The following is a 144,179-nucleotide window of genomic DNA, read 5'->3' as shown; positions in this document are numbered from 1 at the left end:
TGGTTTTTGGACAGATTGTGATAAGGTATGTTAAGGCTAAACCTTTCCTTCATTTTGGCATGATCTCGTAACTAAATGTGTTTGATAACAAGACATAAGTAGATGTTATTATTCTTAAACTTATGTACATTATCATAGTCTCATAAGTTACAGTATCCTTCCTTATTGAGACTTTATATTTAGTTCTCCCTTATCGGGACTTCATATTCTGTTTAGTATTGTCATCTTTCATGCAAGAGAGCAGAGAGTATATATATATATATATATACAGTATTACAGTATTTTCACCACCATCGAGCTATAATCGATGGGCATGCCCCTATTGGGAAACCTCAGATTAGATGGTAAGTTATATACCGAGCCTACTGTGGCCGAGTGCCTATAAGCGAGCCCTGAATGGCCGAGATACAGAGCCTAGTATGGCCGAGCACCTTTGAGCGAGCCTACTGTAGTAGAGCAGTTACACATACTGAGCCTTATAAGGTCGGACATCTATTTTACTTACTATGTTGAGAGAGTTGAGTCAGTATCAGCAAGTAAGCATATCTTCAAATTATCTTTGAATCCCAGTTACTTTTAGTTATTATATTATCAATTTAATTTCAGCTTTCAGTTATTCTATTGCCTTAAATACTCGGTACATTATTTCGTACTAGCGTCCCTTTTGCCAGGGATGTTGTATTTCATGCCTGCAGGTCCTGATTGACAGTTGGACAGACACTCCCAGTAGACAGAGTCAAACATCAACTTGGTTGGTAAGCTCTACTTCCTCGGAGTTACCAGGTCTAGACCTTGGAGTCCATTTTATATACACAGGTTTGATGGGTAGGTCGAGGCCCTATCCCGATCGTGGTATAGTTCAGTTATCTCTAGAGGCTTGTAGAGAGTCCTGTATAGTTTGTATATTAGTAGATATTCATGGCGGCCTCATCATCCTGCACACATACACACACATGTGTGTGTGTGTATATATATATCTTTTGGGTATGTTTACCCCTCAGGTTTTAGATAATTCAAAATATGGCTTCATCAGCTTATATTGAGGGTTATTCCTCTAGAGTTCACAATTATAGACTGGTACGCTTGGGCCAAGTATGGCACCGGGTGCCTGCCACGCATTTTCAGGTTTGGGGTGTAACAGGTGGTGCCTAATAAGAGATATGAAAAATTTTCCTTTTATTTTCATTGCTGTCATTGTTGATGTTAGAAGGTTCTGACTTTTTGGGTGTTGTCACGTTCCGAACCTGGGCCTGGACGTAACATAGTACTCGGTGCTTGATTACATATGACCGAGCGAACCAACTGGTTGGCTGAATCAACATGTGATATCATAACATACTGAATTTGGATGATAAACTAACGCATGTTGATATACTAAAAGTCTGAATGATATAAATCAAAGTGCGAAAATACTAATACAAGTCTGAAACATATATGTAACCAACATTGCCTAACAGGAAGATCCTACGACTCTGTCTAACTGTTACCCTAGTCTATGAAGCCTCTAATGAAGTACTGAAACACTAACTATTTGTAAATATTGAAAATCTGTAAAGTGATGATAATGCCCTGAAAGAATTGGGGCTCACAAAATAGCTAGTAAGAGAATCCTAGCGCCCTGAGTCGTCAACCTGTAAATCATTACCTGCATCGTGAGATGTAGGCCCCGGGCAAAAGGGACGTCAGTACATTTGAATTGCACTGATAGGTAAAACAACTGACAGAAAGAACTGTAAATGTTAAAACTGAAACTGAACTAATAATTGATAACTAATAACTGAATGATAACTGATAACTGATAAGTGATGAAATGATAATTGAGAATTAAACTGAACAAAGGAAGTAAGGATATGAATACTCCGTCTTCTGAATGATGAACCACCTGTTTATCTGAATAAATTAAATGCAGCCTCAGGCCCAATATATATGTGCATAAACTGCAGCTTCGGGCCTAAGTATACATATATATAACTGCGACCTCAGGCCCAAAGATGCATAAAACATAAACTGCGGCTTCGTACAAGTGTTCAACATTCAGAGATTTAAAAACAGGAACTGAGAATTATACTATAATACATGATACTGAAATACTTAACCATACTAAGTTACACAATACTTGAATGCTGAATAGAACTAGACTGAGACATGTATTCATGAACTGATTATGAAAACTAAAACTTCAACTGTTTGTGACATGCTGAGTAATCTAGACTGAGACTCATAGGCATCAAACACAAGTCTATATTGATTACGCACTGAGCTCACAACATTCAAAATTAAAGTCATGAATGAATTACAAAGCTAGAGAATATAGTACTGCAACTATTCAAGATACTAAGCTTAACTATATTTCTGAGGCAATTAGTAGCATTGTAGAAGAAATGTAGTGTAGGTAGAGTCATTAACATTCTCAAACACAGAAAGTTAGCCTCACATACCTTAATTTCATGCTCTTGAGCATAATACAACATTCACCAACCCTTCCAACTTCAATCTATATCAATATAAGTCAAAGGGGTTCCATATTAGCAATAATACTCATATTTTGGTCACTTAGGAATTTTATCAAACACCTTATGGGCGTAAAGCTTCATAACCCTAATTAATGGTGTTTCTACACCCAAAAAATCATTCTCTTGCTCCTAGATAAATTCTAAAATCTCAAATTTCGTATAACGAATATCATTCTTCATCATTCATAAGATAAACTACACCCTTGACCAATAACCAACAACCAAACCTATAACCGTTCATGCGTTTCTATCATACTCATGAAACTCATATATCATGAACTTAGAGTTTATAGTCATTAATCCAATGCTATAATCAATTAGAGGGTGAAGATATTACCTTTTGACGTTCAATCATCTTGAATTCGAGTTCTAGGATTTCTTTTCTCAACCATGATGTCCTAATCGAATACCTAATAATTTGAAGGGTTTACCCATGTTAATAAGGTGTTGTAAAATTGGAATTAACTTAGAATCATCATTAGAACTTATCTTGGATGGTGTAGGGACTTTAGAGGAAGTTAGGTTCTGAGAGGTCCTCTTTCTAGAGCAAGTTTTTGTATTTTGGGGTGTAGGGGACGAAGTAGGGCTTATAAAATGGCTTCCTGGGTGCACCCCCATGTAACTGAAGGCCTAAACATGCATTTTAATGTGCATCAAAGTCAGTGGCATTGCCACAAGTGGGCAACCGCGCACGGGAATAGTTGGGCACGCACATGAGCTTGTAGACTGTGCATTGTCCGGTAAAATACGTATAAGTTTTTTCACAAAAATCCTTTAGAGATCCAAAATATATCATTGGAACGGTATTGAAAAGGCCTACAACTTTCATGTTTTGTGTTTTCACAAATTCCTTACTTATTTTTATGATATACTAATGGAAGAGAAACCTTCCACAAAATTAGTCGATTTTATCGAATCTTATGCACCTGACTCTCCATCTTGATTCTAAAATAACTATTTCCGCTCATACTCATTGATAAGTGTGGATTTTGACCACTTATTAGTACCTTTTTACTTTTGTTGTAGTTCGAAAGTAATAATTTATATTCCCAAAACTAATTAAAATATGCAAATTACAGGAATAATGGAAATTTGGGCTATTATTAAGAAATCCGACTAAAAAAGGAGTGTTTTGACTCACAAGGCAAGAAGAGGCGCATCACAAAAGAAGTGCGGTCCGTAGAGGTATTTCTGTAGCCACAGAAGCAATTGCAGACCGCATAATTCCCTTTGCAGCCACAGAACTGGTGAAGAAACCCATCATATTTTAAGTAGATGTGCGGACCGAACATGAATTGTGCGGCAACAGAATAGGTCTGTACTGACAAAAATTCAAATGTTCAGAGAGTATGCAAATGACCAAGACTTGAAGCCTTTCCTGAAGCGTGGATCGCACAAGAATTATGCGACCGTAGAAGCTGACTAGCAGCCACAGACCAAATTGTGCGATTGCAGAATCTAAGTTTCTGCAAGACCAAGCAATGTGCGGACCGCACATGGAATTGTGCGGCCGTAGAACCTCCCAAGGGGAATTTTTGTCAGCGGATTTTGGGCCATTATAAATAGACGGGAATCACATTTTTAGGTCAAGTTTTGAAGTTTGAGCAGCTGTAGGCATTGTACTTTTCCATTTTAGGAAATTAGTAATCATTTTGGGATTTAAACATCATAGTTTATCATTTTAATCTTACATTAATTTAATTAGTATTTCTTCTTTGTTTTCTTTATTTTCTACTATGAGTGGCTAGATTTTTACTAGGGTTGTGACCTAACTCTCGTGTGTAAACCTTATGGGCATTTAATTTAACGCTTGTTTATGATTAGGTGTTAATTATTTAGCCTTGTTTATGCTTTAGTTTTAGAATTAATGGTTGTAAACATTGATTCAGTCTTTTTCACTTGGCCTTTACTTGAGAAAGAGGGACATAGTCTAGGAAAGTATGGCTAACAAGAAATTAGGCTAATTAAGGATTTTATTAGCCTAATTAAAGGGTTGGAACTAGAGATAGGAAAAATACGACATGAGATCGTATCAACTATTTAGCTTGATACGCATTTGGGTTTGAGAAAGTCAAATTGGATAAAAACTACTCTATGACCGAGGTGTTGAGTGGGTAACTTAGAGTTGAGAGCTATAATACACCCCGATTAATAAATAACGTACTTAACATATTAGGGAACACCTAGGTGAAGGTCACATCCCTAGGCTTTTTAACCATTTGATAAAAACAACAAAAACAATTATACAAGAAGTGGAAGAGGCATAAATGCACCTACGACAAGTGGAAGACGACTTATTGATAATGATCAAGTGATGCCAGAAAAAGAGATTCCAAACAATGTTGTTTAACCTAATAAGGAACATCAGATTGATATTGATAATAGTTTGGATGAGACTCAAGAGGAGGTGAATCCATCTAAGGAACACATCGTTGACATAACCGAACCTGTAGTGCAAAGGGCAAAGGCACCATTGCTTAAGCCTCCACCTCCATACACTCAAAGAATTGCCAAGAAAAATGGCGAGAATCAATTCAAGAAGTTTATTGAAATGATGAAAAGTCTTTCAATCAATAAGCCATGGGTCGAAGCTTTGGAACAAATGCTCGGTTATGCAAAGTTTATGAAAGATCTTGTGATCAAGAAGAGGTCGATGAATTTTGAAACTATTAAAGTCATTCATCAAGTGAGTGAAATTGTTCATTCAATGGCTCATAAGTTGGAGGATCCCGATGCTTTCACGATTCCTTGTACAATGGAAGTACTGAGTTTGATAAAGCTCTTTGTGATCTTGGGGCATGTATCAATTTGATGCCCCATTCGATTTTCAATAATTTGGGAATTGGGAAACCAAGACCCACCCCACCTGTATGAGATTGCAAATGGCGCATCGTACCATGAAAAGGCCGTTGGGTGTGATTGAAGATGTTTTGGACCGGGTGGATAAATTCATTCTTCTGGCAGATTTCATTCTAGATTGTGAGGTTGATTATGGGTAAGAATTATTCTTGGGAGACATTTGCTTTCTATGGGAAAGGCTCTTTGTGATATTGAAGCCAGAGAACTCCCTTTCCGGGTTGGTGAAGAAAAAGTGATATTCCATATGTGTAAGTCCATGCGGAAACCAAATAGCAATGAGGTGTGTTCTTTTGTGGACTTGGTGATCGATGCCATTGTTGAAGATACAAGTGCTACAATTAATGTTGGTGATATGTTGGACGATATCTTGCTCAATTTTGATGATGACAAGATGGACGGATTCATGGAGTGTGTGAACTCTTTTCAAGGAATGGGTCAGTACAACTATGCACCCCAAAAATTGTACTTGGATCTTGAGAATAGGAAGACTTCCCCTACAAATCCTTCTATTGAAGATCCTCCTACCTTGGAGTTGAAGCCATTGCCTCCACATCTTCGGTATGAATTTTGTGGCCCTTGTTCTACTTTACTGGTTATTCTTTCCTCTTGTTTGACTAACGTGCAGGTAGATTCCACATTGGCGGTGCTACAAAAGAGGAAGAAGGCTATTGGATGGACCTTGGAAGATATTCGTGGTATAAGCCCCGCCTTTTGTATGCATAAGATCAAGTTGGAGAATGGCGCTAAACCATCTATTGAACATCAAAGAAGACTTAATGAGGCTATTGAAGAATTTATCAAGAAGGAGATAATCAAGTGGTTGGATGCTGGGGTTGTCTACCCCATCTCTAATAGTTCATGGACTTCTCCGGTTCAATGTGTTCCAAAGAGGGGGCTTGACGGTGGTCACAAATGACAATAATGAATTGATTCCTATAAGAACAGTGACCGTTTGGAGGGTGTGTATGGATTATCGCAAGCTCAACAAAGTCACGAAGAAGGATTACTTTTCACTTTCTTTCTTAGATCAAATGCTCGATAGATTGGCTAGCCATTCTTTCTATTGTTTTCTTGATGGGTATTCGGGCTACAACCAAATTCTCATTGCTCTGGAAGATCAAGAAATAACAACTTTTACATGTCCCTATGGTACTTTTGATATCAAGCGGATGCTGTTTGGTTTGTGCAATGCATTGGTGACTTTTCAAAGGTGTATGATGGCTATTTTACGGACAGGGTAGAGGACTACCTTAAAGTTTTCATGGATGATTTCTCTGTGGTTGGCGATTCTTTTGATGATTGTCTTGCAAATTTGGACAAAATGTTAGCTAGATGTGAAGAAACCACTTTGGTGCTCAATTAGGAGAAATGTCATTTCATGATCGAGGAAGATATTGTCGTTGGCCATAAAATCTCAAGGAACATAATTGAATTTGACAAGGCAAAAATTGAAGTGATTTCTAAGCTTCCACCCCCAACTTCGGTAAAGGGTGTGCGGAGTTTCTTAGGCCATGCAGGTTTTTACCGGCGCTTTATCAAAGATTTCTCTAAAGTGGTGAACCTGTTGTGCAAGCTTCTTGAGAAGGATGCCAAGTTTAATTTCAATGATGATTGCATGAAAGCTTTTGAATTGTTGAAGCTCAGGTTGGCAACTACTCCTATCATCACCGCTCCAAATTGGAGTGTGCCTTTTGAGCTCATATGTGATGCAAGTGACGTAGCGGTTGGGGCTATTTTGGGGCAACGTATCAACAAGATTTTTCTTTTGGTCTACTATGCTAGTAAGACCATGAATAGTGCCCAAGTCAACTATACCATTACGGAAAAGAGTTCCTTGCTATTGTGTTTTAGATTGAGAAGTTTCACCCATATTTGATGAGTGCAAAAGTTATTGTCCATACGGATCATGTGGCACTTCATTATCTTATGAGCTAAAATGACTCCAAAGCTTGGTTGATGAGATGGGTTCTCTTGTTACATAATTTGATATTGACATTCAAGATAGAAAAGGTAGTGAAAACCAAGTGGCGAACCACTTGTCTCGTTTGGAGGAGGAGGGGAGGCCGCATGATGACCTGGAAATCAATGACTCCTTCCCCGATGAGCAACCTTTGGCAATTGCAATGAAATAGATGCCATGGTTCACGAACATGGCAAATGTTCTTGTGCATGGAATCATTCCGGATGAGTTCTCTTCAAGCCAAAGAAAGAAGCTCAAAAGTAATTGTCAAGATTATTATTGGGATGAACCATACCTTTTCCAGATTTTTACGGATGGGGTGATTAGGAGGTGTGCACCGGAAAAAGAGCAAGGTGATATTATTTAGGTGTGACACTCTTTGCCATATGGTGTTCATTATGGTGGAGTAAGATCGATGACCAAATTGCTTAGTTGTGGTTTTTATTGTCCCTCTCCTTACTAGGATGCTAGTGAGTTATTGAAAAGATGTGATCAATGTCAACGGGCCGGTGGAATCTTAAAGAAAAATGAAATGCCTCTCACAACCATTTTGGAGATTGATATTTTTGATGTGTGGGGCATTGACTTCATGGGCCCTTTTGTGAGTTCTTGTGGAAACACCTACATCTTGGTCGCAGTGGATTATGTCCAAATGGGTTTAGGTCATCGCTTTACCCAACAATGAGGCGAGAAGTGTAGAGGCTTTCTTGAAGAAGAATATATTCACAAGGTTTGGTACTCCACGTGCAATTATAAGCAATGGGGGGTTACTTTACAACAAGGCTTTTGACACTTTACTTAGAGAGTATGGTTTTACTCATGAATTCACGACTCCCTATCCCCCATAAGCTAGTGGGCAAGTGGAAGTCTTCAATTGGAAGATAAAGAGTATTTTGTCTAAAATAGTGAATGCTAATCGGACCGATTGGTCCAAGAAGCTTGATGATGCATTAAGGGCTTATCGGTCAGCTTACAAAACACCTATCGGAATCTCTCCATACTGGTTGGTGCTTGGAAAAGCTTGTCATCTTCCGGTGGGACTAGTGCACAAGGCAATGTGGTATCTAAAGAAGTTTAATCTTGATTGGGATGTAGCCACTAACTTAAGGATAACACATTTGAATGAATTGGATGAGTTCCGGTACCATGCTTATGCAAGTTCGTCCTTGTACAAAGAACAAAATGAAATATCTCCATGAAAAATACATTTGGAACAAAGAGTTCAAGGTTGGTGATCTTGTATTGTTGTTTAACTCAAGGTTGAGAATGTTTCCCGGGAAGCTAAAATCCAAGTGGAGTGGTCCATTTGAAATTTTTGGTGTGACTCCTTTTGGTGCATTAGACTTGAAGAACAAAAACAATAAAGTATTCCGAGTCAATGGTCACTGGGTGAAGCACTACTTTGGCAAGGCTGGAGATGGCCACGTGGTGGCAGTCATTCACTTCACTTGAGGGTATTTTGCGTCATGTCGCGATGTTAAATCAGGCGTTTCTTGGGAGGCAACTCATGTTATTTTCCTTTTTATTTTGTAGTTAGGTGTTATTTGTGTTCTAACTTGATTTGAAGTGTGCACATGGATGAGTGTGACTTACAAGAAAGGTGGACAAAAATATGAGTGTGCAGAATTGTGCGGACCGTATTTTATTGGTACGGGCAACACATTTTTATGTTCCATGGCAGAAGAGCATTGCGGCTGCACATTTCTCTTGCAGACCACACATTTGAAATATTCACAAAAATGTCAAAATACCAACTCTCTAAAGTTTGAGCATGTCACTGCGGATGTCCATATACGATTGCACATGAAATCTGCGGCTGCACCTGTAAATGTGCGTACCACACTTTAAGTTCTGAGATGGACCACCCAGGTGATAGGGTGCAGAGCGCACATGAAAATGTACGGCCGCACTCTCCTCTTTCCCCTTTCTCAAACAGTCGGTATAAATAGAACAGTAGAGCTTATTTTACACATTTCCCTCTCTAAACAAAACACTATTGCTCTATTGATTTATTGGTGATTTTAATTGTCCTCGCACACAACCACCTTGATTATTCACTCATTGCACTCACTCTATCTGGTATGCTTCAATCTCATGTTAAAATTTGTTTGTGTTAGTTTAATTTTTAGATTTTTAGTTCTTTTTAGGTCATCTATTTTTAGAGTTCAACAATGTGTCCAGGTGGGGTAGATCTGGACTGGGTGATCACATCCAAAGCACACCTCAAAAGCGATATAAAATGGTCATGTGCAATAATAGAAACCCGACTAAGAGTCGGGGTCGAATTCACAAGGAGCTAGGATTAGAGTTAGGAGTATATGTTTCAAATGAGCAATTGGATTATCTAGATTGCACTTCCACAACAAGGATTTTGTTTTCTATTTCTAATGTTAATTTAATGATTGCAAAACAAAAACAGAAGACTAGAGATAATTGTTTTTAAGGTTTTTTCCAAATGGATAAAAATCCTAGGGTTGTGACCATGATCTAGGTGTTTGCCTAATGGGATAAAGATTTTAATACTTATTTTATTGATTGGGGTGTATTATAGATCCCAACTCTAAATTACCCACTCAATACCTCTCGGTCAGAGAGTGGTTTTGCCCAATTTGACTTTCTCAAGACTAAATAGGTATCACCCAAAATAGTTGATAAGTGATCAAGTCAGGTTATTACTATCTCTAGGTTGAACCCTTTAATTGGGTTAATCAATCTCGCAATTGACCCAATTCTTTGTTAGCTAATTTATCCTAGACTAAGTCCCTCTTTCTCAAGTAGAGACTAAGTCAAATAGCCATGAATCAATGGTTGCAACCATTAATTCTACAATTAAAGCATGAACTGAGCTAAATAATCTATACCCAATCATAAACAAGCACTAAATTAGATACCCATAAGATTTACACACTAGAGTTGGGTCATAACCCTAGTAAAAGTCTAGCTACTCATAATGGGGTTTGAAGAAAATAAGAAGAAAAACTAATTAAACTCATAATGGAAGCTTAAAATGATTAAATCTAATATAAATACACCAAAGTAATGTAAAACTTCCTAAAATAGTAAAGAAAAAAGGCTACAACAACTTCAGAGTTCAAGCTTGACCTAATTTTGTGAAACTCATCTATTTATACAAGGCTAAAAATCTCGGATAAAAATGCCCCTCGGGAGGTTCTGCGGCCGCACAATTCCATGAGCGGTCCATAGATTTCTTCATCTGGCAGGAAGTGGAGTTCTGCGTTCGTAAGGCATTCTTCTGCAGTCCACACAATTAGGACTGCAGCCGCAAGGCAACTCTTCTGCAATCACACAATTCTTGTGCGGTCCGCAATTCACAGAGGCTCCTGGACTTGGTCCTTTTGCAAAATCTCTGATCTTTGACAATTAGCCCAGTTTTGCGGCCACACATTATATGTGCGGTCCGCACTTTGCACAAAGTTCTGTTAAACTCTTCCTCTTGGTTTGCGACCACAGAATTCCTTTTGCGGATCGCACATTTGTGCTTCTGCGCCCTTTATTGTCTTGTGCTTCGGAATACTCCTTATTAAGTCGGATTTCATCTTAGGAGACAAAATTTCCATCATTCCTGCAATTTTGCACAATATCATTAGTTTCGGGAACATAATTCAATGCTTTTAGACTAAAACAAAAGCTAAAAAGTGCTAACAAGCAGTCAAAATCTCCAATTATTACTAGGTAACCATAATACATGTTCTAATGGGTTTGGGGTAGTGTCATTTCACGTTTTTACCATGTTTCCATGCCTATTTTTGCAAGAAATTGAAAAACCTAAGTAGAAAAAGTAGTCTGCTTGTAACTTTTTGAAATATGCGGCCGCACTTGAATTTCTACGGTCGCAGATTAGAAAATTTGGCAACTTGGTGAAGAAGGAATTTGCGGCCGCAAGTTAAAATGTGTAGGCCGCAGATTTCCCTCTATTGCCGCATATCAGCTTTTTCTCTGTCATCAGAGACTCACCATTTTTTAGAGTCAGAAGTGCAGCCGCAAGTTAAAATGTTCATATTGCACTTCCTTTCTACGGCCGCACAATAGATTTTTGTGGACCGCAACCCCCTTTTGCGGCCACACATCATAAATGTGCAGACCACAAATCCTTTTACCTGTCGATATATGTTATATCAATAACCTCATTGTGTCTAATTGCTTCTCCCTTGCCTTCATAAGTCATGAATGTGTTGAATAATGAATTGCAACTAAAAATCTCCTTTGCTTTGATACAAACAATGGTTCGATCGAGAGGCTGAGGTGACACTGCAAAAGGAAAGTGTGAATCTTCCCGGGGTCAAGGTAGAGGTACCTTTCCCCTTAGCCAACCTAAGACTATTAGATAGAAAACCATAGTCGGTAGAGGAAGAGGTGCAGGCCTCTTCAAGTCTAGCTCCTATGTCCCTTCTAGGGAAGTGTTAGAGGGAAACTCAGCCTCTGTTCAAGAGGAACAAACTACCACACAGTCGAGGACACAAGGGAGGTACCAGCTCAAGAATGAGCCTTCTTTATCTCACAGCACCTCCAAGGGATTGGAGAGTGCTAGCCAGGAATCTGAGCCATCAACTACACCAGTCACCGAGACACAGGTGTGGAAAGATCTAATAAGAAGGAAGTATGGGAGGATAGATTTGTGAGCTTGGCCACTTTTACTAGTTTTCGTATGTGGTGGCCAGTGAGATCTTTGACTCTTGAGCGACAGTTCTTATTGAAAGATTGGGAGATATACAACTCAGCGATCTTGAGGCAGTTTAGAGCATGAAAGGGTTGGATGTGGTTCACTAAGAGAGTTGAGGATGCAAAATAATACCTCGTCCAAAAGTTTTATGATAATGTTACTCATATAAAGAAGGGGACGAAGGTAACCAAAGTGTGCAAGCTCAAGGTGAGGTTTGATCAGCATATGCTAAACGCGTACTTGGGCTTCGAGGATGTTGAGCCAAAGGAGTATCTGGAGAAATGTGCTATGAAGGAGGAAGTCCGACCTTGCCTAGCTGAGATCATAGCAGCACCGAATCACTACCACCATGGATTACTGTCGGGGTTTCCATTTACATGAGCACCTATAGTTTTGAGGCAAAGGGGTGGCAGACCTTCGTTTGTAGCATATTGGACCCAAGCCAGAATGAGACTCATCTTACTATTCCTCGGGAATTGCTTGTGGCTTCCATCATGGCCGAGTACCTAATTAAGGTGGGTTCCATGATGTCAGCCAACATTTCATTGATAGCACAACAGACTAGCTCGACCTACCCTTATCCCAACACTATCACAGAGTACCTAACTAATGCAAAGGTAGAACCGAGATCATTTGACACCAAGGTGAAGCCAAAGAATCCATTTGACTGGTATTCACTGATGGATAAGACTAACCCAAAGAAGAGAGATCGGCCTTCTACCACCATAGGCCAGTCTGATGAGTAGACAGTGGTAGTTACTATGACAGTGGATGCGATGCTTGCCACTCTTGCACGCCTAGATATGACTATGAAGAGATACAATTGGCTGACCTTGAGGGAGATGATCTTGCTGGGGACACTGAAATGCCCAAGGATCCTTAGGGAGTTTGCTTCACCCTCTCTTCTATCACTCTTATTTTGCTAAGAATTGAGGACAATGCTTAGTTTTATTCGGGGGAGGGGGGGTGGAGTTTATTTGATACATTGACACACTTTGGATACCTTTGGTCTGTCATAATTTGATGATTCTCTTTCTTTTCTTATTTGTATTTATCTATCTTTAGTTGTTATTTTTCATTAGCTTCTTTGTTTTTCCACTTTAGTTCTTGTTTTGTTAAGTAGCTTCTTTTTATGCTTCTTTAGTTCTTGTTTTGTTAAGTAACTTCTTTATATGCTTTGGTAGATAATAAGCCTTTGGTTTTCTTAATGCCACAGTTATTTCCAAAGGTAATTTTTGTGTGAACCGAGTGACTTATCCCAACGATGGATGACGTGACAACCTTCTTAAGGAAATGAGTCCGTTTTTGTGTTTAGTTAATAATAATAGTAGTAGTAATGAATAGAAAGGCCTAATCAAGTCATTCTCGAAGAGTTAATCATGCTTCATTTGGCACCAACACACTTACTACGTGCTTATGGTTAGAGACAAGGTTTTTGAAAGAGATAGCTCTAGTTAATGACTTTGAGACTCAGTTGACTTTGTCAATCATCGAGTGTTTATTGTACCCATGTAAATGGTCTAGAACTTGACCCGAATGTGCTTCAAGGCGAAATCCTAAGTTTTGCTTGGTTTGAGAAATGATTGTAGGCTTTGCTTGGCCCGTTTGATCTTTCTATTTCCAATCAATGTCGTTATCCCTAATTAACCCCCTTTGATCCCCTGGTCTTTCTCATTTGATAATCATGTTATAAGCCTTTACTCATTTTCTCATGATCCTCTCATTGGCACCCGGACTTTCCTTAACACTTATGTGAAAATAGGTGGATTAAAGCACAAGTTTTGGGGGATAGATGAGGAATTTGAAAAAGGTATCAAGACACAAAAAGAGAAAAGGAAAGCACAAGTTTTAGGGGATAGATGAGGAATTTGAAAAAGGTATCAAAACACAAAAAGATAAAAAGAATGATCTCTATGAAAAGAGAAGGCGAGAAAATAAAAAGAACAAAAAAAATGCAAAAAAAAAAAAGAATAAATGGAAGGGTTGATGGATTTAAAAAGAGATAATGATCCCTAACATGAGAATAACAGGCAGAAAAGGAAGGAAATGAACAAGAAAGAGTGATGTCAAGTCTTTCTAGCCCCCAATAAAAAGAAAATGCCTCTAAGAATTGGTAATTGTGAGTCGAGAAATGAAAAAATGGAGTGCTTAAGGAAAGGTGTAACCACTTATCCATATGGTATCCTACCTTTATCCAAAAGCCTTCATTACAACCCGAAAGAAGTCCTACTTGATTTCGAACCGAGTGAGCTTACGTTAGTGGTGATCCATATGAGGGGCAAGCCTATAGTACTTGAAGCCATACTTGTGACATTCTCTTATGAGAGATGAGTGAACCTTTCATGAATCTTAAGATTGAGTGCTAACTTTTTTAAGTGATCTTGGAAAATGGAAGATAAAGGAGGAAGAGTTTGGAGTCCACCATGACATACATGATAGAACATGAGTTCTTGATGAATAAAGTCAATTCTTGAAGCTCAAATGTCACAATAGAACTATATGTGCAAGAATGTTTGACTTGTTACCTTGTTGATAACGCATGACTAGTGTGGGTAATGATTGGTCCCAATTGAGTATGAAAGGCTCACCATTGACTCGCTAAAATGACATTTAACTTTGAGGAGGTGGGAACTAATCTATTTGCTTGAGGACAAAAAAAGACTTAGGTTTGGGGGAGTTGATAAGTGTGGATTTTGACCACTTATTAGTACCTTTTTACTTTTGTTTGAATTTGAAAGTATTGATTTATGTTCCCAAAACTAATGAAAAAGTGTAAATTGCAGGAATATTAGAAATTTGGGCTCTAATGAAGAAATCCAACTAAAAAATGAGTGTTTCGACTCACAAGGCAAGAATGAGCGCAACACACAAGAAGTGTGGTCCGCAGAGGTATTTCTACGATCACAGAAGCAATTGCGGACCGCAGAATTCCCTCTGCGACCGAAGAATTGGTGAAGAAACCCATCATATTTTAAGTAGATGTGCGGCCGTAGAACAAGGTCTGCACTGACAAAAATTCAAATGTTCAGAGAGTATGCAAAAGACCAAGACTTGAAGCCTTGCCTGAAGTGCGGACGACATAAGAATTGTGTGGCCACAGAAGCTGACTTGCAGCCACAGACTGAATTGTGCAGTTGCAGAATCCACGTCTCTACAAGACCAAGCAATGTGTGGACCGCACATGGAATTGTGTGGCCGCAGAACCTCTCTAGGGGCATTTTTGTCAGCGAATTTTGGGCCATTACAAATAGACGGAAATCACATTTTTAGGTCAAGTTTTGAAGTTTGAGCAGTTTTAGCCTATAATTTTCCATATTAGGAAATTAGTGATCATTTTCGGATTTAAACATCATAGTTTATCATTTAAATCGTACATTATGAGTTTAATTAGTATTTCTTCTTTATTTTCTTCGTTTTTATAACGGCCCGACCGGTCGTTTTGAGCTTTTGCACTTGGCTCGCCAGATCTCGGGCATGACTTGCCCCGTGTGATGTATTATAACTCATGTAAATCATTGGTTTTGGTTTTTAGGGTAATCGGCATGAAATTTGGAAGAACAATTCTCAGTTTGAAGCTTGTAATTCGAAAGGTTTGATCAAGATTTGACTTGTTTGTAGATGATCTCGGATAGGAATTTTTATGATTTGGTTATCTCCGTTAGGTGATTTGGGACTTAGGAGCATGATCAGAATGCATTTTGGAAGTCCGTGGAAGGTTTACACTTGAATTGGCGAAATTGAGATTTCGACGTTTTCCGATTGATAGGTGAGATTTTGATATAGAGGTCAGAATGGAATTCCAGAAGCTGTAGTAGTTCCGTTGTGTCATTTGGGATGTGTGTGCAAAATTTCAGGTCATTCGGACGTGGTTTGGTTAGGTTTTTGATCAAAAGCGAAATTCGGAAGATTTTAGAAAGTTTGGCTTGAATCCGATGTGTTTTGGGTGATTTGTTGTTGTTTGAGGTGCTTCGATGATTGGAACAAGTTTGAATAAGGTATTAGAATATGTTGGTGCTTTTGGTTGAGGTCCTGAGGGCCATAGGGTGATTTCGGATGGTTGACGGAGAGGTTTGGATTTTGTTGCAGCTGCTGAATTTGCTGCTTCTGGTATTTTTGCACCTGTGGATTAGGGACCGCAGGTGTGGCGCCGCATAAGCGGAGTTTTAGTCATAGAAGCGGAAAAGGTATTGAGGAGTAGAAATCGCAGAAGCGGCTATGTTGACCGCATCTGCGGAGCCACAGATGCGGAAGTGTGATTGCAGATGCTTAATTTCGGCTGTTTAGTGATTTCCGCAGAAGCGGGCGAAAGACTGCAAATGCGATACCGCAAGTGAGTGGATTGACCACAGATGCGGGTCTTGGTGTCATAAGTGAAATCCATATAAGATGATGTTTTCCACAGAAGCAGAGGCGCAGATGCGCTTATAGGATTGCAGGTGCGAAAGAGCTGGGCAGAAGGTATAAAAATGCCCCTTCGTGATTTTTAGTCATTTGTTCACCATTATTGTGCGATTTTGGAGCTCCAAGCTGTGATTTCAAGAGGGGATCAAGTGTATCCACAGAGGTAAGCTACTTGGGCTTTATACCTTGTGTTTATGGTGATTATATCATTGTTTAATCATGAAAATTTGGGGGAAATTAGAGGAAGAATTGGGAATTTAGGGCTTGAAATTGGAGAGTTAGTTTTTAGAATTTGAGTGACCAGATGAGGTCGGATTTTGGTAAATTTGATATGTATGAACTCGTGAGAGGATGAGGATTCCATTGATGATAATTTTATCAAGTTTCGAGACGTGGGCCCGGGGGCCTAGTTTGAGCAATTTCGGGATTTGGATGTAAATTGGATATTTTCGAGTGAGCTTCGTTACCTTTTGCATATTTTAATGATTATGTACTGATTGTGGCTAGATTTGGAGCATCTAGAGGTCGATTTGTGCGGGCGAAGGCATCGCGGGCTAGAGGTTGGACCTGATCGAGGTGAGTAATGATTGTAAATGATGTTCTGAGAGTTTGAAACCCCGGATTGCACATCGTAGTGCTATATTGAGGTAAGGCACATGCTTGATGATGAGCGTGGGGTCGTGCACTAATTGGGGATTGTGACTTGGTCCATCCCAATTGATTATTTTACCGCATATTTGACTGAAATCTATTTGCTATCATCATTATTTGGGCTTCATGCCAACTATTTGAACCCTTCAGGGATTTTTATTGATATTTCCTCACTGTTTTGACTTTAAACTTGTACTCAGTCATGCTATATTCTACTTTTTTCAAAACTCAACCATGTTAACACTTAAAATGATATTTTAAATCATATTTTGGGCTGAGCATCATGTTTTACTGTTGCCCGAGTGACTTATGTGATTTTTGACTGAGTAAGGCCGAGGGCCTGTGTTGTGAGGATACTTTTGTGTCGGGCTATACGCCGCAGTGGTGATACACTTATTTGATTACGAGGCCGAGGGCCTGAGATATGTATTCCACGAGGTGGCTTGTTGATATTGGTATGAGGCCGAGAGCCTGTTTATGATGCCACGAGGTGGCTTGATATTGTGCTTGGGCTGTAAGGGGTTCCTCCAGGAGTCTGCACACCCCAGTGAGCGCGAGTACCCATTGTGATGTGAGATATAGCCCGAGGGGCTGGTATTGTTATGAGATATTTCCCGAGGGGCGGATTGGTTGACATTGTGCCCGAGGGGAGAACCTTATGTGCTTATCTTTCTTATTTACCTGTCATGTACCTATTTAATTGTGTAATTATGCTCAAGGGGCGGATTTCTGTGCTTATCTGCACTAATTGTTTTGCATTCATTTGCGCAACTGTTGAAAAAGTCATTTTCAAAGAAGTTTAAACTGAGCTAAGATATTTTAAGAGATTTTACAGCTTTATTGCTTTCTTACTGATTTTTGAACTGCTTCTATACAACATGTTGATGCACTTTTTGTGATTTCTTACCATTCAGACTTTAGTTATGATTATTTCTCACTGAGTTGGAGTACTTACTTTACTCCCTGCACCTTGTGTGCAGATTCAGGTATTTCTGAACCCGGTAGCGGGTATTGGCTGCTCGGAGGCAGAGTCATTGGAGTTTAACAAAATAGTTGCCGGCGTTCGCAGCACCGCTTTTCTCCCTCTTTATTTCAATAGATCGTATTTCGTACGTTTCAGACTTTTCAGTTGTATTTAGACCCCAGTAAATGCTCGTGACTTGACACCCCGGTTAGGCTTGTGTTGGGTTGTACTTCCGTATTTTTATCGATATTATCTGCTACTTCGTATTATTAATCATGTCTTAGACTATTTTACTACTATTTTAACTGTTTAACTTTGGATTGGGAATAATTGACTGGCCTTGTCTTCAAGAGAGGCGCCATCACGATCGGGTCCGGGTTAGGGTCGTGATAATTTTCTACTATGAGTAGCTAGACTTTTACTTAGGTTGTGACCCAACCTTAGTGTGTAAACCTTATGGATATTTAATTTAATGCTTGTTTATGATTGGTGTTGATTATTTAGCCTTTTTTATGCTTTAGTTTTAGAATTAATGGTTGCAAATATTGATTCATACCTTTTTGACTTGGTCTTTACTTGAGAAAGAGGGACCTAGTCTAGGAAAGCTTGGCTAACAAAAAATTGGGCTAATTAAGGATTTTATTAGCCTAATTAAAGGGTTGGAACTAGAGTTTGGGAAAACCCGACTTGAGCTCTTATCAACCATTTGGGGTTGAGAAAGTCAAATTGGGCAAAACCACTCTATGACCGAGAGGTGCTGCGTAGGTAACTTAGAGTTGAGAGCTATAATACACCCTGATCAATTAAACAAGTGCCAATGTACTTAACCCATTAGGCGGACACCTTGGTGAAGTTCACATCCCTAGGCTTTTTAACCATTTGGTAAAAATAACAAAAACAATCATTCGCTTTCTAGTTTCTCCTTAGTTTATAATTGATAGTGATAATTTAGAAGTAGAAAACAAATATCCTTTGTTTGGAAGCGCAATTTAGTTATTTCATTTGCCCTCATCAAGTGTATACCTTTAACACCCATATTAAACTCCCTGTGGAAATCGATCCCGACTCTTGTTGGTTACTATTCTTCCAACGACCGTTTCCACTCACTATTGAGTGCGGATTACGTGGATCACTCATCCCCATAGGATTTCACATGTCTGAAATATAAAATTTATAATCATTTAACATATTCACACCTAGTCCGAATTTATGGGGTGTTACATGTGTGTTTGGCATGAAGGAAAAAAAAATCGAAAAATATTTTCCAATTTTTCCATATTTGGTTGGCTTAGATGTTATAAAATATATTTTCATAAACTCATTTTCCTCTAATTGGAGGAACAAAACTCTTCTTCAATCTTCTCAACTCCATCCCCATAAACCCACCCCCGCCCACCCTATCCAAACAATCCCTACCCCACCCACCCCCAACCCCTACCCCCACCACACTCCACCTAACCCAACCCCGCCCCCGATTTAAATAGAAATATTAATGGTGGGGCCTAATAAAAGATATGAAAAATTCTCCTTTTATTTTCATTGATGTCGTTGTTAATGTTAGAAGGTTCTGACTTTATCCAAGTCGTAAGATTCCTAAATTGGTAGAGAACCTCCATATGTGAGAGGCATGCTTGAAGAGGAGTATGAATGTATGATCATTCTGATCATTTATTAATTAAATTATTATTTCAATATATCTAATTTAACAACATCATACATATTTAAATATGGTGTATATTATTTTTTCAAAAATAAACTTTTAGTTTTGCGATCAAGTTTAAATTCGTCACGAAATTTGTGATGGAATCATCCATCCATCACCTGGTAAAATTTGTACATCAAATATTTTGTGAATTACTACGAAGATTCGTCTTTATTTGTGTTGTCTTTCATCACAAATGGGTTACATTATGGTACTGTTATTTAGCTATCACAAAATTTGTGAAGCTTGAAATTTTGATGATTAACATGCTTATATATTTCATATTAATTTGTTTATAAATATGGTCCAAAACTAATTTCTATATCCTATGTTCGTATGTGAATTAATATAGGTGTTGCGGAAAGATTTGAAGGTGAATTGAATAGATATTATGGCTAAAACTAGAGTAGGACGTAGCTGAAAAAAGGGGCTACAGGAGCCTACCACGATTAGCTCGTAATGCGAGAACTATCATGAGGAGACTCCCCTAGAAAATATGAGAGACAACTTAGTATCAACATAATGTATAAATAAATAATTATCTTTTCAAAAAATATTATATATATATATATTGAATTACTATTTTTTGGAAAAGAAGTATAACGACATGACTGGTCTTTTTGAGTATTTTAGCCTTGTTTCCCTATTGATTTCCTCCCCTATGTTATATTCTGGTTATGTGACTTGCCGGGGTGGTTGGTTTGGTTTCGGGTGAGTTTCAGAGTGAAATGGGACAATTAGTCCCAAAGTTGGAAGCTTAAGTTGAAAGAGTCAACCAGAGTTTGATTTTTGTTTAGACGACTCTATAATGGAGTTTTGATGTTTCTGATAGCTTCGTATGGTGATTTTGGACTTAAGAATGTGTCCGGATATTGATTTGGAAGAGTGTATGTCATTTTGGCTTGAATTGCCGAAAGTTAGAAAGTTGAAGGTTTGGAAGGTTGAGAAGTTTGACCAAGAGTTGACTTTATTGATATCAAGGTTGGATTCCGATTTCGAAAGTTGAAATAAGTTTGTTGTATCATTAATACTTTTGTGAAAATTTGAGGTCAATCGAAGTTGGCTTGGTATGAATCAACGTTTGTTTTGGAAGTTGAATATTCATGGATTCAATAGGTTTTAATTGGATTGCGATTCGTAGATTTAATGTTGTTTGATGTGATTTAAAGCTTTGTATAGGTCCATTATGTGATTTTGGACTTGATGGTATGTTTGGATAATGTCTTAGGGGCCCCGGATGTGATTCAGATCGAATCCGAAATCATTTTGGACTTGGAAGAATTTCTCTCAGTCGAGGTTCTGGTGCAATCGCACCTGCGCACTTTGGGCCGCAGGTGGGCACCACAAAAGCGACATGTGAGCCGTAGAAGCGAGTTTGGGCTAGGCGAGCTGTGATCGTAGGTGCGGTCGTTTCTCCACTGAAAGGACTTCCTTTCATAGAAGCCCAAGCGTAGATGCGCTAAAAGGTCCGCAGAAGCTATATTCCTTGACTCAATGAGAAGTCACACCTGCAATGAAATTTCTACAGGCGCGGAGCCACAGAAGCGGCTATCGGAATTACTGGGCAGAAAAAGGGGAAATCGAGGGTTAGACTAATTTTTTTATCTTTTGAGTCAGAGAGCTCGGTTTTGGGCTATTTTGGAAGGGATTTTCAAGGAGTAGATCAGGGTAAGTGTTTTTGGCTCCGATTTGATTATTATACATAAATCCATCATTGTTTTTATTATTTAATTAGTGTTTTTAGTTGGAAATTTTGGGAAATTTTATGAAAACTTCCTAAACTATAAATAGAGAATTTGAAAGTCGATTTGAGGTCAAAAATTGGATAATTTTAGTATGATTGGACTCTTTATTAAATGGGTGTTGGATTTTGTAAGTTTGGCCGAGTTTTGAGACAGAGGCCCGGAGTTGAATTTTTAATTTTCTTTAAAGATTACAACTTTATTACCCGAAATAGTTTCTTATGGGTTGTACTTATGGTATTAAGTTATTTTAGCTAGATTCGAGCCGTTAAGAGTTGGATATACGTAGAAAAGGCTTACTAGTGGATTGGGTTAGTTTGTTTGAACTAAGTATCTTACTTAACTTTGTGTGAGGGAACTACCCCTTATGAATTGGGATGGATTGTGCTATTTTTGATATGTAAAAGTCGTGTACGCAAGGTGACGAGTGGGTACATGGGCTATATGTGGTATTTGACAAGTTTAGGCTATTCAGATTCTTTTTATGCCTTTAATTGAATTGTAATAACATGTTATATTTTCCATTGTTAGTAACATGTATTAATCTACCCTCACATGCTTTATTTGATATTGTTAATACTTGTTTTTCCTCTTACTTGTCATTTGCTCTTATATACTTTAGTTGATGTTATTGTCTTCCTTATTATTTTGTTACCTCTTTAATTGTCGAATTATTTACTTGAAGATGTTGTTTTTATGGCATATCTTCTTATTGAGTTATTGGTGTTGAAGTGTAAAAGCCGTGAACACATTGAGGAAATATTGTTAATGGATGAAATACCATTCTTGTTGAGCTATTCTCTTTTAGTTTGCTATTGTTGAGATTCTTATACACGTTGTGATTGAGCCATGGGCTACTTGTTGTAGAAACATTGATTCTTTATGGCAAGTTGTGGCATTTGGGTACTTGAGGTGCGAGTTGTGATATGTTATGATATTGATACGCATAAGGTGGTATAAGGCTAGGGTTGATACACATATGGTGAGTTAAGGTGTGCTTATTACACATGTTGCTAGTAGGGGAACTACTAGAGGCCACACAGTGTGATAAGGTGGGCTAAAACTCCGTTAGCTATTTCGAGAAAAATAATTTTCAAAACTAAATGCAAGGCTCCCGCGATGATATAAGGAAATATTGTTATTGTGATTGTGAAATGAGATTATAAGGCAGTACCTCGGTTGTGATTTTTGTTGTTATATCCCATTTACCTCACTTGTATTTGTCCGCATTTTCTTGATCTTCTTATTATGTGTTACTTCATTTTTGCCTTTTTTTCTTTAAATTCAGTTGTAGCTTATCTTGTTATATTACTTTATATCCTCATTTTCCTCGTTTATGTTATTAAACTATACTATACTTGTTCAACTTCTTTTCTTATCCTAGTAGGTGTCTTGACCTGGACTCGTCACTACTCTACCAAAGTTAGGCTTGATACTTACTAGGTACCATTGTGGTGTACTCATACCACACTTCTGCACATCTTTTTGTGTAGATCCAGGTACATCTTACCAGCTTAGGCATCAGTGCTTATCTATACATCTCGAATACTTCGAGGTATACCTGTTTGGCGTCCGCAGGCCTCATAGTCACCATTTGTCCTTGTTTTCTACCCCTTACTCTTTATTTAGACAATGATGTATTAGTGATTTTACAGTATACTCATGTCAAGCTTATGACTCAGTCTCACCAGATTTTTGGAGTTATTGTCAGCGGTATTGTTGAGTTATTTTATGATAGCTAGTTGGTTTAAATTTGAAGTTCTATTGTTATTTTCGTTATTTCTCCATGTATGATAGGCTTACCTAGTCTTAGAGACTAGGTGCCATAACGACATCCTACGGTGGGAGATTGGGATCGTGACAAGTTGGTATTAGAGCTCTAGGTTCATAGATGTTATGAGTCATAATAAGGTTTAGTAGAGTTTTGCGGATTTGTACAGAGACGTCTGCACTTATCTTCGAGAGGCTACAAAACGGTTCGGAAACTTCACTTCTTTGATTCCTTATCGTGCAAATTTAAAAATTCTAAATTATTGTCATTCTATTCTCTCACAGACGGGGAGGAAATGCACCGTTAGATCCGACGATCAGATACCCATGCCCCATGCTAGAGCTGCGAGAGGCCGAGTCATATGCCGGGGGGCACATGATGCAGTTAGAGCACCTATTCGAGCTGCGACAGACGAGCCACCAGTAGCTCCACTTGGGGGCAAGCACCCAAGGTACTTGTTGCCACCCCTACATTTTAGGAGAGTCTCGCACAGTTCTTGAGAATGTTTGGTACTCTAGCTTAGGCGGGGTTGATTCTACTTACACCAACCACATCTCAGGCAGGGGGAGTAGCTAAGACTCCCGCGGCCCGTACTCCAGAGAAGCGGGTCCATACTGATCGATAACAGGTCCTTGAGGTTATGCCAGCACAACATGTTGTTCCGGTTCAACCCCACGTTAGGGCAGTGGCATCTGAGGAGGAGTAACTTAGACTTGAGAGGTTCAAGAAGTATCATCCTCCTACTTTCAACGGCCTAGCAATAAAGGATGCATGAAGCGTTCTAGAGAAGTGCCATCGTATTTTCTGCACCATGGGTATTGTGGAGACGAGCAAGGATGATTTTACTATATACCAACTATTATGAGTAACGTATTAGTGGTAGAGGGCTTATGAGGAAGGTAGCCTAGCTGATGCAGCTTCACTCATATGGACTCAGTTTTCAGAGATGTTCTTGAGAGAGTTTATTCCCCAAAGCCTTCAGGATGCATGGCACGCGAAGTTTGAGTAGCTCTGCCACGGTGCTATGACAATGTCAGTGTATGCTGTCAGATTTAGTGAGTTGTCTAGACATGCACCTGCTTTGGTTTCTACAGTCAGAGCGAGTCCGTCGATTTATCAAGAGGCTCAACTATGGTATTCGATTCGGCATGGCTCGAGAGTTGGAGATAGTTACCCCACATCAGCAGGTGGTAAAGATTGCACGGAGGTTATAGGGTATGCGGGGCCATAAGAAAGAGGACATGGAGGGCAAGAGCTCAAGATTTTGCGGATATATATGGTGGTACCCCCGCCTTAGTTACAACCCGTCATGGTAGAGGCTATGTGAGCGTCCAACTCATTCACCACTTCCAGCTTCTAATGGTACTCCAGATACATCCATGTCTCAGGTTTCCCATCAAGCATTGCCACTATCTAGTGCACCTCTTGCACGGGGTGCCTTCAGCGGTCACTCTAGCTGACCAGGCCAGGACCAGTTTCAGCAGCCACACCCACCGAGAGCTTTCTTTAAGTGTGGTGACAGCATAAATATGGTTAGAGGCTATCCCAGACTCAAGCAGGGTACGCCTCCATAGGCTCCACGTATTCCACAGGGTCCATAGGGTTCTCGATCCATGGTTGCAACTCCTGTTTCCAATCCACCTGCGCATCCAGCTAGGAGAAGAAGCCAAGACAGATGCTATGCTTTTCCAGGTAGGGCGGAGACGGTCGCATCAGGCGCAGTTATCATATGTATTGTTCCAATTTGTCATAAAGATGCATCATTATTTGTTGATCCAGGCTTCACTTACTCATATGTATCATTTTACTTTGCTCCATATTTGGGCATATCTCATGATTCTTTAAGTTCTCCTATATATGTGTCCATGCCTGTAGGAGATTCTATTTTTATGAACAATGTGTATCAGTCGTGTTTGGTTGTTATTGTTGGTTTTGAGACCAGAGTTGGTCTATTATTAGTCAATATGGTAGATTTTGGTGTCATCTCGGGCATGGACTGGTTATCGCCCTATCATGCTATTCTGGACTGGTTCGCCCAATATACAACCCATACTATGTCTACTAAGCCTCTAAAAAATACAAAAAGTACTATGACAGTGCCAACAACAAGGTCCCAGCTATACCTCAAACACAAGATACTAGGAATAAAAGATACATGACCCCGAAATGAAGTGAGGCTCACCAAATCAGCTAGGAAGAGGGTGCACTGCTATCACTGATCAACACCACCTACTGTGGAACCACCTGCATCCATTAAAGATGCAGCACACCCAACAAAAGGGACGTTAGTACATATAGAATAGTACTAGTATGTTTGACTAAACACCCTCTCAATAGAACGAGCAATGGTGCAAGTAAGAACAGTCATAGTATCAATGAAAGCCTCAAACAGTGTCAAAACATCAAGATAGGGGCAAGATAAGTTTTCAAGTAAATTTGCATATTTTAGTTTGGGAGATCAAAGCATCGATATACCACCGTGATTTTAGCACGGAATCCGACCACGGCCCGATCGGCTAGGCCGTCTCACCCAAAGACATCAACCACATTCACAATCATTATCTCAATCACAAACTCAAGCACAATTACCTCCATGTGTTGGTATGGCGTCCGATCTCGACCCGATCGGCTAGGCTGTCTCACCATAATGCCGTATGGATCTATATTACCCTTTTCTAGCAATCATCTCATACCAATTAAGGGGAATAATCTCATAACATAAATCTCATCCCAAGCAAGGGGAATAATCACAATCTATTCCTATACCGACACGTGTAGTTTTAGGGTTATTTTATTTCAACCTAACCTTCCTCGGAGACTAACAATACTCCCAAGAATGTTTATTAAATAAAGGACTTTCAGCTCATTTCATAATCTTTTACACATCTCTTCATTTCATTGGCACTAGCAGCCCCAAATGCAATATCATTTTTGGCGCATTGGCCGTATTTCATATTCCATGATCACCTCTATCGCTTTCAAACATCATCATGGATCATCCATAATAAGGTTTTTCAAATCAAGACTTTACATACACATGTGAGCAAATAAGAGTCTTAGGGGCATAGAGATTTCTCACACAATTTGGCATAATAACTTTCATTTGAACTCGACTTGAAGTCATAACATTTTTATTACACAGCCAATACTTTGAACACATTCTCAAATGATCACATAACATGACAAAAGCAATTGGAATAGATATTGAGCATATACCTTTTAGCACAAGCTTATTCGGAATAACCAATTTATAATTAATAACTCATGAGTTACAAGAACACCATGGGATTAAATTCTAAGAGAGAAGTTTACCCAACATACCTCGCTTTGAGCTTCCTTAAATTACTACAATGTTCCGAAAATCTTAGCAACTTCGATCTATCTAGAAATATAACAAAACTAAAGCATAATTAGGATAAAGTTCAAGGTCCCAGCTCATTTGAGCATTTGATCAAACACTATGTGTGCAAATTAGCTACAAGGTTCTTCTACAAGATTTCCTTCACCCCACCACCAATTCTTCACCAAAACCACCCAAGGTTGTCCAACAACTTTCCCACAACCCTATCATCTCATGCAAGTGACAAATCTACCTCATCACCCATAATCAACCCAAATCCGAAATTTGAGAATTGGGGAAAGAATATCTTACCTTTTTGAAACCCTAGAAAGTTCCTCTTGGTAAAATTCCAAGGCTTGATCAAAGTTGAGTAGTGAAATCCTTGAGTCCTCCTTTTTCAGTCTCTAGAATAGCTCTCTCCTCTCTCTAAAATATCAGATAACCCTTAAAAAATGACCCCCTATGGCTAAATAAAACGAAATGGGTTTAAGTTGTAAAATTAGAAAAATAAAGCCCCGATGTAGATCTGCTCACATAACACTTCTGCTCTTCGCAAAATGGACCGCCAAATGTTCCTCCGGAACTAGGCTCTTGTGTGCATGTATGTGACAGGTCTGTGGTCTGCAGACCAATTCTGCGCTCGTAGAATGGACCGCAGAACCTCCCTTCTAAAATTTCTCATCCTGGTTCTACAACAAATATGCGACACATGAAACGACTCTACGGTTGCATAATTGACCGCAAAATAACTTCCAAAATTTGCCCATTTCTCTTCTTCACTCAGTGGCAGATCTGCGGTCCGCAGATCAGTTCTGCATGCATAATAGACTGCAGAAATGCCATGTTTTGCCATAATCTTTTCTTCAACTCCCCAAGCACTATACAACCCAAAAGTCCTTACCGTGGCTTGCTGAATTTGTAGGATCCTCAAACACATTAGCCTACCTCTACAGCATGAAACCTCGAGTTCTAGGTGAAATTTTATGGGGCCTTACATCCTCCCTTGCTTAGGATCATTCGTCCTAGAGTGAGGGTCAAAATATGTCATTAGCATCAAATGTGGCTCAACTATTACTTTACACACCATCAGTTCCAACTTTTGGCTAACTTCCTAAATTTACAAAAATTTTGCCAGAGTTTCCCCTATAATTGGGCCTATCCACCTGCCAGCGACTCCCACAAACCAATCCTAACAACATATACATAATCAAATGATGCAACATAACATAAAAACAATACCAACCATGGCCTCATAGGAAATATATTACCAGAAATGAACACCCTTAGCATAAACCGTACAAGTGATACATAATTCATAGGGAACAATTTCGTGGAAATGATCACATAGCTATTTAAACAAATGAGGGTACTTCTTCTTCATTTCTTCCTCGACCTCTTAAGAAGCCTCTTCAACCTGTTGGTTTTGCCATAGCACTTTCACGGAGGCAATTTATTTATTTCTCAACTTTCGAACTTGCCGATCAATAATAGAAACTAGAATCTCTTCATAACTCAATTCCTCATTAACCTCAATAGTCTCAACCGGATCAATGAGTTCTAGGTCTCCAACTACCTTCTTCAACATAGATACATGAAATATCGGGTGCACTGATGACATCTCAAGTGGTAGCTTAAGATTGTACGCCACCTGACCAATCCTCTGAATGATTCTTTATGGTCCGATATACCTCAGACTCAATTTCCCTTTATTAAAAAATGCATTATACCCTTCATGGGGGAACCTTCAAGAATACCCAATCATCTTCTTTGAACTGCAAATCCCTATGACGAACATCTGAATAGGACTTCTGACGACTTTGATTAGTTTTCAACTGCTCCTTAATGATCTTAATCTTCTCCATAGCAAGATAAGTGAGGTTCGGTCCTATGAACATTGCTTCTCCAATCTCGAAACACCCAATAGGAGATCTACATCTCCTACCATATAAAGCCTCGAACGGTGCCATCTGAATGCTAGCATGATAACTATTGTTGTAGGAAAATTCTATAAATGGCAAATGATCGTCCCAGCTACCTTTGAAATAAAGAACACAAGTGCGCAACATATCCTCAAGCATCTGAATAGTCCGCTCTGCCTGCCCATCGGTCTATGGATGAAAGGTGTACTAAGATTCACCTGAGTGCCCAAACCACTAAGCCCCCCGATCAGAAATGATAGAAACTAGAGTTCCATGCAACCTGACTATTTCCTTGATATACAATTGAGCATATTGTTCTGTTGTGTTGGTAGCCTTAACTGGCAAGAAGTGTGCTAATTTTGTGAGTCGATCTACAATCACCCAAGTCACGTTAAACTTACGAGGGGTGCGAGGTAGTCCTACCACAAAGTCCATACTGATCATCTCCTACTTCCACATTGGGATTTCTATGTTCTGTGCCAACCCACCAAGCCTTTGGTGTTTGGCCTTCACTTGCTTACAATTTGAACATTTTGCCACAAAGTCTGCTACATTCCTCTTCATATAATTCCAGCAGTAGACTTCCTTAAGATCATGAGATATCTTTATGGAACCTAGGTGCACAGAATACATGGAATGATGAGCCTCGATCATGATTCTTTCCCGGAGACTATCTACGTCTGGAACACATAATCGCCCTTGGTAACTTAATGTACCATCATCTATTCCAAAAGAAAAACCATGGTCTTATGTTTATGAATCCCCTCCTTCAACTGTAGCAACAATGGGTCGTTTTATTGCTTCTCCTTGACTTCCACAACAAGTGATGACTCAACCCAATTTTGTACAATCACCCCTCCTTCACTACAGTCCACAAGACGAACTCCCAAACTAGCTAGCCGATGAACCTCCTTGGGCAACGACCTTTGATATGCCTCCAAGTGAGCCAAATTGCCAATAGATTTTTGGCTAAGAGCATCCGCCACAACATAGCCTTCCCTGGATGATATAGGATATCGATGTCGTAATCCTTGAGTAACTCAAGCCATCTTCTCTGCCTCAAATTTAATTCCTTTTATTTGAAAATGTATTGAACACTCTTATGGTCTGTGAGACCCCACATAAATAATGACGCCAAATCTTCAATGCAAAAACCACCACCGCAAGCTCTAAGTCATGTGTTGGATAGTTTTTCTCATGATTTTTGAGTTGCCTAGAAACATAAGCGATCACCTTGCCGCATTGCATCAATACACACCCAAGTCCGATTCTCGAAGTATCATAATATACTAAAAAATCATATGTACCCTCTGGTAGGGTCAACACCGATGTCGTAGTCAATCTTGATTTCAACTCTTGGAAGCTCTTTTCGCAATAATCTGACCATTGGAACTTAATTGCCTTCTACGTCAATTTAGTCAATGGAGAGGCAAGAGTAGAAAATCCCTCTACAAACTTTCTGTAATACCCAACTAAGCCTAAGAAAATGCGAATCTCTATTGGAGTTGTAGGCCTCAACCAATTCTTCACAACTGCAATCCTCTAAGGATCAGCCTTAATTCCTTCACTAGAGACGACATGACCCAAGAATGTGATAGATTCAAGCTAAACTTCTCACTTTGAAAACTTCGCATATAACTTATGCTGCTATAGGGTTTTCCGAACTACCCTGAGATGATCAACATGGTCCTCTCGACTTCGTGAATATAAAAGAATATCATCAATGAACACTATCACAAAGGAGTCAAGAAAAGTCTTGAAGACTCAACTCATAAGACCCATGAAAGCTGCCGGGACATTTATTAGCCCAAAAGACATCACCAGAAATTCAAAGTGCCCATATCGGGTCCTGAAAACTATTTTCAGAACATATTGCCCCCTGATCTTAAATTGGTGATACCTAAATCTTAAATTAATCTTGGAGAAATACCTAGCACCCTGCAATTGATCAAACAAGTCATCTATCCCTGGTAGTGGGTACTTATTCTTGATTGTGACCTTGTTGAGGTGCCGATAGTCGATACATATTTTTAGTGACCCATCCTTCTTCTTTACAAAGAGAATTGGTATGCTCCAAGGAGACACACTTGGCCGGATAAAACTCTTCTCTAACAAATCCCTCAATTGTTCCTTTAGTTCCTTCAATTCTGTCGGTGCCATTCTATAGGGAGGAATAGATATAGGTTGCGTGCCTGGCATCACATCAATTCCAAAATCAATCTCCCTGTCTGGTGGGATCCCAGGGAGTTTTTCAGGAAGGACCTCCGAAAATTCATTCACAACTAGCACAGACTCAAGTGTAGGTGCCTCAGTGTCGGTGTCCATAACCCGGACCAAACGGTAAATATACCCTTGCCAATTATCATTGTGGCCTTAAGGTAAGAAACAAACCTACCCTTCGGCACCACATCATCCCCCTTCAATTCAATAACTGGCTCATTTAGAAATTCAAACCTAATGGTTCTGGTTTGGCAATCAAGCTTGGCAAAACATGAATAAAGCTAGTCCATTCCTATTATTACATCAAAATCAACCATCCCCAACTTAATGAGATCAGCCATGGTGTCCCGATTACGTACCATGATAATATAATCCCTATAAACTCGTGTGACCACAATATACTTACCAATTGGAGTAGATATAGAGAATGGCTCATGAAGTTGTTCCGGTTCTATCCCAAATTCCATAGCAACATAAGGAGTGACATATGACAAAATGGATCTAGGATCAATAAGAGCATATACATCATGAGATTGGATAGTCAATATACCTGTGACAACATCTGGAGAAGCCTCAGAACTTTGGTGATGCATCATAGCATAAAAATGGTTGGATTCTCCCGAAACCTGTGCTCCAACCCTAGCTACACCGCGCCCTACGGGTGCTGGAGTGCCTCAGGATGGAGTAGGTGTTACGGATATAGTCGCTATAGAACTGGATGGATGTATCATGCCCCTGCCCACACTCTAGCTGGATGAATGACAATCCCTCTGAATGTGACCCCTCAATCTGCACCCGTAGCATATGGGTAGGTCCATGTAGAAGATTCCCAAGTGCATCTTCCCATACATATGGAATGGGGGCCTCTGCTGCTGCTGGAATCTCCCTCCAGGCCGACCCTACTAGTAGGATCCCCTGTTGCCTTGACTGGGCCTGAAATGACTCCACTGTTGCTGACCAAGACCTGATGATGGTGCACTAACCGAAAACTGAGCAAAGGAGTAGGATGGCCCTAATGACCCTCCTCTGAATGTTGACCTATCACCACCATTACTAGAAGAACCAACAAAGTTGCCCGCAGATCAGGCCTTATTGCTACCCTCTCGCTCTATTCTATTCTTCAATTTGCGGGTCTATGTGGCTTTAGCAAATGCCACCATCTTCCCATAGTTCATATCAAAATTAAAGGTAGCTATAGCGACCTCATTAATAACCAAGGGGCTAAGGCCCTGCACAAATCGGTGCACTCTAGCCTCCATAATGCGCAACATGTAAACATCATACTTGGACAGGCATGTGAATCTCATATGGTACTCCTACACACTCAGGCTACCTTTCCCCAGGCTTTCAAACTTAGTGGCACATGCAGCCTTTGTATCGGCAAGCAATAAATGATCGATGAAAGCATCAATAAACTCACTCCACCTCGCCGAAGGGCTCCCCTCCTCACAAAACTCCTCCCACAGCTCAAACTAAGAATATACTACCTCTTTCAGGTGCTAGGAGGCCAACTCCACTTCTTCCGGCTCAGTAGCACGCATAACTCGGAGAGTCTTGTGCATCTTACCGATAAAGTCCTGAGGGTCCTCCTCGGGGTTAGTACCTGTGAACACTGGAGGATCTAACTGAAGAAACTTGTTTACCCTGAAACTAGTAGAATCCCCTTGCTGGGTGGAAGAAGTAGGTTCAATATTCAATCTCTGGGCCTCGAAAGCCATTATTTGAGCCAACATCTGTATGGCTCCCCTAAGGTCCCCATCAAAAACACTGGGATCAGAAGCTGATGCTGTAGGTGGAACTAGAATATCAGTTGGAGAAATCGTTGCACCCTTAGTAGGTGTAAAAACTGGTGTAGTCTGAGCAGGAGTAGTAGAATCAGGCATTGTAGTAGTTGCGGGACCATCCTCACCCCTCGGGTGCTCACCTACATCATCAAGTATAGAATTAGCTGTCACTCCTGGGGTGACATTGGCTCTCTAGCTAGTTCTTGCCTTCTTCTTAGGCGCCATATACTGAAAGTTAGAGCAGTGCACGAGTTAAAGGAGGAACAATCTTACAATCAATTTTATCGCACGATCTAGAACATCAAAGAAGGGTGTTATTCCTAAATGCCCAAGTAGCCTCATAATTATAGATGTGTTCAACAACATACCGATAAGAAGAACTCTACTAGACACGACTCTGAGATATCCTAGGATACTTTAAAATCTTAGGCTCTAATACCAAGTTTGTCACACCCTGACCTCGGGGAGCACGACCGGCGTTCAACCGAGATAACCCGGCCGAGCAAGCCTGTTAGATTTCCTTCTACCCAAAATCACTTATGAATAAAGAGAAGATATATATTCATTAATTAGACAATAAGGAGATCACAAATCCAACACTGATTCATTAGCATTAGTTACTTCATTTTAAGTCTCAAAATACACACATTTTCATAGTTTGAAGCGGAACAAGTGATTCAAACACAACATAACTTGTTTGGCTTTCCCAGCACCAATATACAACCCACACTATGTCTACAGAGCCTCTAATAGATACAAAAAGTACTATGACAGTGCCAGCAACAAGGTCCCGGCTATACCTCAAACACAAGATACTAGGACAAGAGATACATGACCCCGAAATGAAGTGAGGCTCACCAAGTCAGCTAGGAAGAGGGTGCATTGCTATCACTGATCAACGCTGCCTGTTGTGGAACCACCTGCATCCATCAAATATGCAGCGCCCCCGGCAAAAGGGACATTAGTATATATTGAATAGTACTAGTATGTATGACTAAGCACCCTCTCAATAGAATGAGCAATGATGCAAGTAAGAACAATCATAATATCAATGAAAGCCTCAAACAATATCAAAACATCAAGTTAGGAGCAAGATAAGTTTTCAAGTAAATTTCTATATTTTAGTTTAGGAGATCTTAGCACCGATATTCCACCGTGATTTTAGTACGAATTCCAATCATGGCCCGATCATCTAGTCCGTCACACCCAAATACATGAACCACAATCACAATTATTATCTCAATCATAATCTCAAGCACAATCACCACTATGTGTGCGGCATGGCATCCGATCACGACCCAATCAGCTAGACCGTCTCACCACTATGTTGTGTGGATCGATATCACCCTTTTCTAGCAATTATCTCATCCCAAATGAGGGGAATAATTTCATCACATCAATCTCATCCCAACCAAGAGGAATAATCACAATTCATTCCTACACCGACACGTGTAGTTTCGGGGTTAGGTTATTTCAACGTACCCTTCCTCAGTGACTAACGATACCCCCAAGAATGTTTATTAAATAAAGGACTTTCAGATCATTTCATATTCTTTTACACATCTCTTCATTTCATTGGCACTAGCGACCCCAAATGTAGTATCATTCTTGGCGTGTTGGCCGTATTTCATATTCCCTGCTCACCTCTATCGCTTTCAAACATCATCATGGATTATCCACAATAAGCCTTTTCAGATCAAGACTTTACATACACATGTGAGCAAATAAGAGTCTTAGGGGTATAGAGATTTTTTCACACAATTTGGTATAATAACTTTCATTTGAACTCGACTTGAAGTCATAACGTTTTTAATCCATAGCCCATACTTTGAACACATTCTCAAATGGTAACGTAACATGACAAAAGCAATTGGAAAACATATTGAACATATATCTTTTAGCACAAGCTTATTCGGAATAACCAATTTATAATGAACAACTCGGGACTTACAAGAACACAGTGGGATTAAATTCTAAGAGAGAAGTTTAGCCAACATACCTCGCTTTGAGCTTTCTTACATTACTACAATATTTTGAAAATCTTAGCAACTTCGATCTATTTAGAAATATAACAAAACTGCCATAATTAGGATGATGTTCATGGTCCCAACTCATTTGAGCATTTCATCAAACACTATGTGTGTGAATTTGCTATAAGGTTCTTCTACAAGATTTCCTTCACCCCACCACCAATTCTTCACCAAAACCACCCAAGGTTGTGCAACAACTTTCCACAACTCCTATTAGCTGATGCATATGATAAATGTACCCTCAACACCCATAATTAACCCAAATCTGAAATTTGAGTATTGGGGAAAGAAATTCTTACCTTTTTGAAACCCTAGCAAGATCCCTTTGGTGAAATTCCAAGGCTTGATCCAAGTTGAGTAGTGAAATCCTTGAGTCCTCCTCTTTCAGTCTCTATAATAGATCTCTCCTCTCTCTCTAAAATATCAGATAACCCTTCAAAAATGACCCCTATGGCTAAATAAAACAAAATGGGGTGAGGTTGTAAAATTAGAAAAATGAAGCCCCGATGCAGATCTGCGGTCGCATATAACACTTCTGCGCTCCGCAAAATGGACCGCATAATGGTCCTCCGAAACTGGGCTCTTTTTTGAAGGTATGCAACTGGTTTGTGGTCTGCAGACCAATTCTGTGGTCACAGAATGGACTGCAGAACCTCCCTTTCGAAATTCCTAATGCTGGTTCTACGATGGATGTGCGGCCCTCAAAACAAATTTGCGGTCGCATAATTGACTGCAAATTTTTTTCCTATTTCTCTACTTCACTCTGTGGCAGATCGCCGATCTACAGATCAGTTATGTGATTGCATAATAGACTGCAGAAATGCCATGTTTTGCAATAATCATTTCTTTAACTCCCCGACACACTGTACAACCCAAAAAGTCTCTATCGTGGCTCGCTGAATTTCTACAATCCTCAAACACATTAGCCTACCTCAATACCACGAAATCCCAGGTTCTAGGTAAAATTGAGGCCTTACAGGTTAGAGTGAAAGGGTGCATTGGATTATATTCCTAGTAGGGTTGTCCTTCCTTAAGGAACATCATATGGTTGAGAAGGGGTGTGATGCATATCAAACCTTTGGGAGAGATGTCAGTATTGATACTTCTACCATTGATTCAGCTCCCGTAGTGAGAGACTTCCCAGATGTATTTCCTGCAGATCTTCCGAGCATGCAATCCGATAGTGATATCGATTTTGGTATTGACTTGTTGATGGACACTCGGCCTATTTCTGTTCCATCATATCGTATGGCACCAACGGAGTTGAAGGAGCAGTTGCACGGGTTGCTTGATAAGAACTTCATTCGGCCTAGTGTGTCGCCTTGGGGTGCTCTGGTTTTGTTCGTGAAGAAGAATGATGGTTCTATGCATATGTGTATTGATTATCAGCAGTTGAACAGGGTTACAGTGAAGAGCAAGTACCCATTTTCGCGCATTGATGACTTATATCATCAGCTGAAGATTCGATATCCGGATATCCCGAAGACTGCCTTTAGGACTCAGTATGGTCACTACGAGTTCCTTGTGATGTCATTTAGGCTGACCAACACCCCAGCATCATTTATGCACCTAATAAACATTGTATTCCAGCTATATCTTGATTAATTCGTGATTGTGTTTATTGAAAATATCTTGGTGTATTCCCATAATCGGGAGGATCATAAGCGGCATTTGAGGATTGTGTTCTAGACCATGAGAGAAAAGAAGCTATATGCAAAATTTTCAAAGTGTGAATTTTGGCTTGATTCAGTGGCATTTTTGGGTCATGTAGTATCAAGTGAAGGGATCAAGGTAGATCCAAAAAAGATTGAAGCAGTTCAGAGTTGGCCCAGACCGTCTTCAGCTACTAAGATCCAGAGTTTTCTTGGTTTGGCTGGGTAATATCATCGTTTCATAGAGGGTTTCTCATCTATTGCTGCACCTATGACTAGATTGACCCAGAAGGATGCTCCTTTCAGATGGTATGAGGTGTGTGAGGCAAGCTTTCAAAATCTCACGACTACTTTAACCAGAGCCTAAGTGTTGGTGTTGCCTACGGGTTTGGGGTCTTACACTGTGTATTGTGATGTGTCACGTGCTATCCTTGGTATGGTGTTGATGCAAGATGGTAGGGTGATATATTGTAGGGTGATCGCCTACGCGTCTCGGCAGTTGAAGGTTCATGAGAAAAAATATCATGTCCATGACTTGGATTGATAGTTATTGTTTATGCCTTGAAGATTTAGCGACACTATTTGTACGATGTCCCATGTGAGGTCTATACCGACCATCGGAGTCTCCATCATCTGTTCAAATAGAAAGATATTAACTTTCAGCAACAGAGATGGTTAGAGTTGCTTAAAGACTATGATATCAGTATTCTATATCATCCCGGGAAGGCCAATGTGGTTGTTGATGCCTTGAGTTGAAAGGCAGAGAGTATGGGTAGTTTGGCATATTGACCAAAAGTAGAGAGTCCATAAGCCATTGATGTTCAAGCCTTGGCCAACTAGTTTGTTAGATTGGATATTTCGGACCCACTCAAGCTCTTGCTTGTGTGGTTTCTCGGTCTTCTTTAAGAGGTCTACAATTCGCGGTACTCCATTCATCCAGGTGCGGCTAAGGTGTATCAAGATTTGAGATAGTACTATTGTTGGAGGAAAATGACGAATGACATAGTGTTGTATGTAGCTCGGTGCCTAAATGTGTCAGCAAGTAAAGTATGAGCATTGACAAGTGTTGATTTTGACTACTTATTAGCACCTTTTGCTTTTGTTTTAGTCCGGAAGTATTGATTTATGCTCCCAAAACTAATGAAAGTGTGAAAATTGAAAGAATGTTGGAAGGTTGGCCTTCCATTATGAAATCCGACTCACAAAGGAGTGTCCAAATCACAAGGAAAGTAGGGGCGCAGAACTTAAGAAGTGCGGTCCACAAAAGGATTTCTGCGACCGCAGAAGAAAGTGCGGACCACAGAATTCCATCTGCGGTCGCAGGACAAGTGAAAGAGCCCAATAGAGTTCTAGCTAATGTGCGGACCGCACATGAATTGTGCGGACGCAGAATAAGATCTGCATTGGCAAATGATTTAAAGTTTAGACAGTATGCAAATGTCCAAGACCTGAAGCCTTGGTGAAGTGCGGACCACACAAGAATTGTGCGACAACGAAAGATGCTTTGCAGCCGCAAACCAGAATTGTGTGCCTGTAAAATCCAAGACTCTACCAGCTAAGGCAATTTGCGAACCGCACATGGAATTGTGCGGTCGCAAAACCTCCCAAGTGGCATTTTTGTCAACGAATTTTGGGCCACTATAAATAGACAAGAATCACATTTTTAGGTCAAGTTTTGAAGTTTGAGCTGCTGTAGCCATTGTATTTTGCTATTTTAGGATGTTTGTGACTATTTTAGGATTTAAACATCATATTTTGTCATTTTAATCTTAGATTATGAGTTTAATTAGCATTTGTTCTTTGTTTTCTTCATTTTTCACTATGAGTAGCTTAGATTCTTACTAGAGTTGTGACCCAACCCTAGTGTGTAAATCTTATGGGTATTTAATTTAATGTGTGTTTATGATTGGGTGTTGATTATTTAGCCTAGTTTATGCTTTAATTTTAGAATTAATGGTTGCCAATATTGATTCATGCCTTTTTCACTTGGTCTTTACTTGAGAAAGGGGGGCCTAGTCTAGGATATCTTTGATAACAAGGAATTAGGCTAATTGAGGGTTTGATTAGCCTAATTAGAGGGTTCAAACTAGATATAGTGAGAACCCGACTCGAGCCCATATTAACTATTTAGTTTGATACCCATTTGGTCTTGAGAAAGTCAAATTGAGAAAAATCACTCTATGTCCGAGAGGTATTGAGTGGGTTACGTAGATTTGAGAGCTATAATACACCCCAATCAATAAAACAAGTATTAACATATTTAATTCATTAGGCGAACACCAAGGTTAAGGTCACATCCCTAGGCTTTTTAACTATTTGGGAAAAAACTAAAAACAATCATTCACTTTCTAGTTTCTTCTTTTAGCTTATAATCGTTAGAGTAAAGGTAGAATTAGAACTCAAAACCTTTTGTTTGGAAGTGCAATTTACTTGTTCACTATATATTTGGGTTTGGTTTTGGAATATCTTCTTTTCCTTCCGTGTTACTAACTTGTGTGAGAATTTTTAGGTACAACCATGGCAAACAAAGATCTCGAAAATGTGCCTTTGGGGAAATGGACAGCGAGGATGAGCAAGTTGAGGAGGTACCTCTTGAGACTCAACCCAATCTAAGAGGCAGGGTGCCTCATGACAATGTGTCCACTCCACCCCCACCCCCACCATGAGCGGCTCTACACCAGATATTACCTAATGAAGGATAAGCTAGTGCAATAGTCCCTACCCATATTAGGGCGGGGAACTTCCAAATTACCAATGTGATGCTTACTTTGCTTGAGCAACGGGGTTTCTTCACCGATGCTCCAAATCAAAATGCTTACAAACATTTGAAGGACTTTATGGATACTTGTTGGGGGAGCAAGCGAACTAATGTCTCCGAGGATACATTGAGGCTAAGACTTTTTCCCTTCTCTCTACGGGGGAAAGCTTTAGAGTGGTTGGAACGATTGCCGAACCGTTCAATTTACAGGATGAGTTGGCGAAAAAATTCTTTGCTATGTTTTTCTCTCTCGGACACATGGCTACACTTCGAGATGAGATCTTGGCATTCAAGCAAGAGCCGAATGAACCACTACATGAGATATGGGAGTGCTATAGAACTATGGTTAAGGAATTTCCCAACAATGATCTGACAGAATACATGATTCAACAAACCTTCTATCGTGGGATTAACACTACCAACCAATGTATAGTGAATCAACTAGCTGGTGGGAACTTCATGACTACGCCTTATGCACAGGCGTGAGAGATTTTGGATGAGATGGCGGAAAAATCATCAACATGGAAATCCCGGACCAATGTTCCACAAGGTGACCTGAATATGAACCACCTTCATAAAGAATTTCATGACCATGGGCAAGCCATTGCCTAATTGACCACTACTGTGAATCAACTAGCAAAGGCTCAACTTAGTCAAGTACAAGCTCCTAAGCAAGTCAATGATGTGAAAGGAGTGAACATGATGGAGAACAAGAGGAGGATCAAAGGTCCACAAGTGCAAACTCGAGTGGAGAACTTGTGCAAGAAGATAGTGATTTTGAGCAAGATGATTCATATAATGAACAAGAAGAGGAAGTGCAATATGTGATCAATTTTCAAGGTCAAAACAATAACTTCCAAGGCCCAAGCCAACAACAATAGCGACCACAAAACAATCAAGGCAATTGGAATTCTAACAATCAAGAAAATTGGAGTGCAAACAACAATCAAGGGAATTGGCATAACACCAACAATCAAGGAAATGGGAGTGGAAACAACCAAGGAAATTGGGGAGGTAACAATTAAGGCGGATGGAGCAACAATCAAGGCAACCGGGGGTCGGATTTTCAAAGGCCCTTGATGTACCAACAACTAAGAAACCCACCTCCTTATCCTTCCCATGGTAAGATGGAGCGTATTAAAAGTTAGTTCCAGCAAATGATGGAAAAGAATGTCAATTCGGATGATCAACTTGCCTCTAACAATACATCAATCCGCAGCCTAGAAGTTCAAATGGAGCAATAAGCTCTAAATTCTCATCCTAAGGGGGAACTACCAAGTGACATGGTGGTAAACCTAAAGGGTGGTAACAATACGACGCATGCCATGGTGGTTATCACAAGAAGTGGAAGAGATGGGAATGCACCTACCTCAAGTAAAAGGCAACTTGTTGATGATGATCAAGTGATGCAAGAAGAAGAGATCCCGAACAATGTGGTTTAAAGTAATGATGAAGTTCAGATTGATATTGATGATAGTGTGGAAGAGACTCAAGAGGAGGTGACTCGTCTAGGGAACACATTATGGACATACTCGAGTTGGTAGTGCAAAAGGCTAAGGCACCATTACAAAAGCCTCCACCTCCATACCCTCAAAGACTTGCCAAGCAAAATGGTGGGAATCAATTCAAGAAGTTCATTCAAATGATGAAGAGTCTTTCAATAAATGTGTCATTAGTTGAAGTTTTGGAACAAATTCCCGGTTATGCAAAGTTTATGAAGGATCTTGTGACAAAGAAGCAGTCAATGAATTTGGAAACCATCAAAGTCACTCATCAAGTGAGTGCAATTATGCATTCAATGCCTCCTAAGTTGGAGGATCCCGGTGCATTCACGATTCCTTGTAGAATTAGAAGTGCCGAGTTTGCTAAAGCTCTTTGTAGTCTTGGGGAAAGAATCAATTTGATGCCCTATTCGGTTTTCAAGAATTTCAGAATTGGGCAACCAAGACCCACCTCTATGAGATTGCAAATGGACGATCATACCCGGCGGATTTTGTCATTCTAAATTATGAGGTTGTCTATAAAGTCCAATTATTCTTGGGAGACCTTTCCTTGCTAGGGGGAAGGCGCTTTGTGATGTTGAAGCCAGAGAACTTACTTTCCGTATTGGTGATAAAAAGTGGTATTCCATGTGTGTAAGTCCATGCGGCAACCAAATAGCATGAGGTGTGTTCTTTTGTGGACTTGGTGACCGATATTATTATTGATGAAACAAGTGCTACAATCAATGTTGGTGATATGTTGGAGGTCGTCTTGCTCGCCTTTGATGATGATGAGATGAATGGCTTCATGGTATACGTGAACTCTTTGCAAGGAATTGGTTCGTACAACTTTGCACCCCAGAAATTGTCCTTGGATATTGAAAATAGGACAAATTCTCCTACAATGCCTTCTATTGAAGAGCCTCCTACCTTGGAGTTGAAGCCATTGCTTCCACATCTTCGGTATGAGTTTCTTGGTCCTTGTTATACTTTACTGGTTATTCGTTCCTCTTGTTTGACTAATATGCATGTAGATTCCACATTGGTAGTGCTACAAAAGAGGAAGATGGCTATTAGGTGGACCTTGGTGGATATTCAAGGGATAAGCTTCACCTTTTGCATGCATAAGATCAAGTTGGAGGATGGAGCCAAACCATCTATTGACATCAAAGGAGACTCAATGAGTCTATGCAAGAAGTTGTCAAGAAGGAGATTATCAATTAGTTGGATCCCGGGATTGTTTACCCCATCTCCGATAGTTCATGGACCTCTCCGGTTCAATGTGTCCCAAAGAAGGGGGCATGACGGTGGTCACCAATGAGAAGAATGAGTTGATTCCTACTAGAACGGTGACCATTTGGAGGGTGTGTATGAACTATGGCAAGCTCAACAAAGTCACAAGGAAGGATTACTTTTCACTTCCTTTCTTAGATCAAATGCTTGATAGATTGGCTAGTCGCGCTTTCTATTGCTTTATTGATGGGTATTCGGGCTACAACCAAATTCTCATTACTCCGAAAGATCAAGAGAAAACAACATTTACTTGTCCCTGTGGTACTTTTGCTTTCAAGCGGATGCCATTTGGTTTGTGCAATGAACCGACGACTTTTCAAAAGTGTATGATGGCTATTTTAACGGACATGGTGGAAGACTACCTTGAAGTTTTCATGGTTGACTTCTCGGTGGTTAGAGATTCTTTTGATGATTTTCTTGCAAATTTAGACAAAGTGTTAGCTTGATGTGAAGAAACCAATTTGGTGCTCAATTGGGAGAAATGTCATTTCATGGTTGAGGAAGGTATTGTCCTTGGCCACAAATCTCAATAAATGGAATTGAAGTTGACAAGGCAAAGATTGAGGTGATTTCTAAGCTTCCACCCCCAACTTCAATGAAGGGTGTGCAGAGTTTCTTAGGCCACGGGGTTTTTACTGGCGCTTCATCAAAGATTTTTATAAGGTAGTGAACCCTTTGTACAAGCTTCTTGAGAATGATTCTGAGCTTAATTTCAATGATGATTGCATGAAATCTTCTGAATTGTTAAAGCTCAAGCTTACAACCACTCCCATCATCACAACTCCAAATTGGAGTGTGCCTTTTGAACTCATGTGTGATGCAAGTGACGCAACGGTTGTGGCTATTTTGGGGTAACGTATCAATAAGAATTTTCATCTAGTCTGTTATTCTAGTAAGACCATGAATAGTGCCCCAGTCAACTATACCGTTACTGTTACATCTTGCATTTTTGTACATTAAAATTTCATTTTCAGTTAACCGATGTAGACTCGGGGATGAGATCATCTTGACGTTAACGTACTCATGCTATTTATAACAAGCGATAAATAAGTGTTATGAAGGATAAAGAGGTACACAGATTAAAAAAATGAGTTTCATTGAAAGTGGCCAATTTGGAATAAAATACGGGTCAAGCGATAATACCCGATAAATATGAACTAGTACCATGCAAGGTACCATATGAACACGGTAGTATAATATATAAAGTATATGAAGTATTTTAAAAATAAATAGAATTTTAAGTAGTTTGTGGTAATTTTTAAATTATGCGGGTAATTGATTAATTACCGGGTAATGGGATATTACCCAATTAACTAATAAGTGGAATTTTTTTTAATAATTATCACTTAATCCAAAACGTGGCAACTGACCACATAAGAAAGAAGTGACTAAGTGTCACATTTCCTTATGTGGCCATCTATGATCAAGGCTTTAAATATGTAAGAGACAAAGTCCTAAGACATTAGTCTCTAATAAGAAAACTCACGTACTTCCCCTCAAATGGAAAAGAGCAATTCAAAGATCATTATCACCCGTGAATCTTAATAACAAAAGCTTAATTCTCATTCGAGAAAAGCTTCGTAAAGTCAGAAACAAATTCGTTCAAAAGTTCGAAGAATCAAAAGCAAAAATTTCATTCAATCAACGAAGGTTTTCCAACAGAATATTATACGGAGTTTTTCCTATTACAGGTATGTCAAGGCCCCCTTCTTTCTTTTGGCATGGTACAAATTATACTGAAGAAACGAGCAAATACACAGTTTCTATAAATTACTCTATTCATAGAAATAGTAGGGGTTTCTATATTCTTGATTCCCTATGAAAAATATTATAATCTTCTGTTCGTGGGTCTCAGAATAATACGCAGTTGAAAAAGTTTATCCAGAGGAAATATTGATATTATTACTTATTTTTCATGCATTTCACTCATTTATACATGTGCATTTACCCATGACTAGATGGCATTATATACGCGTATATATGTAAATATATGTATATGGGATATGGAAAAAGGTTACGGCGTTATATACGCACCACCACCTGATCAGTTGGTATATGTTGATGATGTTGCCCATAGTGGCCGAGATGATATGATGGGATGCCCTCAGTGGCTTGATGATACTATGTACACCCATACCTATGTATGGCACGACATTTATACGCATGTGCATGACATTATAAACGTTTCAGAATTATAAAGTTATTTAGATTTAAAGATGTGTTTCCTTATTTCATGTTTCATCTATGTCTTTTACGTACTAATTTCCATGCCTTACTTACTCAGTACATTTTTCGTACCGATGTTCTATTTCACGGGGCCTGCATTTCATGCCGGCAGGTGCAGGTAGGCAAGCTGATGGTCCCCCTCCTTAGGATCCCTGACCAGCGAGAATTGGCATGCTCCACTTGATCTGGAGCTGCTTTGATTTTGGTATGATACGTTTACATATATATATATAATATGTATGGGGTTGTATGTGGCCTTGTCTGTTTTTAGTTTTGGATGTATAGTTGTCTATAGCATCCTTGCTGGCTCACCCACTGTATTCTGCATGTATACATAAATATGTCTTGATGGCAGGTTTCCTTCACGTATGTTATTTTCATAATGCAGCAGATGTTATTCAGGTTCATATCTTAGACGCATGCTTAGGGGTGTTTGACAGGTAAGACTCAGGCCTAGGGTCGTGACAAAAGTGGTATTAGAGCAGTTCTGTCCTAGGGTTGTCTACAGACCGTGTCTAGTAGAGTCTTGTTTATGGGTGTGTCGTGCACCACACTTATAGACAGGAGGCTATAGGACATATAGTATGTTATCCTCTCTTTTTTATCTCAAATCGTGCAATACAAGAATTCATGTACCTAACAATATGTTATATTTTCACTGATGCCTCCAAAGAGTACGGCCGCCCAGAAGGGAAAGTCCGTGGATGGTGAGACTACTAGTCGAGCACCACGAGTTACCAGGGCTTGGGGAGAGTCTCATGGTGAGGTTCCATCTCAGACTTCACATACCCTGCCATTTCCAGAAGAGCTCCGAGGGGCACTAGCTCCAGCACCCGCCCCTATATATTCAGCACTTCAGCCAGATGCGTCGGGTCAGGAGATGAGAGATGTTATTCAGTTATTGACCCGATTAGTAGCCGCACAGGCTCAACGTCTGGAAGTAGGTATTGGTCACGCAGATAGGTCTGTGAGTGCGAGGGTTCGTGACTTTATTAATTTAGACCCTCTGGTATTCACTGGAGCAGATCCAAACAAGGACCCTCAAGTATTTATTGATAGAGTGCAGAGGACGTTACGGGTAATAAAGGCCACTGCGACTGAGTCAGTTGAGCTAGCTTCCTATAGACTCCGAGATGTTGCAGTTAATTGGTACGAGTCTTGGGAATTGTCCAGAGGTGAGGATGCCCCTCCAGCAGTATGGCAGGAGTTTACAGAAGCTTTTCTTCGTCATTATCTGCCACCAGAGCTTAGGCGAGCCAGAGTTGATCGGTTCTTCACCCTTCGATAGGGTAACATAAGTGTTCGGGAGTACAGTATTCAGTTTGATTTGTTCGCTAGGTATGCTCCCACTATTATATCTAAGATGGAGGATTGGGTTCACCGGTTCGTGATGGGATTAGAGCCTTACTTGCTTAACAATTGTATGTCGGTCGCACTTCAGCTAGACATGAATATTTCTCGTATTCAGGCATACGCTCAGGGTGTAGAGGACCGTAAACAGAAACAGTGGGCCGATCATGAGCATGATAGGGCCCAGAATAAGAGAGCAAGGTCTTCAGGTCCTTCTTGTGAGTTTCGAGGTGGTCAGATGCAATAGTACCCGAGGTATCCAGCCCAGTCCTTGGCTAGCGTGCCCCCTCAGTTTGGTGGTAAGAGATTTGATCGTTCTACATATTCAGGGTCTGGTCAGAATTTCAGGGCCTCAGGTTCTCAATATAGGGGTGAGTCAAATCAGATGAGGCCACCCTTGCCACGATGTACTCAATGTGGTAGGCAGCATACCAGGCAGTGTCGTATGGGGTTAGGTATTTGTTATACTTGCGATCATCCGGGCCACGTTATGAGGGATTGTCCGATGAGAGGTGATGCAAGCATAGCTCAGCTAGTGGGATCTATAGTTGGTTCATCATCATCAGTACGCCCCCCGGGCAAGGTCCCCAAACACCAATGAGTCGTGGTATATGCACTGATTGACCCAGTTTCCACCTTATCATATGTTACTCCATTGGTTTCTAGTAAGTTTGAAATAAAACCTAAATTGGTTAAACATTTTGAGGTGTCTACACCTGTTGGGGGCTCAGTGATAGCTAAGCAAGTGTATAGGGGTTGTATAATAGTAGTTCATGGTCGACCAACCGTAGCAGACTTAATCGAGTTAGATATGGTATAATTTGATGTTATAATGGGTGTGGATTGGTTGGCTTCTTGTCATGCCAACGTTGATTGTAGAGCAAAGATAGTCCGATTTCAATTTCTAGGGGAGCCTATTTTGGAGTGGAAAGGTAATATGACATCGCCGAGAGGAAAATTTATTTCCTACCTCAAGGCAAGGAAGATGATTAGAAAGGGCTGTACTTATCACTTAGTTTGGGTTCAGGATGTGGAAGTGGAGTCACCAATCATTCAGTCAATCCCTGTGGTGAATGAGTTTTCCAATGTTTTTCCCGATGAACTTCTGGGTCTCCCTCTAGAGCGAGAAATTGAGTTTTCTATTGACCTACTACCAGATACTCACCCAATATCTATTCCTCCATATAGAATGGCCCCCATAGAGCTGACAGAGTTGAAAGAACAATTAAAGGACTTACTTGAAAAAGGCTTTATCAGACCTAATACGTCACCGTGAGGAGCACCTGTTTTATTTGTGAGAAAGAAAGATGGTTCCTTACGAATGTGTATTGATTATAGGAAACTGAATAAGGTGACAATCAAGAATAAGTACCCTCTCCTGAGAATTGATGATTTATTTGATCAGTTACAAAGTGCCAAGTGTTGTTCAAAGATAGACTTGAGGTACAGGTACCATCAGGTAAGGGTTAAGGATGAAGATATTCCGAAGATAGCATTTAGGACTAGTTATGGGCACTTTGAGTTTCGGGTTATATCGTTCGGTCTCACCAATTCCCCAACAGTATTCATGGATTTAATGAACTGTGTGTTTAGGCCTTTTTAGATCTGTTCGTAATTGTATTTATCGATGATATATTAGTGTATTCTCGTTCATAGGATGAGCATGCAGATCATCTGCGTACTGTGCTTCGCGTTCTACAAGAAGGGAAGTTGTATGCAAAATTATCTAAATGTGAATTCTGGTTGAACTTTGTAGCTTTCCTTGGGCATGTTATTTCGGGTGAAGGCATTCGGTTGGATACACAAAAGATAGAGCCAGTAAAGTCTTGGCCTAGACCTACAACACCGACGGAGGTTCTTAGCTTTCTCGGTTTGGCAGGTTATTATAGGAGATTTGTGGAAGCATTTTCTTCCCTTTTAGCACCTTTGACAAATTAACTCAGAAAGGAGAAAAGTTTCTAAGGACTGATGCTTGCGAACGGAGTTTCCAGGCATTAAAGGACAGATTAACGTCAACACCGGTTATAACGCTTCCAGAAGGGACCAATGATTACGTTATCTATTGTGACACTTCAGGTGTTGGGTTGGGTTGTGTGCTGATGCAATGTGGTAAGGTTGTGGCTTATGCTTCTAGACAACTAAGAAATCATGAGAAGAACTACCCGACCCACGATTTAGAATTAGCTGTAGTGATTCATGCACTAAAGATGTGGAGGCACTACTTGTACGGTATTCATGTTGATATCTATATGGATCATAAGAGCCTCCAGTACATCTTCAAGCAAAAGGAATTGAATCTACGTCAAAGGACATGGTTGGAGCTACTTAAAGACCATGACGTTGATATTTTATACAATCCGGGGAAGGCAAACGTAGTAGCCAACGCCGTCAGCCATAGATTCTATGTATAGCCTATCGTATTTGCAGCCAGAAAAGAGGGGAATAGCCCATGAGGTTCATCAGCTAGCTAGTCTTGGAGTTCGGTTTCTGGACTCATATGATATTGGAATTACCATTCAGGATACGGCAACATCCTCTTTAGTAACTGAAGTAAAGGCACGCCAGTATGAGGATCTTGTGTTAGTTCATTATAGGGATACCACCCTTCAGAAAGAGAAGACGCCATTTGAAATTACAAAAGATGGGGTCCTCAGATATTGAGGACGATTATGTGTGCCTAATGTTGTAGGGCTGCGTCGACAGGTTATAGGAGACACTCACTATTCTCGTTATTCTATCCATCTAGGAGCAACAAAGATGTATCGTGATATTAGGGAAGTGTATTGGTGGGACGGAATGAAAAAGGATATAGCAGAATTTGTTGCCTAGTGTCCTAACTGTCAGCATGTTAAGATTAAGCATCAAATACCCAGTGGATTATTGCAGGCTATGGAGATTTCAACTTGGAAATGGGAAGTAATCAATATGGATTTCATCGTAGGCTTAACTCATACCCAACATAAGTTCGATTCGATATGGGTGATTGTTGATAGGCTTACAAAGTCAGCCCATTTTCTGCCCGTTAGAACTGCATATTCCTCATAGGATTATGCAAGGCTTTATATTAAAGAGATAGTATGACTGCATAGTGTCCCTATATCTATTATCTTGGATAGAGGAGCTCAATTTACAGCTAACTTCTGTAGGTCCTTCCAAAAGGGATTGGGGACTCAAGTAAGCCTTAGTACATAATTTCATCCCCAAACATACGGACAGACTAAGCGTACTATTCAAACACTAGAGGATATGTTACGAGCTTGTGTAATAGACTTCAAAGGTAGCTGGGATGATCATCTGCTGCTTGTTGAGTTCGCATCTAATAATAGCTACCAGCCCAGTATTCAGATGGCTCATACGAAGCTCTTTACGGATGGAAGCATAGGTCACCTATGGGGTGGTTTGATGTTGGAGAATCTGGATTACACGGGCCAGACCTGGTTCAGCGAGCCATAGAAAAAGTCAAGTTGGTTTGGGATTGACTATTGACAGCTCAGAGTCGTCAGAGAGTCATATTTTGACATGTGGCGATGAGATTTAGAGTTCGGGGTTGATGACTGGGTATTCTGAAAGGTATCACCTATAAAGGGTGTGATGAGGTTTGGCAAAAAAAGTAAACTTAGCCCACGATATATTGGGCCTTATAGGATCATTCAGAGAGTGGGCCAAGTAGCTTATGAGTTAGAATTGCCCTCAGAATTGGAGTCTGTCCATCCGATTTTTCACGTATCTATGTTACAAAGTGCATTGGCGATCCTACCCGAGTAGTGCCCACGAATGATGTACAAATTACAGAAGACTTATCATACGAGGAAGTTTCGATTGCCATCCTAGGCCGACAAATCCGCAAACTGTGGAATAAGGATGTAACCTCCGTGAAAGTACTTTAGAGGAATGACAATGTGGAAGGAATGACTTGGGAGGCTGAGGAAGACATGAAGTCTAGATATCCCTACTTATTTCCTCCTCTAGAGAAGGGTCCGACCGAGACGTCATAACCTCAAGGTGCGTGTACGAATTCTTGTGTTGGTTATTGTCGTTGGTCATGAGAGGCAATTGTCGTTATTCATAATTATGGTCATGTGTGTCGTTAGATTATTAAGCTTCTACGGGGAGATTTGGTAGTGATGTTGTTACAAAGGCAAACTTTCCAAAGTTATATAGATCACGGGGAGTTGAACATTCGAGGACGAATGTTTCTAAGGGGGAAAGGGTGTTACATCTCGCATTTTCGTACGTTAAAATTTCATTTTTAGTTAACCGACGTAGACTCGGGGATGAGATCATCTTGATGTTAACGTACTTATGCTATTTATAACAAGTGATAAATAATTTTTATGAAGGATAAAGGGTTACACGGATTAAAGAAATCGTGTTTCGTTAAAAGTGCTCAATTTGGAATAAAATACGGGTCAAGCGATAATACCCGGTAAATATGAACTAGTACCATGCAAGGTACCATATGACCATGGTAGTATAATATATAAAGTATATATGAAATATTTTAAAAATAAATAGAATTTTAAGTAATTTTTGGTAATTTTTAAATTATGCGGGTAATTGATTTATTACCGGATAACGGGACATTACCCAATTAACTAATAAGTGGATAAAAACTTAATAATTATCACTTAATCCAAAACGTGGCAGCTGACCACATAAGAAAGAAGTGACTACGTGTCACATTTCCTTATGTGGCCATCTAGGATCAAGGCCTTAAATACGTAAGGGACAAAGTCCTAAGACATTAGTCTCTAATAAGGAAACTCGCGATCTTCCCTTCAAATGGAAAAGAACAATTCAAAGATCATTATCACCCATGAATCTTAATAACAGAAGCTTAATTCTCGTTCCAGAAAAGCTTTGCAAAGTCAGAAACAAATCCGTTCAAAAGTTCGAAGAATCAAAAGCAAAAATTTCGTTCAATCAACAAAGGTTTTCCAACGGAATATTATACAGACTTTTCCCTACTAGAGGTATGTTAAGGCCCCCCTTCTTTCTTTTGGCATAGTCCAAATTATACTGAAGAAACGAGCAAATATACAGTTTCCATAAATTACTCTATTCATAGAAATAGTAGGGGTATCTATATTCTTGATTCCCCATGAAAAATATTATTATCTTCTGTTTGTGGGTCTCAAGATAATACACAGTTGAAAAAGTTTATCCAGAGGGAATATTGACATTATTCCATATTTTTCATGCATTTTACTCATTTATACACGCGCATTGACCCATGACCAGATGGCGTTATATACGCGTATATATGTAAATATATGTATATGGGATATGGGAAAAGGTTACGACGTTATATACGCACTACCACCTGATCAGCTGGTATATGTTGGTGATGTTGCCCACAGTGGCCGAGATGATATGATGGGATGCCCTCAGTGGGTTGATGATATTATGTACACCCATACCTATTCATGGCACGACATTTATACGCACGTGCATGACATTATAAACATTTTAGAATTTATAAAGTTATTTAGATTTAAAGATGTGTTTCCTTATTCCATGTTTCATCTATGTCTTTTACGTACTAATTTTCATGCCTTACATACTCAGTACATTTTTTGTACTGATGCCCTATTTCACGGGGCCTACATTTCATGCCCACAGGTGCAGGTAGGCAAGCTGACGGTCCCCCTCCTTAGGATCCTTAATCAACAAGAATTGGCATGCTCCACTTGATCCGGAGCTGCTTTGATTTTGGTACGATACGTTTATATATATATATATATGTGTGTGTGTGTGTGTGTGTATGGGTATAATGTGGCTCAGTCCCATCTTTGTACAACTATGTTTCTATTAGAGGTCTATAGACAATATGTCTAGTTAGGTTGTATGTGGGATTGTCGGCTCTCAGTTTTGGATGTATAGTTGTCTATAGCAGCCTTGCTGGCTCGCCCATTGTATTTTGCATGTATACGTACATATGCCTTGATAGAGGGTTTCCTTTACGTATGTTATTTTCGTAATGCAACAGATGTTATTCAAGTTCATATTTTAGACGCATGCTTAGGGGTGTTTGATAGGTAGGACTCAGGCACTCGTCGCAGCCCATCGGTTTTGGTCATGACAGTTACGAAAAAAGAGCTCCTTTTATATTGTGTTTTCAATTGAGAAGTTCCACCTGTACTTGGTGGGTGAAAAAATTATTGTCCACATAGATTATGTGGCACTTCATTTTCTTATAAGAAAAAAGGACTCCAAAGCTCAATTGATGAGATGGGTGCTCTTGTTACAAGAATTTGATATTGACATCCAAGATAAAAATGATAGTGAAAACCAAGTAGCGGACCACTTGTCTCGTTTGGAGGAGGAGGGGAGGCCTCATGATGGCCTTGAAATCAATGACTCCTTCCCCGATGAGCAACTCTTGCCAATTTTAATGAAAGAGGTGCGATGGTTCGCGGTTTTAGCAAATTTTCTTGTGTGTGGCATCATTCTGGATGAGTTCCATTCAAGCCAAACTAAGAAGCTCAAACGGGATTGTCAAGAGTATTATGGGGATGAACTATAACTTTTCCGAATTTATATGGATGGGGTGTTTAGAAGATATGTACCAAAAGAAGAGCAAGGTGTATTCTTAGGGCTTGTCATTCTTTTCCATATGGTGGCCATCATGGTGGAGCGAGAACAACAACAAAAGTGCTTAGTTGTGCTTTCTATTGGCCCACTCTTTACAAGGATGCAAGTCAGATAGTGAAAAGATGTGATGAATGTCTACAGAAATGTGGAATCTCAAAGAAAAATTAAATGTCTCTCGCAAACATTTTGGAGATTGATAGTTTTGATGTGTGGGGTATTAACTTCATGGGCCCTTTTGTGATTTCTTGTGGAAACACCTACATCTTAGTCACGGTGGATTATGTGCCCGAATGTGTTGAGGCCGTTGCTTCACCAAACAATGAGGAGAGAAGTGTAGTGGCTTTCTTGAAGAAGAATATTTTCACAAGGTTTTGGTACTCCACGTGCAATTACAAGCGATGGAGGGCACACTTTTGCAACAAGGCTTTTGACACTTTACTTAGACAGTATGGTGTTACTCACAAAATCACAACTCCCTATCACCCGCAAGCTAGTGGCAAGTGGAAGTCTCCAACCGGGAAATAAAGAATATCTTATCCAAAACGGTGAAAGATAATCAGACGGATTCGTCCAAGAAGCTTGATGATGCATTATGGGCTTATCAGACGGCTTGTAAAACACCTATCGAAATGTTGCCACACCGGTTGGTGTTCGGAAAAGCTTGTCATCTTTCGGTGGAACTAGAACACAAGACAAGCTTGTCATCAGGTTCAACAAAGCACACGCACACTGCAGTAAGTAAATGACACAGAGGAGTTTTACGTGGAAAATTCCCAGCTTAACGGGATTAAAAACCACGACCTAGCCTTGTAGGATTTCAACTTCACTACTGAGCAATCTTTAGATTACAACATATTGTACCCTAGGAATTAACCTCTTAATCCCTCACTAACTTGTAACTACATTATTACAAGCCACTTTGTAATAACTCTATTACAAAGATTTAATCACTCACTAACTTGTAACAAAACTATTACAAGCCACTATGTAATAACTCTATTATAAAGACTTCACAACTCGACTAACTCTAGCCAAGACACAAACACAAGGGTTTATGATTTACAAAGGGTTTCCCACACGATGCTTCTAAGTAACCTAAATAGGAATTACAAGTAAGAACTTCAACAAATATACAACACAACTAAGGACATATAATAACTCAATATGTGGAACTGGTCCGTTGCTATGTTGTTCTTTGTTCTTGATGCCCTTGAGAGTCACTTGCAAGATGGACACACACTTGAGAGAATGCTTGATAATTTCTTGAATGTGCAAGTGATTTGTTTTACCTTTACTTGATGTTAATATCTCATTTGTAACATCAATTGGATGATGCAAGCATGTTAGGTGAAGGGCATTCCCCATAAAGTTAATTGTTGCACTATTTCTGTACTATAGCGTGTGCAGGCAACAACTTTACAGTTGGAGGAGTTGACTTGTACAGTCACCTCGGGAACTGGTAGGGACCTATTCCCTCAGCTGTTCCTTCTACTGTTCCTTTGACTCTGAAGAGTTGAATTGTGTCCCCAACTAGAAACTTGTTGATCTTAAGTTCTTGAGGATGTGTGATAGGTTCCTTATCTGGTTCTTAACAGTAAGTTTGTTAGATAATCAAAACATAACAGGGATAGATATATAACCTATCAATTTCCCCCTTTTTGATGATGACAAACTTATAATTCAAGTTCCCCCTAAGAACCAGAATGACATTCGCATTTCCTGTATTCCCCCTGAATCTATTCCCCATCTTGTTCCCTCTCAATTATTTTCCCCCTTTTGACATCATAAAAAGATCAGTATCAATCATTAAGTCAAAAGAAGTCCAGCTTAGTTAACTCATGCCACATGTGTGCACATAAACATGACTAAAAATAGAACATAAATTAAATGCATACACAACAAAAGGAGGAGGCTTTCATTAATATTTGGATTTTTTAAGCAGGGAATAGTTCCATTGTTTCCAAACACATCCACAAAATAAAAACAACAAAAACAAAAGTACCAGTTATAAACATCATCAAAACTAAAACAGAGGACAAACACTAAGAACTTGACACTTGGGAAAGGCACACTATTTAGGGAGCACTAGAAGGGAAAGGCCTAGATGAAGAGGCAAGGGTTCTAAGAAGGATGTTCATTCGAGCATTAGCTGACACCTGCTTGTTGAGTAGTCTCTTCTTCAGGTCCTCAACCTATTTTCTGAGGTTGGCATTTTCTTTGGTCAGGCGGGAAACCTCTATGCTTTGAGAGCTGCTAGAACCAAGTGCCCCTTGAAGCTGACTTAGCTGACCCTCAAGAATGGAATTCCTTGCCTTCAGCATGAGGGAGCAAGTCCTTGTTCACTATTTCAAACAATAATTGGTACATTGGAAGGAGGGCCTTCTTCTGTGCCCGTTCCCCGTGCTGAATTGTCATATCCTTCAAGATAGCATTTCTAAAGTTTGAAGAGCAGGTTCCCTATACAGAAGACAAACCCTCAGCAGGCACTCCCAAATAGATCCCAACACAGCAGAGTACATCATAAAATCAACACCGTTCACCATCATACAAATATGATCATCCTCAACTATAAGAAGTCAACATAAAAACTCCGCACTTCTTCCTCATACACTTTGGGACTGTCACCTGTGAACAGGTGTGTCCACAGTTGAAATTCACAGATTTCCACCATTTGATGCATGCTAGCCATATCCAGAATATCAGGGGCAAATGTACGGCCCCATAACACTTTCTGATTCTTCAATTTCTCCTTCCTAGACCCTTGGGTTACATCAACCTTGACCATCTTTGATGAACCAGGTTCCTCACTGGCACCATCCTTCCTTTTCATTCATTTTTGTGCACTCTTTCCTTTCTCAACAGATGACACTTTGTCAACGGACTTCCCAACCATACGCTCACCAGACTCTTCAATCAGATTGTCACTAGATTTTTCACCCTCGACATTGCTCATCCCATGTCAACTCCTTTCTAACCACAGAAGACTCCCTTTTGGTCTTTGGAACAGGAAGGTTCTTTTTGCGGACTTACAAACCAAGGAACTATGTTCCTCTACGACCTCATCATCAACATTAACAACTTGTGCCAGAGGCACTGCCTTTTCATTAACGACCTTTCCATCTTTCACCAGTCTCATCTTCTTCTTTTCTTTTTTACTTATCCTTAAAATAGACTCAAATTCTTTGATGTGGATAGTTGTGAAAGTGACTGAGAGGGGTTACTTAATAGGGGTAAAGAATCGGTTAGGAGTGGGTGGTAATTTGGGTAGTTAAGTCGGTTCATAAAGAGGCGAGACGTTTGGGTTCAAATGACAGGAAAGAAAAGAAATCGATAATTGATGATGTGGCAACATCTCAACCGTTTAAAATTTGCGCATGAGAGTACAGAGAAACTACTAACCTGTGTTGAGGGAACCAGGTTCCCTAACAGTTTTTGCAAATGTAAGCCTCATCCGTTAACCAACGTGCAATGCATTAGCTGCTTCTTTGCTCTGTAATCGTCATGCGTGTCTACCTGTAACGGTATAGAAATGAGTTAGACGATGACAGAAAATACTTTTTATCTATTTTACATGTACATCTCTTTCATAGCCAATCATCGAGGGACTAGGTCCTGAGCTTGATTTTATCAACCCTAGTGCCAAGCGATTCTTTTCAAAATTCTCTCTGCTTAGTGCTTTGGTAAAGATATATGTAATTAAAATCTTCTGTGCTGCAGAACTTCATGCATATGTGCCCTTTCTCAACATTGTCTCTGAGAAAGTGATGTTGCACATCAATATGCTTTGTTCTCCTGTGTTGAACTAGATTTTTTGACATGTTGAGAGCACTGGTGTTGTCACATAGTAAGCGAACACAATCATAGAACACACCAAAATCTTCTAGCTGCTGCTTGATCCACATCAAGAGGTAGCTGCCATATACTCAGCTTCAGCAATTGAAAGGGCCACTGAGTTTTGTTTTCTTGTGCCCCATGCGATTAGACATGAACCCAGAAAATGTGCCATGCCAGAAATGCTTTTTCTATCCACTAGATACCCAGCATAGTCAGCATCAGCATGCCCTATTAAGTCAAAGTTATCTTCTGAGAGATAGTAGAGAAACAGGTCATGCATCTAGGGTTGTGCACTGATCGGATTTAGAACATTTCGGATTATAGAAAATGCAATCAGAATCTGATCCGAATTATATCGGATTGGATCGGATTTTAAAGTTTGGATCAGATCGAATTTCGGATCGTATTATTATGCCTCAAAGTTAAACTAATATTTATATTTTCTTTGTGAAAGAGGCAATACATTAAGAAAAATTCATGTTTATGCAATTGGTAATATATTGCCAATATAGCTAAATCTAGAAATTGTAAAGGTAATAACTTGGAGGATGATGTAAAGGAAGTACTGACTATCTAAAATTAAAGTGTAGTATTTATACATGCCCAAATAATTTCGAATTTTGGATCGGATCGGATTAAAATATTCCAATTCAAATCCGATCCGAAATCTGAAATTTTAAAAAACACAGTTCGAAATCTGAAATCCGAAATTGAATGGATCGGTTCAGGTTTCGGATATCCGATCCGAATGAACAGCCCTACCTGCATCCCTTTGAGATATCTTGGGATTCTTTTGGCTGACTTCAGATGAGATTCCTTTGGATTAGATTGAAAACTCTATCCATGGTCTCATTCACAGAGGAACCAGGTTCATCCATGTCTAGGCGAGTGGTTGTGGCTATAGGAGTATCAATGATTTTTTATCCTTCCATGTCAAATCTCTTTAGCAGCTCCTTGATGTACTTCTGTTGACTTGTCATTGTCCCCTTGGGAGTTTCCTTCACTTGTAAACCCAAGAAGAAATTCAATTCACCCATCACGCTCATTTCAAACTCACTTGCCGTGAGTTTTGCAAATTCTTTACATAGAGTCTAAAGATGATGTCATCTACATAGATCTGTACTATGAGCAGGTTCCTTCCTCATTTCTTTAGAAAAAGCATGTTGTCGATTTTCCCTTATGTAAAGCCATTTTCTAGAAGGAATTATGACAACCTTCAATACCAAGCACGGGGAGCCTACTTTAACCCATTCAAAGCCTTGTCGAGTTTAAAATCGTTCTTCTAAACTTATCAAGTTTGTTTCTGAATACCCACCTGGTTCCTATAATAGTTTTGTCAGCAGGTCGTGGAACCAGTTCCACATGTTGATCCTCTCAAATTGATGGAGCTCTTCTTGCATAGCTGTAATCCAGTCTGCATCTTTCAATGCTTCCTTGTTATTCTTGGGCTCTATTTGAGAGAGAAAGGCTAAGAAGGCAAGTGAGTTCCTTGCTTTTGATCTGGTTTGAATTCTTGAATCAAGAGGAGTGATTATGTTTTGAAGAAGGTGTGAGCATTTGTGCTTCCAGTTGGACACTTGAATCTCATTAAGAGAGGATCCAGGTTCTTCTGGATTTGATCCATGTGTCATGTTCCTCACCTCAGCAGCTGGAGTTCCATGTACAACATCCACAACTCTATTTTCTGCTTCAGATATTGTGATTGAGGGACCAGGTTCCTCTATGTCGGTTGGAGTCTCATCTTTAGTTCTGAGGAACAAGGTCCATATAAATCTGGAGTAGTCATCCATAATGACGAAAATATGTACCTCTTTCCTCCTCTACTTGGCACCCTCATAGGTCCACATAGATCCATATGGAGGAGATAAAGTGGCCTTGAGATGTTAACTTCCTTTTGTGCTTGAAAAAGGATCAGACTTGCTTTCTTTTTACACATGCATCACACACCATGTGATCCTTGAAGCTTGACTTGGGTAGACCACGAACTAGGTCCTTCTTGTCTAATTTGTTCAGCAGCGTGAAACTTGCATGACCCAGCCTTCTGTGCCATAGCTCAGCATTATCATCAACAACACTCAAACAGCTAAGATCCCCATTTTGCAAGGAGTCAAAGTGATCAACATAGATGTTTTTTTTATCTTTTGGCCACTAACATCACTTCAACAGTCACAAGATTTGTGACTGTGCATATTTTAGATACAAATTCCACTTTTGTTACCCCTGTCATAGATTTGGGCAATACTCAGGAAGCTATACTTCAACCCCTACATGTAGTACGCATTTTCAATAGAGTGGGAAAGAGACTTCTCGGTCCTTCCAACTCCCAAAATGTATCCATTCTTACCATTTCCAAAGGATATACTCCCTCCCTACAGGGCCTTCAGTGAAAGGAGATCATTTGTACTTCCAGTCATGTGCTTCGAGCAGCCATTATCCATGTATCATTGTTCACTCCTCCCTTTTATTGTTCCTTGCACAAGGAAATCAAAGGTTAGACCTAGGAAACCAAGCGACTTTAGGTCCCTTGTAATAAGGAAAGGGGTGAATGAGGGGTCTTTTGGTCCAAGCAGGCATTAAACGTTTTTTATGTGAGGGACCAGGTTCCCTAGCAGTAGTGACTTTTTCAGCAAAAACTTTATTTTTCTGTTAAAATTGAAATCTGGCCTTACAGGTTTCCTTAAAGTGCCCAGTGTTACCACTGTGAGTGCAGAGCCAGTTATCAGCTACAGTAATGTACTTGCTATGAAGGTTGTAGGGAGTCTTTTCCCTTTGGAACCTAATTCCCTGCATGTTTCCCCCATTGTTCATATACATAGCAGTGATTGCATCAGAGGATCAGGTCCAATTACGAGATTTTTCTAAGTCACTCTTCACTCTGCCTAGATCTACCTGAAGTTGTCTATTTTTCTCAAGCTCAACACACAAGATTTCACTAATTTTAGCTCATTTTATAGCCTAAGGTGTGCCTCACTTGTAACTTCATTTCCCTTTTGAGTATTCACAAGCCTATTTTACCTTCTTCATTCCTTAACTATTTCTTTTAGGTCTAAAACTACTACCAATAGGTCATCTCTCTCATGCTCTATATTTGCAAGTCTCTCAGTCAAGATATCATTTCCCCTTTTTAAACTCTCAATGGTCTTTTTTAGATCATCCATAACCACCACTAGATTATCTCTCTCGTGTTCTATTTCTCCTAGTTCCATGGCTAGCGCATCTTTATCATTGATGAGATTGTGATATGCATCAATTAAAACATTAGCCAAGGATATAAGCTTCTTTTGAGAATAGGATTTCAGATTTCTTTGAACATCCAGAAGGTTACCTCATCTTCATCGTCATTTCCTCATCCTCATCTAATTTAGCCATTAGATCAAAGATGGAATCATAATCACTTGCTTCACTTTCTACTGCCACCATAGAGCTATCACCTTGCCCATCCTCTTCTCTGGATTTGCTGGAAGAGTCTTCCCATGCAGCAAGAGCCTGTTTTACAACGTTGTCAGCGGTGTCTTTTCTTTTATATCTTTTGTTAGGAAACTGGTTCCTCTTTGCTGCTTTTTCAGTGTTGTGTTTGTATTGATCTTGCTTGAGAAGAGGGAAATCCTTGATGAAGTGTCCTGGCTTGCCGCACTTATGACATAGGTCATAACCATTTGGCTTGTTGGAGCTGCCCCCTTTTGGAATTCCTCCATTTCTATGAACCATTTTCTAAAACCTTTTTGTCAGGTAGACCATATCAGCATTCTCACCACCTGAGTCATTGTTGTCCGTCTTAGGGACCGGGTTCTTCTCCCTTTTCAGCACTCTTCTCTCATTGTCCTTCTTCTTATTCTTCTTATTCTTCTTCTTCATTTCATAAGTCTTCAGATTGCCAACAAGTTCATCCATGGTCAGCTTCTGCAGATCTTTGGCTTCTGTGATAGCATTTACCTTGCTTTCCTAGGAACCAGGCAACACTAAGTATCTTCCTGATGAGTTTGTTCCTCAGGATAATCTCTCCTAGTGAGCAAATTTCATTGATGATAGATGTGAAGCGAGTTTGCGTATCCTGAATGGATTCATCATCCTTCATTTTGAAAAGTTTATACTATATGGTCAGCATGTCAATCTTGGACTGCTTTACCTGTGTTGTACCTTCATGAGCTATTTGGAGAGCTTCCCAAATCTCCTTAGCTGACAGGCATGCTGAAATCCTATTGTACTCATCTGGTCCAATCCCACAGATGAGAATTGTCTTAGCTCAAAAGTTCTTTTCAATAGCCTTGCAATCAACGTCATTATATTCCTTTCTAATTTTTGGAACTGTCACAACGGGATCTCCAATGGTCTTTGTAGGAACGAAAGGTCCATCGTAGATGACATCCTAGAGCTCTGAATCATCAACCATGATGAATTCATGCATCCTTATCTTCCACCATCCATAATATTGGCCGTTGAACCTTGGTGGCCTGTAAGTAGACTGACCTTCTTCGATGTTTGGAGGAGCAGCCATGAGGATCCTTTCTAGGTATTAGCCTGATAGAAAAAACCCGATCGGATACCAATTGATAGTAGTTGTAGACCTAAAGGAAATAATTGAGGAACTAAGAAGGAAAAATAGGCCTGTGAATAATCAAAAGGGAAAGGAAGTTGTAAGTGAACTCAAGATTGAGGATGTTTCCTGGGAAGCTAAAATCAAAGTGGAGTGGTCCTTTTGAAATTTTGGGTGTGACACCTTTTGGTGCATTAGACTTGAAAAACAAAAACAATGATGTATTATGAGTCAGTGGTCACCGAGTGAAGTACTACTTAGGCAGGTTTGGAGATAGCCACGTGGTGGCAGTCATTCACTTCATTTGAGAGTTTTCTGCGTCATGCCGCGACGTTAAATCATGTGCTTCTTGGGAGGCAACCCATGTTCTTTTACTTTTTCTTTTTGTAGTTAGGTGTTATTTGTATTCTAACTTGATTTGAAGTGTACTACATGGATGAGTGTGACTTACAAGAACAGTGGACGAAAATATGGCTAAGTTTTCAAAAGAGTGCGTACCGCACTTTATTTGTGCGGACCACACATTTTTAAGTGCTATAGCAGATGAGCATTGCGGCCGCACATTTCTCTTGTGGACCTTACATTTGAAATGTCAAAAATACCAACTCTCTAAAGTTTAAGCTTGTCAGTAAGGAGGTCGATCCGTGACCGCACATGAAATTTGCAGTCTCACAAGAAAATGCATAGATGGAAGTCTAAGATTAAGCTCCCAGGTTAAAGAGTGCGGACCACACATGAAATTGTGCAGCCGCACTCGACTCTGTTCCCTTCTCAAATTGATTGGTATAAATAGAACAGTAGGTCTCATTTCACACTTTTCCCACTTTGAACAAAACACTGTTGCTCTTCTAATGTTTCTTAGAGATTTCAACTATCCACACACATAGCCACCTCGATTAGTCACTCATTGCACTCACTCTGTGTAGTATGCTTCAATTTTATGTTAATTTGTTGTGCTAGTTTAATTTGTAATTTTTTAGGTTTTTTAGGCCATCTATTATTAAAGTTCAATTGTATGTCCATGTGGGATAGATATGAACTGGGTAACCTTGATACATGCTCTAACGGGATTGGGTTAGTGAATTTCTTGTTTTTACAATGTTTCCATGCCTATTTGTGCAAGAAATTGAAAAAATCTTAGTTAAAAAAAGTTGTCTGCTAGTAATTGTTTGAATTTTGTGGTCTCACTTGAATTGTGCGGTCCGCAGATTCAGATTTTTGGAAACTTATGTGAGGAAGGAATCTGCGGCCGCAAGTCAAATTATGCGGACCGCAGATTTCGTCTTGCAGCCGCATATTAGGCCATTCTCTGTCATCAGAGAGTTAACAAGTTTGGGACTCAGATGTATGGCTACAGGAAAAAATGCACAGACCGCACTTCCCTTCTGAGGTCGCACAACAGAAATCTGCGGATCGCGAGTTCCATCTGTGTCCGCACATGTAAAATATGTGAATCACAGATCCCTTATCTGACAACCATGTATTAACTTCATGACCCCTCTTGTTCAATTGTTTCTCCCTTACCTACATGAGTCCTATATGAGTTTGAATAATGAATTGCAACTAACAATCTTCTCTACTTTATACAGACAATGGTTCGATCAAGAGGCAGAGGCGACACTTCAAAGAGAAGAGGTAAATCTTCTCAGGGTCGAGGTAAAAGTACCTTTCCCCTTGGCCAGCCTAAGACAATCAGAAAGAAAATTACACACGGCAGAGGGAGAGGTGCAGACCTCTCTTAGTCTGGCTCCTATGTTCCGTCAAGAGAGGTGTCAGGGGGCAACTCAACCTCTGTTCAAGAGGAGCAGACGGACACATAATGAAGTACGGTCCGCAGAAAAAAGTGTGGATCACAGAATTCCATCTGCGGCCGTAGAATAAGTGAAAGAGCCCATCAGAATTTTAGTTGTTATGCGGCCATAGAACAAGTTCTGCATTGACAAATGAATCAAAGTTTAGAGAGTGTGCAAATGACCAAGACCTAAATCCTTGCTGAAGTGCGTACCACACAAGAATTGTGTGGCTGCAGAAGATGCTTTGCATCCGCAAACTAGAATTATGCGGCTGCAGAATCCAAGACCCTGCCAGCTGAAGTAATCTGCAGACTACGCATAGAATGTGCGGCCATAGAACCTCCCAAGGGGAATTTTTGTCAGCGAATTTTGGGCCACTATAAATAGATGAGAATCACATTTTTAGGTCAAGTTTCAAAGTTTGAGTTGTTGTAGCCGTTGTATTTTGCTATTTTAGGAAGTTTGTGACTATTTTAGGATTTAAACATCATATTTTATCATTTTAATCTTACATTATGAGTTTAATTAGCATTCCTTCTTTGTTTTCTTCATTTCTCACTATGAGTAGCTAGATTCTTACTAGGGTTGTGACTCAACCCTAGTGTATAAACCTTATGGGTATTTAATTTAATGTTTGTTTATGATTGGGTGTTGATTATTTAGCCTAGTTTATTCTTTAATTTTAGAATTAATAGTTGCAAACATTAATTCATGCCTTTTTCACTTGGTTTTTACTTGAGAATGATGGATAGGATATCTTGGCTAACAAGGAATTGGGCTAATTGAGGGTTTGATTAGCCTAATAAAATGGTTTCAAACTAGAGATTGTGAGAACCCAATTTGAGCTCATATAAACTATTTAGTTTGATTCCTATTTGGGATTGAGAAAGTGAAATTGGGCAAAATCACACTATGACCGAGAGGTATTTAGTGGGTAACATAGAGTTGAGAGCTATAATACACCCCAATCAACAAAATAAGTATTAACGTATTTAATCCATTAGGCAAAAATCTAGGTTAAGGTCACATCCGTAGGTTTTTTAATTATTTGGAAATGGGAGCATGTTACCATGGACTTCATTGTTGGGCTCTCATAGACTTTGAAGAAATTCGATGCTATATGGGTGATTGTGGATAGGTTAACCAAGTCGGCTCATTTCATTCCAGTGGTGACTACCTATTCTTTAGAGCAACTGATTTAGATCTATATCCGTGAGATTGTTCAACTTCATGGCATGCCGATATCCACTATCTCTGACTGAGGCACGTAGTTTACATTGCACTTTTGGAGAGCTGTACAATGTGATTTAGGCACATGAGTTGAGTTGAGTACAAATTTCACCCATAGACGGACAGACAGTCTGAGTGCACCATTCAGATATTAGAGGATATGCTTCGTGCCTTTGTTATGGATTTTCGGGGGTTTAGGGATCAGTTCTTGCCGCTTGCAGAGTTTTCCTACAATAATAGCTACCAATCAAGTATTTAGTTTGCTCTTAATGAGGCTTTATACGGGAGGCGGTGTCGTTATCCAGTTGGTTGGTTTGAATCGGGTGAGGCTAGATTATTGGGCACAAATTTGATTTGAGATGCCTTGGAGAAAGTCAAGTTGATCTATGATCAACTTCGTATAGCAGTCTAGGTAGAAGATTTATGTCGGAAGGTTTGTGATGCATCATTTATGGAGGGAGAGCAGGTTTTGCTTTGGGTTTCACCCATGAAGGGTGTGATGAGGTTTAGGAAGAAGGGAAATTTGAGTCCCACGTATATTGGTCCTTTTCAGATCCTCAAGAGAGTGGGAGAGGTAGACTACAAGCTTGCATTTCTACTCAGCTTATCTGCAGTTCACCCTGTGTTCCATGTTTCCATGCTCCGGAAGTATCAAAGTGATCTGTCCCATATTCTAGACTTTATCTCAGTCTAATTGGACAAGGATTTTACCTATATTAAGGAGCTAGTGGCTATCTTGTACAGATAGGTCTGGAAGTTAAGATCAAAGAACATTGCTTCAGTGAAGGTTAAATGGAGAGGTCAACTAGTCGAGGAGGTGACTTGGGAGACCAAGCATGATATGTGTATCCGTTATCCTCATCTTTTCACCACATCAGGTATGTCTTTATAATCATTCGAGGATGAATGTTTGTTTTAAGAGGGGGAGGATATAACGACCTGGTCGGTCGTTTTGAGTATTTTAGCCATGTTCCCCTGTTTATTGCCTCCTCTATGTTATATTGTGGTTATGTAATTTTCTAGGGTGGTTGGTTTAGTTTCAAGTGAGTTTCGAAGTGAAATGGGACACGTAGTTCCAAAGTTAGAAGCTTAAGTTGAAAAAGTTGACAGGAGTTTGACTTTTATATAGACGACTCTGGAATGGCATTTTGATGATTTTGATAGCTTCGTATGGTAATTTTTGACTTAGACGCTTGTTCGGATATTGATTTGGAGGTCCATAGGTCGTTTTGGCTTGAATTGCCGAAAGTTAGAAAGTTGAGGGTTTGGAAGGTTGAGAAGTTTGATCGAGAGTTGACTTTATTGATATCAGGTAAGGATTCCAATTTCGAAAGTCGGAATAGATCCATTGTGTTATTTGTGACTTGTATACAAAATTTGAGGTCAAACAGAATTGGTTTGGTATGAATCAGCGTTAGTTTTGGAAGTTGAATGTTTATAGATTCAATAGGTTTGAATTGGGTTGAGATTCATAGATTTGATGTTGTTTGATGTGATTTTATACCTAGAGTAGGTCCGTTATGTGATTTGGGACTTGATGGTATATTTAGACGGGGTCCCGAGGGGCCGGAATGTGATTCAGATGGAATCTATAATTATTTTGGGCTTGGAAGAATTTCTGTCAAGCTGAGATTCTGGTTAAATCCACGAGTGGATATGTTTTCATAATTGGGGGTGGAGCAGTGTCTTGGAAATCATCCAAACAAACGTGGATCGCTCGTTCTACAATAAAACATAAATCCATAGCATTAGATAAAGCTGGTGAAGAAGCTAAATGGCTCCGGAATTTCTTGGAAGATATTCTATTTTGGCCCAAAACTTTGGCACCTATTTGTATACACTGTGATAGTCAAGCGGCAATAGGTAGGGCAGGGAGCATTATGTATAACGGAAAATCTCGTCATATTCGATGAAGACACAATACCATTAGACAACTACTCTCTAGAGGTGTTATCACAATTGACTACGTAAAGTCAAGAGATAACGTGTCGGATCCACTTACAAAATTCCTATCAAGAGAGGCAGTTGAAAGATCATCAAAGGGTATGGGGTTAAAGGCCTAGGACAAGTCATCATGGCGGTAACTCTACCTAGCAGACTGGAGATCCCAAGAGCCAGGTTCAAAGAGATCAAACAATGTTATGAATGACGATTCAACATTGTCAACTAACTCAACACATTCTCGTGATGAAGACAATGTTCAAAAATGAGGTAAAGCATTAAGGCTTTTTGATGAGTCAATAAAGCTTAAAGTTTTTTAATGATTTGCTAAGTCTGACAGGATATGGCCAGATAGTGTTTATTTAGGATTAAACGTTTAGGAATCACCTATGTGAATGTGAAGTGTAAGCCGCTTCAAGGAGAATGAAAGTAAAGGCCCATTCTCTAAGCACTCATGAAACCAGACGGTGTTCATGGCTGAAACGAACACAACCGTGAGAACCATAGATGGTTAAGGATTGATTATGTGACTTATGTTGTCTAGGTATACCACAAAGCTCGGTGGTTCAAAGATATCAAATCTACCGATTGATCGAGTATATCCGATATAAGTTCACTACGAAAAGTTCAAAGGGAAACCTATTTATCCAGATGCAGTTAATTCTTGCATGTGAAACACACACACGTCTGTGCATTCCTTTAAGTTTAGAGCCATTCCCCATTCATGTGGGGGATTGTTGGATTTTTCGTTATTAATAACAAAAGAAATGTGAATGGAAAATGGTGGGAAAAGAAATGGAGGGAAGTGAAATTTTGAATGAGTTCACTTTACTAATGCATTTTGTCCCTCATTGGTAGAAGGAAAGAAAATCTTTGTGTATATATAGAGTAGCTCATCTTTTAGCTCTTCATGTGCTAAGATGAAGGCAAGCCTCGCGCCATCGTCGTCGTCGCTCGCTCGGCTTCAGCTTCTGCTTCGGCTTCGAATTTGGATTTGGATTTGGTCAAAGATCGATTGATTGATTAATCTTTTTGGACAAATTCTTTTCAAATAATTAATTAATTAATTAAAATTAATTAACAAAAATTCAAATCACCCATGACCCACGACCCGCGACCTAGTCTAGTCCGGTCCAATTTTTCTTTCCTAGATTATTTTGAAATCCATTTAATTTTCTCGCAATATTTCCAACAGCTATGGCTGTTCAGAAACAATGCCAAACCTGTTGCAACAGCTATGGTTGTTCTGAAAGGTTGCAAACCTTTTCAGAAATCGTACCAAATTGGCTATAAATATTCCTTCAAATCCTAGAATATTTACTTACGAAATTTTCTGATAAACTTCTTCTTCTTCTGCACAAAAATTCCAGTGTGTTTTGCAGCCTTCGAGTGGTTCGCTGTTCATCGGCGTTTTTGGTACGAACACTCCGGTGAGTTAAATCGTTCTATCCTAGGAGGATATATTCCAGAACCTCGGGTACTTTAGGGGAATAATTTCCTTAAGGACACACTGTGTATTAAGTGGGCTCGATTTGTTCCTATACCGTTTTCAGAATTTAGTTTGAAGAAGTTCAAATACTATTTTCAGAATTTAATTTCTACTAACTTTCTATTTCTTTTTTCAGAAAGATTATTATTTTATTTATTTACAGCAATACAGATTAATAACAATCTTAAGGAAATTATTTTATTATATTTTGTATTCTGTTTGTGGAGATTAAAACCTGTGTGGTTTTCTACTCAGTCTGAATTTTACTATTCTGATTTGAAGATATAACAACTTCATCAGAGTATTGAAATTCAGAAAACGATTTGAAGAACATAAAAAATTCATCATTTTCTGTAAAATAGTCTAAAAAAACTTCGGTTGTTTTTTATTACGTACTGTTTATTGATTACAGTATTATTTACTGTTTTGGTTTTGCCATAAATTGAACTCTTATGTTGTTGAAAATGAGAAATGGCAAATGATAACGGAAATCCTTCTGCGATTGTTGGTGCAACGACGATAGCCTCGTCAAGCCGCACTGCTGTTCATCCAGCCAAGGAATCGGGGAAATTTTGTGGAGAAAACTTAAAAGGATGGCAGCAAAGGGTGTTTTTCTGGCTTACCACACTTGGTATGCAGAAATTCACTAGTGAAGAGCCTCCAGTGCCTGCTGCGGACATGTCGGACAATGAAAGTTCATGGTTGTTGAGGCGTGGAAGCAGGCAGATTTTCTTTGCAAAGGCTATATCTTAAGCGCCATAGAGGATAACTTGTACAATGTGTACAGTGCGATGAATATTTCGAAAGAATAATGGGACGCACTTGAGAAGAAGTACAAGACAGAAGATCCATGCTTGAAGAAGTTCGTGGCTTCCAAGTATCTAGCTATAAAATGATAGACAGCAAAACTGTGGGAACCCAAGTGCAAGAGCTTCAACTTATTTTTCACAACCTTAGTGCTGAAGGTATGGTCGTGAATGAAGCATTTCTAGTGGCTGCTATGATCGAAAAATTGCCTCCTTCGTGGAGAGATTTCAAGAACTATCTGAAGCACAAGCACAAAGAAATGAAGTTGGAAGATCTTGTGATACGTCAAAAGATCGAAGAAGACAATAAAATAGACAAGAAGTAGTATCGTGGAAATTCAATGATTATGGGAGCTAATATCGTTGAGGAGACTGCTCTACAAAATAAGAAGAGGAAAAGGTCTTCTAGACAAACTAAGGAGAAGAACAAAAGAAATTCAAAGGCAACTGCTACAATTATGGAAAAGTTGGTCACAAAAGCCTGATTGTCATCTCCCGAAAAAAGATAATAAGAAGGGACTAGCCAACATAGTGGATAAGAATGATAACATTGATGATCTTTGTGCAAGCTTTCGGAATGCAACCTAGTTGGAAATCCGAAGGAGTGGTAGATTGACTCTAGAGCCACTCGACATGTTTGTGGTGTCAAAGAAGCATTTGCGACTTACTCAACTGTTGGTCCCGAAGATGAAATTTCCATGGGAAATAATGCAACAGCCAAGATTGAAAGCTATGGGAAGATATTCCTGAAGATGACTTCCTTCAAGGTGTTAACGCTCAACAACATTCTTCATGTTCCTATTATTAGGAAGAACTTAGTTTCTACTTCTTTACTTGTGAAGAATGGATTCAAATGTGTATTTGTTTATGATAAAGTTGTTGTAAGCAAAAACGAAATATATGTTGGAAAAGGCTACCTCATAGAGGGCCTTTTCAAACTCAATGTAATGGTTGTTGATAGTATGAATAAAATTTCAGCTTCTTCTTATTTATTGGAGTCAAATGATTTATGGCATATTCGTTTAGGACATGTCAATTATAAAACCTTCAGGAAGTTAATTAATTTAGAAGTATTGCCTAAATTCGAGTGTAATAAATCAAAATGTCAAATATATGTTGAATCTAAGTTTGTAAAACATCCTTATAAGTCTGTTGAACGGAATACAAATCCTTTAGACTTAATTCATACTGACATTTGCGATATGAAGTCGACACTATCTCGAGGTGGGAAAAAGTATTTTATTACTTTTATTGACAATTGCACTCGATATTGTTATGTTTATTTGCTTAATAATAAGGATGAAGCATTTAAGCAATACAAGAATGAAGTAGAGAATCAATTGAATAAAAAGACTAAAACGATTAGAAGTGATAGAGGTGAAGAATATGAATCTCCGTTTGCAAAAATATGTTCGGAATATGGAATTATCCATTAACCTACTGCACCTTACACACCTCAATCCAACAAAATTGCGGAAAGGAAAATCGGACATTAAAAGAAATGATGAATTCTTTATTAATAAGTTCCGGATTACCATAGAGTTTGTGGGGGGAATCTATCTTTACAGCTAACCAAATACTCAACAGAGTACCCCACAACAAAACGCAATCTATTATATATGAAAAATGGAAAGGAAGAAAGTCCAACGTGAAATATTTCAAAGTGTGGGGGTGTCTAGCAAAGGTACAAGTTCCTTTACCTAAAAGAGTTAAAATCGGACCAAAAATAGTAGATTGCGCTTTCATTGGATATGCTACAAACAGTAAAGTATGTCGATTTTTGGTTCATAAATCCGATAATCCCGAGATTCATGTTAATACGGTAATGGAATCAGATAATGCTGAATTCTTTAAAAGCATCTATCCGTATAAAACTGAATGCGAGTCATTAAGTGAAAGACCTAAACGACCTCGGGAAGAACCAAAAGAAAATACTCCAAGTATAGAAGATCCAAGGCGTAGTAAACGTCAAAGAACATCTACTTCCTTTGGACTAGATTTTGTGACATTCTTGCTTGAAAATGAGCCTCAAACTTTTAAAGCAGCTATGTCATCTTCTGATTTAGCGTTTTGGAAAGAGGCAGTCAATAGTGAGATTCAATCAATTTTGGATAACCATACTTGGGAATTGGTTGATCTTCCTCCAGGAAATAAGCCTTTAGTTCGAAATGGATCCTTAAATGAAAAATTAAAGCTGATGGCACTATTGACAAATATAAGGCAAGACTTGTTGTCAAATGTTATAGACAAAAGGAAGGTCTTGATTACTTTGACACTTACTCGCCAGTAACAAGGATAACATATATTAGGGTGTTAGTGGCAATAGCGGCCGTGTATGGTCTTGAAATCCATCAAATGGATGTTAAAACAACTTTCTTAAATGTTGAATTGGAGGAAGAATTTTACATGGAACAACCTGAAGGTTTTGTGGTTCCTGGTAAAAAAAATAAAGTGTGCAAACTTGTTAAGTCGCTTTATGGACTTAAACAAGCACCAAAACAATGGCAGGCAAAATTTGACCAAACAATGTTGGCAAATGGTTTTAAAATCCACGAGTGTGACAAATGTATTTACATTAAAAACACTCTAGGTCATGAAGTCATTGTTTGTTTATATGTTCATGACATGTTGATAATGAACAAAAGTATGACAGATATAAATGCTACAAAATGCATATTGGCTAGCAAATTCGACATGAAAGACTTAGGAGTTGCTGATGTGATCTTAGGAATCAGAATTCACAAGACTCCACAAGGTCATTATCACAGTCTTACTACATTGAAAAGGTACTTGACAAGTTCAGGTATTTGGATTTCAAAATTGCCAAGACTCCAGTTGACGTGAGTTACGCACTTCAAAAGAATGAAGGTGAAAGTGACTCACAACTGGACTATGTAGGAGTATTGGGAAGTTTGATATAAATCATGAATTTTACGTGACCAGATATAGCATGTGCTATTAGCAAACTGAGTCGGTTTACAAGTAACCCCAATTAAATACATTGGATGGCAATGAAACGAGTTTTGGGATATCTGAAACATACCCAAAATTATGCTTTGTATTATAACAAATATCCTTCCGTGATCGAGGGATATAGTGATGCAAACTGGATTACTGGATCATCTGAAGTTAAATCCACGAGTGCACATGTTTTCACAATTGGGGGTGGAGCAGTGTCTTGGAAATCATCCAAACAAACGTGCATCGCCCGTTCTACAATGGAATCTAAATTCATATCTTTAAATAAAGCCAGTGAAGAAGTTGAATGACTCCAGAATTTCTTGGAAGATATTCCATTTTGGCCAAAACCTTTGGTACCTATTTGTATACACTGTGATAGTCAAGCAACAATAGGTAGGGCAGGGAGCATTATGTATAACAGAAAATCTCGTCATATTCGACGGAGGCACAATACGATTAGAAAACTACTCTCTAGTGGTGTTATCACAATTGACTACGTAAAGTCAAGAGATAATTTGTCGGATCCACTTACAAAATTCCTATCTAGAGACGCATTTGAAATATCATCAAAGGGAATGTGGTTAAAGGCCTAGGACAAGTCATCATGGCAGTAACTCTACCTAGCAGACTGGAGATCCCAAGAGCTAGGTTCAAAGAGATCAAACAATGTTATGAACGACGGTTCAACATTGTCAACTAACTCAACTCATTCTTGTGATGAAGATAATGTTCAAAAATAAGGTAAAGCATTAAGGCTTTTTGATGAGTCAATAAATCTTAAAGCTTTTTAATGATTTGCTAAGTCTGGCAGGATATGATCAAATAGTGTATCTTTAGGATTACAAGTTTAGGAATCACCTATGTGAGTGTGAAGTGTAAGCCGCTTTAAGGAGAATGAAAGTAAAAGCCCGTTCTCTAAGCACTCATTAAACCAGGCGGTATTCATGGCTGAAACGAACACAACTATGAGAACCATAGATGGTTAAGGATTGATTGTGTGACTTATGTTGTCTAGGTATACCACAAAGCTCGATGGTTCAAAGATACCAAATCTACCGATTGACTGAGTATATCCGATATAAGTTCACTACAGAAAGTTCAAAGGGAAACCTATTTATCCAGATGCAATTAATTCTTGCATGTGAAACACACGCACGTCTGTGCATCCCTTTAAGTTTAAAGCCAATCCCTATTCATGTGGAGTATTTTTGGATTTTTTGTTATTATTAACAAAAGAAGTGTGAATGGAAAATGGTGAGAAAACAAATGGAGGGAAGTGAAATTTTGAATGAGTCCACTTTACTAATGCACTTTGTCCCTCATTGGTAGAAGGAAAGAAAATCTTTGTGTATATATAGAGTAGCTCATCTTTTAGCTCTTAAAGTGCTAAGATGAAGGCAAGCCTCGTGCCATCGTCGTTGTCGCTCGCTCAGCTCGTCTTCGGCTTTTGCTTCGGCTTCGAATTTGGATTTGGATTTGGTCAAAGATCGATTGATTGATTCATCTTTTTGGACAAAATTCTTTTCAAATATTTAATTAATTAATTATAATTCATTAACAAATATTCAAATCACCCATGACCCGCGACCCGGTCCGGTCCGGTCCAATTTTTCTTTCCTAGATTATTTTTAAATCCATTTAATTTTCCCGCAATATTTTCAACAGCTATGGCTGTTCAGAAATAGTGCCAAACCTGTTCCAACAGCTATGGCTATTCAGAAATAGTGTCAAACCTATTCCAACAGCTATGGCTATTCTGAAAGGTTGCAAACCTTTTTAGAAACAGTACCAAATTGGCTATAAATATTCCTTCAAATCCCAGAATATTTACTTACAAAATTTTCTAATAACCTTCTTCTTCTTCTGCACAAAAATTCCAGTGTATTTTGCAGCCTTCGATTGGTTCGCTGTTCATCGGCGATTTTTGTTCCAACACTCCAATGACTTAAATCATTCTATCCTGGGAGGATATATTCCAAAACCTCGGGTACTTGAGGGGAATAATTTCCTGTGTATTCAGTGGGCTCGATTTGTTCCTATACCATTTTCAGAATTTAGTTTGAAGAAGTTCAAATACTGTTTTCGGAATTTAATTTCTACTAACTTTCTATTTCTGTTTTCAGAAAGATTATTATTTTATTTATTTACAGCAATACAGATTAATAACAATCTTAAGGAAATTATTTTATTATATTATGTATTCTGTTTGTGGAGATTAAAACCTGTGTGGTTTTCTACTTTGTCTGAATTTTACTATTCTGATTTGAAAATATAAAAGCTTCATCAGAGTATTGAAATTCAGAAAACGATTTGAAGAACATAAAAACTTCATCGTTTTTCTGTAAAACAGTATATAAAAACTTTGGTTGTTTTTTATAACGTACTGTTTATTGATTACAGTATTATTTGCTATTTTATTTTGCCATTAATTGAACTCTTCTGTTGTTGATAGTGAGAAATGGCAAATGATAACGGAAATCCTCCTGCGGCTGTTGGTGCAACGACGATAGCCTTGTCAAGCCGCACTGTTGTTCCTCCGGCCGAGAAACCGGGGAAATGTTCTGGAGCAAACTTCAAAGGATGGCAGCAAAGGGTGTTCTTCTGGCTTACCACACTTGGTATGCATAAATTCACTAGTAAAGAGCCTCCAGTGCCTGCTGCGGACATGCCGGACAATGAAAAGTTCATGGTTGTTGAGGCGTGGAAGCAGGCAGATTTTCTTTGCAAAGGCTATATTTTAAGCGCTTTAGAGGATGACTTGTACAATGTGTACAGTGCGATGAATACTTCGAAAGAATAATGGGACGAACTTGAGAATAAGTACAAGACAGAAGATGCATGCTTGAAGAAATTTGTGGTTGCCAAGTTTCTAGACTATAAAATGATAGACAGCAAAACTGTGGTCACCCAAGTTCAGGAGCTTCAACATATTTTTCACGACCTTATTTCTGAAGGTATGGTTGTGAATGAAGCATTTCAAGTAGCTACTATGATTGAAAAATTTCCTCTTTCATAGAGAGATTTCAAGAACTATCTGAAGCACAAGCGCAAAGAAATGAAGTTGGAAGATCTTGTGATACGTCTAAAGATCGAAGAATACAACAAAATAGCCGAGAAGAAGTCTCTTGGAAATTCAACAATCATGGGAGCTAATATCGTTGAGGAGACTGCTTCAAAAATTAAGAGGAGGAAGAGGTCTTCTGGACAAACTAAGGAGCAAAACAAAAAGAAATTCAAGGTCAACTACTACAATTGTGGAAAAGTTGGTCACAAAAGCCCTGATTTTCGTCCCCCGAAAAAGGATAATAAGTAGGGACAAGCCAACATAGTGTAGAAGAACGATGACATTGATGATCTTTGTGCAATGCTTTCGGAATGCAACCTAGTTGAAAATCCGAAGGAGTGGTGGATTGACTCTGGAACCACTCGACATGTTTGTGCTATCAAAGAAGCATTTGCAACTTACTCTACTACTGGTCCCAATGAAGAAATTTCCATGGCAAATAATGCAACAGCTAAGATTGAAGGTTATGGGAAGATATTCCTGAAGATGACTTTCGGCAAGGTGTTAACGCTCAACAATATTCTTCATGTTCCCACAAATAGGAAGAATTTAGTTTCTACTTCTTTACTTGTAAAGAATGGATTCAAATGTGTATTTGTTTTTGATAAAGTTGATGTAAGCAAAAACGAAATGTATGGTTGAAAAGGCTACCTCACGGAGGGCCTTTTCAAACTCAATGTATTGGCTGTTGACAGTATGAATAAAATTTCAGCTTCTTCATATTTATTGGAGTCATATGATTTATGGCATATTAGTTTAGGACATGTCAATTATAAAACCTTGCAGAAGTTAATTAATTTAGAAGTATTGCCTCAATTCGAGTGTAATAAATCGAAATGTCAAATATGTGTTGAATCTAAGTTTGTAAAACATCCTTATAAGTCAGTTGCAAGGAATTCAAATCCTTTAGACTTAATTCATACTGACATTTGCGATATGAAGTCGACACCATCTCGAGGTGGGAAAAAGTATTTTATTACTTTTATTGACGATTGCACTCGATATTGTTATGTTTATTTGCTTAATAGTAAGGATGAAGCAATTGAAGCATTTAAGCAATACAAGAATGAAGTAGAGAATCAATTGAATAGAAAGATTAAAACGATTAGAAGTGATAGAGGTGGAGAATATGAATCTCTGTTTGCATAAATAAGTTCGGAATATGGAATTATCCATCAAACTACTGCACCTTACAAACCTCAATCCAACGGAATTGCGGAAAGGAAAAGTCGGACATTAAAAGAAATGATGAATTCCTTATTAATAAGTTCTAGATTACCGCAGAGTTTGTGGGGGGAAGCTATCCTTACAGCTAACCAAATACTCAATAGAGTACCCCACATCAAAACGCAATCTATTGCATATGAAAATGGAAAGGAAGAAAACTCAACTTGAAATATTTCAAAGTGTGCGGGTCTCTAGCAAAGGTACAAGTGCCTTTACCTAAAAGGGTTAAAATCGGACCAAAAATAGTAGATTGTGTTTTCATTGGATATGCTACAAATAGTAAATCATGTCGATTTTTGGTTCATAATTCCGATAATCCCGAGATTCATGTTAATACGGTAATGGAATCAGATAATGCTAAATTTTTTGAAAGCATCTATCCGTATAAAACTGAATACGAGTTGTTAAGTGAATGAACTAAACGACCTCGGGAAGAACCAAAGGAAAATACTCCAAGTATAGAATATCCAAGGCGTAGCAAACGTCAAAGAACATTTACTTCCTCTGCACCAGATTTTGTGACATTCTTGCTTGAAAATGAGCCTCAAACTTTTAAAGCAGCTATGTCATCTTCTGATTCAGTGTTTTGGAAAGAGGCAGTCAATAGTAAGATTCAGTTAATTTTTGATAACCATACATAGGAATTGGTTGATCTTCCTCCAGGAAATAAGCCTTTAGGTTCATAATGGATCTTTAAACGAAAAATTAAAGCTGATATCACTATTGACAAATATAAGGCAAGACTTGTTGTCAAAGGTTATAGACAAAAAGGAAGGCCTTGATTACTTTGAGACTTACTCGCCAGTAACAAGGATAACATCTATTAGGGTGTTAGTGGCAATAGAGACCGTGCATGGTCTTGAAATCCATCAAATGGATGTTAAAACAACTTTCTTAAATGAAGAATTGGAGGAAGAAATTTACATGGATCAACCTGAGGATTTTGTGGTTCCTCGTAAAGAAAAGAAAGTGTGCAAACTTGTTAAGTCGCTTTATGGACTTAAACAAGCACCCAAATAATGGCATGCAAAATTAGACCAAACAATGTGTCACGACCCAAATCCCGGTCGTGATGGCGCCCATCACACTACTAGGCAAGCCCGACCATTATTCAATATTTAACCCAATTTATCAAAAATAGCGGAAAGAAATATCAATTAAGCAAGATTAAAGTACTGAAGATTTTAACAAAATACACAATATTATCTCACTAGGACCCGGTGTCACGAATCTGAGCCTCTAGAATACAGAATATCATCCTAATACATGGTATATCCAAAGTCTGATAATGCAGAAATAAAGAGATAGGATATGAGGGAGAAGATCAATGGCTGCGAACGCCGTGCAGCTACCTCGATACTCCCAGAAGCTGGATTTGCTGATCAACTATATCTACTGAGCCTGAGACTGCCCTGGATCTGCACACAAGGTGCAGGGAGTAAAGTGAGTACTCCGACCCAGTGAGTAATAAAAGTAACCACAGTCCAAAGATAAGAAAATCCAGTAAATACACAAAGTAAGCTAAAATCCAAATATACAACAACATATGGAACTGAGCAGCTAAACAACAGTATAAATAGAAATACATGAATGCAATGCAATGCATATGATGGTACATTCCAGTACCCACTACGGCGTGCAGCCCGAGCCATCCATATTTATTAATCGTTGACGGCGCTCACTGGGGGTGTGTACAGGGACTCCGGAGGGGCTCCTACAGCCCAAGCGCAATATCTTGGTCAGTCATTGTTACCTGACCGGTCAGCCATTGTTACCTGACCAATTTATATCATATAGTGCCATTGTTACCACTGTTCAAGTATATCATCCAGTGTCATTGTTACCACTGTTTCAAGTATATCACACAGTGTCATTGTTACCACTGTTTCAAGTATATCACACAGTGTCATTGTTACCACTGTTTCAAGTATATCACATAGTGTCATTGTTACCACTGTTTCAAGTCACTTTATAATCAGTCCAAAAAATAATATAATAAGCCCCTTGGGCATTTACAAAACAGAAGTTCCCAGCCCGGAATACATTTAAAAATATCATTTAAGTTTTCAACACTTAGAATTATGGCTGAGTTTGCAAAACAACATTTAAAACTTTGGACTGCAATTAAATAATATGCAAATCATGATAAGTAGTAATATCAATCCTCGAAGGATTTTAAAAATCGGCACAAGGCCCCAAACATGGCATCAAGCCCAGTAATATCAATGAAGTATGTGTATCAATCACCAGTATAGTATAAACATCACACGGGATGGACCAAGTCACAATCCCCAATAGTATCCGACCCCGCACTTGCCATGGAGTGCGTGTCACGCCTCAATATAGCGTTACGATGTGAAAGTCCGGGGTTTCAAACCCTCAGAATAGCATTTACATCTATTACTCACCTCAAGACGGCCAAAAGTTTACTCTGCAATGCCCTTTCCTTTCGAATCGACCTGCTCGCGCGTCGAATCTTGCCAAAACCACAAGGAATATATTACAATAGGTTAAGGGAATAGAACCCAATCGAAAAGACTCGAAAAATATCGAAAATCACGAAATTTGCAAAACCCGAGCCCCGGGCCCACTTCTCGAAAAATTACGAAAGTTACATCACCGGGTTCCTCATCTCGCCACGAGTCTGTACATATAAAATTTACCAAAATCGGAGTTCATTTGACCCCTCAAATCACCAAAACTTATTTTCAAATCCTTAGGCCTAAATCCTCAATTTTTCTACAATTTTCATGCTCAAATCCATACATAATTGATGTACTTAACTCAAAATAGATGGGGATAACTTACCTTCACATTGATAATGAAAATCTCCTCTTGAAGCTCCCCAAAAATCGTCCATACTTTGAAGAAATGAAGAAAAGTGAGCTAAATCCGTATATAAAAGAATCTGCCTGTGCTTCGTCGAGTTGTACCTTGCACTTGTGCTATACAAGTTGTACATCCTATTAAAATTGTTCCTTATCGGACACCTTCTGTTTAAACACCCATAACATCTCGTATAAATATCCAAATGACAATCGGTTTGAAGATTTAGAAACTAGACTCAAAGATCTTTAATTTTACAGGTTGTACACCATATAACTCTTTATATATCCCGAGATATGAGCTTCTAAAGTAGGCTCCCCAAAATCAGAAAATTCTGGAGAACGAGCTCCACCAGTCATATTCAATCGACCGTAACATTCTCTACAGATGTCCAAATTACGATTTATTTAGCTTTCTAGAAACTAAACATGAAGGGATACAACTTTTGTTTTTGAACCATCTTAAAATTCCTTATATATCAAAAGATATAGGCCTCCGAAGTACGCTCCACGATTGCAGTCCAAAGACCTTCTGCAGAAAATTGCAGCAGAAATTTCTACAGCTTTTTCTTTTCTTTTTGGTCCGAATTTCATTCCGTTAACCTTCCGAAATCCACCCGAGGCCCTCGGGACCTTAATCAATTATATCAACATGTCCCACAATATCATTCAAACTTGTCTCAACCTTCGAAACGCCAAAAATAACATCAAAACATCATCGGATTCAAGCCTATGAATCTCACGAACTTCCAAATTCCATTTTTGATCAAAAACCCAACCAAACCACGTTCGAATGACCTCAAATTTTGCAGACAAGTCCAAGACATAAAGAAGCTACAGAAACTCTCGAAATTCCATTCTGACCCTCGGATCAAAATCTCACCTATCAACCGGAAATCGCCAAAATACTAACTTTGCCAATTCAAGCATAATTCTACACCGGTCATCACAAAAATATTCCGGACACACTCCTAAGTCCCAAATCACCTAACAAAGCTATCCGAACCATAAAATTCGCATTTCGAGCGCTCTAACACATATGTCAATATCCGGTTGACTTTTCCAACTTAAGCTTCCTTAAAAGAGACCAAGTGTCTCAAACCTTACCAAAATCATTCAGGAATGACTTCAAATTTTGCACACAAGTCACATTCGAAATTATGGACTCGACCCAACTTTTGGAATCACATTCCGACCACGATATCAAAATTTCCACTTCTGGTCGAATTTTCTCAAAAACCTTCAAATTTCTATATTTAGCCAAACGGCTCCAAAATGACCTACGGACTCCGAATTCACTTCCGATCGCGCTCCCAAATCCAGAATCACCATACGGAGCTACTCCCAGTCTCTGAATTCCAAACGGAGATCAATAACACTGAAATGCATTTTAAGCCAAACTGATGCAATTTCTTCTAAAATGCTATCTTCCACAATAGGCACCGAAACGCTCCCGGGTTATCCAAAACCCGATCCGGGCATATGCCCAAGTACGAAATCATCATACGAACCTGCTGGAACCTTCGGATCCCAATTCCGAGGTCTTTTACTCAAAATTCCAATCCTAGTTCATTTCTTCAATTTTAAGCTTTCAAAATGAGAATTTCCATTTAGATTTGACTCCAAACTTCCTGAATTTTAATTCTGACCATACACTCAAGTCAATATACCTGAGATGAAGCTGCTCATGGCCTCAAACTGCTGAATGACGCGCCGGAGCTCAAAATGACCGATCGGGTCGTTACAATCTCCCCCACTTAAACATACATTCGTCCTCGAACGTGCTGAGAACTACACTAAATTAGTCTGAAATCACTTGTTTAACACCTCATGCACCTTCCCGTGCTACCACCACTCAGTTGAGCACATTAGCTCGACAACTCTATAGGTATAATCCCTTATTCAAGCAAATAAGCCATAATTCCAACATCCTGAATTTAATAACAAGCCTGTTTCCATCATACGACCACCATATCAATCTCCACACGCTATACCCAACATGGCTGCATAACTTTGCTGAATTCACACTTTGCATCACTTTACTCATAGGACCACAATAACATTCTTTAAACATAATAGTCGAAATTCCACAAATCTGATGCTCCCATTGCATCTCATGACCTACATAGGTCTTGCTCTAGTTTTTACAACACCGATACGACTGAAGAGATGTGCCGAAATTCATAATCAACTGTTGAATCAACAATTCATTGGATCTATACTCCTGACAAGTTCCATTACCTTGTCTCAAACCAAAGAATGATCTTTGCTCTATAATATACTTCATATAATCAGTTTGCACTGACCCCAAATCTAGTAACCTCGTCTCACTCAGTACGAACTGCTCAGGCAATAAGTCACCTCGGACATAATCAAAAATCCCACAAGACGCCACAATGTGCTAGTGGGCTACCAATTCGAACGTGATACAAAAGGAAGGCGAACTCCGAGAGGAACTACTCAACTCGCACACTAACATAGACTTCCTCAGAAAACTGGGAAATAGAACACACAAAAGCAATTATGGGCACTGAACTGAACATCACACTATTGCGGCGTGCAACCCGATCCAAACAACATACCCATGGCGGTGTGCCACCCGATCCATATATAGAACTCACATAAGGAGATATACGTCGAGCTGAATAGCTCATCACATCAAAATACCGAATATCAGTCATAAACACACTAAGGTGCATAATATCATTCCCAAGGAAATATATAGCGCTATAGGCTACAAACTCAAGCACAACTGAGGTGCGATACATGATCTAAGTATCATCCTACTCATATAACATCACCGCTGAGCGGAACCTCAACACATAAGGAATTTACCAAGCCGTCTCACAACTCATACAGTGCAATATATCTTTACATGAATTAACTGACCACGAAATAAGACTGCGACTATCCTTCCATAAAGAGCGCATTGCTGAAATAAACACAACTGGCCTGACGTAAGGCTTACTTCCACATTTAAATCTATCCACCGACCTCAAGTCGATCCTGATCGTGCCAAGCTAGGCCAATAATCTTTCACAGGTCCATAACCCAATAAACAGAGTGCCCTCCAGGCATAAATTCTCAAATGGATGATATTACCAAAATCCTCATACTTGGTTTAAATTTCTAATTAATCAAGTGACTACATGTCACACTTATACAATATTCCTGTGGGACAAGCTCCCACCATCTTCCGAAATAATTAACGGGTCTGCACATCCAAACCACCGGCTGCACTAACACTGAAAAGCAATCAAGAATCCCTAACCAGGATGCAAAGCCTTTCTCACAAAACACCGACCTCAGGTGATACTGACGTCAATACCCATCTTACTCAAAACACTGAAACTCATATACTGCTCATCTGAGATCGTGACATCACATTCATTGACCAAACTGCAACCTTGGTCCTTACTTCAAACTCCATACCACTCATTGCACCTCACGTGCCAATATACGATAGATGCGATTTCCATCACAACTCTGGAACCGCCGATAGGCTAATATTTCATCACATAAGACTTTCTATTTAACTCACTTCAGGAACAGGCGAATCCTCATAATCGTCGAATATGCCAATCTCTAAGTAGTTGTCCAAGCCACCATAACACTTTCTGGGATCCGCCTACTCATAATAGGCCCTAACAAAAGAATGCTTCAGAATAACATCAATCACTGCGGCCGACAAGCCTCACATGCATAACTCGATCAAGCTGAACGAACCGATCACTAACACCAGTATACCAACTCAACTATGGCTAATCAATCTACTTCCTTCCAATTTATCCTTGATTGCCTTAGAAATAATAATATCTCCCTTTAACACCTAACTTATTTCAACCAAACTCACCCCGAGTGACCTTAAATCACGAGACCATGCTGTCTCAAATACCATGACCATTTCATGTCTCTCAAATGCTACACCGCAAGTCAAAACATCATAGAACATTCTGTGCCTTTCTTCATAAGTTGCTTCAAAAGCTTGACTCTTAATCGTACTTATAGACTCAAAATCATTAGGCACCACACTTTACCTCTTGAATTAACTAGGACCGCTATTGAGAGCCACCCAGCTCTGACTTGGCCCCGAATGCAACCAACTCTACTGAATTTTATAACATATGAATACCCTCTCGATAAAGTACCTAGAGGGATCACTTCCCTCGAAGCCTGCACCTATACGAGGCATAAATCATGAATCTTCCCTCAAGTCTGAACATGAGCCAATAAGGCTAACCATAGCATGCATCCAACAATTCATTTACTCAAATTACCACTCATGGTCCTTTTCCATAGCTGCAATAACCCACCAATACACTAATAACCAGAATTCATACAGGTAATAAACCGTGCAATCAGCTAATCAACAGCAAGCTCCCCAACTTGGCTCGAAGCCATACATCACAACACATATACTCTATTGTTGTCGTAATATCATGGTGAGATTAAACTCACTCCATCATAAGCTCGTGGAAACACGAATCATCTGGAATTTTAACTCTTCTGCAATTCTTGCATTTACTCACACAACAGTTAAGCCCACTCTCTAGGCGACCATTTTTTTTTACTAAGTCCTAAATTTTTCAAAAATTTTGGCAGAGCCTCCTTTGTAATTGGTCCTATCCACCTGGCAGAGAATCACCAAAACCATCCTAACAACACATCCACAACTTGACAAAGCATCACAATGCATATCAATTACATAAATATAAATTAATACATGGACATGTGTTGCACCTATTTGAATCATAACACATAGAAAATACCCTTCAACCCTCCATTATTGGGCTATTCGACCAAGTAAGAACATATTCTTTCTTTAATATTTTCGACCTTCAAGGTGGTCTCCTTGACTCAACGATTTCGTCATAATACATTTACGGAAGCGATCTCAGCTCCTAGACTTATCTAACTAGGAGACACATAAAATATTCTTCACGCGCCCATAACTCGGGCTACTCAACAGATCACAATAAGAAACGAATCTCTTAACAGTTCATCTACTATCCAGTAGGCTTCTTCGCCACTACCAAGTCGTACAAATACACTTCGCAACACTAACATACTCATCACATGGATATCCAACCGCCATTCCGGCTAACAAGGATAATAATGAACATATGAGTTCAAAACACTTGCTCACAAAATCAGCACCTCCGTGCTCAAGCCATTGGCAAAGATTTGGCCTCAAGTCCTCCAGACTGGTCTAACTTCAAACTCACAGAGATTACACCTCGCCCCTCGATCGGGGAATCAAAAGCCATCGAGACACATCTGATACTGAGCGCCCGTTGGTGCATACGATCACGCGGAAGGAATTTCAAAAGTTTCTTTTCAAGCTGAATCAAGGACGCACGATAAGAATTCAAGAATGTGAAGTTTTCCTAAAGGTTCGGCAGCCTCTCGAGGATAAGTACAGACGTCTCCGTACCGATCCGCGAGACTCTACTAAACTGGCTCATGACTCGCGAGACCAAGTAACCTAGGCTCTGTTCTGTTGTGTCACGACCCAAATCCCGGTCGTGATGGCGCCCAACACACTACTAGGCAAGCCCGACCATTATTCAACACTTAACCTAATTTATCAAAAATAGCGGAAAGAAATATCAATTAAGCAAGATTAAAGTACTGAAGATTTTAACAAAATACACAATATAATCTCACTAGGACCCGGTGTCACGAATCTGAGCCTCTAGAATATAGAATATCACCCTAATACATGGTATATCCAAAGTCTGATAATGCGGAAATAAAGAGATAGGATAGGAGGGAGAAGATCAATGGCTGCGAACGCCGTGCAGCTACCTCGATACTCCTAGAAGCTGGATCTGCTGATCAACTAGATCTACTGAGCCTGAGACTGCCCTGGATCTGCACACAAGGTGCAGGGAGTAAAGTGAGTACTCCGACCCAGTGAGTAATAAAAATAACTACAGTCTGAAGATAAGAAAATCCAGTAAATACACAAAGTAAGCTAAAATCCAAATATACAACAACATATGGAACTGAGCAGCTAAACAACAATATAAATAGAAATACATGAATGCAATGCAATGCATATGATGGTACATTCCAGTACCCACTGCGGCGTGCAGCCCGAGCCATCCATATTTATTTATCGTCGACGGCGCTCACTGGGGGTGTGTACAGACTCCGGAGGGGCTCCTACAACCCAAGCGCAATATCTTGGTCAGTCATTGTTACCTGACCGGTCAGCCATTGTTACCTGACCAATTTATATCATATAGTGCCATCGTTACCACTGTTCAAGTATATCATCCAGTGTCATTGTTACCACTGTTTCAAGTATATCACACAGTGTCATTGTTACCACTGTTTCAAGTATATCACACAGTGTCATTGTTACCACTGTTTCAAGTATATCATACAGTGTCATTGTTACCACTGTTTCAAGTATATCACACAGTGTTATTGTTACCACTGTTTCAAGTCACTTTATAATTAGTCCAGAAAATAATATAATAAGTCCCTTGGGCATTTACAAAACAGAAGTTCCCAGCCCGGAATACATTTAAAAATATCTATTAAGTTTTCAACACTTAGAATTATGGCTGAGTTTGCAAAACAGCATTTAAAACCTTGGACTGAAATTAAATGATATACAAATCATGCTAAGTAGTAATATCAATCCTCAAAGGATTTTACAAATCGGCACAAGGCCCCAAACATGGCATCAAGCCCAGTAATATTAATGAAGTATGTGTATCAATCACCAGTATAGTATAAACATCACACGGGATGGACCAAGTCACAATCCCCAATAGTATCCGACCCCGCACTCGCCATGGAGTGCGTGTCATGCCTCAATATAGCGTTAGGATGTGAAAGTCCGGGGTTTCAAACCCTCAGAACAGCATTTACATCTATTACTCACCTCAAGACGGCCAAAAGTTTACTCCGCGATGCCCTTTCCTTTCGCATCGACCTCCTCGCGCGTCGAATCTTGCCAAAACCACAAGGAATATATTACAATAGGTTAAGGGAATATAACCCAATCGAAAAGACTCGAAAAATATCGAAAATCACGAAATTTGCAAAACCCGAGCCCCGGGCCCACTTCTCGAAAAATGACGAAAGTCACATCACCGGATTCCTCGTCTCGTTACAAGTCCGTACATATAAAATTTACCAAAATCGAAGTTCATTTGACCCCTCAAATCACCAAAACTTATTTTCAAATCCCTAAGCCTAAATCCTCAATTTTTCTACAATTTTCATGCTCAAATCCATACATAATTGATGTACTTAACTCAAAATAGGTGGGGATAACTTACCTTCACATTGATGATGAAAATCCCCTCTTGAAGCTCCCCAAAAATCGTCCATACTTTGAAGAAATGAAGAAAAGTGAGCTAAATCCGTGTATAAAAGAATCTGCCTGTGCTTCGTCGAGTTGTACCTTGCACTTGTGCTATACAAGTTGTACATCCTATTAAAATTGTTCCTTGTCGGACACCTTCTGTTTAAACACCCATAACGTCTTGTATAAATATCCAAATGACAAACGGTTTGAAGATTTAGAAACTAGACTCAAAGATCTTTAATTTGACAGGTTGTACATCATATAACTCTTTATATATCCCGAGATATGAGCTTCTAAAGTAGGCTCCCCGAAATCAGAAAATTCTGGAGAATGAGCTCCACCAGTCATATTCAATCGACCGTAACATTCTCTACAAATGTGAAAATTACGATTTCTTTAGCTTTCTTGAAACTAGACATGAAGGTCTACAACTTTTGTTTTTGAACCATCTCAAAATTCCTTATATATCAAAAGATATAGGCCTCCGAAATACGCTCCACGATTGCAGTCCAAAGACCTTCTGCAGAAAATTGCAGCAGAAATTTCTGCAGCTTTTTCTTTTCTTTTTTGTCTGAATTTCATTCCGTTGACCTTTCGAAATCCACCCGAGGCCCTCGAGACCTTAACCAATTATATCAACATGTCCCACAATATCATTCAAACTTGTCCCAACCTTCGAAACACCCAAAATAACATCAAAACATCATCGGATTCAAGCCTATGAATCTCACGAACTTCCAAATTCCATTTTTGATCAAAAACCCAACCAAACCACGTCCGAATGACCTCAAAATTTCCAGACAAGTCCAAAATGACATAACGAAGCTACAGAAACTCTCGAAATTCCATTCCGACCCTCGGATCAAAATCTCACCAATCAACCGGAATTCGCCAAAATACTAACTTTGCCAATTCAAGCTTAATTCTACACCGGTCATCACAAAAATATTCCGGACACACTCCTAAGTCCCAAATCACCTAACAAAGCTATCTGAACCATAAAATTCGCATTTCGAGCGCTCTAACACATAAGTCAATATCCGGTTGACTTTTCCAACTTAAGCTTCTTTAAAAGAGACTAAGTGTCTCAAACCTTACCAAAATCATTCAGGAATGACTTCAAATTTTGCACACAAGTCACATTAGACATTACGGACTTGACCCAACTTTCGGAATCGCATTCCGACCCCGATATCAAAATTTCTACTTCCGGTCGAATTTTCTCAAAAACCTTCAAATTTCTATATTTAGCCAAACGGCTCCAAAATGACCTACGGACCTCCGAATTCACTTCCGATCGCGCTCCCAAATCCAGAATCACCATACGGAGCTACTCCCAGTCTCGAAATTCCAAACGGACATCAATAACACTGAAATGCATTCTAAGCCAAACTGATGCAATTTCTTCTAAAATGCTATCTTCCACAATAGGCACCAAAACGCTTCTGGTTTATCCCAAACCCGATCCGGGCATACGCCCAAGTACAAAATCATCATACGAACCTGCTGGAACCTTCGGATCCCAATTCCGAGGTCTTTTACTCAAAATTCCAATCCTACTTCATTTCTTCAATTGTAAGCTTTCAAAATGAGAATTTCCATTTAGATTTGACTCAAAACTTCCTGAATTTTAATTCTGACCATACACTCAAGTCAATATACCTGAGATGAAGCTGCTCATGGCCTCAAACTGCTGAATGACATGCCAGAGCTCAAAACGACCGATCGGGTCGTTACACAATGTTGGCAAATGGTTTTAAAATCAACGAGTGTGACAAATGTGTTTACATTAAAAACACTCCAGGTCATGAAGTCATTGTTTGTTTATATAATGATGACATGTTGATAATGAGCAAACGTATGATAGATATAAATGCTACAAAACGCATGCTGGCTAGCAAATTCGACATGAAAGACTTAGGAGTTGCTGATGTGATCTTAGGAATCAGAATTCACAAGACTCCACAAGGTCATTATCACAGTCTCACTACATTGAAAAGGTACTTGACAAGTTCAAGTATTTGGATTTCAAAATTGCCAAGACTCCAATTGACGTCAGTTATGCACTTCAAAAGAATTAAGGTGAAAGTGACTCACAACTGGACTATGTAGGAGTATTGGGAAGTTTTATGTAAATCATGAATTTTACGTGACCAGATATAGCATGTGCTATTAGCAAACTGAGTCGGTTTACAAGTAATCCCAATCAAATACATTGGATGGCAATGAAATGAGTTTTGGGATATCTGAAACATACCCAAAATTATGCTTTGTATTATAACAAATATCCTTCCGTGATCGACGTATATAGTGATGCAAACTGGATCACTGGATCATCTGAAGTTAAATCCACGAGTGGACATGTTTTCACAATTGAAGGTGGAGCAGTGTCTTGGAAATCATCTAAACAAACATCCATCGCCCGTTCTACAATGGAATCTGAATTCATAGCTTTAGATAATGTCGTTGAAGAAGTTGAATGGCTCCGGAATTTCTTGGAAGATATTCCATTTTGGCCCAAACCTTTGGCACCTATTTGTATACACTGTGATAGTCAAACGACAATAGGTAGGGTAGGGAACGTGATGTATAACGGAAAATCTCGTCATATTCGACGGTGACACAATACCGTTAGACAACTACTCTCTAGTGGTGTTATCACAATTGACTGCGTAAAGTCAAGAGTTAACATGTTGGATCCACTTACAAAATTCTTATCTAGAGAGGCAATTGAAAGATCATCAAAGCAAATGGGGTTAAAGGCCTAGGACAAGTCATCATGGCGGTAACTCTACCTAGCAGACTGGAGATCCCAAGAGCTAGGTTCAAAGAGATCAAATAATGTTATGAATGACGGTTCAACATTGTCAACTAACTCAACCCATTCTCATGATGAAGACAATATTAAAAAATGAGGTAAAGCATTAAGGCTTTTTGATGAGTCAATAAAGCTTAAAGCTTTTTAATGATTTGCTAAGTCTGGCAGGATATGACCAGATAGTGTGTCTTTAGGATTACACGTTTAGGAATCACTTATGTGAGTGTGAAGTGTAAGCCGCTTCCAGGAGAATAAAAGTAAAGGCCCATTCTCTAAGCACTCATGAAACCAGGCGGTGTTCATGGCTGAAACGAACATAACCGTGAGAACCATAGATGGTTAAGGATTTATTGTGTGACTTATGTTGTCTAGGTATACAACAAAGCTCGACGGTTCAAAGAAATCAAATCAATCGATTGACCGAGTTTATCCGATATAAGTTTACTACGGAAAGTTCAAAGGGAAACTTACTTATCCAGATGCAATTAATTCTTGCATGTGAAACACACACACGTCCGTGCATTCCTTTAAGTTTATAGCCATTCCCCATTTTTGTGGGGAATTGTTGGATTTTTTGTTATTAATAACAAAAGAATTATGAATGGAAAATGGTGAGAAAAGAAATAGAGGGAAGTGAAATTTTGAATGAGTTCACTTTACTAATGCACTTTGTCCCCTATTGGTAGAAGAAGAAAAAATCTTTGTGTATATATAGAGAAGCTCATCTTTTAGCTCTTAAAGAGCTAAGATGAAGGCAAGCCTCGCGCCGTCGTCGCCGTCGCTCGCTCGGCTCGGCTTCAGATTTGGATTTGGTCAAAGATCGATTGATTGATTAATCTTTTTGGACAAAATTCTTTTCAAATATTTAATTAATTAATTAAAATTAACTAACAAAAATTCTAATAACCCATGACCGCGACCCACGACCCGGTCCTGTCCAATTTCTCTTTCCCAAATTTCATTTAAATCCGTTTAATTTTCCCGCAATATTTCCAACAACTATGGCTGTTCAGAAACAGTGTCAAACCTGTTCCAACAGCTATGGTTGTTCTGAAAGTTTTCAAACCTTTTCAGAACCAGTACCAAATTGGCTATAAATATTCCTTCAAATCACAGAATATTTACTTACGAAATTTTCTGATAATCTTCTTCTTCTTTTGCACAAAAATTCCAGTGTGTTTTGCAGCCTTCGGGTGATTCACTGTTCATCGGTGTTTTTGGTACCAACACTCCGGTGAGTTCAATCGTTATATCCTGGGAGGATATATTCCAGAATCTCGGGTACTTGAGGGGAATAATTTCTTTAAGGATACAATGTGTATTCAGTGGGCTCGATTTGTTCGTATACGTTTTCAAAATTTATTTTGAAGAAGTTCAAATACTGCTTTTAGAATTTAATTTCTGTTAACTTTCTATTTCTATTTTCAGAAAGATTATTATTTTATTTATTTACAGCAATACAGATTAATAACAATCTTAATGAAATTATTTTATTATATTATGTATTCTGTTTGTGGAGATTAAAACCTCTGTATTTTCTACTCCGTCTGAATTTTACTATTCTGATTTGAAAATATAAAATCTTCATCAGAGTATTAAAATTCAGAAAACGATTTGAAGAACATAAAAAACTTCATCGTTTTTCTGTAAAATAGTATATAAAAACTTCGGTTGTTTTTTATTACGTACTGTTTATTGATTACAGTATTATTTGCTGTTTTGGTTTTGCCATTAATTGAACTCTTCTGTTGATGACGGTGAGAAATGGAAAATAATAACGGAAATCCTTCTGCGACTGTTGGTGCAACGACGATAGCCTCGTCAAGCCGCACTGTTGTTCCTCTAGCCGAGAAACCGGGGAAATTTTCCGGAGCCAACTTTAAAGGATAGCAGCAAGGTGTTCTTCTGGCTTACCACACTTGGTATGCATAAATTCACTAGTGAAGAGACTCCAGTGCCTGCTGCGGACATGCCAGGCAATGAAAAGTTCATGGTTGTTGAGGCGTGGAAGCAAGCAGATTTTCTTTGCAAAGCCTATATCTTAAGCGCTTTAGAGGATGACTTGTACAATATGTACAGTGCGATGAATACTTCGAAAGAACTATGGGATGTACTTGAGAAGAAGTACAAGACAGAAGATCCATGCTTGAAGAAGTTCGTGGCTTCCAAGTATCTAGCTATAAAATGATAGACAGCAAAACTGTGGGAACCCAAGTGCAAGAGCTTCAACTTATTTTTCACAACCTTAGTGCTGAAGGTATGGTCGTGAATGAAGCATTTCTAGTGGCTGCTATGATCGAAAAATTGCCTCCTTCGTGGAGAGATTTCAAGAACTATCTGAAGCATAAGCACAAAGAAATGAAGTTGGAAGATCTTGTGATACGTCAAAAGATCGAAGAAGACAATAAAATAGACAAGAAGTAGTATCGTGGAAATTCAATGATCATGGGAGCTAATATCGTTGAGGAGACTGCTCTACAAAATAAGAAGAGGAAAAGGTCTTCTAGACAAACTAAGGAGAAGAACAAAAGAAATTCAAAGGCAACTGCTACAATTATGGAAAAGTTGGTCACAAAAGCCTGATTGTCATCTCCCGAAAAAAGATAATAAGAAGGGACTAGCCAACATAGTGGATAAGAATGATAACATTGATGATCTTTGTGCAAGCTTTCGGAATGCAACCTAGTTGGAAATCCGAAGGAGTGGTAGATTGACTCTAGAGCCACTCGACATGTTTGTGGTGTCAAAGAAGCATTTGCGACTTACTCAACTGTTGGTCCCGAAGATGAAATTTCCATGGGAAATAATGCAACAGCCAAGATTGAAGGTTATGGGAAGATATTCCTGAAGATGACTTCCGGCAAGGTGTTAACGCTCAACAACGTTCTTCGTGTTCCTACTATTAGGAAGAATTTAGTTTCTATTTCTTTACTTGTAAAGAATGTATTCAAATGTATATTTGTTTCTGATAAAGTTGTTGTAAGCAAAAACAAAATGTATGTTGGAAAAGGCTACCTCACGGATGGCCTTTTCAAACTCAATGTAATAATTGTTGACAGTATGAATAAAATTTCAGCTTCTTCTTATTTATTGGAGTCAAATGATTTATGGAATATTCGTTTAGGACATGTAAATTATAAAACCATGCGGAAGTTAATTAATTTAGAAGTATTGCCTAAATTCGAGTGTAATAAATCGAAATGTCAAATATGTGTTGATTCTATGTTTGTAAAACATCCTTATAAGTCTGTTGAAAGGAATTCAAATCCTTTAGACTTAATTCATACTGACATTTGCGATATGAAGTCGACACCATCTCGAGGTGGGAAAAAGTATTTTATTACTTTTATTGACGATTGCACTCGATATTGTTATGTTTATTTGCTTAATAGTAAGGATGAAGCAATTGAAGCATTTAAGCAATACAAGAATGAGGTAGAAAATCAATTGAATAAAAAGATTAAAATGATTAGAAGTGATAGAAGTGGAGAATATGAATCTCTGTTTGTAGAAATATGTTTGAAATATGGAATTATCCATCAAACTACTGCACCTTACACACCTCAATCCAACGGAATTGCGGAAAGGAAAAATCAGACATTAAAGAAATGATGAATTCTTTATTAATAAGTTTTGGATTACCGCAGAGTTTGTGGGGGGGAAGCTATCCTTACAGCTAACCAAATACTCAACAGAGTGCCCCACAGCAAAACGCAATCTATTCCATATGAAAAATGGAAAGGAAGAAAACCCAACTTGAAATATTTCAAAGTGTGGGGGTGTCTAGCAAAGGTACAAGTTCCTTTACCTAAAATGTTTAAAATCGGACAAAAATAGTAGATTGTGTTTTCATTGAATATGGTACAAATAGTAAAGCATGTCGATTTTTGGTTCATAAATACGATAATCCCAAGATTTATGTTAATACGGTAATGGAATCAGATAATGCTGAATTCTTTGAAAGCATCTATCCATATAAAACTGAATATGGGTCGTTAAGTGAAAGACCTAAACGACCTCGCGAAGAATCAAGGGAAAATACTTCAAGTATAGAAGATCCACGGCGTAGCAAACGTCACAGAACATGTACTTCCCTTGGACTAGACTTTATGACATTCTTGCTTGAAAATGAGCCTCAAACTTTTAAAGCAACTATGTCGTCTTCTGATTCAGCGTTTTGGAAAGAGGCAGTCAATAGTGAGATTCAATCAATTTTGGATAATCATACATGGGAATTGGTTGATCTTCCTCTAGGAAATAAGCCTTTAGGTTAAAAATGGATTCATAAATGAAAAATTAAAGCTGATGGCACTATTGACAAATATATGGCAAGACTTGTTGTCAAAGGTTATAGACAAAAGGAAGGCCTTGATTACTTTGACACTTACTCGCCAGTAACAAGGATAACATCTATTTGGGTGTTAGTGGCAATAACGGCCGTGTATGGTCTTGAAATCCATCAAATGGATGTTAAAACAACTTTCTTAAATGTTGAATTGGAGGAAGAAATTTACATGGAACAACCTGAGGGTTTTGTGGTTCCTAGTAAAGAAAAGAAAGTGCAAACTTGTTAAGTCACTTTATGGACTTAAACAAGCACCCAAACAATGGCATGCAAACTTTGACCAAACAATGTTGGCAAATGGTTTTAAAATCAACAAGTGTGACAAATGTGTTTACATTAAAAATACTCCATGTCATGAAGTCACTGTTTGTTTATATATTGATAACATGTTGATAATGAGCAAAAGTATGGCAGATATAAATGCTACAAAACGCATGTTGGCTAGCAAATTTGACAAGAATGACTTAGGAGTTACTGATGTGATCTTAGGAATCACAATTCACAAGAATCCACAAGGTCTAGCATTATCACAGTCTCACTACATTGAAAAGGTACTTGACAAGTTCAAGTATTTGGATTACAAAAATGCCAAGACTCCAATTGACGTGAGTTATGCACTTCAAATGAATGAAGGTGAAGTGACTCACAACTAGACTATGCAAGAGTATTGGGAAGTTTGATGTATATCGTGAATTGTATGCGACCAGATATAGTATGTGCTATTAGCAATCTGAGTCGGTTTACAAGCAATCCCAATCAAATACATTGGATGGTAATGAAACAAGTTTTGGGATATCTGAAACATACCCAAAATTATGCTTTGCATTACAACAAATATCCTTCCGTAATCAAGGGATATAGTGATGCAAACTGGATCACTGGATCATCTAAAGTTAAATCCACGAGTGGATATGTTTTCAAAATTGGTGGTGGAGCAGTGTTTTGGAAATCAACCAAACAAACGTGCATCGCTCGTTCTACAATGGAATCTGAATTCATAGTTTTAAATAAAGCCGGTGAAGAAGCTGAATGGGTCTGGAATTTCTTGAAAGATATTCCATTGGCCCAAACCTTTGGCACCTATTTGTATACACTGTGATAGTCAAGCGGCAATAGGTAGGGCAGGGAGCATTATGTATAATGGAAAATCTCGCCATATTAGACGGAGACACAATACCGTTAGACAACTACTCTCTAGTGGTGTTATCACAATTGACTATGTAAGGTCAAGAGATAACGTGTTGGATCCACTTACAAAATTCTTATCTAGAGAGGCAGTTGAAAGATCATCAAAGGGAATGGGGTTAAAGGCCTAAGACAAGTCATCATGGCGGTTACCCTACCTACCAGACTGGAGATCCCAAGAGCTAGGTTCAAAGAGATCAAACAATGTTATGAATGACGGTTCAACATTGTCAACTAACTCAACCCATTCTCGTGATGAAGACAATATTCATAAATGACATAAAGCATTAAGGCTTTTTGATGAGTCAATAAAGCTTAAAGCTTTTTAATGATTTGCTAAGTTTGGCAAGATATGACCAGATAGTGTGTCTTTAGGATTACACGTTAAGGAATCACCTATGTGGGTGTGAAGTGTAAGCCGCTTCAAGGAGAATGAAAGTAAAGGCCATTCTCTAAGCACTCATGAAACCAGGCGGTGTTCATGGCTGGAACGAATACAACCATGAGAACCATAGATGGTTAAGGATTTATTGTGTGACTTATGTTGTCTAGGTATACAACAAAGCTCGACGGTTCAAAGAAATCAAATCTATCAATTGACCGAGTTTATCCGATATAAGTTCACTACGGGAAATTCAAAGGGAAACCTACTTATCCAAATGCAATTAATTCTTGCATGTGAAACACGCACACGTCCGTGCATTCCTTTAAGTTTATAGCCATTCCCCATTCTTGTGGGGAATTGTTTGATTTTTTGTTATTAATAACAAAAGAATTGTGAATGGAAAATGGTGAGAAAAGAAATAGAGGGAAGTGAAATTTTGAATGAGTTCACTTTACTAATGCACTTTGTCCCTCATTGGTAGAAGGAAAGAAAATCTTTGTGTATATATAGAGAAGCTCATCTTTTAGCTCTTAAAGAGCTAAGAAGAAGGCAAGCCTTGCGCCGTCGTCGTCGCTCGCTCGCTCGGCTCGGCTCGGCTTCGGCTTCGGCTTCGGCTTCGGCTTCGGATTGATTGATTAATCTTTTTGGACAAAATTCTTTTCAAATATTTAATTAATTAATTAAAATTAACTAACGAAAATTCTAATCACCCATGACCGCTATCCGCGACCCGGTCCGGTCCAATTATTCTTTCCCAGATTTCTTTTAAATCCGTTTAATTTTCCCGCAATATTTCCAACAGCTATGGCTGTTCAGAAACAATGTCAAACCTGTTTCAACAGCTATGGCTGTTCTGAAAGTTTGCAAACCTTTTCAGAAATAGTACCAAATTGGCTATAAATATTCTTTCAAATCCCAGAATATTTACTTACGAAATTTTCTAATAATCTTCTTCTTCTTTTGCACAAAATTTCCAGTGTGTTTTGCAGCCTTCGAGTGATTCACTGTTCATCGGCGTTTTTGGTACCAACAATCCGGTGAGTTCAATCGTTCTATCCTGGGAGGATATATTCCAGAAGCTCGAGTACTTGAGGGGAATAATTTCCTTAAGGATACACTGTGTATTCAGTGGGCTCGATTTGTTCGTATACCATTTTCAAAATTTATTTTGAATAAGTTCAAATACTGTTTTTAGAATTTAATTTCTATTAACTTACTGTTTCTGTTTTCAGATTGATTATTATTATATTTAATTACAACAATATAGATTAATAACAATCTTAATGAAATTATTTTCTAATATTCTGTATTCTGTTTGTGGAGATTAAAACCTGTGTATTTTCTACTCCGTCTGAATTTTACTATTCTGATTTGAAAATATAAAATCTTTATCAGAGTATTAAAATTCAGAAAACGATTAGAAGAACATAAAAACTTCATCGTTTTACTGTAAAACAATATATAAAACTTAAAGGATGGCAGCAAGGGTGTTCTTCTGGATTACCACACTTGGTATGCATAAATTTACTAGTGAAGAGACTCCAGTGCCTACTGCGGACATGCCGGACAATGAAAAGTTCATGGTTGTTGAGGCGTGAAAGCAGGAAGATTTTCTTTGCACAGGATATATCTTAAGCGCTTTAGAGGATGACTTGTACAATGTGTACAGTGCGATGAATACTTCGAAAGAATTATGGGATGTACTTGAGAAGAAGTACAAGACAGAAGATCCATGCTTGAAGAAGTTCGTGGCGTCCAAGTATCTAGCTATAAAATGATAGACAACAAAACTGTGGGAACCCAAGTTCAGGAGCTTCAACTTATTTTTCAAGACCTTATTGTTAAAGGTATGGTCGTGAATGATACATTTCAAGTGGCTGCTATGATTAAAAAATTTCCTCCTTCGTAGAGAGATTTCAAGAACTATCTGAAGCACAAGCGCAAAGAAATGAAGTTGGAAGATCTTGTGAATACATCTAAAGAACTAAGAAGACAACAAAACAGCCAGGAAGACGTCTCGTGGAAATTCAACGATCATGGGAGCTAATATCGTTGCGGAGACTGCTCCAAAAAGTAAGAAGAGGAAGAGGTCTTCTAGACAAACTAAGGAGTAGAACAAAAAGAAATTCAAGGTCAGCTTCTACAATTGTGGAAAAGTTGGTCACAAAATCCTTGATTGTCGTCTCCCGAAAAAGGATAATAAGAAGGGACAAGCCAACATAGTGGAGAAGAATGATGACATTGATGATCTTTGTGCAATGCTTTCGGAATGCAACCTAGTTGGAAATCTGAAAGAGTGGTGGATTGACTCTGGAGTCACTCGACATGTTTGTGTTGTCAAAGAAGCATTTGCAACTTACTCTACTGCTAGTCCCAAAGAAGAAATTTCCATGGGAAATAATGCAACAGCCAAGATTGAATGTTATGGGAAGATATTCCAAAAGATAACTTCCGGCAAGGTGTTAACGCTCAACAACGTTCTTCGTGTTCCTACTATTAGGAAGAATTTAGTTTCTATTTCTTTACTTGTAAAGAATGGATTTAAATGTGTATTTGTTTCTGATAAAGTTGTTGTAAGCAAAAACGAAATGTATGTTGGAAAAGGCTACCTCACAGATGGCCTTTTCAAACTCAATGTAATGGTTGTTGACAGTATGAATAAAATTTCAGTTTCTTCTTATTTATTGGAGTCAAATGATTTATGGCATATTCGTTTAGGACATGTGTCACGACCCAATCCCCGAACTCGGTCGTGATGGTGCCTCTCGCAGAGACAAGGCCAGCCAGACCAAAACGGAACACCTCTTTTAAATAGTTAATCATCAAAAATAGTAGTAACATATAATATATGTTCATAAATTGCGGAATATAACGATAATAATAGCAGGAACCATCCCGACACAGCCCAATCTGGGGTGTCACAAGTCATAAGCTACTACAGAATCTGCTATAGGTTTACAAAGTACGGAATCTGATACAACAGTCTAAAGAAAACATAAATGATAGAGGATAAGAGAGACAAGGGGGCTGCAGACGTCAACAACTACCTCGTAACTCCAAATCACTGCCTAGCTTGGAAGGAATCAGTGCTCAGGTGCAGACTCTGCTATACCTGAATCTGCACACAGTGCAGGGAGTAATGTGAGTACTCCGACTCAGTGAGTAATAATTACAAATAATGGATGAAAGTGTGAAAACACGTAAAGGCACAAAGCAATTCCATATCAAGCAGTAAAATCACTTAAAGCAGTAAATCAGTGAAGAAATCAAATGATATTCCTTTTTAAAACAAGTAAAACAGGTAATTTAACAGGTAATTAACAAGTAGAAATCCGCCCCTCGGGCATAGTATCAATCGCTCAGCATAGTATCAGCCCATCGGGCTCACTCTCAGTACAGTATCAGCCCCTCGGGCTACCTCACAATCACTCAGCATAATGGTCAGCCATTGTTACCTGACCAAATTGCATCATACAGTGTCATTGTTACCACTGTTTCAAATCACATGGGTACCCACGCTCACTGTAGGTGTGTAGACTCCGGAGGGGCCCCTTACGGCCTAAGCGCTATATCAAGCCACCTCGTGGCATCATCACTCAACATATCCTCATATCACTCAAGCCACCACGTGGCATATAATAGTATCTCAGGCCCTGGCCTCATATCACTCAGCATATCCTCACATATGGCCCTCGGCCTCACTCAGTCCAGAAAATCATCATAAGCCCCTTGGGCATTAGTAAAACAGTAGTTCTCCGCCCAAAACATGATGTAGAAATATCATTTTAGTTTCAAATCTGAGTTAAAGTGGCTGAGTTTGTAAAACAGTAGATATCAACAGGACTGAGTTCAAATAATAAGTCAAGCAGTAAGGAAACAGTGATAAAAATCCCCCAAGGGTTCAAATAATTGGCACGAAGCCCAAATATGGCAATCAGCCCAAATCATGATGATAACAAATGAATTTCAGTCAAATATTCGGTAAAATCATCAATCGGGATGGACCAAGTCACAATCCCTAGTAGTGAAAGACCCCACGCTCGTCATCCAGCGCGTATCTTGCCTCAATATAGCACTACGATGTGCAATCCAGGGTTTCAAACCCTCAGGACATCATTTACAACCATTACTCACCTCAAACTGACTAATTCTCTAGCTCGCGACGCCTTTGCCCCTCGAATTGGCCTCCACGCGCGTCGAATCTATCCAAAATCAAAACGAATACGTCACAATATGCTAAAGGAACAAAGCCCAACCGAAAACATTCGAAAAATATCAAAAATCTCGAAATTAGCAAAACCCGAGCCCCGAGCCCACGTCTCAAAATCTGGTAAATTTACATTTTCAGAATCCTCATACCCTCACGAGTCTAACCATACCAAAATTATCCAATTCTGATACCATTTGACCCTTCAAATCATCATTTTGCATTTTTGAAAGGTTTCACAATTTTCTTCCCAAATTCCATCTCAAATCACGAATTAAATGATGATTTCAGTGATAGATTCATGTATTCTAACCAAATCTGAGTTAAAATCACTTACCCCGATGAATTTCTTGAAAAACCTTCGAAAAATCGCCAAAATCCGAGCTATCTAGGTCAAAATATTAAATAAAACCCAAAACCTCATATTTATAGGTACCCCTCAGGTATCAGCTACTGCGGGCCGCACCAAAACTCATGCGGTCCGTGCAAGCCAGTGCGGTCCGCGCAAAGGCAACGTGCGGCCGCACAGGCCTCCCTCTGCAGTGACAGGCTTTAGTAGTTTGTCCATAACTTTTGCTACAGATGTCCAAATTGCAATATCTTTACCTTTCTGGATACTAGACACGACGTTCTACAACTTTCATTTTTGCATCACCTCAATATTCTTTGTGGATCAAAAGATATGAGCTTCCGAAGTAGGACCAGCGGAATGTTCTTCACCGCGGCCGCACCCCATTTTGTGCGGTCCGCGCGACGCCTACCGCGGCCGCGCCCGCTTTTGTGCGGGCCGCACAGCACTCTACGCGGGTGCACTCATGTTTTTGCGTACCGCATGGGTGAGTTCAAGGGCCGGCAACCCCTATAGACCTGCTACAACTATGATTTTTGCACTAAAACATCCCGGAACCTACCCGGAACTCCCGGAACTTCAAACCAATTGTACCAACACATCTCATGACATCGTTCAAACTTGCTCAAAACTTCAGAACGCTCACAACAACATCAAATCACCAATTTAACATAGGATTCAGGCCTAAGACTCCAAGAACTCTTAAATTATGCTTTCGATCAAAAGGTCTATCAAATCTCGTCCGAATGACCTGAAATTTTGCACACACATCCCAAATGACACAATGAAGCTACTGCAACTCTCGAAATTCTATTCCGACCCCCATATCAAAATCTCGCCTATCAACCGGAATTTGTCAAAATATCAATTTCGCCAATTCAAGTCTAAATCTTCTCTACAACTCCAAAACCCATTCCGATCGTGCTCCTAAGTCACAAATCACCTCCCAAAGCCAACCGACCATCGGAACTCACTTCCGAGCCTTCTAACACATAAGTCAATATCCGGTTGACTTTTCCAACTTAAGCCTTCTTAAAAGAGACTAAGTGTCTTATTTCTTACCAACTCCTCTCCGAACTCGAACTAATAAACTCGATCACATAAAACACGGATAACGAAGTGTAAAGAAGCTGAAATGGGGGAAATGGAGCAGTAACTCATGAGACGACTGGCCGGGTCGTCACTTCTTCCCCAACTTAAACAAACGTTCGTCCTCGAACGAGTCAAGAAACATACCTGAAGCCTCAAACAGATGAGGATATCTGCTCCATATCTCCCGCTCGGTCTCCTAGGTAGCCTCCTCCACGGGCCGACCTCTCCACTGCACCTTCACTGAAGCTATATCCTTTGACCTCAACTTCCGAACCTGGCGACCCAAAATAGCTATTGGCTCCACATCAAAGGTTAAATCATCATCCAACCGAACCGTGTTGTAGTCCAAAACATGGGACGGATCCCCACTATACTTCCGGAGCATAGAAACATGATATACCGGATGCACACTCGACAGGCTGGGTGGCAAAGCAAGCTCATAAGCCACCTCCCCAATCCTCTGAAGCACCTCAAAAGGCCCAATGAACCGAGGACTCAACTTTACTTTCTTCCCAAATCTCATAACACCCTTCATGGGAGAAACCTTCAGCAAAACCTTCTCACCGACCATGTAGGACACATCTCGAACATTCCGGTCCGCATAACTCTTCTGACGTGATTGCGTTGTACAAAGCCTTTCCTGAATCACCTTCACCTTCTCTAAGGCATCTTGAACCAAATCTGTCCCCAATAGTCTAGCCTCGTCGGGCTTGAACCAACCAACCGGATATCTACACCGCCTCCCATACAAAGCCTCATATGGAGCCATCTGAATACTCGATTGGTAGTTGTTGTTGTAAGAAAACTCTGCAAGTGGTAGAAACTTATCCCATGAACCTCCAAAGTCAATAACACAAGCACGCAACATGTCCTACAATATTTGAATAGTACGCTTGGAGTTTAATACTGAGATGACAATTTGAGGGGTCATGTTTAATATGTTTAATACTGAGATGTATACCTGTTGATACATATATCCATGGTTTCTATATTTCTTAGATTTATTTCTTTTCTGTGTTGATAACTTTCAAGTTTATCTTCATAGAATTCAATTTCATTTTCTATAGTTAATAAAGCTTTATTACGCAATCTATTATATCTAATTATGTCTTTGCAGGTTTTAATATTGTGTTTAACACAATCTATTTTTCTATTTATGTTACTAAGGGTTTTAAGAAGTTTCTATTTCTGGGTGTTATAGAATCTTATACAATGAAAAGTGTTATGTTTCATTTATAAACAGATTTTATTAACTTAATATGTGATCATTAATCTGAATATAAATCTAGTTCATATAGATCTAATATATCTATTTTTTGTGATACAATTAGTTCTGTAAATGCTTGTTCCATTACACATATTATTTCAAAAGTAACTAAAATATCATAAATATTTCTTTTAACATCGTTATTAAGTCTGTTAAAGATATATAATATAAGTATTTTGTACTCAATATTTTCTTCTAATAAATACGTGTGGTTGTGGTTGTTCATTCAGATTTACTATTTATCCTTATCATGTATTTACTAAACATATTCCCTCTAACCTCTTTGTTTATCATAGAGTTTATCATATTTTAATAAGTTATACTGAACAATCTTTTCTGGTCACTACCATGTTTTTCATGCTTCAATCATTTACCCTAACAACGCCTCAACTCTGTGTACTCCCCTAAATGGCTTCCTTGCCTACTGGTTTCCACTTTAGGATGGCATAGTCTGGGCTTAACTACTCTCAGCATTATTAGACAGGCAAACTTTCTCAAGATGTTCTTTATAACAGTACTATAACATGATAAACAATTATGATATTCAAGAGATTATAAGGAATATATGAGTTTAGTTAAACATGATTATGAATAAACTTACCTGGTTTTGTAACTCGTTTGAATGCTCCATAGCTTTCAGAAGTTTGTATATAATCAGATATTTTATTGAGAGAAGATAAGAGAGAGAGTGAGGATGAGGATGTCTGAGGCTGTCCTCCCTTCCTCTGATTTACAAAATATATAGAAAATTTAAACGACTCCTACTGTTCATGAACGACCTTTACTGTTCATGAATGTGACTCGTACTATTTACTTTACAACTTTTTTACATGACTCTTACTATTCATGAACGACCTTTACTATTCATGAATGTGACTAGTACTATTTACTTTACGACTTTTTTACATGACTCTTACTATTCATGAATGACCTTTACTGTTCATGAATGTGACTAGTACTATTTACTTTACATTATGTGTTTCCAGTAGCTGTCTTCTTCTTTTGTCTTCTTGTTGATACCTTCATTCTAGTTGGACTTTTGGTACATAGTTATCATCTCCGTTGCACTTTGAACATATGTGGTCTGGATATTTGTGTCCTACTAGTTTGCAGTATCTTGTTAATAACTCATTTGAAATAAATTCTTTTTTCAATGCTCTGATAGTTGGTTGCATTTCTGGCTTTAATAATGATAAAATCCATTTCTGGACTTCATCCGTATCTTCTTGTCGTAGTTCCTTTGAGTTGGCATATATCATTAACTGGTCTCTGGAATAGTAGCTCCAGATAGCATTTCCTTGTAGATAATTGTTAGCTAGTTCTTGAATAATAGTTGCTATACCAATTATTCTTTTATTGGCATAGAAACTTGGTATCTCCATTTTCTGTATCTCCGGTTGTTTCTCTATCTCTTCCGGTATTATCATATCTCGTGTTAGTCCTATCTTTATCACTTGTATTATGGGTTTTATTTCATCATATAGTATTTCTGCTGGTGCTATTTAGAATTTGATGAAGAATAGGTTGCCTTTTGTAATTCTCTTGAAGGTGACAAATGCTTTGTATAGCTCTGGTATTCCAATTATTTCTTCTCCGTCGTGGGTATATACTGTGCTAAGTAGTCCGTAGTTGTAACATGTCTTTACTAGGTTTGCTTTTGTTTTTGGCTGGGCTATAAGCCTATTATATCCCTGTAGTTTTTGGGTTACATAATCCTGTGTTGGATCTGTGTAGTAGTTGATCTAGGGTTTAGGTTCAAGAATGTCTGAATTTTATATATATTCTCAATATATGTTTGAGTAATATGGTTATATACCTTTTTGTTGTGGTGTAGGCTATTGGCATAGGTTGTAGTTTGTGGGGCTATAACTATTGCTTCTCTTGGCTTTTTTGATGTAAATGGCTTATCAAATACGTTGTTTAGGTTTACATTGATATGTGGCTTTTTGTTCACTTGTTTGCTTGTACCTGCAGCTGTATATAAAGCAACTGTGTTATGGGTTTTTTGGAGTTTCCCAATGTCTCCTTCTAACTCTAGAAGTTTAGAGTCTTCCGATTGACTTAGTTCCACATTTTTATAGTCATGCTGCTGACTTAGCTTGCTTTACTCTAGCTGTTGTAATCTTTTTCCCATTCCATCCATCTGTAAAGATAGAGTAGTAAGGATTGTAAATATGTCTTTTGATTCTTGGCTTTCATCTGTTTGGGTACCTTTGTCTTGATAGGTAGTCTGCAATAACATTCTTGTTAGTTCGTATTACTTCAATTGTAAATGTAAAATTTTGTATAGAAATAAATGCTATTTTTAGATAAATTATACCCACATATAATAACAAAAACACATTGGTGGTTTACTACCCCATGTATACAAAAATTAGGAGCAAAAAGAGTAAATAATAAAGTAAGAAAAACAACACCCTGGATTAAAGGAAGTGAAAAGATTACCCAAAAATTAGAAAATGTAATACAAAGCAACCATAATATAGAAATAATCATTTTCTCAATAAATAAAATAAAATTACTACAAGATAAATTTGAATTACTATATAATGATAATCCACTCCGAGGATGGGAAAAACATAAAACAAAAATAAAGATTGAACTAATAGATGAAAGTAGCATAATAACACAAAACCGGGCATCATATTAGCATAATCAAACTTCCGTGACATTAGATCTTTCATCATATTAGCATAACCGGGCATCTCCCTCAAGGCATCCATCAAAGGAATATTAACTGAATTTGACGCAACATCTCCATGAACTTCTTATATTGTTCTGCCTTCTTTGTTTGACCAGTCTCTGAGGGAAGGGTGCAGGTATCACCCTTTGTGAATTGCTTGCTGGCTTCTCTCTGTTAGAACTTTCTGGCACAAGAGGTGCCACCTGTTCTGCAACTTGCTCATTCATCTTTTCTTTGCCGTTTTCCTCCTGACTCTACTCAACCACCACTTCAGCAAGTTCTGTTGGTTCCTCTACCTCTAATTGAACTGGAGTGGCTGTGTAGTGTCCTTGCTGGCTTGTGCAATTTCCTGCTCTCTATCTAAATCTCTCCCATTCTGGAGACTTACTGCCATCAGCTGATTCGTGTTTTGGTCCTTGGGGTTTATGTTTGTGTCTGCAGGCAAAGTTCCCTGAGGACGGTTGTTCAAAGCCATGGACAGCTGACCCAGCTGCGTTTCAATATTCTTTATGGCTGAATCATGCACTGCCAATTTTTCCTGCACTTTATTATTTGTCCCAATGAGTTGCTGAAGCATACCCCTAATTTCCACCATGTTGTTATCTTGCTGCTGAGGGGGTGGTTGGTATGTCAATTGTTGCTGATTTTGTTTTGGATAGCCCTGTAGTTTCTGATATGGTACTGGCACCAATTGGTTTTGAGGGTGCATACCCCCAGGTTGCTGCATATTAGGCATGTACTGCTGATTTTGCTGCGGTCTCCACTGCTGTGCTCCTTGCCTCTGACCCCCATAGTTGTTGACATAATTCATATCTTCCCTTGCCCCTTGATTTTCACCTTCTTCGCTCCATGAACACACATAAGACTGATTAATACAAGGTGTACACAGTCCCCCATTTGTTGTATCAACAATGTGCACCTGTTTTGTACCCATCTCATCAATCTTCTTTGTCAATATGCTAATCTGGGTCATGAGTGTGGCCATGTTCTCTGCATGTGAATTATTTGGGTCAAGAGGAACTGAATGCAATATGGGTGCCAGTGTTGTACCTTTAGTCATCCACCCCGTATTTTGTGACATCTTATCGAGAAGGATTTTGCACTCAGTGAATGTTTTACTTAAAAATGCACCTCCAGCTGACGCATCCACATTTGCTTTCAAATTGTCAGCTAGCCCCATGTAGAATCTCTGGCCGAGCATCTGGTCTGGAATGCCATGGTGAGGACACTTCACTAACATCCCTTTAAACCTTTCCCAAGTTTCTTGCAATGATTCAGAGGGCTGCTGCCTATACTGCAATATGTCATCAATTTGTTTTGCAGTCTTGTTAGGCGGATAGAACTTGTTCAGGAACTGCTTGACTAATTCCTCCCAGGTGGTGATAGAGTTGATAGGGAGCGAATTTAGCCAAGTCTGAGCTTCCTCGGTTACCGAGATTGGAAACAGTAGCAGCTTGATAGCTTCTGGAGTTGCATTTGGCTGCCTTTGGGTCATACAAAATGACAGAAAATTCTTCAAGTGTTGTTGCGGGTCTTCAATGTGTGACCCGGAGAACAGTCCTTTATTCTACAGTAGATGCAGCATGTTGTTGGTGATCTGGAATGTCTCCGCTTGAATTGCGGGCACAGCTATGGCAGTGTCCAGATTATCAGCTGTGGGTTGTGCCCAGTCACAAAGTGCAGCTTCGGGCACAAGAGGTGCCACCCTTCTGACATTTAAGTCAGCTGGCTCATTCCTGATGTTTCTGTTGACGTTATCTACATCACCTATATCAAATTTGAGTTGGTGTGATTGTTGAGATTGTTGAAGTCTTTTGTTGGCACGGTTCAATGCCCTGAATTTTTTCTCAGGGTCTGAGAGTCCTTCTAGCAGTTCTCCAGTCCTCGAAGAACTTCTAGGCATACACCTGCTTTCCACAAGAGTTCAAACGTTAGAATTTCAATGAAAAGATTGGGTATAGAGAAAACTGACTACACTTAGAAGTTTTGTACTTCTCTCAATTGTAATTGATAACACCGTTAATTCCTCGGCAATGACGCTAAAATTTGATAACGTCAAACTATGCTTTATACAAAGACGCACACGGACGTAGCAAATAGAATCTGAGTAATTCTGCCCAGAGTCGAACAACAGAGAATTAACCTATCAATTACTTTTGACTGATTTACTAAATTCACAGACTCAATTTTCCCCAAACTTTGTAATTCACAATTGATGATATTTCTAACAACTAAAGTCCGAAAATAATTAACAGCTGAAAATTAACTATGCTTGATGTGTAAACTGTTGGAATAAGGTCTAAGGTAGTGGTTTCTCCCGTTGGTGATTTCCTTGGTTGTACGTTTCTTATAGCGATGCCTTAGTTGTCTCTATCAATCAAGAACTCTCCGGCTATCATAAATCTCTCTCAAGCAATTATGATAATTTACTAGATGCACTCTCTCAAGCTACGCTAGCTAGATTCACATTACCGTTCTTTTAGATTGCACCCGAGATATCGTTATCTCTAATCCAATCTCTAAATCCTCGGTTATGACTCTCGTCTATACTCCGGGAGTGATGTTGTTCAAATAACTAATAATAAATAGCAACGGATAATTGAGGGCCCTTTCAACTAACCACAATCAAAATGTAGATGAACAAATAGAGATTAACAACCAATTCAAACTATATTAATATAACAACCAAGTCATCCCCAACAAGTTTCACCAAAACCGTAGATTGAAGTATTTAGCTACTCATGACAACGTAAGAATAAACTACGAAAATATTCATAATGGAAAAATTGCAAGAAAATTAGAAGAGAATAAGAAATATGATGTTTTGGGTGATCTCTCACACTTTTTCTTCTTGCCAAAATAATCTCCATATAATCTCCCTCTTCTTGGGCGAGTTTCCTACATCTTATAAGGGTTTTACAAAAGTTTTCCCGAATTGACACTTTGGCCCCTTAAATTCTAGGCTGTGAACATGTTGTCGCGGCCGCGGCGTCGACCGCGGCGCTGACCGCGGAGAATACTGCCTCCAACCACGGCGCGGACCGCGATAGCAACCGCGGTGCGTGTGCTGGGCCTTTTTGTCTCCGTGTTCCTTCTCTTTTTGCTCTTTTGTGTTTGAGTACTTCTTGAGTGGGTGTTTTCTTCACATTATTGCCTCTAAACACTTCATGTTGCTTCCTCATATCTTATATTCCATGCGAAACCAAATAGCATTAATTAAAGCATTTTATTGGCAACTTACATTATAAAACAACAACAAAGCATGGGCAATTATGGTATAAATAACAACTATATAGCCTATTATCACTATGTCACTCAGTTGCATCTATCTTTTAATATATGGTTACTCAGTACTCTATCAATGTGTCCTTGTGAATATTTCAGGAAATACCCCAAGACTTTTTTTTCATGATATTTTTATTCATTCCTCTCAACGATTAGAAGAACATGTCGTCTTTGTTGTCTCACTTCGTCCTTCTCAGTCCCAATCAGAGTCTAAAACTTAATTGTGGTCTTTTTGACTCAAGCGACACAAATAAGTATATAAGAAGATTGGGCATCATTTTATATATAGCGTGGTTATTCATTGCGCAATATCTTAATGGCACATTTGTCCATTAAAGTATAGCACGGTTAATAACCGCGCTACATTTGAACATAAAATGGGCGAGAGGTATATAGCACGCATATGTAAGGCGCTATACTATACCTCCGTATATATAAGTGTTATACCTATATAAAAAATCGAGCCATCTACTTTCACCACCAGATGCGAACTAGCAGACCCCCATTTTTAATTCCCAACAACCCCCCCCCCCCCCCATACCCATTTTTAATGCAAAAAAACTTCATTGGAGCTCACCAGTCCAACAAAAAGTGTAGATTCTCGGTATTTTAGAAAGCTAATAATGGATCTAAGACATTATTGCATAGCGGATTGCTCGCTTTGGCTCCCAAAATCATCAAATCTTCACCTTTCAAAAAATAAAAAATCGAGGTGGAGGTAGGAATTACCTTATTGTAACGACTTGATCGGTCGTTTTGAGCATTTTTACTTTGCTTGGTTTTTTTAGGGTATGAATAGCTCTGTATGAAGTATTATGACTTATGTGAATTGTCGGTTTGATTTTCATGTTATTTGGAATTGATTTGGAAGAATGATTCCGAGCTATAAGCTTTAAATTTGAAAGGTTTGACCAAGTTTTGACTTTCTAGAATTTGACCTCGGATTGGATTTCTGATGATTCCATTAGCTCCGTTGGGTGATTTTGGACTTAGGAGAGTGCATGAATTGTGATTTGGAAGTCCGTAGTAGAATTTGGCTTGAAATAGCGAAAGTTGGAATTTTGGAAAGTTTGACTAGGAGTGGACTTTTTGATATCGGGGTCGAATTCCGATTACGGAAGTTGGATCAGGTCCACAATGTCAAATGTGACTTGTGTGCAAAATTTAAGGTCAATCGGACGTGATTTGATAGATTTCGGCATTGGCTGTGGAAGTTTGAAGTTTCAAGTTCATTGATTTCGAATTCAGGTGTGATTCGTCGTTTTGATGTTGCTATGTGTGTTTTTAGGCCTCGAGTAGGTTTGTATTTTGATATGGAACTTGTTGGTATGTTCGAACAAGGTCCCGAGGGGCTCGGGTGAGTTTCGGATAGGTTTGGGTTGTACTGCGCTCGTTTCTTAATGTTCCGACGTTGATTTTTAAGCATAAATGGTATTACATTGAGCAAATGAACTCCGATTTCTAAACATGAGACAACTAAGTCTAGCTTAACAACAATTACTAGTTAACTATAACAAACATGATCATAACTTATTTTATGAAGAAGAGGATAACTTAATCTTAGCAGAATATACACAGTAGAACTATTGATATTCATGAAAAGAAGAAAGTTCATCTCAACAAGACTGTTTCATACAGATACAACCAATAATTAGATATAATCATGAGAATGTCATAGCGATAACCCAAAAGTTGTCTTTAGAGTTGGCAGATATAGGTATAGAGAAGGAGAGCATCTAAACACTTAGATTTTTCATGCTTCAGTTAAACGATATGAACTTATGAACTTTCATATTCGTCACCATTAGGATTATCAAACAATAAACTCGACCACAAGACAATCAGAATGCAGGAAATTAATATGTAGAGGTAAAGATCATAGTAGAATCATCAATGAAAGACTATGAAGTTTAGATAAACATGAGCAGTCATCCAAGGCACATTACTGCTTAATCATGCAGACTGTTTAGACTTAGAAATGAAAGTCATCATGAGTCACATAATAGCTTAATCGATATTAATTAAATACTTTGAGGCATGACAAGTGACCATAAGCAGACAACATCTTATCATAAACTTGAAGTAACATTTCTATACTAGTTATAAGTATCATAAACTACTATAGTTCACAGAAGGCAACAAACACATTCATAATATCCTACTAAGATGATCAAAAGAGAAAAGTTAGAGGTATACTGACTTTTTCAAGGGCATCAGACCAAACAAGGATTTATCCTAGTTGCATAAGACCCCAAAGCTTCAATCTTGAAGCAGCGAAAGTACTCAGAAATGAGAAAAACGAAATCAGTAAGAAACCCTAGGTTATGGAATCTTAGGATTTTTCTTAGATGATTATTCTTTCGTATAGTTAGTGATTCTAGATTATGGTATATGTTGTTAGGTTAGAACATTAAAGGCTCTATTTATAAGGCCATTTAAGGTTCTTAGGGTTTCATGGATTCAAAATTATGAGTGGAAAGTGACGAAAGATTGACGATGATAACAAAATCGAGTGACAATCAGAAAGAAAATAGAGGGAAAAATGAATGAAGCTTTTACCTGAGTGCACGACTATCGTTACAAATGATAAAACCATTGGGTAAGACTGAAGGTGCAAAGGTCATTACATTTGACCTCTGGTTCAGAATAATCATCACGAGGAGCGGACTATTTAGATTCTTGAGGATATGCTCCGAGCTTGTGTTATTGACTTTGGAGGCTCGTGGAATCAGTTTTTACCTTTAGAAGAGTTTGCTACAACAACAGCTACCAGTCGAGTATTCAGATGGCTTCGTATGAGGCTTTGTATGGTAGGTGATGTCGGTCTCCGGTCGAATGATTTGAGACTGGAGAGGCTCGGTTGTTGGGTATAGATTTGGTTCAGGATGCCTTGGACAAGGTCAGGATCATTCAGGATAGACTTCGTATAGCCCAGTCCAGGCAAAAAAGTTATGCCCACCGCAAGGTTCGAGATTTGGCTTTCATGGTCGGTGAGGGGGTATTGCTTCGAGTGTCGCCTGTGAAGGGCGTGATGAGATTTGGGAAGAAGGGCAAGCTTAGCCCTAGGTTCATTGGCCAGTTTGAGATTCTTGATCGAGTGGGAGAGGTGGCTTATAGACTTGCTTTTCCACCAAGCGTATCAGTCGTGCATCCAGTGTTTCATGTGTCTATGCTTCGGAAGTATCACGGCGATCCATCCCACGTGTTAGATTTCAGCATTGTCCAATTGGACAAGAACTTATCTTATGAGGAGGAGCCAGTAGCTATTCTAGATTGGCAAGTTCGTCAGTTGAGGTCGAAGAGTTTTCCTTTTGTTCGTGTTCAGTGGAGAGGTCAGCCTCCTGAGGCATCGACCTGGGAGTCCGAATCTGATATACGGAGCCTTTATCCTCATATTTTCCCCGACTCAGGTACTTCCTTCTTATGTCCCATAAATGCTGGAATTCCGTAACTGATGAGTTAATTCCGTAATTTATGAGTTAATTCCATAACTGATGAGTTAATTCTGTAACTAATGAGTCAATCTCGTGCCTATTGAGTCAATCCCGTGCATGTTAAGTGTGATGACCCAAAAGCATCATCACTTGCTTTTAATTGAATTCTGTGTTTCCGAGGCCTTGAAAACCTTATTTAGAGTCACCTCGACTTGTGTGCGCAGTATGGGCGCATAGCAGGGAAGCTTAAATATGAAAATCTGTGAAAAATGATAAAATTTTGCTATAAAATGAATAAATTTGACTTTGGACAACATTTTGGGTAAACGGACCCGGACTCGTGATTTGACAGTCCCGGAGGGTCCGTAGAAAAATATGGGACTTGAGCGTATGCCCGGAATCAAATTCCGAGGTCCCAAGCCCGAGAAATGAATTTTTAAAGTAAATTGTTTTCTAAAATTGTTTAAGGAAATTTGAAATGAAATTTGATTAGAACATGGTGGTATCGGGCCCGTATTTTGGTTCCGGCTCTCGGTACATGTCTTATATATGACTTAAGACATTCCTGTAAAATTTGGTGAAAAACGGATGTCATTTGACGTGATTCGGACCTTAATTGGAAAATTCGACGTTTAAGAAGTTTCGATAAATTTCATTGATATTGAAGTTTAATTCGATGTTTTTGATGTTATTTTGGTGTCATGAGTGCACGAATAAGTCCGTGGGATGTTTTTGAGGATGTGTGTATATTTGGTTGGGATCCCCGAGGGCTCGGGTGAGTTTTGGATAGGCCACGGGGTGCATTTGGAAGTTAGAAAATTGCAGAAAATTTGCTGGTATACCCAGGCCTGCAAGCTTTGCATTTGCGAAGCCTAGCTCGCAAATGCGAGTTTGCAAATGCGAAGGCTAGATCGCAAATGCGAAACCAACCCAGGCCAGCTCCCTCTCGCAAATGCGAGATCCTCTTCGCAAATGCGAAGTTTCCCTTTGGGCCAATGGTCGCAAATGCGACCTATGTGTCGCAAATGCGACATGCCTTTCGCAAATGCGAAGATCCCATTTTCCTGAAGGGTCCGCAAATACGAACCCTGTTTCGCATTTTCCAAGCCAACAGAGGTTGGGGTTCGCAAGCCAACAGAGGTCGGGGTTCCCAAGCCAACAGAGGTTGGGTGGAAACTAGGTTTTTCAAAAATTGGCGATTTGGACCTCGATTTGAGGTCCGATTTTAAAACAAATTATATATATGGGTTCGTGGGGGAATGGGTAATCGGGTTTTGGTTCTAACCTCGAGTTTTGACCATGTGGGCCCTGGGGCAATTTTTGACTTTTTGGGCAAAACTTTGGAAAACTCATTTTCATGCATTCAAATAGATTCATTTAGCATTTATTGATGTAATTAAGTAACTTGCGGCTAGATACAAGCGAATTGGTGGTGGAATCAAGGGGTAAAGCTATAATTGAATCTTGAGTTGTGTTTGAGGCATCGAGGTAAGTATTTGGTCTAACCTTAGCTTGAGGGATTAGGAGTTGTGTCTTATTTGCTACATGTTATTTGTGGAGTACGACGTATAGGCATGGTGACGAGTATCTATATGTTGGTATCAAGCATGCCCGTGAATCGTGTATTATAATTTTTATGACTCCGTTGTGGTTTATTGCGCTTCATATTTTATTATCACCATTGTCCCTTGCCGGGATGTTTGTTTGATATTAATAATCACTTGCCGGGATGTTTGTTTTGATAGTATTGTTCCTTTGCCGGGATGTTTGTTTTGATAGTATTGTTCCCTTGCCGGGATGTTTGTTTGATATTATTGTTCCCCTGTCGGGATGTTGTTGAAATATCATTGGTCCCTTGCCGGAAAGTTGTTATATTGCTCTTGTTCCCTTGCCGGGATTCCTTGTGATTATTGTTGGCTTGTAAATGGGAGAGGGTGGTATGCCTACCACAAGATATAATGAAATGGGAGCGGGTGGTACGACTACCACAAGATATAATAAAATGGGAGCGGGTGGTACGCCTCCCACGAGATAAATGAAATGGGAGCGTGTGGCACGCCTGTCACGAGATACAGGAAATGGGATTGGGTTGCACGCCTGCAACAAGATGTGAAAAGAAAGTGAAATCTGCCTTCATTTTTCCTTATTCTTGTTAGTGGTTGGATTTTGATTCCTTTATAATTCTCTTGATATTCTGTTTTTATCTGTTATTCCCCGAAGCATGTTTTCCCCCTCCCATATTTACTTGTTTATTTCTGCTTTACTTTCCACTGTATATTATATAACTGCACAGGTTTATTTGATGGTCTGGTCCTAGCCTCGTCACTACCTCGCCGGGGTTAGGCCAGGCACTTACCAGCACATGGGGTCGGTTGTGCTGATGCTACAGTCTGTACTTATGTGCAGATACCGGAGCAGCATTGGGTCAGCAGCAGTAGCTTGAAGCCATCCTTCAGTCCACCGAGATTCTGAGGTAGTCCTGTAGGCGTTCGCAAGCCCGGCGTCTCTTCTATCAGTTATTTTGTTCTGTTATCATTGTATCCGAGACAGAAAGTGTTCCTTTTTTCAGACGTTTGTATGTAGTAATCATAGATAGTCTGTGAATGTTGTGACACCAGTTTCTGGTTAGAGGCATATGTTAATTTCCGTATTATTTTGGTTTATTTTGTTTAAGTCTTCCGCTTAATCTCATATTCCGCTATTATTTGAATGTTTATCTCATGTTACTGCAAGTTGTTAAAAAGACTAAAACAAAGGAGTAAAGAATTTTCTAAATATCGTGGCTTGCCTAGCTTCTACGAGTAGGCGCCATCACGACTCCCGAGGGTGAGAAATTCGGGTCGTGACATTGAGTCAATCTCGTGCCTGTTGAGTCAATCTTGTAAGGATTTTGTTAGTTTTGTCAGGTTTCAAGATGCAGGCCCGGGTTGGGCTTTTTGGAAGATTATGGGCTTTTTGGACGATTATGGACTTTTAAATAAATATTCAACCTTTTTAAATTGGGATTGGTTCCTTTAGCATTGTTTGATGTATTTGAGTTTTTTTTGGTTAGTTTCTAGCCGTTCGGAGGTCGGAACGTGTGAAATGGCATTTTTGGAGCATGCTTGGCTTGCTCGGTATTGGAATTGGCTTGTTTAAGGTAAGTAACGATTGTAAATCTAGTCATGAGGGTATGAAACCCCGAATTTCGTATTGTTTTACTATTTTGAGGTGACGCGCACGCTAGGTGATGGGCGTGTGGGCGTGCACCATTGGGGATTGTGACTTGGTCCGTCCCCTAGCAACCATAAGTTGCGTATATGGTTGAAACTATATGATACTTATGTGTTTTAGAATGAATTTCTATAAATTGGGTTGAACGCCATACTTGGGCCTTGTGCCAGAGCTATTTGGATCCTTAGGGGCCTTTTTATTACTATCCTCTATTTCGATTGGAAATCTATACTCAGTCATGTTATACTTATTGTTTTCATAACTCAGTCTTTATTACTCTGTTTTGATGCATATAAAAATTGTTTTTGGCTGAGTACCCTATTATTATTGAGAGCCCGAGTGGCTTGAGAGATTTATGACTGAGTGAGATCAAGGGCCTGATTTGTGAGGATATTTATGGGATCGGGCTGCATGCCGCAACATGTTTTATTAATTTATGACTGAGTGAGATCGAGGGCCTGATTTGTAAGGATATTTATGGGATCAGCTGCACGCCGCAGCATGTTTACTGATTCATGATTGAATGAGGCCGAGGGCCTGACTGATTTATGTCACGAGGTGGCTTGTTATAGCGCTTGGGCTGTAGGAGCCTCTCCAGAGTCTACACACCCCCAGTGAGCGCGGGTACCCTAAGTGATTGATATAATGTTTTGCCCGAGGGGATGTTCTTGATTCATGTTGTGCCTGAGGGACTGTATATAAGTGACTGTGAGGTTGCCCGAGGGGCTATTTATGATTCATGTTTGCCCGAGGGGCTGTTTACGAGTGATGTTTTGCCCGTAGGGCTGTTTATGTTTTCATCATTTTTTTACCCACTGTTTCATCACTTTGTTTGAAAACTGTTGAAAGATATTTTAAATGGTTTTACTGAAACTGGATTTTAACGAGCTGAGTTGATTCAAACCCTGATTTTAAAAGCCTGATGTATTCTATTGAGATTTCATGATATGAACTGTATATGTTTTATTGCTCGTCACTACTGCTCAGTCTTTATTTACTTTGGTTACTTACTGAGTTGCCGTACCCATGTTACTCCCTGCACCTTGTGTGCAGACCCAGGTATTTTTGGACTGGGTAGTGGTTGTTGATTATTCGGTGGCAGATCCATCAAAGTTAGCAAGGTAGCTTCCTGGCGATCGTAGCCCTCCTTTACTCCCTCTTTATCTTTCCTTAGTTGTATTCAGTTATTTTTAGGCTATGTTAGTCTTGATATTGTCAGACGGTTATAGTAGATGCTCATGACTAGTGACACCCTAATGTCGGGCTTTCTTTTCTGCACTTTTGTTTTTGATTTACACTCCTTATGAAGTTTTTATATTAAATAACTTTGGAAATTATCTTGAAAATGAAAATCTCATTTTGTTTTGTTAATGTGTCGGCAGGGTTAGTTTTGGGTTGTGATAAGTTGGTATCAAAGCCTAGGTTACATAGATCTCACAGTTCATGAGCGGGTTTAATAGAGTCTTGCGGATTGGTACAAAGACGTCTGTAATTATCTTCGAGAGGCTGCAGAACTTTTAGGAAAATTCCATATTCTTGAATCCTTATCGTGCGGTATTGATTCAGCTTGAAGCGTAACTCCTTGAATTCCTTCCATGCATTTGTGTGCACATATGAGCGCTCGGTATCAGCTGTGCATCGACGGCTTGTGATTCCTTGGATAAGGTGCGAGATGTGATTTCTGTGTTTTGATGTTAGACTAGTCTGGAGGGTTTGAGGCCAGGTTTTGACTTTAGCTTGAGCATTGAGATTTCGATTGTGTGAGCACGTGCATTTGGGACTTATATGCTCGTTTGTGTCCTTATTGGTGGTTTGTGACTGGATGACTATGGGGTGAGTATGATTTGATTGTGAGATGTGTTCAGATAGTTCAAATGTGACAAGAAGAGTTTGCTGGAGATGTAGCAAGGACTATTGGGTGCTTGACTTCTGTCTTGAGTTGGCGTATGGCCTCGAGCTATGGGTGTTTTGAAAGACCTCTAGTGTAGTTTAGTTGTGGAGTAGAGTAGATCTTCATGTTGTGTTATGAGTTCAAACTCAGGGGATTAAGTGATTACGTAATAGTTATAATTATGGAAGAGTATAGAGATATACCAGTTTGAGGCTAAGCAAGTGGATTATCTCCTGCGGGGTATTCTGAGGTTTGTGTGATCCTTATGTAGTTGGTTGGAAGTCCTTTTTTACCAGTAAAATATATGTGTTGTAATTTGAGTTTGGATCGCTTATGAGAGTGGGCTTGTCTGTACGAGGGTGAACGCGAGATTTATAGATGATTTGAAATACTAGATGGATGTGTTGCATGAGCTTATGAAGGGATTTAGTTGACTCTCACTATAGTATTATGGCAATGATAGAGTATGGGCATTGTGAGTTATTGTGTGTTTTGATCTATGGCTTTGAGCTTAGTGGGGGAGTTTGCTATTGATCAGTTGATTGCATGGTTATATGTTGTGTTGGTTCCAATTTGAGGTATACTACTGAATCAGTTATGGCTTACAGAGGTTGAGATCGAGGATGACTTGAGTAAAAGAAATTTTGGGTAAAGGTTGTGTTATGCTTTATGCGTATATGAGAAACATTGGGTGATTTAGTGGTTGTTTGTAAGGAATGTAACGTGATGGAGTAGGAAAATTGCTTGGCGGTTTAGAATAATGGGCTACTTCCTTGGGTGTTGGAGTGCTAATGGGGCACAGGTCGTTCAGTCCGTTTGGTAAGTCTAATTGAGATTTGAGCAGAGTGGATGACTCTCCAAAATGGTTCCAATGAATTCAAGATTTATGCGTGGCAATTGGGAATCTTCAGGATGTGTGTTGGCTAGAAATTAAGATTTATATGGGAGGATGTCAGGAGTTGTGGCATTTCTATATCATTATGGATTCTACATATCAGTATCAAGAAGGCGAAGGTAATGGTTTTAGATTCGCAGAAGGTTTCTTCAAAGCGGGTATCTCGATTATGGTACTTTTGGTGGTGCTTTAGAAGAATACAATGGTTTATGAGCCTTAGGGCGGTGTGGTTTTATGCTAAAGTTAGTGGGGCATGTTTTAGTTAAGGATAGTGGTGTACTAGCAAGGAAACATATCAATTTGAAGGTAATTCAGAAGGAACTCAGAGAATTAGGACAGCTTGGTAGTAGGTTGGATCGGCATGGTAATCGATATGATCGGTTCTTGGGTTCTTATGATGCGGTGGATTTCTACAGGTGTTTCGTGGCAATGCTCTTAGGTTTTGATGGCTTGCGTAACCTGGTTGAGTTAGAAGGAGTCAGTCCTGACGGTTTGGTCTTGTGCAAAGGGGATTCAGAGAGTTCTTGATGATTTTTACCACGGTTGGAGGTGTATATTTTCTACTGGCATGAGGAGCATGAGATGTATAGTGATTTTCTCCTAGATGGGATCAAATGAAAAAGTTCTTGGCTTGTTGAGTAGTAGTTGCCTGTAGCTCGGAGTGGATTATAAAGTTCTCATATTTACCATAGGATGGCATGGTATATATGGTATGTTGTGTAGGGTTGAGATTTGCATGTGTAAGGTCATGGTTAAGTTTTGAAAGGAAGGTCATAAATTCTTAGGCAGCATGGACAGTTTCAGATGACTAGGTGAATGATATTACTATTTGGTGTGGATTGATAAGAGTATATAATTCAGAAGAGGGCAATGTGTTTTGATTTATGGATACTACATCGGTATTGTGGTACTCGTCTAATTGATCGACTATTGATACTTAGATTTTGTGATGCGACACGAAAGAATCAGAGAAGCATTCCTCATGGGATGATCATGTATTAGAGATGCGTTAGATATTTGGTCGGTGGAGTTGGGATCAGATATGGAGATTCATGTGTTCTATGGATTTGGAGACTGGGAGTTCTCATGAGTAGATTGTTTCATGGTTGTGGACTGTGAAAATTTAGCTAAGGTTAGTCAGAGGGTAGTGTATGTTGTGATTCAGTCACTGTGGACTTTTGGAGGGTTATTTATCGGTTGTGGGTGACCTGAGTTGATTTGGGGTTCATTGATAGGCCCAATATGGATGTGTGTTCTGCACCGGGTCGGATTTATTAACTCCGAACTGCTATTGTTGAAGGATGTGTCATTCGATTGTTGTTGAGCTTATTCGTGTTCTAGAGTGATATATGAGTTACTCTTCTGTGTTACAAGGGGTTATATTTGTTGGTTATAGGCATATATGGTGCGGTTCTATTGGGGTCTTATAGCGGAATTTGATCGGGAAGAGTATTGGGTATTGCTTGGTCGATGGCGTATTGGTTATGCTCTTTCGGGTTTTGTGTGACGTTATCTCATTAGCTTATCCGTGGTTATGGTAATGCACTTTGAGTACTTGATGTCGAATTGTGTGTGGTTATTGATTTTGAGCAAGGTGGCTTGAGGTATATGCCATACATTAGTGTTTGGATGGGCACACATTGCAGCGAAATTATGTTGAGGTAGGAACCTTTGTGTTAGATTCGTGTGATGGTCCTACGGGGTGTGATGGATTTTCAGTATTTCGTTGTGGCAGTACTTGTTAAGCTTGCGGGACAGTCCTCTCGTTTGAGTCATTTTTTTCATTATTTGAGTACATTTGGGATGTTGCTATTGGGTGCACGAATTGCATAGGTTATGGCGTTGGATTGTATTGATGTGTCATGTCATCATAGTGGTCGTGTTGGATGAGATGAGGTCATTGGACCTAGAATGAATACTATCAGAATTGGTTACAGCACAGTTGGAAAGATAATATCAGAAGTTGACTTAGAAATCTACTATAGTTCCTGTTGGAGAAGAGGGAGCTCCATGACTTGTTGATCTGATGAATGGTTATGAGTTCCTGCATGTTCCTTTCATCATTGGCAGTATATGAAAGTGTTATAACGAGGCTTTGTTTGTTAAGAGGTGTATTACCAGTATTGGGTTGTTTTGAGCAGCTACCGTGATTAGGAGTTATCGCCATGAGTGTTTGAATTATATGGTATATCATGTGATTACATCTTGGGTTACGGATATGGTTTGATATAGCTTATTCGGACTTACACAGTGTGTAGATGCGAGATTCTGATCATATAGAAAATTCTGGATGTTGGAAATGGGGCCCTAAGACTTATGGACTACGTTGGATTAAAGAATCTCAGTCATATTGTATTATTAGACCTATATGGGATAGGGTGACGTGGGATCACCCCTGGGTATGTGCATAGTGAGGTTACACGACTATTTGATGGCTTTTGGAACAACTTCTGGCACGTTCGAGGATGAACATATGTTTAAGTGGGGGAGGATGTAACGATCCGACCGGTCGCTTTGAGCATTTGCACTTTGCTCGGTTATTTGAGGGCATGAGTAGCTCCGTATGAAGTATTATGACTTATGTGAATCGTCGGTTTGATTTTCACGTTATTTGGAATTGATTTGGAAGAATGATTCTCAGCTAGAAGATTTAAATTTGAAATTTGACCAAGTTGACTTTCTAGTTTTTGACCTCGGATTGGATTTTCGATGGTTCCGTTAGCTCCGTAGGGTGATTTTGGACTTAGGAGAGCGTACGGATTGTGATTTGGAGGTCCATAATAGAATTTGGCTTGAAATAGCGAAAGTTGGAATTTTGGAAAATTTGACTGGGAGTAGACTTTTTGATATCGGGGTCGGATTCCGATTCCAGAAGTTGGATCAGGTCCATAATGTCAAATGTGACCTGTGTACAAAATTTGAGGTTAATCGGACGTGATTTGATAGATTTCGGCATCGGTTGTGGATGTTTGAAGTTTCAAGTTCATTGATTTCGAATTGAGGTGGGATTCGTCATTTCGATGTTGTTATGTGTATTTTGATGCCTCGAGTATGTCCGTGTTATGATATGAGACTTGTTGGTATGTTCGAATAGGGTCCCGAGGGGCTCGGGTGAGTTTCGGATAGGTTTGGGTTGTATTGCGCTCGTTTTTTTAATGTTTCGACGTCGATTTTCAAGCATAAATGGTATTACATTAAGCAAATGAGCTCCGATTTCATTTTTTATCGAAGCATTAGATCCATATTATAATTATAGATCCATAGCAAAAAGAATCGTCGAATTTGGACATCATATGAGGATTTTATGGTCATTTTACTAAGAATTGGGTTGCAGATTTTTTTAGATTTATTACGAAATTGCCACTGAATTCGTACTTAAAAATTTGCACTATTTTCAAATAATGAAACCAACATATCTCCTTCAATATAAGGTCAAATGGAGTGATTTAAGAGCCTAACTTGACTAAAATTTCACAAGAAATCCATAGAAGACATCAAAAGCGAGTTTCGGGATCGTTTGGCATGAGAATCGAGGCAAAATATCTGGCAGAAAAATATGTAAAAAAAGGGTTTGTTCATTTGGTCATATTTTGAGTTGGGGAACTCGGATTTGGACGATTTTTACTATATGGATTGGGGTAAGTGTTCTCTACTCGGTTTAGTTATATTGCATGAATCCGTCTTCGTTTTTGGCATTTGATTGATGATTTCAAAGTGAAATTTGAGGGTTTTTGTCTAAAGTTTCATAAAGTGAATTTTTAAGTTTTGAAAATCGATTCGGAGTTGGAATTGGATGAAACTAGTATGGTTGGACTCATAATTGAATAGATTGTCGGATTTTATAAGTTTTGTCAGGTTTCAAGATGCGGGACTAGGTTAGGCTTTTTGGCCGATTATGGGCTTTTGATTAAAGATTCGACCTTTTTCAATTGGGATTGGTTCCTGTAGCATTGTTTGATGTATTTGAGTTGTTTTTGGTTAGTTTCTAGCCGTTTGGAGGTCGGAACGTGCGAGATGGCATTTTTGGAGCATGCTTGGCTTGCTCGGTATTGGAATTAGCTTGTTTGAGGTAATTAACGATTGTAAATCTAGTCTTGAGGGTATGAAACCCCGAATTTCGTATCGTTTTACTATTTTCAGGTGACGTGCATGCTAGGTGACGGGCATGTGGGCGTGCACCATTGGGGATGGTGACTTGGTCAGTCCCGTAGCAACTATAAGTTGCGTATTTGGTTGAAACTATATGATACTTATGTGTTTTAGAATGAATTTCTATAAATTAGGCTGAACGCCATACTTGGCCCTTGTTCTAAAGCTGTTTGGACCCTTAGGGGCCTTTTTCTTACTATCCTCTGTTTTCGATTGGAAATCTATACTCAAGTCATGTTATACTTATTATTTTCATAACTCAATCTTTATTACTCTATTTTTATGCATATAAAAATTGTTTTGGGTTGAGTACCATGTTTTTACTTTGAGCCTGAGTGGCTTGAGAGGTTTATGACTGAGTGAGGCCGAGGGCCTGATTTGTGAGGATATTTATGGGATCGGGCTGCACGCCGCAGCATGTTTTATTGATTTATGACTGAGTGAGACCAAGGAACTTATTTGTGAGGATATTTATGGGATCAGCTGCACGCCGCAGCATGTTTACTGATTCATGATTGAATGAGGCCGAGGGCCTGACTGATTTATGCCACGAGGTGGCTTGTTATAGCGCTTGGGCTGTAGGAGCCTCTCCAGAGTCTGCATACCCCTAGTGAGCGCGGGTACCCTGAGTGTGTGATATGATGTTTTGCCCGAGGGGCTATTCTTGATTCATGTTGTGCCCGAAGGGCTGTTTACGAGTGATTGTGAGGTATGCTCGAGGGGTTGTATATGAGTGACTATGAGTTTGCCCGAGGGGTTGTTCACGAGTGATGTTTTGCCTGCGGTGCGGTTTATGTTTTCATCATTTTTTTACCCACTGTTTCATCACTTTGTTTGAAAACTGTTGAAAGATATTTTAAACAGTTTTACTGAAACTGGATTTAAACGAGTTGAGTTGATTCAAACCCTAATTTTAAAAGCCTGATGTATTCTACTGAGATTTCATGATATGAACTGTATATGTTATATTGCTCGTCACTACTGCTCAGCTCTATTTACTTTGGTTACTTACTGAGTTGGCATACTCACGTTAATCACTGCACCTTGTGTGCAGACCCAGGTATTTGTGGACCCGATAGCGAATGTTGATTATTCAGTGGCAGATCCATCAAAGTTAGCAAGGTAGCTTCCTGGTGATCGCAGCCCTGCTTTACTCCCTCTTTTTCTTCCCTTAGTTGTATTCAGTTATTTTCAGGCTATGTTAGTCTTGATATTGTCAGACGGTTGTAATAGATGCTCCTGACTAGTGACACCCCAATGTCGGGCTTTCTTTTCTGCACTTTTGTTTTTGATTTACACTCCTTATGAAGTTTCTATATTAAATAACTTTGGAAATTATCTTGAAAATAAAAATCTCGTTTTGTTTTGGTAATGTGTCAGCTTGCCTAGCACCACGATAGGCGCCATCACGACAGGGTTAGTTTTGGGTCGTGACACTTATTTGCTAGAGGACAAGCAAAAGTTTAAGTTTGGGGAAGTTGATAAGTGGAGATTTTGACTACTTCTTAGTGTCTTTTAGCTTTCGTTTTAGTCCAAAAGCATTTAATTGTATTTTCGAAAACTGATGAAATATGCTTAATTGCAAGAATATTGGAAAATGAGCCATTAAGATGAAATCTAACTCAAGAAGGAGTGATCTGAACTCAAGGACAAAATTGGGCACAAAAGCTCAAAGTGCGGACCGCAGATTTCCATTTGCGGCCGCATATTGTGAAAGAAATTTATTAGAGACCAAGTGCAAAGCGCAGTCCGCACATGAAATGTGCGACCGCAGAAGCTATGCAAGAGCAGAAGTTCAGAGAGTGTTCATTTCAAGAATTGAAGGAAGTGCGGACCGCACGATTATTGTGCGGCTGCAGAATTCAGCTACGCGTCGCACTCAGAAATGTGCGGTCCACATAAGAGCCCTATGCGGCCGCACCTAGAAATGTGCAGACTGCAGAATATGAGAGATGCTACCATGTGTCAGAATTGTGCGGCCGCATATTCAAATCCTATCAAGACTAAAGCAAAGTGCGGACCGCATATGGAATTGTGCGGCCGCAGACCTCCGAAAGGGCATTTTTGTCCAAAAATTCTAGCTTTCTATAAATAAAATAGATTCACAAAATTAGGTTAAGTTTTGAATACTAAAAGTGTTGTAGCCGTTTCTTCTTGCTTCTTTAGGCAACTTTAGCTTATTTTGGTGATTTAACATTGGGTTTTTATATTTTAATCTTTCATTATGAGTTTTATTATATTTTCTTCTTTGTTTTCTTTTATACCCACTATGAGTAGCTAGATTTATACTAGGGTTGTGACCCAACCCTAGTGTGTAAACTTTATAGGTGATTAACTTTATGCTTGTTTATGAATGAGTGTGCGTTATTTAGCTAGGTTCATGCTTCAATTGTGAAATTAATAGTTGTAAATATTAATTTATGCCTATTTGACTGAATCTCTTCTTCAGAAAGAGAGACCTAGTCTAGATTAACTTAGTTAGTAAGGAATTGGGTCAATTTAGAGATTGATTAACCCAATTAAAGGGTTCAACCTAGAGATAGTAATAACCCGACTTGAGCTCTTATTAACCATTTTTGTAGATATCCATTTGGACTTGAGAAAGCCAAATTGGGAAAAACCACTCTCTGATCGAGAGGTATTGTATGGACAACATAGTGTTTTGAGCTATAATACACCCCAGTCAATAAAACAACATAAAAGTCTTTATTCTATTAGGCAAACACATAGGACATAGTCACAATCCTAGGTCTTTTTATATCTTTAAAAAACATTCAAAAACAATCTTCTCTAGTTTTATACTTTTAGATTTGCAATTCTTAGCGTAATTTTAGAAGTAAGAACAAAATCATGTTTGTGGAAGTACAATCTAGATACTTCACATACTCACTCTGAATATATACTACTAATTTCCATCTTCTCTCCCAGTGGATTTGATCCTGACTCCTTGTTGGGTTTTGTTAAACGACTGTGTCATACCTCGTTAGAGGCGTGCATTTGGACGTGACCAATTTTTAGGCCATTGCCGGGGAGACCTTTCCTTGCTACGGGGAAGGCTCTAGTCGATGTTGAAACCGGAGAACTCACCTTCCGGGTTGGTGATGAGAAAGTGGTTTTCCATGTGTATAAGTCCATGAGGCATCCCAATAGCAATGAGGTGTGCTTTTTCGTGGACTTGGTGATCGATGTGATTGTGGATGAAACAAGTGTTGTGATGAATGTTGATGATACATTGGAGGTCGTCTTGCCCAATTGTGATGATGAATAAATGGATGGTTACGTGGAATGTGTGAACTCTTTTCAAGGAATGAGGTCGTACACTTATGATCCATGCAAATTGTCCTTGGATCTTGAAAATAGAACAGCTTCTCCAACAAAGCCTTCAATTGAGGAGCCTCTCATCTTTGAGTTGAAGCCATTGCCTCCACATTTTTGGTATGAATTTCTTGGCCCTTTTTCTACTTTACTAGTTATTCTTTCCTCTTGTTTGACTAATGTGCATATATATTCTATATTGGTGGTACTACAAAAGAGGAAGAAGGCTATTGGATGGACATTGGCGGATATTCAAGAAATAAGCCCCGCATATTGCATGCACAAGACTAACTTGGAGGAAGGTGCCAAACCATCTATTGAACATCAAAGGAAACTTAATGACACCATGCAATAGGTTGTCAAAAAGGAGATCATCAAGTGGTTGGATGTTGGGGTTGTTTGCCCCATTTCCGATAGTTTGTGGACTTCTCTGGTTCAATATGTCCCAAAAAAAGAGGGCATGACGGTGGTTACAAATGATAAGAATGAGTTGATTCCTACAAGAACGGTGACCGGGTGGAGAGTGTGTATAAGCTCAACAAAGTCACAAGGAAGAATCATTTCCCACTTCCCTTCCTAGATCAAATGTTTGATAGATTGGCCGGTCGTGCTTTCTATTGTTTCCTTGATGGGTATTCTGGCTACAATCAAATTCTTATTGCTCTAGGGATCAAGAGAAAACTACTTTCACATATCCTTATGGTACTTTTGCATTCTCACGCATGCCATTTGGGTTGTGCAATGCACCAGCGACTTTTCAAAGGTGTATGATGGCGATCTTCACGGACATGGTGGGGGATTACCTTGAAGTCTTCATGGATGACTTTTTGATGGTTGGGAATTCTTTTGATGATTGTCTAGCAAACTTGGATAAAGTGTTGGCAAGATGTGAAGAAACAAACTTGGTGCTCAATTGGGAGAAATTTTATTTCATGGTTGAGGAAGGCATTGTTCTTGGCTACAAGATCTCAAAGAATGGCATTGAAGTCGACAAGGCAAAGATTTAGTTGATTTCTAAACTTCCACCTCCAATTTCAGTGAAAGGCGTGTGGAGTTTCTTAGGCCACGCAGGATTTTACTGGTGTTTCATCAAGAATTTCTCTAAAGTGCTAAGCCCGTTGTGCAAGCTTTTGAAAAAGATGCCAAGTTTCATTTCAGTAATGATTGCATGAGAGCCTTTGAGTTGCTAAAGCTTAAGTTGACTACCACTCCCATCATCACCGCTACAAATTGGAGTGTTCCTTTTGAGCTCATGTGCGATGTAAGTGATGTAGCGGTAGGAGCTGTTTTGGGGCAAAACAAAATTATTCATCCAGTTTATTATGCAAGTAAGACCATGAATAGTGCCCAAGTCAACTACACTGTCACAGAGAAAGAGCTCATTTCCATTGTGTTTACTATAGAGAAGTTATGCCTGTACTTGATGGGTTCAAAAGTAATTGTCCATATGAATCATGCGGTACTTCACTATCTCATGAGCAAGAAAGATTCCAAAGCCTAGTTGATGATATGGGTACTTTTGTTGCAAGAGTTTGATATAGACATCCAAGATAAAAAAGGAAATAAAAACCAAGTGGCGGACCACTTCTCTTGTTCGGAGGAGTAGGGGAATCCGCATGATGGACTTGAAATCAATGAGTCCTTCCCCGATGAGAAACTCTTATCTATTTCTATGAAAGAGGTGCCTTGGTTCGCAAATCTAGCAAATTATCTTGTGAGTGGAATCATTCTAGTTGAGTTCTCTTCAAACCAAAGTAAGAAGCTCAAATACGATTGTCAAGACTATTATTGGGATGAACCATACCTTTTTCGGATTTGTACAGATTGGGTGATTAGAAGATGTGTACCGGAGGAGGAACAAGTTGAAATTCTTGGGGCTTGTCATTCTTCGTTGTATTGTGGTCACCATGGTGGAGCAAGAACGGCGACCAAAGTGTTAAGTTGCGGTTTCTAAAGCTTAAGTTGACTACCAAAGGGCCGGTGGAATCTCAAAAAAAAAGTGAAATGCCCCTCACCGACATTTTGGAGATTGATATTTTTGATGTGTGGGGTTTTGACTTTATGGATCCTTTTGTAAGTTCTTATGGAAACACATACATCTTGGTCGTAGTTGATTATGTGTCCAAATGGGTTGAGGCAGTTGCTTTGCCCAAAAATGAAGCGAGAAGTACGGTGGCATTTTTAGAAAAGAATATTTTTACAAGATTTGATACTCCAAAGGATATCATAAGTGATGGGAGATCGCATTTTGCAACAAAGCTTTTGAAACCTCACTCACCAAGCATGATGTCACTCATAAAGTCGCGACTCTCTATCATCCTCAAGCAAGCGGTCAAGTGGAAGTCTCCAACTGGGAGATATAGCATATTTTTTCCAAAACAGTGAATGCCAACAGGACGGATTGGTCCAAAAAACTTGATGATGCTTTATGAACTTATAGGACGGCTTACAAAACACCAATCGAAATGTCTCCATACAGGTTGGTATTCGGAAAAACTTGTCATCTTCCGGCGGAACTTGAGCACAAAGCCATGTAGGCTTTAAAGAAGTTGAATCTTAAATGGGATGTTGCCGCCAACTTAAGGGTGGCACAATTGAATGAGTTAGATAAGTTTCGGTACCATGCATACACAAGTTCATTCTTATACAAGGAGAAGATGAAGTACCTCCATGACAAGTACATTCGGAACAAGGAGTTTAAATAAGGTGATCTTGTGTTGTTATTCAATTCTCAGTTACATATGTTTCCGGGAAAGTTGAAGTCTAAATGGAGTGGCCCGTTTGAGGTTGTGAGTGTGACACCCTTTGGTGCATTGGACTTAAAGAATAAAAATGATGAGGTGTTTAGAGTCAATGGTCACCGGGTAAAGCATTATCTGGGATAAGTTGGTGATGGCCACGTCGTGGCAGTGATTCATTTCAAGTGATGGTAATCTGCATCGTGCTACAACATTAAATTCGGCGCTTCTTAGGAGGCAACCCATGTTTCTTATTCTTTTTCTTTTTCCTCTTATTTAGATAGGTCTTGTTTTGTGCTAATTGGTTTGAAGTGTGTTGCAGGAATGAGTGGTTTTCAGGGGCTGTTCTCAGAAAAATTAGCTAAGTATGGAAAAAGTGTGGACCGCACAATTTGGAATGCCACAGCAGAAGGGATCGGTGGCTGCACAACTGGAAATCAAAAATTGCACATTCTGTTATGTTTGCCTGTCACAGAAATGGCAAAGTGCAGCCGCACAAGGAAATGTGCGGTCCACACTAGAATATGTGGTCGCACAAGGAATTCTGCGGACCGCAGATCAACAAAGGGTAATAGCCCATCAGGTAAAAGAGTGTGGACCGTAGAAGGAATTCTAGGGCCACACTCATCTCTTGAACTCTTGCCCAACCCGTGAAGTATAAATAGTAGACTTCACTCTACTGTAAGAACTTTACACTCTCTGAGAATTAAAACAAAGGAAAAAATAGTGCACTCAATTGATTCACGCATCTGACACTCAATTCATCATCTTTGATCCTTCCTTAACACCACTTCATCACTGGTATGTTCAAATCATCTTTAGAATTTTTCAATTTTCTTAATTTAGTTCATAATTTGTTTAATTATTTTTAGACAAATTGTCAAATTCATAACCATGTGGGTTGTAATTTGTGTTGGGTAGACTCCTATTGGATATATGGGGGATGGGTATTTGGTTGATATTATTTAATTGCTACTAGCATCTCAAATTTGTATGGAAAAAATTTGAAACCCTAGACCTCTGCCCGATTTGATATTGAATTGTGCGGCCGCACAAGGAATTGTGCGGCCGCACAAGGAATTGTGCGGCCCACAGATCTGTAGGATAGAGCACTTGGTGTAGCACGATTATGCGGATTGCACTTGAAATTGTGCAATCCGTAGAAATTCAACTGCAGCCTCAGAAAAGTGTGTGCAGCCATAGATCAAGCAATTCTCTGTCTTTAGAGAGTTGTCATTTTTGAAGTTTCAATGTGTGGCCGCACCTAAGATTGTGCGGACCGCACTTCAGATGTGCGGTCGCACTCAAAATTTTGCAGACCACAGAATCATCACTACGGATGCACTTTCAAATTGTGCGGTCCGCACAATCCCATCTGCGGCCGCACTCAAAAATGTGCGGACCACACTTCCCTACCCTGCACAATATTTTATTCTGCAACTGTCTGTTATTTTGAGCTTGATCTAGAACTGACTCCTGTTTTTTTGTATTGTATAAAATGGTTAGGTCTCGTGGACATGGTGATACATCAAAGGGAAGGGGCGAACCCTCCCAAGGATAGGGCAAGAGTACCCTACCACTCGCAGTGCAAAGAGTTATAACAAAAAAGGCGACAGCCAAGAGAGATCCAGAGCCTGATGAATCTAGTTCATATGTCCCGTCTATGGAAGCATCGGAGGGTAGCTCTGTGCAAGAGTAGCCTGATGCTCAATCACAGCCAAGGCAGCTTCAGGGGAGATATCAGCTCTGAGATGAGCCTTCCACTTCAGAGAGTACTTCTGAGGGTTCGAAAGATGACAGGCAGGGTTTAGAGCCTTCATCTACACATGCCCCCGATGCACCAACTACTACAGTTGATGAGGATGATACTCCGAATAAAGGCCGAGGGGGTGATACCAGAGTTGTCGACCTTGTGAGGTCAAAAAAGAAAGAAGTTTGGGAAGATAAGTTCGTCTTGATTGCATTCAACAGATTTCGAGAGTGGTAGCCTCAAAGATCACTCACTCTTGAGCGTCAGTTTGTATTGAAAGATTTGGATAGGTGCAACCCCGCGATGTCAAGATAATTCCAGGAGAGGAAAGGGTGGACATGGTTCACTAAAAGCGTGGTAGATGCCAAAGAGCACCTGGTCCGGGAATTTTACACCAATGTGGAGCATATCAAGAAGGGTACCAAGGTGAAAAAAGTGAGAAACTTAAAGGTGAAATTCGATCAGAGCACCCTGAACACATATTTAGGGTTTGAGGATGTAGAGCCGGTGCAATATCTGGAGAAGTTTGCACTGGGTGATGCAGCTCGCCCTTGGCTAGTTGAGATTTTTGTAGGTCCAGGACCACCACTACCATGGATCACGACAGGGGTAACTATTCAGCAGAACACCCTCAACTTTGAAGCAAAAAGATGGCAGACCTTTGTGTGCAGTTGACTAAACCCGTGCCAGAATGAAAACAATCTCCCGATCCCGAAGGCAGTTCTAGTGGCTTCCATCATGGCTGGGTACCCAATCAATGTGGATGCCATGAAGGTAGGCAAGGTGACAGCTCTAACCCATATCCTAACACTATCACGGAGTATCTTACGGATGCGAGGGTGGAGTCAAAGAACTTTGACACGAAGGTTCGGGCAAAGAAGCCATTTCACTTGGTACTCTCTGAAGGACCCGAGGAACCCAAAGAACAAGGGTTAGTCGACTACTATCGTAGGCCAGTATGATGAGCCTTCAGTGGTAGTTGTAGATTCAAGAGCCATGCCTTCCACAGTAGCCGGGCCTTCCTCTAGTACAACTCCCATGCCTCTACCTCCATCTTTAGGGCCGTCAGCATCAGTTCCGTCCACTTCTTTTTTGAGGCAGGTTCCTATGCCTAATCATGCACTTTCTGCACTGTGAGTCTCCCAGACACTGACGAGCCTCAACAACTGGATGCAGATAGCTACTGCAAAGCTGTCTAACCTATCTAGTGTTGTTGTAGCACAAACATCCACCCTAGCACCCCATATTCCTCTAATAGTGGAGGACATTTTGAAGAAGATTTTGGAAAACCAGAAGACCATCATGGACACTTTGGTGGCACATAGAGGAGCAATTGAGGAGCTTGGGAAGAAGAAGAAGAAGAAGATAAAGAAATTCTAGGCATCCAAGAAATCAGTGGACAAATTGAGGAGGGAGGTTACCAAGATGGCAGTCGTTGGGAGATCTTCCATTTGACTTACTGATAGAGACAGCTCCATCAGTACCAGTAGACCTAGCAGCACCATCAGCACCAGTGGCACCAACTGGCCAGTCTGAGGAGCCAGACCTCGCTGCCCACACTACTGAGGCGGTGCTATAGATGTTCACCAACATAGCTACTCCCAGAGCAGAGGATGATGAGATCCAGTTGGAGGAGCCTGATGGCGGTGACAATGCTATGGACACAGAGATGTCCAAGACCACATAGGGAGTCCTCTTTTACTCTTACCCTTCCTTATTCTTATTTTGTTAAGCATTGGGGACAATGCTTATTCTTATTGGGGGGGAGTTTATTTGATATTTGACATTGGTTTGTAATAACTGTTAATATTTTCTTTTACATTTTATTATATACATATTCTTCTCTATCTTTATTGATGTATATATCCTCTTTCCCTCTCTCAGTTTGTATATTCATTTATGCTTTCAGTAGCTTGCTTGGTAGCTTCATTATTTTGTTTTCTTAGCAGTCAATTTTTAATTTAATAGCTTTTTGTTTATTCTAGTAGCTTCTTTTTAATTTAGTAGCTTCTTTTCATGTTTAAATGATCAATAAGCTTTTGGTTTTCTTAATGCCACGATTCTTTCCAAAGGTAGTTTTTGTGTGAACCGGGTGACTCTTCCTAATGATGGATGGCGTGACAACCTTCTTAAGGGATTGAGTCCGTTTTTTATGTTTAGGTAATAATAGTAGTGATAATGAATAAAAAGACCTAATAGAGTCAAACTCAAAGAGTCAAACATGCTTCACTTGGTACTAACACAATTAACTACATGCTTATGATTTAAAACAAGTTCTTGGAAATAAATAGCTCTAGTTAGTGACCTTCTGACTCTTCTGTTGACTTAAGCAATCATCGAGTGGTTTAGTCGAACCATTAATAATTTCCAACCTTGAATATGGTTGTTGTGGGCCCTTGACTCTATTCTCTTTAACAATTCAGCTGTGTGAGAGGTGATATGCTTTGTTACAAGTCCAAGTACCCGTGTGAATGGTGTAGTACTTGCCCCGAATGTGTTTCTATGCAAAATTTTAAGTTTTGCTTCGCTTGAAAAGTGATTGTAGGCTATCCTTGACCCGCTTGAAATTTTCCATATCCCACCAATGTTATTATCCATAGACAACCCATTTGAGCCTAAAACTTTTTCTCATTTGATAAACATGTTACAAGTCTTTACCCATTTTGTAGTGACCCTCTCTTGGCACCTCGAGCTTTCCTTAAAACTCTCATGAAACAATTGGCTAAAAACATAAGTTTGAGGGAGAGACGAGGAGATTGAAAGTGATATCAAGGCACAAAAAGAGAAAAGAAATGAAGAAAAGGAAAGGCAAAGGAAAAGAAAGAAAGAACAAAAAGAAAAATGCAAAAAGAAAGTGAATAAGTTGAAGATGTGAAGGGATTCAAAGAAAAGTAACGATGCAAAGCATGGAGAAAACAAAGAAGGAGAAAATGAACATCATAACCAAGAAAGAGTGATATTAAATCTCTCGTGTTTCCCTAAGGAAAAAGAAAATGCCTCAAAGAGTCGGCAAAACATGAGCCAAAAAGAGCAAATGGAGTGCTTAAGGAAAGAAGAATCCGTTCTATTCCAACATATCCAACCTTAGTCCAAAAGCCCTCATTACATTCCGAAAAATCCCTACGTGATTTCAAGCCGAGTGAACTTACATTAGTGATGATCTACATGAGGGGCAAGCATATGGTACTTAGAGTTGTACTTGTGGCATTCTTTTGAGAGAGATGAGCAAACTTTTCACAAATCTTTGAATTGAGTGCTACATTCTTAAGTGAGATATGCTAACGGAGAGTAAAGGAGAAGGAGTTTGGGATCCAAAATGACCTACATGAAAGAGTGAGCTTCCTTGATGAATAAAGTCAACTCTTGATGCTCAAGTGTCACATTAGAACTATTTGTGCTTAAAACTTCAAATTATTGCCTTGTTGATAATTTATAAGTGTTGTGGGTAATTGTTGGTCCCAATTGATATGTGATTAATGCATATTAGATTATCTAGAATAGCTCTTAACTTGTGGAGGTGGGAATTACCTTATTTGCTTGAATTCAAGCAAAATCTTAAGTTTGGAGGAGTTGATAAGTGGGGATTTTGACGACTTCTTAGCGCCTGTTAGCTTTCGTTTTAGTCCAAAAGCGTTTAATTGTATTCACGAAAACTGATGAAATGCTTAATTGCACTAGTATTGGAAAATGAGCTATTAAGATGAAATCTAACTCAAGAAGGAATGATTTGAACTCAAGGACAAAATCAGGCACAAAAGCTAAAAGTGCGGACCGCATATTTCAACCTGCTGCCGCAGATTGTGAAGGAAAGTTATCAGAGACCAAGGGTAAAGTGCGGTCCGCACATAAAATGTGCGGTCGCAGAAGCTATGCAAGATCAAAAGTTCAGAGAGTGTTCATTTCAAGAATTGAAGGAAGTGCGGACCATACAATTATTGTGCGGTCGCAAAAGTCAGCTACGCGGCCGCACTCAGAAATGTGTGGTCCGCAGAAGAGGCTAATGCGGCCGTATCCAGAAATGTGCAGACCGCAGAATATGAGAGATGCGGCCGTGTGTTAGAATTGTGCGGCCGCAGATTCAAATCCTGTCAAGACTGAAGAAAAGTGAGGACCGCACATGGAAATGTGCGGCCGCAGAACCTCCGAAAAGACATTTTTGTCTGAAAATTCCAGCTTTGTATAAATAGAATAGTTTCACAAAACTAGGTTAAATTTTGAATATTAAAAGTGTTGTAGCCATTTCTTCTTGCTTCTTTAGGCAACTTTAGCTTATTTTTGTGATTTAACATTGGGTTTTTATATTTTAAGCTTTCAATATGAATTTTATTATGTTTTCTTCTTTGTTTTCTTCTATACCCACTATGAGTAGCTAGATTTCTACTATGGTTTGACCCAACCCTAGTGTGTAAACCTTATGGGTGATTAATTTTATGCTTGTTTATGAATGGGTGTGTGTTATTTAGCTAGGTTCATGCTTCAATTCTGAAATTAATGGTTGTAAATATTAATTTATGCCTATTTGACTTAGTCTCTCCTTGAGAAAGAGAGACATAGTCTAGGTTAACTTAGCTAACAAGGAATTGGGTCAATTGAGAGATTGATTAGCCCAATTAAAGGGTTCAACCTAGATATAGTAATAACCCAATTTGAGCTCTTATCAACTATTTTGGTAGATACCCATTTAGACTTGAGAAAGACAAATTGGGCAAAACAACTCTCTGACCGAGAGGTATCAAATGTGAAATGTAGTGTTGTGAGCTATAATAGACCCCAATCAATAAAATAACATAAAATTCTCTATTCCATTAGGCAAACATCTAGGTCATGGTTATAGCCCTAGGCCTTTTTTATATCTTTGAAAAACATTCAAAAACAATCTTCTCTAGTTTTATACTTTTAGATTTACAATCCTTAGCGTAATTTTAGAAGTAAGAACAAAATTTTGTTTGTGAAAGTGCAATCTAGATACTTCACATACTCACTCCAAATATATACTACTAATTCCCATCTTCGCTCTCTATAGGTTCGATCTCGACTTATTGTTGGGTTTTATTATTGTAAACGACCATGTCATACCTCATTAGAGGCGTGCATTTGGACATGACCAGTAGTATCTTTGTAGTTATTGAAATTAATCATTTAATTATCTGTTAACCCCAAAAATATCTGAAAAAGATGATAGTTCAAACACAAACTCTCTCGAATTCTAGTGAACAAACGTAAGAAAATAACATTAAAAACAACAATATTTGTCAAACTAAGTATTTTTATATGAATATTTATTAATTAAATCATGTATAGTTATGAAAATTAATTATTTAATTCTATTATATCCAAAAATAGGTGAGTAAGAAACAAACATATAAAATAAGAAACAAACATAGAAAGTAATAAACTAACATATAAAATAATAAATTAACATATTAAATAATAATATAGAAAATATAAATTAACATATTAAATAATATACTTCTGTGAGACTAGTCTGGTAGGATTTTTGTCTAAGATAGCTAGTGTCAATACTGTATTTTCAGTGCATTGCTTATTTACTAGCTATCGGTTTTGCTTTGCATCTTTCTTTCGGATTTCATGTTATTCCTATTTTTCTTATGATTTTTTTATGATTTATGTGGTGATACTAACACTGTCTACCTTTGTCTATTTGTTCTCTTGAGCAGAGGATCTTTCGAAAACAGCCGCTCTACCCCTTCGGTGTAGGGGTAAGGTCTGCGTACTCACTATCCTCCCCAGACCCCACTAGTGGGATTTCACTAGGTTGTTGTTGTTGTTGTTGTATCAACCTAAGTAATAATTTAGTAAAAATATAGATTAAATATTAATACAAAAGATATTGCAATATTTTTAAAGATGTTAACCAATTAAAAAAAAATACTTTAACTAATATTGTTCAATTTACAGACATCGTCATGGAGGTTCTCCCTATGCTTCCCGGACCTACATCTCGAGAGCTACTGTTGCTCCAGGGTAACCATAGGTCTTCATACATCTGGGATGGGCAGTGTTTGTCCCAGACATTCCTGAACATTTACATACATTTATTACAACAAAATAACTGCAATAAAACATTATGTGTATCCTTGATAATTGGGTACATTGGGTGCACTGCCACCTGGAGCTAAATTACCACCGCTATCCAAACTAGCTGAAGGACATTTACGGCGATCTTGTCCTATTTGGGAACATATGCCACATTTACACGCATAAAACGGTATCGCCAACATCCATTTAGTTCCGTATATGTGTTCTTTTTTGCACTTGTCATTGATGCACATAATCTTTGTTACATACCATTTTAAATGGTTCCGGCGGTCAATAATGCTCAGCACCCATTAGCTACTGTCTACTATAGGCGTTTAAGTATACAGCAACACTATATTCTTTATCAATGTACCTCGTTACCGCGAAACCTGTAAGTTGAAAGCACTTCATGGCATGTGAGCATGGCAAGTGATAAATGGACCATTTTCCATAGGAGCATAATCTTCTGGCTTTATTGACGGTGTGTGTATTATTCCCACGATTGTGATGCAGACCAGTGCGAACTTCAAAAAGATTTCGCTCATTGCAATACTGCAAAAATGAATGCCACTGTGCTCGCTTCCTATATTTCTCAATCGTTTCATAGTTATTGACATAAATTCAACACCCCTTTCTTTCAATGATGATGCACCCTAGATCTTTCAACAAACCTTTCTGCCATCTACTTGAATTACATCAGTACCATGGCAGTGACAGGCAATCCACGTGCAGACTTCAATAACCCGTTGAAAGAATCTGACACATTTGTAGTCAGAATTCCCCATCTTCTACCACCATCCGCATGCAAAGTCCACTTGTCAAGCTCATGTCGCATCAACCAACGATAGGCTTCTAGGTCTTGCTACGTGATCAATTTCATTCGCCTCTTGAATTTACATTCTTGGAGATCTGTTGCAGCCATCAACATTAAATGATGCAAGTCCTTGTTCGGATAAGCCCTCTGAAAGTTGGCCTTCAAGTGACCAACACAGTAATAGTGGTAGGCATACGGTTCCTACCAGGCACGCAAATTCTGTATAGAACTTATAATACCACCATGTCGATCGGATATTAGATAAATACATGAACGTTGTCTGACAATGTGCTCCTTCAAGTGGTTCAAAAGTAATGTCCACATCTCTTGGCTTTCATTGGAACAAATAAAAAATGCTAGGGTAAATATACTTCCGTTAGCATCCACTACAACGATGATCAATAATTTAACATCGTATATTCCATAGACATGAGTGCCTTTTATGGATATTACCGACTGACAATGCACAAAACCATCAATGGCTGGTTTAAATGCATATGTGTTCTGGTATACCCGGACTCCGCTCAAGCTTCCATTCAACAACATTCCTGGGGTTAAAGTGTTGCAACGCGGTCATGAACCTGGGTAGAGACGCAAAGGACTTATCCAAATTACCATAAACAATTTCAAATACACGTTTGCGCCCGAGAAATGTCTTTCATTTGGTAATGGTACACCCATATACCTGGTGGATAGATTTTATACACTCTTTGATCTTTTACCTTATGGACGCTTTAATGTGTGGAATCAAGATAAGAGAAATCAAGTCAACATTCAAGTTAAAATGATTCCCACTGAATGTGTCTATTTTACAATTGTGAATGCCAATGTATTTATCCACAATCCACATATTTGATCATCTTTTTCGCACGCAACATCCAATTACAACCTTGAAACCATCTTCGAGAAATAACCTCGTATGTTTCTGAAGATGACTCATTAACCACGATCTCATGACACTCTTTTATGTTGTACATTCGTACCGCCCTGCTTAGGCGCTCTTTATCAGCAAAAAGCATGCCCTTTGGCAGCATCACTGCTCTAGATTTATCCCATATTGCTGTTTGAATTTTGTCAAGATCCCTTATAAGGGCATCCATATCTGGCATACTTGGCAACTGATCAACGTAGGGAATCTCCCTTGAATGAAATAGCACATGTGGCTCGTACACTCTTGATCTAATAGGAGGTGGAGCATGCTCCCTCGTCAAATCAGGTTCATCATTCTCGTCCTCACATCATCACCCTCATCAGGGAAGGGTGTGTCATCTCCAGACTCATCGGCATTGTTTTCATAATCACTATTATCTTCCTGACTCTGCGCATCTGCCAGATCCCGATTAAATATTTCGTCTTCGGGCAATTGAGTAAGGACATGACCTTCAAGTTGCTCGTTTTCACTACACAACCAATATATGATGAGTTTTTCAAGTTCATCCAAACATTACATATAAATTTTATCACTTCACTTACAAATCATAATGTGTTGATATCCCATGATGCACATTATCCTATTGATGATGACTCTCGAATAGACCACCATGATCCAACACACCAAAACTAGGCATATTCCAATTGTCCGTTGGTTCATAACTTGTAAAATTTAATTCTGGTCGGTACCTCCTATGGAAATATGAGTTTTAATACAAATTCAATACATAAAAATAAACATCGCAACACAAAGGAAATTAAAGTTTACCACTCGGCTTGTAGATATGTAAACTTGGGGAGAAATTATTCATCTCTCCTCATTCGTCCGTGAAGATAAGTTTAGATCAAGCCAAACTCTTTCACCCGGAACCTGTTCGGCTAAAACTGCTCCAAAATAATCACCTGATAATCGAGGGATATACCTACTTTGCGGAACCTCATTATTGTGAACGTGTTTAGCCTTGACGTATATTTCCAACATTTTTATCACAAGAAGATCCCGGTGTTCATCCGGAGTCCTCAAAAAATCTGTCAGATTTTCATCTTCTTCAATGTTAAACTCAGCATAACAAGCAAACCTTTGTGGAGTAACAAATACGGATATATTTCGGTTACTTTAATATTCATCGAATGTTTATTCACACTCATTTTTTATATAACAACGATACCAATCTATCGTACTCCATTGTAAGTGGCAACTTAATATGACACTGTGGAGAACAACCATAGCGTACTGATTTATTCTCCACCACAATCTTACCCCTTCCAATATAATGAAACCCTAATTTTACGTTCTTCGGACATTATGACAAAATGCAAAATAACTTAACGAACAAATATTTTGAAAGACTTGAACGATCCTGAATGAGTTTTATCAAATTTTGAAACTCCTTAAATAAGAAAAAAACCAATCCGGAAAATACAATTATTTGATGTATAGCGCATACATAATAGGCGCTATACACATATGAATTATTGGTAGGCCAGTTAAGTACATATGAATTATTGGTGGGGCCATATTTTATATATAGAGCGGTTATTCAATGCGCTATACCTTAACGGACAAACATGTCGTTAAGGTATAGCGAGGTGAATAACCGCGCTATATATAAAATGGTGCCCTATTTTTTTTGTCTATTTGTGTCACTTGAGTCCGAATAAACCACGGTTAGGTTTCAGACTCTCCCAATCGACGCAATATTAACAATTAAAGTTGGGCTTGAAAAGATGTGCCTCTAGCATCTCCTCCCAAGTCCCAATCAACGTGACATTAACAATTAAAGTTGAAATGATATTCCCATGTTATTTGGACCGGAAAAAAAAAGATATTCCAATGTTATATCTAAAAATTGTTGAAAGAAATAGGTATGTAAATAAGGGCATTTTAGTAATTCAACTTTTAAGTTTTATTATTTTCACTTTTAATATAACTAGTTTCTATGTACGTGCATTGCACGTGGATCTTTAATCAGTTATGTGATGACCCGAAAGGTCATCTCTTGTTGTAGAAGTCAAACTGTATTTCGAAGCCTTAAAACCCTCATTTTATCTCACCTCGATTTTGCGTGCACAGTCCGAGCGCATTTTCGGAAAGCTTTTATGTGAAATTTAAGAAAAATAATGAATTTGGCCTTTAAAATTGATTAAAGCTGACTTTGGTCAATATTCTTGGTAAACGGACTCGGACCATGATTTGACGGTCCCGTAGGGTCCGTAATAAAATATGGGACTCGGGCGTATACCTGGAATCGACTTCGAGGTCCCTAGCCCGAGAAAAAAAAAATTAAAGAAAATTATTTGCTGGAAAATATAAAGAATTTTTGAAATGAAATGATGCATTTTCTAGATGGTATCGGGCTCATATTTTGGTTCCGAAGCCCAATACAGGTTCAAAATAATAATTAGTCGAATCTGTGAAATTTGGTAAGAATCGGAGTTGATTTGGTATAAATCGGACCTTTAGTTGAGAAAATGGAAATTTCAATGTTTCTAAAGAATTTCATGAATTTGAGGTTAAATTCGTAGTTGTTGATGTTATTTTGATGATTTGATCGCACGAGCAAGTTTGTATGATATTTTTAGACTTACGTGCATGTTTGGTTTGGAGCCCCAAGGGTTCGGGTGAGTTTTTGATAGGTCACGGGGTTTGGACTTAGGAAATTGCAGTTGTGCATCTGGTATTTTTGCACAGGCCCCCTGATCTCGCAATTGCGAGATCAGGCTTCGCAATTACGAAGTGGTCAGGCTTGGGAAATGCGGCTAAAGTGTCGCAATTGCGAACCAAGCCTGGGCAGGCCCTCATCGCAAATGCGAACACTGGGCTGGGAATTGCGAAGCCCCTTCATCGCAAATGTGACATCCCCTTCGCAAATGCAAAGATAACAGACTTCCAAAGGGTTCGCAATTGCGGACCCCTGATCGCAATTGCGATAACTGCACCTGTTAAGTGGGATTTCAGACGGAATTTTTCATCATTTTTCAACTTTCTCAAAACCTAAATACCCTTAGGCGATTTTTCAAAGGCTCAAACTTCTCCAAATCATAAGTAAGTGGTTTCTAACTTATCTTCTTCAATCAAATCCATCTTTTTACATAATTTTACTTCAAAATCTAGGGTTTTATGGGAAATTGGGTGTTTTTGGGTAGAATTTACGATTTTAAAATTTTGAGGATTTGGACCTCGATTTGAGGTCGGATTTCAAAACTAATTGCATATTTGAGTTCGTGAGTGGATGGGTAATCGAGTTTTAGTTCGAACTTCGAGTTTTGACCAAGTAGGTCCGGGGTCGATTTTTGACTTTTTGGGAAAAACATTGGGAAATCTATTTTAATGCATTAGAATTGGTTTATTTAACATTTATTAATGTTATTAAGTAAATTGTGACAAGATACAAGAAAATTGGAAGTGGAACCGAGAAGTAAAGCGGTAACTGAGGCTTAGTCTTCTCCGAGGAATCGAGGTATGTGTTAGGCCTAACCTTAGCTTGAGGGAATAGGAGTTGTGGTCTAATTTCTATGTGTTAGTATCGAGTATGATGTATAGGTGTGATCACGCCCAACTCTAGTCGTAAAAAGGATGAGCGGTCGCTGCAAATATAATCCGGTCTAAAAGTCCGGAGTCGAATCCCACAGAAAATGAAAGCTTAGCTATATCTGTTTAATATCACTAAAAAGACAAGTTTGAACAATTTTCTAAATTATAAAGATTGAGATTTATATTTCTAACTAATTAACTAGCAAATACTAGAACACGGTAAAATTATCAACTAACGAGATAAAGGGTTGGAGACTAAATTAATGAGGTCTAGAGTTATGATTTCCCCAATTGTCGAAATCCTTCTAGCTATATTTCCTACAATTTTGCCAATGTATTCTCTACTGATAGTGAGCACTTTAGGTGTCGTAATTCTCTCTCAAGCAACTACAATAATTTACTAGACATATTCTCTCGAACTACGCTAGTTGGTTTTATCTAACCGCTCACTATGACCACGCCAAGGCTTTGTTATTTCTAAACGTGCCTTTAAAACCACTGTATTGATTTCTCACATATGTTAGGAGTGACGTTGTTCAACAACCACCAAAATATGTATCCTTTCTCAAGCAACACATAATAAATAGGCACAGTCAATCGATGGCCATTCAATCAACAACAATAAACACGTAGTTGAACAAGTAGAGAAATCCAATGGTTCAATTATATAAAAACATAACAAGAATTTATCCTACAAAAGGTTCTATCAAAATCCTAGATAACAAATTAGCTATTTATAATAGTATGTAAAACTACAGTACTAAAAATCATAACCAACAATGAAAAATAGGAAGAGAAAGGAAAAATTCGTAGAAGAATTTCCTGCCTTGCTCCTATTGTGTCTCAGCCTCCTTAGGTCGAATCTGTGTAAAAAGTTCTCAAAATACCGTTCTTCCATGTATATATACCAAGTAGGGTCAGTCCCAAACAATCATACCTTCTCGTACACGAAAAATGACACTTTTCCCGAACAGGACGGGTGCGGCCGCACTTGGACCGCGCTTGGATCGCGCATATCCACTTTGATTCTGCTTGACGAGCGCGGCCTCATACTTGACGCGCATTTTTCACCATGTTCTGTTGGGAATTTAGAAAAACGTAAATCATGAAAGTTGTAGCCTTTTGAGTTAGCTTTCCAACCATATGTTATGAAGCCCAAATAGAGTTTTGAGAAGAAAGTTATTTATATTTTACTAAACAGTGCACAATATGCCTACTCGATTATTCGTTCGTTCTAACTATCATCCGTTGATCCCCGAACACGCTCCCGGCTTAATTCCTTGGGCTTTGACTCAAACTTCAAAGATCCAAATAACTTACATTCATTCTATAACATCTACATAACTCAAAATCACTCCTACAAGGTATACAACACACAATTAGTGCAAAATACTAGTGATTAAATCTCAAACTCAATTAAAGTGTAGTAAATTAGAGTGTAATAAGCGACTAAAATACGCAATTATATCCTATCATCAACACCCCATACTCAAACCATTGCTCGTCCTCGAGTAATCAAACTATACTTTATATAGACATGACCTTTTTTAAACAATTCTCCTAACTCATCACACCAAGAATATTTAAAATAGACTAAGCATAAAAGCGTAACATCTTCACCTCAAGATTTGACTCACAAGTACCATGCATTATTCACAACTCACCCATTTACTCTAACATAGAGATAACTGACATTACCTTTCCTTCATGAATCAAGTGCCCTCACACAACAAAAGAGAGTAGTTCCACACAATAAAATTTAAGAGCACTTAGAAACTCAAGATAGAAAGAATTCACTCACTCTCAGAAATAACATTCATATGCCACAAAAGATGCATCGTAGACTTGCCCGTAGTGTACTACTCTACTAATCGAGCTCATTCAGTCTAGGATCAAGTAGGAATTTATTTGGTTGTAATGTAGGCTGTGGGACGGGTAGGACACATTTAGATATAAGAGTGACTACACCTCCCCAAGAACTTTAATACATATACTTTAACATTCAAACCCCATACTTATGTCAAACCAAACTTCACCTTCATATCAATGTATATTACTCCATACTTCTTTAAGCACAATTACATCAAGAGTCACCACTTATCAAGGAATATATTTTTTTCTCACAGCAATACAACTATTTTTTTCAATTCAAGTGGCTCTTACTTGTTCAAGACAGTGCACCTTTCTCCTTATTTCATTAGCTCCACTTAAAAGCCAAACCATCCGCCCCATACTTTAACTTTTACACAGCTCATAACAATTCAAGTGCTCATGAGAGGTTAAAAGGTCCAAATAGATAGTTAATTCAAACAAAGGGTAAGGCTTGTAATGTGGTTTCCAAAGAAACAGGATTACAGGCTCAAAGGGGTTAACTATAATACATAACAATTAGGCGAGTAAAATATACATATCGGGCTCAACAAAGAAATGTCTATATCACTTCCAAGACTGAACAAAACTACTATTTCGCTTTGCAAACACACGGGGCAAGTTCTAGGCAATAAATGCAATGCACAGAATACAACAAACCTCACACGCACATGGCACATGACTCCTCAAGATTGGATCATCAAGACACTCCAGTCAAAGCAGTTAAGCAAAGCTAAGGAAATACAATTTAAGGTACTTATACAAGAGTCAAAAACTGAGCCTAAGCATCACAACCAAAGTACTCACTATTCTCAAGGCATAACAAAGTCAAGAGATATTGCTTCATTTCAAAATACAACACAATGGCTCATATTCCTAAAAAAAGACTAACTACACCCGCTTCAAATAAAACCCTTGGAAAAGAACCGCGGTACAAAGAAAAATCAAGGGGGAATTGCTACACTACCTAACAAAAGAATTTTTTTCTTTCTTTAGACTTAAATCCCTCAAGAAAATTGTCTAATAGATCCATCGTCGGAAAAAGTCCAACCTTTTCTATTTTTAAAAAAAAATTATTCAACTAAATTAACACAACTAAAATAGCATAGAAAGTCACATAGACAATCTCCTCACCCCACACTTAAAATTGTGCATTATCCCCAATACACACCATAATTAATAAAAGGGTAAAAGAGACTCCCTGGTAGGCCAAAGGCCGAAGCACTAACAGCTCATGGGGTACTCAGACTTCTTCCAAGCTTGGTCCTTCGTGCGGGTACCTCACACTTAGTTCCAACCATTTGGTTTACTGTTGCATCCTTCCAATAGTTTTGATTTTCATGTTCCTAGAAGATCAAAAATTGACACTACAAAAGTAATACAATTAAAAAATAAAATAAAATAAAATAAAAAGCAGTAAAGTTGGGTTGCGTCCCAACAAGCGCTTGATTTAACGTCGCGGTACGACATGAATCACTTTTTATCTCCACCTCAAGCTTATGAATTGAACCCCAAGTTTTGCTTCAAGCTTATAATTATGTTCTTGGGCGGTGGAACGAATCTAACTGGCCCAAGGAAATAATGTAGTATTCTGCACTCCTTGGCCTTTGTATGAGGTATGTAATCCTGACTTTCTGGCAAGAAGAATTCCAAAATATATGCACCTTGTTCCTCATTCCTTGACTCTTCAATTAGTTCAGATGACTCTATTTCCAAATCATCATCCAAACATAATATGGAAAAATGCTTGGAGTGTGGACCAATGCGCTCACACACATGAACTTCAGGACTTTCAGCATCCTCAACATTAATGATACTAGTGAACAGAATTTATATCCTCAATGTCCTTGGCTGACTCTAGTCTCACTTCTTCAACATCGCCATCCTCAAATTCTAGTTGGTTAGATTGGTTGTTTTCTACTATGACCTCCTCAATTTGCACCTCAATTTCGGCATCTAATTCATGCTCTTCTTGGCTATTATCCACAATATTGGCTTGTTGAGCGTTAGCTACCTCAACAAGTTGACTCACTTGTGCCTCCAGGTTGCGAATAGCAGCATCTTGACTTTGTATGTGCAGTTGTTTCTCATTATTTTGTTCCACAAGGCACCTTAGCATATCCTTGATCTCTTTCAGGTCATCATCCTTGGGTTCTTTGTTCCAATTAACTTCACAAGAAAAAGAAGAACCATCAAAGTAAGGGGTTGGGGGAAGATAAGAAATATAAGCACAACCATAAAAGTGACCATCTTGACCACCACACATATCACATACATTCCACACATAAGATTGAGTTAGTGCACATAACTCTCTCTCGGAAATATTTTAATAATTTTGCCATGGGTAGTTTTCTTCACAATATGCATAAGTAGCATTAAAAGTAGAATTACCAACATCCAAACTCCTATAATTCCAGGATGCCATGTTTCTCAAATTAACAAGTAAAACAAAAATATTAAAAAAAATCAAATACAACAAAACAAAAATAAAATTTTAAACTTGCATCCTAGCAATATGTACACCTACAGCTACGCAGTTAGTTCCCTGGCAACGGCGCCAAAATTTGATCACGCCCAACTCTAGTCCTAAAAAAGATAAGCGTTCGCTGCAAATATAATCCGGTCTAAAAGTCCGGAGTCGAATCTCACAGAGAACTAAGGATTAGCTATATCTGTTTAATATCACTAAAAAGACAAGTTTGAACAATTTTCTAAATTATAAAGATTGAGATTTATATTTCTAACTAATTAACTAGCAAATACTAGATAGCGGTAAAATTATCAACTAACGAGACAAAGGGTTAGAGACTAAATTAAGGAGGTCTAGAGTTATGATTTTCCCAATTGTCGGAATCCTTATAGTTATATTCTCTACAATTTTGCCAATGTATTCTCTACTGATTGTGAGCACTTTAGGTGTTGTAATTCTCTCTCGAGCAACTACAATAATTTACTAGACATATTCTCTCAAACTAAGCTAGTTGGCTTTATCTAACCGCTCACTATGACCACGTCAAGGCTTTGTTATTTCCAAACCTGCCTTTAAACCCGCTGTATTGATTTCTCACA

General features: G+C 39.0%; 1 protein-coding gene across 1 annotated transcript; it reads right to left on the bottom strand.

The window, feature by feature from the left end:
• Positions 1–28,950: 28,950 nt before the first annotated feature.
• On the bottom strand, positions 28,951–32,606 carry LOC142176158 (uncharacterized). Its single transcript, XM_075243242.1, has 2 exons — positions 32,327–32,606; positions 28,951–29,225 (listed from the first exon to the last, which is right to left on the bottom strand). The coding sequence occupies exons 1-2, from the start codon at positions 32,604–32,606 to the stop codon at positions 28,951–28,953; spliced, it is 555 nt and encodes a 184-aa protein (XP_075099343.1).
• Positions 32,607–144,179: the final 111,573 nt, after the last annotated feature.

Source organism: Nicotiana tabacum, chromosome 22, assembly GCF_000715075.1.
Source record: "Nicotiana tabacum cultivar K326 chromosome 22, ASM71507v2, whole genome shotgun sequence".
Taxonomy (NCBI): Eukaryota; Viridiplantae; Streptophyta; class Magnoliopsida; order Solanales; family Solanaceae; genus Nicotiana; species Nicotiana tabacum.
Note: the sequence above shows the minus strand (reverse complement) of the source record. Positions and strands in the feature narration are given on the sequence as shown.

Excerpts from the sequence above, each read along its gene's own strand:
- LOC142176158 (XM_075243242.1), bottom strand. The coding sequence starts at position 32,606 with ATGCCTGATTCTACTACTCCTGCTCAGACTACACCAGTTTTTACACCT. Across the intron at positions 29,226-32,326 it reads AGATCCTCCAGTGTTCACAG|ATGATGGTACATTAAGTTAC; the intron begins GTACTAACCCCG and ends CTTTTGGAATAG.